Source organism: Onychomys torridus, chromosome 20, assembly GCF_903995425.1.
Source record: "Onychomys torridus chromosome 20, mOncTor1.1, whole genome shotgun sequence".
Lineage (NCBI taxonomy): Eukaryota > Metazoa > Chordata > Mammalia > Rodentia > Cricetidae > Onychomys > Onychomys torridus.
In genome coordinates this window covers 19,225,996-19,367,597 of record NC_050462.1, presented here as the reverse complement: position 1 = coordinate 19,367,597, position 141,602 = coordinate 19,225,996, and the positions used below count along the sequence as shown (strand labels likewise).

The 141,602-nt window shown below is 44.0% G+C and overlaps 2 protein-coding genes and 1 non-coding gene across 5 annotated transcripts; all 3 read right to left on the bottom strand.

Moving 5' to 3' along the window:
* Nucleotides 1–20,963: 20,963 nt before the first annotated feature.
* Poc1b (POC1 centriolar protein B) lies at nucleotides 20,964–129,518 on the bottom strand. Of its 3 annotated transcripts, none has more exons than XM_036169729.1 (12): nucleotides 129,504–129,518; nucleotides 128,461–128,545; nucleotides 106,377–106,548; nucleotides 101,780–101,959; nucleotides 75,766–75,873; nucleotides 75,520–75,635; nucleotides 66,889–67,022; nucleotides 63,933–64,001; nucleotides 62,924–63,076; nucleotides 54,901–54,981; nucleotides 26,079–26,294; nucleotides 20,964–22,390 (listed from the first exon to the last, which is right to left on the bottom strand). In XM_036169729.1, exons 3-12 carry the CDS (start codon nucleotides 106,520–106,522, stop codon nucleotides 22,286–22,288), a joined length of 1,308 nt encoding a protein of 435 aa, XP_036025622.1. In that variant the 5' UTR covers nucleotides 106,523–106,548; nucleotides 128,461–128,545; nucleotides 129,504–129,518; the 3' UTR covers nucleotides 20,964–22,285. The 3 variants fall into 3 exon arrangements, with proteins under 3 accessions (XP_036025622.1, XP_036025620.1, XP_036025621.1); XM_036169727.1 differs by lacking the exon at nucleotides 129,504–129,518 and adding an exon at nucleotides 129,173–129,319; XM_036169728.1 differs by lacking the exon at nucleotides 129,504–129,518 and adding an exon at nucleotides 128,683–129,123.
* Nucleotides 71,535–71,612, bottom strand: Trnaa-agc. The gene has a single exon. It is a non-coding gene; the product is annotated as a tRNA-Ala (tRNA).
* Nucleotides 123,223–128,142, bottom strand: LOC118570956 (polypeptide N-acetylgalactosaminyltransferase 4). The gene has a single exon (XM_036169726.1). The coding sequence runs from the start codon at nucleotides 127,884–127,886 to the stop codon at nucleotides 126,150–126,152; it is 1,737 nt and encodes a 578-aa protein (XP_036025619.1). The 5' UTR covers nucleotides 127,887–128,142; the 3' UTR covers nucleotides 123,223–126,149.
* Nucleotides 129,519–141,602: the final 12,084 nt, after the last annotated feature.

Genomic DNA, 141,602 nt, shown 5'->3' with positions numbered 1-141,602 from the left:
TAATGAAGCTGTTTAACCTATGGCAAGGCAGGATGAGGTTAGGCAGGACAATCAAACTGAGGACTCAGAGGAAGACGTAAGCCAACTGCCCAAGGAACAAGATGACAGAGGACCAGTAAGCCACAGCCACGTGGCAAAAACATAGATTAATACATAGATTAATTTAAATGTAAGTGCTAGTTAGTCGTAAGCCTGAGCCATCGGCCAAGTATTCTGTAATTAATATAAGCTTTTGTGTATATGTTTGGGACCCAGTAGTCAGGACAAAAGGTTCCACCACTGCTTACAAGAGGGCAGGTGGAACTTTTGAAAAGAGACAAGAACTCTGGGATTCGCCAGCCAGACAATGAGGAACAGAGAGGTAGCATGTAGCAAGCTTTCTTTTCAGACGACCTTTGGACTGCCAGCCCACAGCTAATGACCGAGAGACTTAAATTATGAAATCTTGGTCTTAGCTTAGGCTTTTTTCCAAGTAGATCTTATAACTTCGCCCATTTTTGCTTAATCTGCATTCTGCCATGTGGCTTGGTTACCTTGCTCTGAGTCAGCGTGCAAAATCTCCTACCTGGACTCCTCCTTCTACTTTCTCTCTGCGTCTGCCTGGAAGTCCCGCCTAGTCTCTCCTGCTTAGCTATTGGCCATTTAACTCTTTATCAAACCAATCAGAAGGTGCCTTAAGCAGAGACACATCTTTACAGTGTATGCAAATATTCTGAAACAGTAACGAGCCACCTAGCAGAACACAGATCAATGTAAATGGGCTAATTTAAGTTATAAGAGCTAGTTTTGATCCTCAGCTCAAAAAAAAAAAAAAAGTCTCTGTGTCATTATTTGGGAGCTGGCAGTCCAAAGAAAGTCCAACTATACCTGTGGCTCCTTTGGTTTGGAATTTCTGGAGATGCCCAAAGCCTCTCTTGACCCTTTTGAGCTTCCTTAAGACCAAAGCAGCCTAGTAATGCCATGGATTCACCAGCTGCACCATTACCACTAAAACCATGCTGGCAAAAGAATTCTATACTTTATCTATGTGATAGTTTTAAAATACTTTAGCCCAGTGTAGTGGCTTATCTTTGTAATTCCGACACTTTTTGAAGCTGGGGCAGGAGGATTACTTTGAGTTTGAAGCCTGGGCTGAAGAAGGAGACTACCTCAAAACGTTAAAAATAGCTCTCTCTCACAACCTTGATAAGGTATTTTTCCTACATTAACAGTATCTAGTAGACTTTTTTTTTTTTTTTTTGCCAGACAGAGCTGAGGACCGAACCCAGGGCCTTGTGCTTGCCAGGCAAGTGCTCTACCACTGAGCTAAGTCCCCAACCCCTCTAGTAGACTTTTGATAAATAGAAATGAAAATATATCGGTATTATTGAAGGGAGCATGTGGTGGTATTGTGTTCCCCAAAATATTGTGCACCCTAATAAACTTATCTGGGGTCAGAGACAATAGCCATAATATTAAACATAGAGGTTAGGCAGTGGTAGCACATGCCTTTAATGCTAGCATTCCAGAGGCAGAAATCTGTCTGTTCAAGGATACAGTCAGGCATGGTGAATCACGCCTTTAATCCCAAGGAGGGATGGCAGAAGCAGAAAGATATATAAGGCGTGAAGACGAGAAACTAGAAGCTTTTGGCTAGTTAAACTTTTAAGCTTTGAGCAGCACAGTTCAGCTGAGACCCATTTGTAAGAGGACTCAGAAGCTTCCAGTCTGAGGAAACAGCTAAGGAACTGGCGAGGTGAGGAAGCTGTGGCTTGTTCTGCTTCTCTGATCTTCCAGCATTCACCCCAATAACTGACCTCAGGTTTGATTTTATTAATTAGACCTTTTAAGATTCCTGCTACAGGAGCAGGCAAAAGCACCTTGGCCTGAATACTGCCATTTTGACTTCAGATGCCATTTTACCCATAGGGTGAAATAAGGTTCAGGTTCCCAAGCCCTAGGGGAGCTGAGAACTTTCCAACGGCTGACCAACCTCTCTCTCTAGACCATAGAAATAGTCATTGTGCATCTTTAGTTCTTTAGAAACATCATGGCTGGTCCTAACCACAGAAGAAAGAAATGAATCTAGGGGTTGGGGATTTAGCTCAGTGGTAGAGTGCTTGCCTAGCAAGCACAAGGCCCTGGGTTCGGTCCTCAGCTCTGGGAAAAAAAAAAAAAGAAAGAAAGAAATGAATCTAATTGGTTGGAGTGAAAGGCTTGCATTGTATGTTGGTTGACAACCATGGAACATTCAAGGAAGCCCCTAATCTCTAAATTCTGACTGGTAAAAATTGTAACTGTAACTTGGGAACAAATGTTTGTGATTTTTGTGTTTATAAAACCTGCTTCTGTCCCTGCTCAGGGCTGTCAGGAGAAAGGAGGTTCCCGAGTCCTTGTCCTGCAGCCCTGATAAAACAGCGACCTGCTTATGTGGTGAATTATTAAAATCTTTGAAACCCACAACTGTTGTCTCTCTCCTTCCTTGTGGCACATAACAAGCTAGGTGTGACATTATAAAGAACTCTTAAAAATCATCCCTAGATTTACAGAAATAATTTATATCATCAGTACTATTAATTTTCTGTCTTTACTACTAAATTATGAGTTGGAATAGGTAAAGCGTTGTGTGTGTATAAAATGTTAATGGTTTGTGCATTCAGGAGAGGAGGCTGAAGGGTGTGGTGGTGTAGCCTTTAATAGCAGCATTCTGGAGTCAGAGGCAGGTGGATCTCTGTGAGTTCCAGGCCAGCCTTGTCTACACAGAGAGATCCTGTCTCAAAAAACAAACAAAACAAAACAAAAGAAGGAGACTGAAAGGCTAGCTCAGCCTTCTAGCTTACTTCCTTCTTATTTTTATCATTTTTAGAAAGACAATGAAGTATTCCATATCCATGTCTTATGTTTTAGTATTAAGTATAATTATCAATTCAAGGGGTAGTTAATTAACATATAAGGTGACCAAATAAAAATCAACTTTTACATTCAATTATTTAGCATATGGAATGTACTTACAGTAACCAATGCCTGAAGATATTAGCAAAGAGAATGTTAGTGGTGCTTTGGCAGAGGTGAGGCAGGACCCGGTTCCTCCTTTCATGGGCAACGTTATGAACTGGCTGAGCTGGACATGCCATGCCCACTCAGGTCTGGTAGCTCTTAAGCCTAGGTCCCTGGACTCTATGGAGCTTTCTTTTTGTAGATCCAACTCAGATATTGCCTATAAAGCCTATAAATCCTCTGGTGAATGTGTGAAGATGTCTGAATCTCACCTGGCTTTTACTGGAAGGTATGGAAAGGTATGACTAGTGGCCAGAATCAAGTGTCTGCAGTCACAAGTGCCTGGGCCTGGCTCTTGCTGACATGTGGTCCCGGGTTTGTTTCTTTCTCTGAGGCTTAACTTGGATTGTGATATGCAATGATTTTGAATCAAATCATACCTATTGGAATTTACTGGAAAGAACATCATAATTTTCTATTGGCCAGTCATGCTACGTAAAAACGATGTGGTGGACATTATGTCCATAGTGTATGAAGTAGATGTAAACCCGGGGTGGTAGTACATGCTTATAATCCCAGCACATGGGAGGCAAAGGTAGAAGATTAGGAGTTACAAAGAAAATCTCAAGCCTGCCTTGGTTATGGGAGACCCTGCTTTAATAGAAAAGTAAACAAGCAGGGCGGTGGTGGCACACGCCTTAATCCCAGCACTTGGGAGGCAGAGGCAGGCAAATCTCTTAAGTCTGAAGCCAGCCTGGTTCCAGGACAGCCAGGGCTACCCAGAAAAACCCTGTCTCAGAGAAACAACAACAAACCATAAAAAAATAAAATGATTCTCCAAACAAATAAATGATAAATAAGCAAAATGGATATTATAAAATCACAAAGGATTTTGCTTTTTTCTAAGATTTATTTATTATGTACACAGTGTTCTGCCTGCGTGTATGCCTGCAGCCCAGAAGAGGGCACCAGATCTCATTACAGATGGTTATGAGCCACCATGTGGGTGCCGGGAATTGAACTCAGGACCTCTGGAAGAGCAGCCGGTGCTCTTAACCTCTGAGCCATCTCTCCAGCCCCAAGAAATGTGCTTTTATTGACCTATCATTCATAACAAATTTAAAATGTGTGTTACCTCTGACATGACTTTCGACAGCCCTCAACTATCTCTTCCATTTATTTATTTATTTATTTATTTATTTATTTATTTATTTATTTATTTATGGTTTTTTGAGACAGGGTTTCTCCGTGTAGCTTTGTGCCTTTCCTGGAATTCACTTGGTAGCCCAGGCTGGCCTTGAACTCACAGAGATCCGCCTGGTTCTGCCATCCGAGTGCTGGGATTAAAGGCGTGTGCCACCACTGCCCGGCTATCTCTCTTTTAAATGAATTGGTTCCCTAGGCCCAACTCTATGGCTCTGGCGCAGCCTCTTCCAGGGGGTCTCAGGGTTCTGCAGGCGGCCATGGCTCTGTTTCCAGCGTGTACCACTTTCTTGGAAAGAGCTTCCCCGGAATTGAGTTCCAGCCCCACATTCGTATCTCTCTGATCCCCTCTCATCTACTGTTAACATTTGGATTACCCTGGACACATTTGGAAGTTAACACTCATGTCGGGTTAGGGTTGGGTCTAGCTGCAATAAGCAGGGTGGATCAATGGATACGTGAACAGGCCGTAGAAATATGACCCAGAGTAAACTCCTGGTTTGCTATTACACAATTGCATTGTATAATTGGTTTAACAGCAAACTTGGTACTTCCTGAATGTGCCAGTCACAATACACCCTTTTCTATTAGGAGAGAAAAAAAAATTGTGTTTTTCTTCTTACACCTAATCAAGGAAGTTATTAAGCTGAGGAAATATGGCCACTTCAGTACAGGACTTTCTTGGGGTGTATTATTTTTCTTGTTCCTGGACAGGGCTGGAGCAAGGACAACTATTATATCTGAAGTTGTGACATTTAACCTCCACTCCACTGTGTTAAGCATATCTGCTTGGTTTTCATTTGAGAGCAAAGTGAACACTACCAATGCAGGGACAAAGTGACCTTGCATGTTCCCTGATACGGCACTCCGAAGAAACGTGACACGCATGACTTTTGCTACCTATCAATCCAAGGGACACATCTCACAAACCTGAATTCTACAAAATAATGGCTCAAATCTTGGAAAGGACTGAGGTCATGAAAATAAGCGATTGCAGAATCACTGCAGATTGGAGCCGTCTCAAGCAAATCTAACTCACACGGTATCAGACTGCATCAGACCAGTAGGTGAATGTGAATGAAATGGGTGGGTGACATTAGATGACAGTACCGTACAAGTACCAACTTCCTGCTTTCATTGACTCGCTTTGGACCTCTCACTCACTCTGTACGCGAGGATAACCTTGAACACTCCCCGCCTCCGACTCCCGATTGCTGGGATTATAGGTGTGTGTCACCACACCTGGTTTACACGCCGCTGACCCTCGACCAGCTGAGCCACATCCAGCCCTCACTTCTTGCCTTCACAACTGAACTGTGGCTATGTAGATGTCCTTATTAGAACTTCACGCTGAACATGACAGTGGCCAGATGCACTGCCTCTAATTTTCAGCTGTCTCAGGAAGATGATTGACAGGTCTTCAAAGGTGATCAAAGTTGACAAAACTTTAGAAGGGGGAAGAGTGTGGGTAAAAGGTATAGAGCAATCCTTTGCAGTATTTTTTCGTGTTTTCTGTAAGTTGGGAGTTTAAAAATAAAGGAAGTAGAACTCGTAAGAGAATTTTTTGTTGTTTTGATTTTTTTTTTTTTTTTTTTTTGAGACATGGTTTCTCTCTGTAGCCCTGAATGTCCTGAAATTCTTTGTAGCCCAGGCTGGCCTTGAACTCAGAGATCTACCTGCCTCTGCCTCCTGAGTGCTGGGATCAAAGGCATGATCAAATGGCTTACTCAGTGCATCTTAAACACAATTAGGTGACTTAATCGTTGCTGTTAAATATCTATCTCCACAGAGACAGACACGCTCAAAAGTGTAGCTGAGTAGATTAAATGATAATGTCTGAATCTCAGGCATGTGCTTGTATCATAGCCATCTGCAGATCTCACTGAGCAGGATGATGGCTCTGGAGGAACTATGGTGTGTGCTGGCATGGGAGGCCACCCTCCACGCCTGTCTTCACGGTTCAGAGCTCAGGAGTGGATCTGGAAAGAAGGAAATTCTACCGCTTCTTCATTTTTCTTTTTACGCTAAGGTATAAAGTTCGATGTCAACCCAATGTGGTATCCCAAACTCTGGTCCTCAAAATACTGATATATTTCATGAGAACAGAAACAGAGAAACTCCGTGGGCCCTAGGTTAAAGAGGTCTATATAATGCTTCACATAGGGCTCCTGGAGGGGAATGTATAGTTCACATGTGTTTATAAATGACTTTAAATGGCCAATTTTGGGGTCAGCAAGATGTCTCGGAGGGTAAGAGATGTGTACCTTAAGAAGTGACCTTGGGCCCGGCAATGGTGGCACATGCCTTTAATGCCAGCACTCGGTAGGCATAGCCTGGGCTACCAAGTGAGTTCCAGGAAAGGCGCAAAGCTACACAGAGAAACCCTATTTCGAACTCCTCCCCCCCAAAAAAGAAGCTTTTTTTCTGGTCCTCAGAACCCACATAGTGGGGAAACAGTATTGACTCTTGCTAGTGATCCTGGGACCTGAACATATGTGTGGAGCCCCATGGGCACACTTTCTCTGTGGAGGATAACTTCCCTCCTGAGATAATAGGCCCCAACTGACTGCAAAATCCTCCTTCACAGCCAGGACTACAATCCATCTGTAAGACACTTGGAATATCCCAGGGATGACCACCTGAGAGTGGGAAGTTAGATTGTCCTGCCTGCTTGGACTCATCTGGACTCATCCCAGTGACCTCCAGGGTACCACCCATATGTACTTACTTTTCAATGAGGCAAGCAGGTGGGATGGTCATTAGAATAGCCTCAGAATCCGGAAGTGGAGTGAGCGGAGCTCTGTATTGGTTTTTGTTTATTTATTTATTTTTTTAAATCTCTGGTGACCCGGTCTGGGGCAAGGTGTAGAACACCTCCCAAGAAGTGTTCTGGGATGGAGGATGGAGAACAGGAGCAGGTGCTCAGGCGGGGCAACAGGAAGAGGTCAAGGAGACAAGCACATAGGGGATGTGGCTCAGTGATAGAGCAATTATACAGCATGTGGGAGTCCCCTGATTCCCCTCCAGCACCACACACAGGGAAGACACAAAAGAGACAAAGCTCTAACATCAAGGACTGAACAGGCTTCCCCTTGCCCTCCGTCCCTTTTTACTTACTCAATACTTTCACACACTTGGATTTTCCTCTTTCTCTAGCCCCACCCAGGTTTCCCGTAAGCCCTGGCTTTGGCGTACACTGGTTAATGTTGACCTACATTCAGGACACTTCTGAATGGAACAAAGTTTGCTCACAGTTCCCTCCCTGGAGCTTGAATTCCAAAGGTTATTTTCTTTTAAGCCTTAATCTTAACCTTTTGCCTCATAATTTTGAAGGAAAATCCTTCTCAGGACAGGTCCCCACAAAGTGCTAAGACCGGAACAATGCATCATTATGACATTGCCATCCATTTCCAAGTGCCACTGGCCAACGTCCACATTTGTAACTTTGCATGGGTCAGCCAGGCTGTGATTCCATTGGAGCTTTGGGGTTGTCTCAGTCAAACAGTAAGCAGAAATTAATTCAAGCCAAATGTTCTCTCTTTCCCTGTGAAACAGCCAATGTTAATATCACAAGTATAGTGCTTTCATAAGATTAGACGGCCTTGAACTCCGGCCATTTCTCATTCATGGCCAAAGTAGAGGAGAGGTCCGAGAGCTCAGCGTCTCAGGAAATCCCAGGCTTGGGAATAGTTGTCTAATTGTATGTTAAACCCTCTACCACCTCTCCCGCTGTGTGTGTGTGTGTGTGTGTGTGTGTGTGTGTGTGTGTGTGTGTACATGCTCAAGTGTGCTGGAGCCTCAGGAGGCCACAAGTTAACTCATTTCAGATATCATTCCTAAGGAGCCATCTAACCATGTACCTTGTTTGTGGACATAGGGTCAATCACCGGCCTGCAGATTATCCAGCAGGCTAGCCTGGTTGGCCAGCAGACATCTGGAAACCTCTGTCTCTACCTCCCTTCTCACTGCTGCAAATATGGGAGCTTGCCACCACATCCAGTTGTTTTTGTTTGTTTTGTTTTTTTAAATATGGATTCTGGAGTTTGAACTCGGGTCCTCAGATTTATACAGCAAGCATGCTACTGAGTGAGCCATCTCCTCTCCCCTTACACACAACTTTTAAACGTAAGATTATCAACATCCAAATCTGAAACATTACTGGTAACTGGTACTCTTACCAACCTACACGTGAACTAGATTTGAAACTTTTGAGGTCAACTCTGCGTACCAGAGGTCCCTTAAAGCTCATCTCTGGCCAAAGTTTCTCAAAGGTTTTCAGACCCAGTTACCTGAATAGTTGATGACTAGCAACAATTCTGAGTCTCCACACTTGATCTTGGTTTTGGGTTCAGGTAGCTCAGCCTGGACCATAATGCATTACTTTTAGAACTGGTTTCCACCACTTTCCTAGGCTGACATAATTGAGCTCTTGCCAATAAGCCAAACACATCCTTAATCCTTCAGTCACTAGAGTCTAATGGTTGCCCTAGTTACCCTGTTCTTCAGCTCTGCATCATATGGCCCAGCTTTGAGATGGCACCTGGCGTCTTCACCCCTTCCACCGGCTAGTCTCCCCCAGTGCACATTTCTAAATTTCTGTCTTATCTCTGTAGTGTCCCCAATGAAGCTCAAAGGGCCACCTGAACTGAGTGCCACGGTCTTCCAGCAGCGCTCGCCTAAAATTGAACACACGCATCCCCTTTCCGTCTCGTGACTCATCAGAATAAAGACTGCATTGGAAACCAGGGACTGTTCGGACCAACCTTGTGAAAACAAGGTGGATGATTATCAGCACGTTCATAAGGGGATGTGATGTGATATTTGATTGGTTTTCTCACTAGCCTTGGCCATTGGAGCAGATAATCAAAAGTCTAGTTCTCAATTCAAGTTACTGAGGGAGTCCTGGGAAAAGTAAAAGGTAACGTTTGAATTTATTGCCAGAAAAAAAAATGAAAATGTTTGAAATATATATAGATATATAAATTGAATATATATATATATATATATATATATATAGATATATAAATTGAATATATATATATATTCAATACACACACACACACACACACACACACACACACACACACAGCCACAAATTGAAAACCTCACAGGGCTTAATCCATTGGGATAATGTTTAAAGTAATGAAAGGCAGGGTTTTGTCAGTCCAAAATCTATAATTCTCTAGAACTTTGCTTAGCATGATACAACTATGTTTAAAGCTGAGGACCTTTAAAATGTTGAACCACTAGGATAAGCCCTCTTATGCCTCATTAGCCAGCACAAGGGCACATGGGCAATTTGAGCCTCAGGGAAGGCAGGGAGGTGAGTCTGGGGCAAATGGCAGTAGATTGCCATGACTGGGCGAAGTAATGGTTCCACTGTGTTCAGAATTTTTCACCGACACAGTTTTATTATTAGAATGAATAAAAGATGGGGGGAGGGGCGGCAGTGGTGGCACGCACCTTTAACCCCAACGCTCTGGAGGCAGAGGCAGGCAGATCTCTGGGTTCAAAGCCAGTCTGAGCTACAGAGCGAGTTCCAGGACAGCCAGGGCAATACAGAGAAACCCTGTCTGGAAAAACAAAACAAAATAAAACTTTTTTTGGAGAGAAGGGACAGGATCTAGCCAGTCTTCTACTTCAGCCTCCTGCATGCACCACCATATCAGCTTAACATGAAATGATTAAGTTTAGGAAAAACTACAAGAAAAACTTCCTACCTCATTGGTTCCCCAAGACGCTTCTCAATACGTCATTTTAACTTTTCTAATCACACTGTATGTAAGAGGTGGCTTTCTTTTTTTTCTGTTTAACATGTGATTACTTAAGACTCACTGATTTTTGAAATCTGTTTAGTGTTTTGAAAAGTTAAATATAAACTACAGATGGCAGCAGAGAACAGTGGACAGAGCCAGGGAGTAAATAGTGGTTTGAGAATGGGAGACTGTGCTTTTGGCTTGGGTACTGGTACTTATCCATCACGAATTTCCATCTTAAAACAAAGAGGTAGCCGGGCGGTGGTGGCGCACGCCTGTAATTCCAGCACTTGGAAGGCAGAGGCAGGCGGATGTCTGTAAGTTCGAGGCCAGCCTGGGCTACCAAGTGAGTTCCGGGAAAGGTGCAAAGCTATACAGAGAAACCCTGTCTGGAAAACAAACAAACAAAAAACTAAAGAGGCAAGCCTCACTGATTCTTCATTCTCAAGTCTGGGAGACGGCAAAATGAGCCTCAGAGCACACAAGTCACATTGTCCGGATTCAGACCAGAACTGCAGGCGTGGTCACCAAGACAGGGTGAGTTGGAAGTCACTGTGACACTGACTACCTAATATTAACAATGCTTTGTGCAAAATGGGACGCACAGCACCAAGCCTCTCAATTCTCAACAGAAGCCATGGGTTTAGCGTTCAATCTAAAAAAAAAAAAATTTTTTTTTTTGAAGTATTAGCATCAAAGTTAGAAAAAACAAAACAAGACAAAAATGCACTACTGGGGGCCAATTCAAATGTGTTCACTGTTAAGTTTCAAACCAGGGATGAGGTGCCTATTAACATATCAAAGTGGACCTGGCTGCCAGGTCCTTCCTGAGTTCCAACCTGTTACAGGGTATGGATTCAACATACCCCACCCTCTGCCCTGAACTCTGCAACCCCAGGGCTGGCCTGCCCTTCCCCCAGAGGCTCTTTCCTGTGTAATGCAGACATTCTGGTTACCCGCCTCCTCTCCACCTCTTGTACCTTTGGTCTCCTGGCTACTACACCTGGTTCCCCCCACCCCCCTCAGCCCCCATGACTCAGCTCAGCCTGATCATGCCCACTCTAGACTCTCCCAGATGTTTCTGCCTGTGACTACGCTCTTCCTTTTATCTACAAGAAACTTTCTCCTCCACTGTACTAAGTAAATAGTCATGTCATGTCCTTTCCTTCCTTCCTACCTACCTACCACCTTCCATCTATCTATCTATCTATCTATCTATCTATCATTTTTCATTATCTTCTGAGTTTGTAAGTGTGGCCAAGGGCTAGGTTGGTCAAGCTTGGTTAGGGACACAGGGAAGGGGCATTAAGATGGTCGCTTGTGAGACTCCTTGCTATATTAACTGCTGCACTATCACCACGGGAAGATGCCTAATGCTTCTGTTAATGGTCAATACCTATAGTTCAGGGGTTTCACATGTGTAGTTGACTATAACAGAGTGACTCCTCCCCTGGCAGGGTCCACAGGGCCCTTTGGGGGTGAGCTGAGCTTTGACAATGCTCCGAAAAGTGGCCGGCGCCAGAAACAACAGTCGGGCCCTCCTCTGCTCCTTGCCAATGTATTTACCTTGCTCACATCTGGATCCACATCAAATCCGGTGTCTTTTTGCCTTAATCACCGCTTAAGCTGAAAATGAAAACCATGAAAGTCTCAGGCAGGTGCCGCCTTGTCCGAGAACGCCACCTGGAGCGGCTGAAACTGTCTTCATCCCCCACCCCCCCCCCCCATTCACACCGAAAACAAGACTCTGCCGACTCTCGGCTCAATGAAAGCGGTGAAGAGAGGGGATTTAATGACTTTGAACTTTCCGCGTGATTTCTGCCTTTGACATAGTCGTTATTAGAGAGTTCCAAAGAAGCAAAGCCCCCCGAAACACTCCGTTTCTAAAGGATTCATCTCAGAGACCTTGATATTCAATCCAGGTGTAGGAATGAACAGTAGAGCCCTCCGGCTCTATCCCGGGGCTTGGAAAAGCTTCAGTGAAATTCTGTAGCAAAGGCCCGGGCACTTCCCCGACTTTCTCTTTGTTCAGCTCACTTTTTATCTCTGAAAAGCAAAGGGATTTCCTCCAGGGATTAAGTAGAGGAAACAACCTGAGGTAGGGTAGTGTTTCATTAGAACTAATGCAGGCAAAAGTATCCTGAAGCCATGTCAGCAAAAAAGTCCTTCCCCCCAACTCTGGACTGCTCCCCAAAATACAGCATCTGGCGGCACAAACATGCTCTGCTGAGGTCTCTCTGGGGGCCCCAGCGGGACCACCCTGGGCAAAAGAATGAAGCAGAAGAGTATCTTACCAGAAAACACGACTTTTCCTTTGTATTCCACCCTCCACCCCCCAAAAAACTTTATTTTATGGACACTAAATTATTTTTGAAATAATTTCAAAAGCAGTAGATGACTCTTGGTATGTTTTGCTTTAAAGTAACGAGATCTGCAGGCGTGGTCACCAAGACAGGGCGAGTTGGAAGTCACTGCCTGTGACACTGACTACCTAATATTAACAATGCTCTGTGCAAAATGGGACGCATAGCACCAAGCCTCTCAATTCTCAACAGAAGCCATGGATTTAGCGTTCCCCCGCCCACCGCCTGGCTCTGTACTTTCCTCCCTCCATTCCTCCATCCAGGTTCCTGGGGAATTTTCAGTGACAGCTCATAGATGGAAGCCAGGAAGGTGAAAGTGGGAGGCAGTTTGCAGAGGCTTCAGGCTCCTCAAGCTGCCAGAGTGCTGCTCTTCAGATCTGCTCCGCTTAGGTTTTAGTGAAAGCCTCAAGTCTGCAGGGGGATTGAGTGGAACAATAAAGGTAAGAGTTTGGGTCACAGAGGGCTGAGGGTTTAGCTAGGTGGTAGAATGCTCGCCTAGCAAGCACGAAGCCCTGGGTTCAGTCCTTGATTCCAAGGGAGGCCTTGCGTGTGTGTGTGTGTGTGTGTGTGTGTGTGTGTGTGTGTGTGTGTGTGTGTGTGTGTGTGATGAAAGGCACACACTAAGCCACCGTGCAAAGCCACTAACAGTTCCTGAAACAGTGACATAAAGTACATTTTTGGTGGCCCGTTTCTCACATTTTACAGTCCAATCTGTCACCATGCACTTGAACATCTGCAATGATAACCGTAATGGCAGGCCTCCAGGTAACCACATTGTAAATTCCTCCCGAATGAAGTGAGACAGGTGTTTTCTAGGTTGATCGATGATTACTGCTGAACTTTGCAAAAAGTCAATTATTCTGCTTTTCTTCAGCACTCGTGGGCTCCTTCCTCACTTATGGCTACACCACCTTTTAAAGAGGTGTTTGGTTCCGATCTTGGTTGCTTTGGTGACAGACATCCCATCTAATTTGACTCATAACATCCCTATTTTCATTTACTCTTTAGTACATTTGGGGGCTTAAATAGGATTTACTACAACTTACATTTCCTTTTCACACTTCCTGTATTGTTAAATATTTTGCTTTTAAAACTTGATTATTTACTCTTAGAGTATATGACACATAGAACGTTGACTAAAACTTTATATCATGTGGTTCAGAACACAAGTGGCTAATTTTTGTTTTCTTAGGTAAAAAAGGCAAATTGCAGCCGGGAAGGTGGTGGCACATGCCTATAATCCTAAGCACTCGGGAGGCAGAGCCAGGCGGATCTCTGAGAGTTCAAGGCCAGCCTGGGCTACCAAGTGAGTTCCAGGAAAGGCGCAAAGCTACACAGAGAAACCCTGTCTCAAAAAACAAAACAAAACAAATAAAAAAGGCAAATTACTTTACACAGAAATGGCTTTGTATAATTTCATATTATGTATATCAACTAAACTCTACTTTTAAAGATATTGGTAGTCCTAATGATGCTATGAATTATATTTCTATTTTTGATTCATGTACTTTGAAGTTTAAAGTTTTTTTCAATGTTTATCTTATTGCCTGGTTACAGAATGCATTTAATTTTGTAAAAAAAAAAAAAAAAAAAAAAATCTCAAATCAACTACACAGCCTTAGTTGTCCTCTAGCTCGGGGATTCTACCTCTAGCTTGTTTTTGCCTTTTGAGTGCTGGGATTAAAGGCATGGGCTACCACACAAACTTTTTAAAACAGGAACATGTTTGACATTTGACCCCAAGAAAAATACAAATGATCCACCTTTATACTATAAAGTCATATGCACACACACCACCCCCCTTCCCCTCATTCCTGAGTCCACCTCTGCCTCTTGGCCAGCCATTGACCTATTTTCCTAGTAAGCCTGGGCTGCAACTGTTCACCTGGCTGAGTCATAGTTGGAGGACAACCCGGCAATCACGCTGTGTTCCTAGAGTTCAACGTCCAGTGTCTGTTTCATAAACCTGTTGGTGTGTGAAGTTTTATTTTGTTTAGACTTGCTAACATCGTAGAAAGCCATTTGGGAAAAAAAAAAAAAAACCCAGAACATGAGCTGGTGGTATAACTGTCACTTTAAAATATCCGGTAGATTCATCTCATTTATGTTTTATTATTAAATTGGTTCGTGGGTTAATTAGGACTATTTGTTCAAAACCTCCAAATGCATGAATCATCTTTTCCTTTAGATACTTCTATCTAGAGACTGATAGATGGTTTATCTTCCAGTCCCCTTGCATGTGTGAAATTCCTCCCACCCAGGGCAGAAATGTGAGGTATCTGGGCTGCCTTCTCTTCACAGAAAAAGCAAGGAGCAAATACTATTTGTTTTGCAAATAGCCAAAGGGCCGGGAAGAAGAGTTCCAGGCAAACCTACTTCTCACTGACACTTACTTGATTCACTTTCCAGCTCCCTCCTCCACTTCCGGGACTCGCCAGGCTTTTAGTTTGGATAATCACAGCATTAGTATTCCCAGGCTGAATTCCTCTGGAGTTATTCAATGGCCTGCATTTGGCCAGCACCCTAAGGTTCTTTTTGTATGAAATGCTAATTTCTTTTATGTATGTATTCTTCTTGTTGAATTTTAAAAACGAAACATTAATATAGTATTAAATTTCACACTTTCACCCCCCTTAATATGAGTCTGTGTCCCTTCCAACGACAATGGAAATCATATTACTTGTAAAAGGAGCCCAGTGACATGATGGGTAAATAGCAATAATAGCTAACAGTTATTAAACACTCCCTCTGTGATAGCTACTGTGCAGATCTCCCTCACAAACAATGCATGTGATTATTTTCACCTTTCAGAAGTAGAGAAACTAAGCTTTGTGGCTATTTCCCTGCAGGCCACACTAGCAGAGAATGACCCAGGTGACTCTGGAGCTATGGAACAAACAGCAGGGTAAGATAATGCCCACTTATTCTCAAGTACATATGCATTAGAAAAAAAATCTTTTTTATGTGCATTGGTGTTTTGCCTGCACGAGGGTGTCAGGTCCCCGAGAACTGGAGTTACAGACAGCTGTGAGCTGCCGTGTGGGTGCTGGGAATTGAACCCAGGCCCTCTGTAAGAGCAGCTAGTGTTCTTAACCACTGAGCCATTTCTCCAGGCCCCCATTTAAAAATTGTGAACAGAGGCTGTTCCAGTTCACTCACTCTCCTTTTAACTGCTTTTGGCTCTCAGAGGAGACCAGCGTTTTGAAAAGACCTGAAGTGAGGACACTCCTTTATTCGGTGACTCTTTGTGGAGCCCCTCCTAGGAACCAAGTGGCAAAGTTAAAGTCTGTCTTTGGAGGAAGTTGAATCAGAGTGGAGAATGCAGAGCCATTAGCCACACTGCAGCCTATGTCAGAGGGCAGATGTAACATGAATTGCTAAAGGGTTTTATTGATAAAAACAAACAAACAAACAAACAAACAAACAAAACAACCCAGGGGGCTGGAGAGATGGCTCTGTGGTTAAGAGCACTGTCTGCTCTTCCAGAGGACCCAGGTTCAATTCCCAGCACCCACATGGCAGCTCAAAACTGTCTGTAACTCCAGTTCCAGGGGATCCGACACCCTCACACAGACATACATGCAGGCAAAACATCAATGCACATAAAATAAAAAAAAACAAAAAACAAAAACCGGAGCCAGTTATTGGGGTTAAAAACTGAGAGATCAGGGAAGCAGAAAGAAGCCAGCCACGTTCTTACCACTAGAAATCCTCAGCCAAAGAGAGACCTACTTCCTTTATACCCACACCTATAAGCCTTTCTGTGTCTGCCATCTCACTTCCTCTCTATACCCAGCTACATCACTTCCTGTCTGTCTGTCCAGACCTCCATTCCAGACCTCCGTGGATAGTGCTGGGATTGAAGGCATGTGCCAACATACCTGGCTCTGTTCCCAATGTGGCCTTGCACTCACAGAGATCCATATGGATCTCTGCCTCCCGAATGCTAGGATTAAAGGTGTGGGCTACCATTGCCTGACTTCTGTGTTTAAATAAGTGGCTGGCTTTTCCTTCTGATCTTCAGATAAGCTTTACTGGGGTGTACAAATAAAATATCACCACAGGCAGACATGTAGAGAATTCCAAGAGAAAAGGAATCCTGGGAAATAGAGGCCACTTAAAGGTTTTTGTGTGTACACAGGTGCCTGGAGAGGCTGTCCAATTTTCTGGAACTAGAGTTACAGGAAGTTGAGAGCTACATGACATGGGTGCTGGGAACCAAACTCAGGTCCTGTGGTGACATTTTGTTTATGCTCTAGCAAATGAAGCTTGCCTAAAGATCAGAGGGCAAAGCTAGCCACTAGTCAGCCATAGAGGCCAGGCCATGGTGGCACACACCTTTAATCGCAACACTTGGGATCTCAAGCTTTTAATCCCAGTACTGGGGAGTCACACCCCTTTAATCCCAGCAGTAGGGAGTTTAAGACAGGAAGTGACAGGTCTGGATGGAGAAAGGACTATAAGGCGGGAGGAGACAGGAGCTCAGTCCTTTTGACTGAGGAGGTGAGACTTGGCAGTGGCTTGTTCCTTTGTCTCTGATCTTTCATCTTTTACCGTGACATCTGGTTCCAGGTTATTATTAAGACCAATTAGGGTTCGCGCAACCAGATCCTGTGGCGAGCAGGAAGTGCTTAACTGCAAAGCCATCTTCTAACTCCCCTGTGGGCTGGTTTTGTTTTTTGTTTTTGTTTTTAAATGTGAGCACGGCTTTCCAGACAAAGAAGAGTTAGGTGGGTGACAGCAGGCTCAGCCTAAGTCGGGGTGAGGACAAGTAGTAAATAAGTCCGGCAAGACTAAGGACAAGATGCAGGACATGGATCAAGAGGTGGAGGATGTGGAGGAAGAGGCAAATCGTGATTGCAGAATGATAAGGGTGGGTACCGGTGGTGACTGCCTTGGAATACTGGGCAAAAAAATTGCAGTGTGTGTGTGTGTGTGTGTGTGTGTGTGTGTGTGTGTGTGTGTAGACAACAGGAAGTGGAGATGTCTATCCCATTAGAGGAATCTCTTCTCCCAGCACAAAAATCACATTTTACCAGGAATTGTGTTTCATAGATCACACCAAGTTTACTAACCCAACTCCTTAATCTTTTCTTGTTTGGCTCTGTGTTTTGAGATAGCACGTCCCTATGAAGTCCAGGGTGGTCTTGTTGTGTCCAGGTCACAAGACCCCCAAGCAAGACCATCACAGAGCCAATATCCGATGCAAAACACAACGGGGTTTGTTGATAACAAGCTCAGGCTTGGTCCAAGCCCAACATCCGACACAGCGGGTGGAGGAGAACAGCACTCACTTGAAGGGGTTTATATAGGAAAGGTTTACATGCAGCTTGGGATTGGATGAGGGGGCTAGGGTGGGGCAGTTCTTTGAAGTTACTGGCTGAACTATAAGCATGAGGTTACTGATGCCTAACAGGATTCAGGGTATCTACAGAGACATAAATTTTTACTCCCTATGTCCTGCTTTTGTTGAACCGAGGATATATGCATTCAGATTTATTGTTCCAGTCTTACTCTCCTCTGAGGTCAACTTCTGGTCAGTTGAACCCATTCCTCCCCATATCTTGTTTTGCCAAGTCCAGGATACATAGATTTATTGTCCCAGCCTTATAAGTTCAACTTCTGGTCACTTCTAAAACTGCTGGTCAGCAAACACCTTTGGAGGACGAGAGGGGAAAGCGTCTCTCGAGATGGCTACTGATTTTTCCCTTTTAGTCTCAAAAGTGCAACTTTCCTGTCTCTGCCTTCTGGGTGCTGGGATTGCTGGCATGCATTATCTAAACAATTTCCTCTGTACAGTTTGAGAAAAGAACAGACTGGATTTCAAAATTAATATTGGACATTTAGAAATGTGATGCAGGGCTGGGTTGGGGATTTAGCTCAGTGGTAGAGCGCTTGCCTTGCGCTTGCCCTGGGTTCGATCCTCAGCTAAAAAAAAAAAAAAAAAAAAAGAAATGTGATGCAAACTAATCTTTGGCATGCTTAAAATAACTGAGAGGCCACTGGGCTACACTGCTTCAGTCTAACGGCTTCTGTAAACTCAGAGCACAGTCGTACTCAGTCCAGAGGTTTAGCCAATCAAACCACCTTTAGCAGCAATAGTACCTTGCAAATGTTTTCCCTTGTGCTGTGTGGTGAAACTCAAGGGTATTATCGTTCGCTTAGCCCTGATTCTTGAGCTACTATTTACCCAAACAATTAATAGCAGGGCACGGGAGTATGGAGAGTATGTGTGATATATACTGGAGATGTGAAGGCAGGAGAAGGAGGACTTCAAAGCTAGCCTGGGCTACATGAGACCCCTGTCACAAAACCTTTTTGTGGAGACAGGATCTCAATTATGGAGCCCTGGCTGGCCTGGAACTTGCTACATAGACCAAGCTTGACTCAAACTCAGATACCTATCTACCTGCCTCTGCCTCCCAAGGACTGAGATTACATGCACGAACCACCATGCCCAACAAGACACCTCTTGATAGGCATCACCAGATGTCACCCCCAATCTCTGCATCCCTAGGAGTTCCTGGCCTACTTGTCACCATCTCAATAATTTCCTTCTTTTGCTCAGATCCAGCACTTGGAGTCATCCTTGCTCCTCTGTGTCACACACACACTGTTAATGTCTTCAGCAAGTCTCTTTACTCCATCTCCTGGAGAGCCAAGCTGCTGCCATCTCTTGTCAAGGTCACTTGTCTCCTTCCTCATCCTTGCTCAGGTAGCTGGAGTGGTTCTTAAGAAGCCTGGGTCGCTGGGCGGTGGTGGCTCACGATTTTAATCTCAGCACTCGGAGACAGACGTAGGCGGATTTCTGTGAGTTCGAGGCCAGCCTGGTCTACAGAGTGAGTTCTAGGACAGCCAGGACTCTGTTACACAGAGAAACCCTGTCTTGAGAGACCAAAAAAAAAAGGGGGGGGGGGGTAGGGAGCGTCAACAAAGGTGTGTGTCTTATCCTAGCATGGTGGCCCAGACCTGATAGCTGAGAGTTCACCAGGCTGAGGCAGGAGCCTGCCAGCTAGGCTACTGAGGCTGTCTAAAAAGCAATTGCAACAGAGCATGGTCCCATCTCACCAACAGTAAAGGCCCAAATCTTAACTGCACGTTATCTGCCCAACCCCAACCCTATTATTTCCTTCCTCTGGGTCATCTTCTTTAACTCCCCTCTGGCTGCAGGGCCTCCTTGCCTCCCTTAACTGGAACTGTCTGCCTTGAGGGAGTTCTCCAAACATTCAGCTCTGTTCACTGGCGGGACTCCCACCCTGAAATAGGAGCCTGCCTGTGCTTCCCATCCCCCACACAGGGCTTCCTCCAGGAGACTTAGAGTCATCTGACCCACCTATCTGTGCTGCATACTTGTCTTCCGGGCAGGAATTCTGCCTGCCATTCCGGACAGAACTCTGGAGCTGAGAACAATGCCCAGATTGTAGTGAGCCTGCACATGGCTGGCATTTTGTGAAGTAGGAAAACCCGCTTCCTGTTCTGAAATGCAATGGCTCCTGAGCAGAAGGCCTGAGCAGCCCATTGTAAGAATCTCAATTTTAAGTGACTATGTGAGAGACCTGATTCCTTGGGATATCTGGGATCGAGGAAAAAATACCAAAGGAACCAACTTGTCACATTGTTTGAGACCAAGGCTTTCTCCTTTAAAAACAAAAACCTGTTCAACCAAATGCATGTTAGAGCTCTAAGTGGAGCAAGGGAAGGATGCTGGTGCTGATGAGGGCCAAGGAGATTCCTCCAGAGCTAGAAGAAGGGGTGGGGAATCATAGAATAACACTCTGAAATGGTTTCAGGGTTTTGTTTTGTTTGTTTGTTTTTTCAAGACAGGGTTTCTCTGTGTAGCTTTGAAGCCTGTCCTGGAACTCACTCTGTAGCTCAAACTCACAGAGAGATCCACCTGCCTCTGCCTCCCGAGTGCTGGGATTAAAGGTGTGCACCACCGCTGCTCGGCCTTATCATTACCTTTTATCAGGGTTCTGTGATGATGAGCAAAATACGTGGCCACCTCAGGTGGTCAGAAGCAGCTGAAGCTGGATCGGTGATCCCTAAAGGGGCCCACAGACCACAGACACCCAAATCACCTTATGCTTGTTACAGACACAGGGCACAGGGACCCCGCTGAAGCTGGAGAGTCAGGAGATGGAGAGGTAAGGCTGGGGAAGCTGGGAGCTCTCCAGGATTGCTACACACACTGCAGTGTAGATAAGTGCACTAATAAATAGCATTGCTAGGTGGGGTTTCTTTTTGGTTTTTCGAGACAGGGTTTCTCTGTGTAGCTTTGTGCCTTTCCCAGAACTCACTTGGTAGCCCAGGCTGGCCTCAGACTCACAGAGATCCACCTGCCTCTGCCTTCCGGGATTAAAGGCGTGAGCTACCACCACTCAGCGGTGTTGTGTTTTGTTTTGTTTTTTGGCATGTGTTTGTTTGCTTGTTTTGGTTTGGTTTTTTGAGACAAGGTTTCTCTGTATAGTTTTGGAGCCTGTCCTGGGACTTGCTCTGAAGACCAGGCTGGCCTCGAACTCAGAGATCTGCCTGCCTCTGCCTCCCTAGTGCTGGGATTAAAGGCGTGCGCAGCTGCCGCTGCCTGGCTACATTGCTAGGTGTCAAACATCAAAAAAAATATATATTATTTTTTAAAAATGTCTTTATTATTTGAAGCATAAAAAAAAGAGTAAACAAAAGTTGGTATTACATTTCATTTTTGATGTAGTCTTCTCAATAAAGGTATAAAAATACAGGGCCACTTAGTTTTGTGAGCTTGTAAAAATGTCTAGACAATCACACTTACAGGACAGAAAAGGCATTTACAACATACAGTGAGAGAGAAGATAAAGCCAGTTCATAGGTACACAAGGGAAACTACCTGGAGAAAGAGTTCTCCATTCCCACACTGCTAGGGCTTCGTTTTTCTCTCCACAGATTGCATCTGCCCACCCCCCCACACAGATGTGTCTGGCCTTTGTTCTCCGTGCCCAAAGCTAGCTGCCTTGAATTTGCCTCTTTTTCTACTCTGATTGCCTATTTGTTTAAAGAGAAAGACATATTCTTAACTTGTAACCAAGATCTTTTAGAATGCCTGACTCGTTTTCATTTCAAATCACAATTCATTAAAAAAAAAAATCAAATAAAAGATGCAATTTCTTTCTAGATAAAAATATACTTATTCAGCCACGAGCGTCACCCTAAGCAATAACAGACGTGATTCATGTGTCTCTACTTGAGTATGTATTGTTCATCATTTTGCCTTCTTAGCACACTGAAATCACACAAACATAATCTCTGTGAACTTGGATCACGAAGTTCGGGATGACCCAGACCACTCAGCGTGTCCACCTGTAATTCATGCCTCCCATGGTTCTCACTCCCAGCAAACAAGGAAAACTCCTGCTCTGCACCGCTGCTAATCAAAATAAGCTCATTCTGGCTGTGGAAACTCTCTGGGAGCATCTTTTCAAGGCATTAAATAAGAGTGTAGTTTTTCTGACCTGAAAGAAATATGAGCCAGCTCAAGAACGTATTTTCTACATTTCAGATGCTATTCAAACGAGAGTGAATTATTTCACACCAAGGGTGTGTTCACCTAAGAAATACATTAATTATCTTCAGGTAATTAATTGCCTGAACATGGTCAATCGAAATAATTTAACAATGAAATCTAGAGGCCTGGTTACGTTCCTGGTGGGGATTTGCACTTGAAATAAAAGCTGACATTTCAAATAATATGGGGGTGTGGGTGGGGGGAGTGGGGTGATTTAAATGCTTATAATTTTATTACTGCAATTATAACTGGGAGGAGCTTAAATTGATCCTTGACAGTGATTTACATGTTTAAGTTGGTTCTGAAAAATGGCTTCAGCCTTCTGTTCTGTCGCTCACCCTCGGAAGAAGCTGCGCTAATCAGTGCAATGGTGGGGGGGGACCGCCTTTGCTACCTGCCTGAGCATGTGAACGCGTCATCATTTATTGGCCTGTGCGCACACACTTTCTTGGTCAACTTCTCTGTTGGATGACACTGAAAAGCTTTTGCTGATTCTCAAGGCAGCCTTTCAGCTTATCTTCTGTCAAAGTCAGTCGCTGCTCCAGAATTGAAACAGTCTGCAAAAAAATGAAAGAAAGAAGAAAGGAAGAAAGAAGAAAGGAAGGAAGAAGAGCCATGAAAGCCTCAGTGTTGGTGTCCTCATGCTTAGAGGGACAGTGTAGATCCAAGGCAGATCATTTAGGACTTGAATATCAATTACCTGCCCCCAAATTGGCTAAAAAAAGGGGCTCCCAACCTATTGTGCTGTTGAGCCCACCTGCAGAGTGAAGCATTATCAAGTATTGAAGATGTTGAAAGACCTGCCCCCAACCCAAACAAAACCCCAAACAAAACGACCTTTGCATATGAAGAACAGGGGATGGAAGATCTGGCCTTCCAGGATGAGGTCACCCATAGCTTTCTAAACAATGCAGGTGAAGTTACAGACTCCGGGCTCAGGTGTGACTGCCCTGTCACCCACCACTGGCCCCTCTGTCACGGTCCATCCTGTAGGGAACCATCCCACAGCGCTGCAGACAGATGGGAGTGAGACGGCTATAAAAACCGCCATGATGGTCAGCGGTTCCTCATCCAGGTAAGGAGATGGGCATCTTGGTGGGAGGACCCAAGTGTCTAAGCCTTGCTGCTGCTGGGCACAAAGGACTTGGTGGAGTCTGGCTCTCTAAGTTCTTCAGCATAATTACATGTTCTCATAATAATACAGTCATAGGGAGATGTTAAATGTGGGAAAAATAATTGTGATATCGTCTAGTCTTTTCTTAAACAAACAAACAAACAAACAAAAACCAAAAATCCCTTTCTATTATAAACTAAAATACAGACCAGGAAGGCACACAAAACTTATGTGTTGTCTAGTAAGTTCCCATAAGAGACCAGCTGTCACTTTCAGCCACTATCTACAACTCTCCAAGTGGCGTTCACAATTTCATCCTTACCTTTCCATCCTTTATTTATGCTGACCTTTTTTTTTTTTTTAAAGACTTATTTATTTATCATGTATACAGTGTACTGCCTGCATGTTTGCCTGCAGGCTAGGAGAGGGCGCCAGATCTCATTACAGATGGTTGGGAGCCACCATGTGGTTGCTGGGAATTGAACTCAGAACCTTTGGAAGAGCAGTCAGTGCTCTTAACCGCTGAGCCATCTCTCCAGCCCTATGCTGACCTTTATAATTACTTTTGTACATTTCCTTATGGTTTTAATTCCCAAAAGTGAACTCCCAGGAACCACGACTTCACATTCCCATTTTCAAGTCTTGGCGTGTTCCTTTTAACCTGCAAGTTCACACCTCCGCCTTTCTCTGGACAGTTAACCATTAGCAGGCTCAGGCCATTTGTCTGTGACATTTATAATAATCTGTACTTTGGGACTACACAGTAGGATCCAGTTCAGTCTACCAGCTTCCTCTGCAGATCCTAGGAAGTGGAAGCAGGGTCCTAAACCTTAGCCTGACCAGAGCTCGGTCATCTATCTTCTCATGAGAGGGCACATTGGTAATGCTGGTGTTTTTCCTTCAGTGATGGTTCAGTGACTAGTCACCGGGGAAATGGAAATAACTTATCATTAACCTTTTTTTCTTAACTGGTACACTTTATAAATAAGAGTTCCTAGAAGGAGGGAGGGAGATGGAGGGGAGGGAGTATGCAAGTGTTCCCTCATGGACTGACTACTTAGTTATCCAGTAATAGAGTTCATACAGGGAAGGCAAACAAGATAAACGGCAAGACAGGGAAGAGATTGCTCATCTTTCTCTGAAGGTAACAACAATCACTTCAAAGCTTTTGCTTTCATATTCCATAGAACAGTTGATTGATAAATAAAAATAATCATTATGTTGCATTTTCTTAAATGTCTATTATATACATACATAATACACACATACACACATAATTAGTTACACATGTTGAAGTTGTGTGTATTATCAGCATCTTTAATAGTAATTCCTTTATCTCTTTATCTGCTTCTGAGTCTGATTGATCTTGCTTCTCGCCCCTCCCCGCCCCGCTTTCTGTAACAGTTCTAAATCCTGCATCTTAGGTGACGGCTCAGAACACGTTTACTTTGCTTGCAACTTGCCCAGACTCCTCTGCAAGCCTGCTCCGCCTGCCTTCAGCTCTTTAATGTATGCAGGAAATGAGCCCTTTAAAGTCAGCAAAAACACAACCCTCCTCCTGCAATGCAGTAGGACCTAAGTGATCCATTATCCGGGAATCCGGTAAAAAGGAGAAAGGAGCCCAGGGCGATGAGGGGGAGGGGAGGAAGGGACTCATCTGGAGAGTCCTAAGGAGGACCCCCACTGACTGACGGGTGACAGGGAAGAAAGTCCTGTCCACTGAAATTGAAGGTCAACACAAGGAAGGTCACCTGTAGCACAGAATTTCAAGGTGAAAACGGGTGAGTTGAATGCGATTTTTAGTGAACAGATGTGACAGATGTGCCGCTTAACTTCAAAGGCCCGGAGATGGGATGTGCGGGACAAAGGAAGTCCTTAATTACTGTTCCTAAGCACTGGGAGAGCCACGGGTCTTCTTCAGTGCCTGATGTTTTCACCTGAGACAGACAGGGGAAAAGGCCCCTTGCGGAAGTGAGACCCGGACATTGCATGATTCTAGCAGCCCAGTGGTAGAGGCACAGCCAGAGTGGAGAACTGAGGGGATTTCTATGCAGGGGGTGTTGGGAATTAAAACATTTGCTCTGAGCTCGGTGGTGGTGGTGGCGCATGCCTTTAATCCCAGCACTCGGGAGGCAGAGGCAGGTGGATCTCTGTGAGTTCGAGGCCAGCCTGGTCTACAGAGTGAGTTCCAGGAAAGGCGCAAAGCTACACAGAGAAACCCTGTCCTGAAAAACAAAACAAAACAAAACAAAACAAAAAAAATCATTCTGGGCAAGAAACTGACATTGCTCTATCTCATACATTTACCCCTTGCTCTGTATAAGCTGAGGTAATGTGTGACTGGCCAATAGTGTACACAGCAAAGATGAAATGCACACAATGAGGAGGACAACAGACGTCGTCTCCCAAGGACAAAATCAACAGATGCGGAGAGAAACTATGGATGCTTCTTCTTCAACACAAGACTTCCCTCCTATTAGGTCTGGAAGAGTTTTAGAACAGGATTTAAAGTCCATCATACTTCTCCTTTGCTGTGGTAAACGGCCTTAAGACACTGGCTAAGATTCTAAGATGGGAAGACAAGCCATCTCCTCAGGAAGAAGCTCTGGAGAGAGATATTCCACACTTGGCAGGCAGAGGATTTTCAGTGAAAATTTTTTCAGTAATATTTTGTACTTCAAAGGAGTGTTTACTTACAACAAATTTTTCTTATGCTATTAAATATTTCTTTAGAAGTGACTAATATAAATCTACTACATCATACATTCAAAGGATAGAACATGGCTGCTTAAAAACAAATTGCACTTAGAACACAGAGTACCACTGCCATTTGCACAACTGATACAGGATGCCAGAGAGCACAGGGTGCTGTGTACACACACACACACACACACACACACACACACACACACACACACACACAAGAGGGGAGAGAGAGGGAGAGGCAGAGAGAGAGCCATAGCTCTTCTGAGATACTCCGAACAAATTTGCTCAGAATAGCTTAGCCCTAATTGTCTTGCTAATCACTATTTGTCTTGCTAGTAAAAACTCCCTCTGCTCCATTAGCCTCACATCCTGCTATACGGAGGCCTGCTCTCAATACCTCACCCTGAGGCAGAAGGTCAACCCACCTGTGTTAAAACGTTGAGCTGTTCCATGATATGCTCCAGAGCATCAGTCACAGCGAGCGGCACACTTCTTTGGCTTTCCGAGGGGAGGTCACTTAAATCTTCTGTTTTCTTTTTCACAGTTGTTGATGAGCATTCCGGTATTAAGGAAGGGTTCAAGAAATACCCACAAATGTCTCCACCCTTCTCTGGTACAGCTCGGCCAGTGGAATCTGTTGTCTTTAATGCCATGGAAAAGACAGGAACAATTAGAGTTTCCAAATTTAATACACACACACACACACACACACACACACTCAAATATATATATATATATCTAACAGTTCCAGATTACACTGAATCATTCATCATCTTCTTTATATAACAAAATTCATACGTTACAATTACAATGAAGAAACAAAGTTAATAGCAAGTAGAGAAAATTTACTGTACTTCTTCATCTTCTGTCAAATACTTCCTATATGCCCATTGCTGAATGAACTTTAGTTTTCAATGAAAAACAAAATGCGTCCACTAAGGTGACTCTTAGTGCCCCCAAAGGAAAATAAGGAGTTCTGGCGAAGATGTAGAAAATTTAAGTCACCATGAAATGCCGAAGCTGCTGTGGGAAGTCTGGAAAATCCTCAAAAAGTTAATCATCGAATTGCCAATGTTGTCCAGCTGCCCCACTCCTTAGCGCGCATCCAGAGGAACTGGAGCAGATGCAAAAGAGTACTGACCACCAATATCCACCGTGGCCTTCCTCACAAGAGTTTAAAAGGAACCTGACCCACCAGCAGAAAAGTGTGCAGACAGAATGTGGTATAAACCTCTAGTGAAATTGTATTTCTTTGGGTTGGAGCTCCACCTCAGCCCCTGGCACCCTGGCACCCCTATACCCAAAGAGTCTAGAAGGTTCTGGTGGAAGATCCACCTCAACTCCCCTTCTCCATCTCTTTCCCCAAACCTGCCCCTTCAAAGCCTGCCAAACACAGCTCGTCCCCCAGAGATGCTCAAGACCGCTCCCACAGGGTATATAAGCTGCATCCCAGAAAACAGACACGTGGTTTTCCCATCTCTAGTCCCTGTCTCCTCTCTGGGGGTCTGGGGAATCACCTAGGAACACTTTACCCATTAAACCTGGGCTTTTTCTAATTCGGTCTGATTTGGATTGCTGCGTCGGCAGAGAGGCCTATCAGGGTGCAAAAAACCTTCCAGTATTCAGCTACAAAATGGAATTCCAATAATACTATCATGGGAAAAACCTGGAAATATTATACTGACTGAAGAAACTAGACATGCAGTGGCCCACGTACATGTAGGATTTCAAATAGGTAGAGTCAGGGGTGAAAGTCACTAGTGTCTGGGAGGAAGGGTGATGATATTTATTCCTCAATGGGTAAAAAAGTTTCTATTTGGAATGCCGAAAAGTTGTGAAATAAACAGTTGCAACAGCATGCTGTGAGTTTTGTGAATAAATCTCCTGCTAGTAAATTGTATACTTAAAAATGATTAAAAAGGTAACTTCTTTGTTTCATATATTTCACTACAGTAAAAAATCCAATTAAATAGAAGCAAACTGCTAGAATATAAATTTAAGAAAATAATTCTGGGGCTGGAGTGATGGTTCAGTGGTTAAGAGCACCAGGTTCAATTCCCAGCACCCACATGGCAGCTCACAACTGTCTGTAACTCTAAGATCTGACACCCTCACATAGACATACATGCATACACCAATGCACATAAAATAAAGATATAAATTGTTTTTTTAAAAAAGAAAATAATTCCATTTAGAATAGCATCAAAAATTAAAATATTTAAGAGTAAATTTAACAAACTAAGTGTCAGACTTGTATTCTGGGAACTATAAACCACCACTAAATGAAATTAAAACTCCAACCAAATGGAAAGATACTTCATCTGGGCGGTGGTGGCCCATGCCTTTAATCCCAGCACTCAGGAGGCAGAGCCAGGCGGATCTCTGTGAGTTCGAGGCCAGCCTGGGCTACAGATCGAGATCCAGGACAGGCACCAAAACTACACAGAGAAACTCTGTCTCCAAAAACAAACAAAACAAAGAGAGAGAGAGACAGACAGACAGACAGACTGACTGACTTCATATGCTATGCTCATGGATCTGAAAATGCACATTGTTAAGATGGCAACATTCGACAGGTGTGGTGGCAAATGTCTGTAATCCCAGCACCTGGATGGCTGAGGCAGGAGGATCCTGAGTTCCACTCCACTGGACTATCTATCTACTGAGACTCTTGTAAAAAAGGTGGCAGTACCCCCAACACTGATGAAGGTACTCAGCAATCCTCATCAAACTTCCAGCCGCTTTCTTTTACATAAAAATTTTACCTTAAAATTCACACAGAAGTGCAAAGGACCCACACAGCTAAAATAACGTGAATAAAAAACTAGACAACATACTCCAAACTACGAAAGTTACCAGCAAAGTACAGTGCCTAATACAGTGTGGAACTCAGGAGGTAGCTCAATGGTTAGGTCCATGACTGGTATGCATCTGGCCCTATGTTTGATCCCTAGTACCTTCAAAAGCCTTACAGATCAACACTACAGATTTGACAGGTCAGAAATAAGCCCATATGTCAACATAGGGCCAACTTATTTCAGATAACTGCCAAGAAAATTTATTTTGGAAAACATAATCTTTTTAACAAAAGATGCTGGGAAAATTAGATACACTTAAAAGAATAAATTTGTACTGTGGCTTCATGCCATATATAACATCAACTCAACAAAGGATAGAGACTTCAATAGAAGAGCTAAAACTATAAAAGTTTTAGAAGGAAGGGTTGGGGATTTAGCTCAGTGGTAGAGTGCTTGCCTAGCAAGCACAAGGCCCTGGGTTTGGTCCTCAGCTCTGGCAAAAAAAAAAAAAGTTTTAGAAGGAAATAGGACTAAAATTTTCTTGATCTGGACCCAGGAGTGTCCAACCTGTTCCACTGCTATATGACAATTGTATTTGGTCACATTCATGGCTATCCTGGGATGGATATGGTGTGGGTTAAGTATTCCTGAACCAGACAGAATTTCCTTATGTACAACACCAAAATCAAGATGACAAATAGATACTTTGGACTTTATCATTTATATGATTAAGATACCATCAAAACAGCAAAAACAAATGTAAGAAAGTATCTTTGGAGCAAATACTTGATAAACAATGACTTGTACATAAGCACAAAGACTTGCAATTCAAGGATTAAAGACATATAACCGAATTAAAAATGGACAAAGGTTTGAACAGCACTCATATAATGATACAAAACAGCCAATAAGCTCGCAAGCATATGCTGAACATCATCAACAATACCAAACTACAAGGACATCTGTTTCACATACACCAGGATGGCTGAAATAAGTAACTGGCAGTACCAAGTGTTAGGGGGCAATGCTGAGAACCTGCAGCCTCAGACACTGTTGGTAGGACTGTGGAATGTAGACACTGAGAAACAGTAAACTGAATCACAGAGTTACCATATGACTTAGCAATTCCATTCTTAGACATGAACCCAAGACAGTGAAAACATATCCGTACACGCTTGTGTGAAAATGTTCAAGGCAGCACTGGTCATAACGTCCAAGAAATTAGGAACAATCCAAATGTCCAATGCTGTGACAATAAAGAAACAATACAGCATATCTTTACTATGATTATTTGTTCATAAAGATGGGCTGCTGATTAATTTCATAACTCAGATGAACCTTCTAAGCACTGAGTTACATTAAAGAAACTGGACACCAAAGGCTAGCTATTATATAATGCTTTTTATATAAAACAGTCAAGCTGGGCGGTGGTGGTGCACTCCTTTAATCCCAGCACTCGGGAGCAGAGGCAGGCGGATCTCTGTGAGTTCAAGGCCAGCCTGGTCTACAGAGCGAGACCCAGGAAAGGTGCAAAGCTACACAGAGAAACCCTGTCTGGAAAAACAAAACAAAACCGACCAAACAAAAATTAGTCATAGTAGAGGCTTAAGAGCTGGCTCAGCAGCAGTTAAGAGCATCGACTGCTCGAGAACCCAGAGTACCATCATTCCTAGCACCCACATGGTGGCTCACAACCATGTAACTCCTGTCCCCATGGAAACCACATGCATGTGGTGTACTGTCTTACAAAATGCCCACAGACATCAAAGTAAATAATAAAAAATGAGTCATAGTAGCACCACTTTGTGAATTTATTAAATACCAGTGAAGTGCACACGTCAAAAGAGTCAATTTTATAGTGTATAAATTCCCTCATTCAAGTTATTATGAAAATAGAACTCAAATAAAATACAGCCTCGGAGCTGTGTTTCTCCCCCCACTCTTAAATTCCTGGTTATTGCTAGGGGCCAGGGATTCTTCGTAGAGGTTTCTCTAGGTATTTCTTTGTTTTTCTTTCTGAGGCAGGGTTTCTCTGTGGCTTTGCGCCTTTCCTGGAACTCACAGAGATCCGCTTGCCTCTGCCTCCCGAGTGCTGGGATTAAAGGCGTGGGCCACCGCCTGGCTTCTCCAGGTATTTCTGAAGACAAGGCGATGTGTGGAGCTAGCTGCAAGCTTTCCACAGATTTACTCTCTCAATGACCCCACAGGCAGACTCTTCTGGCCTCCATGGCCTCCTCTGGTGTCCTAGCAAGGCTGAGTCCTTTTTGACCTCCAAAGTGTACTCTCGGGTTTCAAAAAGAGGAAATAGACACTGAGCAGCTAAACAGCCTCCCAAGGACTACACGTAGGAAAGAACCAAGGTTAAGTCTAGGCTGAAGCTCTCCACATGCAGAAGTTTGGGACAAGGCCCTGCTTTCCATGATACCCTCTACCATTCTGTAGGAAAGTGAAACTTTCAAATTTTCCTCTCATATCAACACTACAATTCGCTGTTTGTCAAAATTAATGAAAATAAACCAAAAACCCACTATGATTATCAGTTAAGGTGAGGCCGAGGGCTCTGTGTACACTAAGGTCCCAACTTGATTACTACCGCAGTTCAATCAATGAACTTGGGCTATACTATCAGGCTGGCTGTTAAGAGGAAAACAGAGGGGTAAATGACTTAGGGACATAGCAAGTCAAAGCAATAAAGGAACTCCAATAGAGTCTTAATAGTAATTTTCTTGTTTGGAGAAAGAAAACAAACAGATTACCATCACAGAACATATGGGCATGATAAGAAAAGCAAGTATACAGGCCGGAAGAAAAACAAAAAACAAAAAAACAACCAATTCCACACCAAACATCTTTTTCATCAAAGGAACTAGAACCTACATATTAGCTGATTAGTTCCTATCAACCAATCTGCCTTTGCTTCCTGTCTGATGAGGAGAAAAATGAGATGTACACATCATAAATTAATGTTATTATAAAATTGAAAAGAAACCATGTTTAGGATGCTGTGCTGACAAGACTTCACCACCTGAGACTCCAGTACCTTTTTTTTTTTCTTTTCTTCCAGAGCTGAGGATCGAACCCAGGGCCTTGTGCTTGCTTAGGCAAGCACTCTACCACTGAGCTAAATCCTCAACCCCCAGTACCTTCTTTTCCCGAATGTTACTGTGAGTGTTTGGTGTGAATGCTTACAGGGCTCTCTACATCCTACCAAGCATCTCCAGTTACTTGCTCTCCAGGACTCTGCTGTGCTGGGAGCAATCCTGATATGGCTGGAGCTATGTGAGCTGAAAACATAGGAGGCAGGGGACCTTAGGACTGAAAAAAGACTGGGAAGTTCACGAGGAAGATGGCACACCGCATCGCCTCTACGCATACCCTCAACAGTGGGGACCAGGGATGCATTTGTTGACCCAGCAAACAAGACCTTCCTGCAGTGCGCATCCCGGGCTGCAGCAGGAGCATGTCATACATGGTACTTCCTTGATGATGTCTACAGTTGGACTACTTTACCTAAGAAGACACCAGAGAAGCCTCCATTCTAAGCTCTCCATCCCTGTTCCTTGATGATGTCTACAGTTGGACCACTTTACCTAAGAAGACACCAGAGCAGCCTAGACCAGGCCCAGAGCAAACCGGAGGAGCTCAGAGATTCCTGCCTGGGGGTGAAAAGGTCCCATTTTCACTCAACAAAAGCTAGAGTAAAAGAACAAAGCTGCTTGATGGAAACAACTCTGAAAGTCACAGTCTACAGACAAGTGTCCAGCCAATTCTCTAAATGTTATGGTTCACTTTTACGGATAAGGTATTATCATTCACATTAGAGGATAAACATTTTTTTATTTCATTTTTAAACATTTTATTTATGTGTATGTGTGGTTACTTGTATGGATTTATGTGTGCTATGTGTGTGCAAGCCTACGGAGGCCAGAAGAAGACTTCAGATCCCTCAGAACTGGAATAACAGATGGTTGTGGATCTAGGTCCTCTGCATTAGCAGTAAGCATTCCTAACTGCTGAGCCATCTCTCCAGCCCAAATATATATATACATTTTAATTGTCCTGGAGTGGGCATCAGGAGTCTTCCTCATCAGTCTTTACCTTACACTCTGAGGTGGTGATTCTCATCTGAACCCAGAGTTGGCTGTTAGAGCAGTTCTGATTAGCCAGCTTGTTCTGGGATCACCTGTCTCTGTGTTCTAAGTGCTGGAATTACAGAGGTGGGCCATCACACCCACCTGGCATTCACGTGGGTTCTGGGGATCCAAACTCTGGTCTTCTTGATTACACAGCCTTGGCTGGGGCCACCTGTCCTGCCTTGATGGGAGCTGGGAAGGGTATACCAATCCATTAAACAGGCAAGGGAGGCATCAGCAGACTTCCTCTGGGGCTTTGAGGAAGTAACATTAAGTGAGACCAGCCAGGCAGCTATCCAGTCAAGCAAATTTAGACACTTTGGGGTTGGAAGAGGAGGCAGGGGGACAACGAACCACTGGGTAAGCACACAGAGGGACCAAGGAGCAAGAGCATGGATGTAAAGGGACCAAGCAATCTAAGCCGCCCAAAGGCAGAGACACCGGACCTAGGGCACCAGTAATGAAAAGGCAGGAAGATCTGTTTTCTAATGCCCCACCCTGACTTGGAAACCTATGCCACAGCAGACAACCTTTAATGAGTGATTTAAACACTGACTACAACATCTGGGGGTTGGGAGAGAGGCAGTGAGTGAAGCAGAATCGGTGTTCTCTCTTCTGAACTAACACTGGACTCTAAGGGCTGCAGATGGATGCTTTCTCAATATTCCACGCAAACTCGACACCAATAAAGCTTCTGCCAGTTCAACAGGGGAAATAGATGACTGCTACTTTTTGTTATTGTTAAACTTCAGCCAGGCGGTGATGGCTCCGCCTTTAATCCCAGCACTCAGGAGGCAGAGCCAGGCGGATCTCTGTGAGTTTGAGGCCAGCCTGGTCTACAAAGCGAGATCCAGGACAGGCACCAAAACTACACAGAGAAACCCTGTCCCGAAAAAGCAAAACAAACCAAACAAACAAACAAACTTCAAAGGGCACTCAGAGTAAGAAAGTCACACTTAATCTCTCTTTTACATAGAATTTCACAAGAATCATTCATATACATATAGTATGCTAATGTGTAGGACAAAAATCTGTAGTTATCTTTCACTGTGTATATATCCACAGTGGTAGATATCTTTTCTTGCCTATATATACATAATACACACACACACACACACACACACACACACACACACACACACAGTGGTGGATATCTTTTCTTGCCTATATATACATAATACACACACACACACACACACACACACACACACACACACACACACACACACTCACACAGTGGTGGAGTGCTTCCTTGCCTAGAATGGCTCAAGTTTAGGTTTGTTTGATCCCTGCCACTGCAAAAAAAAAAAAAAAAAAAAATCAGATAAAAAAAGCAATGCTTGCTCTTCTTCCAGAAGATCTGAGTTCAGGTCCCACCACCCAAGTCGAGGCTCAAAACCACCTGTAACTCCAGCTCCAGGGGACATGATGTCCTCTCTTGTCATTTGCTGGCACCTGCACACACATTTACATACTTAGTTATTTTTACAAAGATAGTTTATCTTAAACTAAGTTATATACTAGAAAAGGAATGTTGGTGGAGCAGGGATGGGGCGGGGCTTGGAGAGCCACAGCGGGCTCAATTTCACTCTTACCACGTCTCGGAAAAACTCATCTGTTCACCCTTGAGAATTTAAGCGGACAGCAATCCAGTGAAACGGGGTCAAGAGAACGAGCTGTGTCGCACTGAAGCACGAACTTCCCTCTAGGCAACGCAGCTCCTTGCTGTTTTGTAAAAGGTAACAACAGCTGATTTCCAAGTCCCAACAATGCTTTTAAAACCGGATGAAACTCACACGCACTAACAAACAACACTCAGCAAACCACGTGTCCCTTCTCTGCTCTGTATCCTTCTCCCCTGAATGACTACATCTTCCTGTCTACCCATCTAACGCAGCCCCTTTGCTTTCGTCATTCCTATTAGAACTTCCCATGTCATCCTATAATATAGGGATTTCTATTACTTTTGGTACTTTCTATCAGTTAGCGTTGTTAGACTGTCCACAGGGATGAATACAACTCTATCAGCATCTGTCTTACTTTACATTTTTATTGCTGTGACAAAATGACCAAGGCAACTTACAGAAGGAAGGTTTCTTTGGGGCTTACAGTTCCAGAGGGCCAAGGATTCATCGCCATCACGGCAGGCAGCTGAGAACTCACATCCAAATCTACAAATGGGATCCACAGGCAAAAGACAGAGGGCACACTGCGAGTGGGATGAATCTTTGGAAATCTCAAAGCCTGTCCCCACTGACACACCTCCTCCAACAAAGCCACACCTCCTGGTTCTTCCCAAACAGTTCTACCAACTGAGGACCAAGTTTTAAACACATGAGCCTATGGGGGCCATTCCCATTCATAATACCACAGTATTTCAAGGACTAAGGGCAGCCCATAGTGTTTCCCTTCTAATAATTGTTAACCAACAACAAATGCTAGGGTGGGTGTTCTTATCAATGTCTCCTGTAGGGAGATGGGATAGATGTCTCTAGAGTGGAAAAGGTGTCAGTCTTAGCAAATGCTGTTCAATCGGTCCTCAGCTCTGGAAAAAAAAAAATTCTGCCTAATATGGGCAGGAAACCAAGTCATGGCTTTTATATCACTGTATATTTCTTGGTTACTGGTAAGTTGAGCATATTTAATGCATACGTCAGTAAATTCTATAAATGTGCTAATTTAATCTTTTGCCAAGTTTCAAAATATATTTTTGTCTTTTGAAATGAAAATACAATTACATCGTTTCTCCTATTCTGTTTCTGTTTCTTTCCTCTAACTTTCCCCATGTACATGCCTTCCCCTTGCCATAAATTCATACCTGTGTCTTTAATTGTTGTTTTATACACACACACACACACACACACACACACACACACACACACACACACACCCCTAGATCTATAAATACAACTTGCTCAGCCTCTGTAAAGTTACTTGTATGTATATGATCTCAAGGCTGACCACTTGGTGCTGGGACAGCCAACGGGAGCGGCGGGGTGGGGGTGGGGGTGTGTCCCCCCAGAGCAGACCATTTCCTTAGTTACTCAGTTACCCATTAGATTTCCCCCTTCCATGGTAACACGTCTAGTGGTGTCATCCTTGTGCAGGTCATGTTGAGGCAGCCACGTTGGGGAGGCTCCATTGGTGTAACTTCTCTATCATTTTTAGAAGGGGAAATCTCACAGCTAATTTCCTGTTCCCCTGGCTCTTACACTCTTTCTGCCCCCTCTTCTGCTATGAGCCCTCAGCCTTAAGGCAGGAGTTGTGGTGTAGATTTATTATTCTCTGCATTTTGATTGGCTGTGGTTTTCTATAATGGTCTCTGTCTGTTGCAAAGAGACATTTCATTGCCAAGTCTTTAATTGGTTTATTTCTATCTTTTCCATTGTGGGTAAGAGCTCTCTGTACTGATTGATCTTCTGTTCTTTATATGTATGATGCACTTATTATATTTGTTTTCATTTTTCTCTTATGAGTGCTTGTTTCTGGGGTGTTTATCTGTTTGTTTTTTGAGTTAAGATTTTTTTCCTAAGGAACTAACTTGCTTCAAATTCATGATCCTGCTATAATGATTGCCATGAGCCTATGTTATGATTCCAGGCCTGGTACCAAGTTTTTGTTTTTAATGTGGTCAAATTTATCAACATTTCCTTTATTATTTGTCCATTTTTTCTTAAAAAAAAAATCCTTGCTACTTAGAATGTATAAACCTATTTTTCTGATTTCTTTTAGAGTGTTTAAGCCAGTTTGCTTTTCATATTCAAGTCTTTAACCTATCTGGTCCTGGTATTGTTTGTGGTTAAAATGGGTGGCATGGGGGTGGTGGTAGTGGTGCATGACTTTAATCTCAGCACTCAAGAGGCAGAGGCAGGAGAATCTCTGTAAATTCGAGGCGAGCTGGGCTACAGAGTGAGTTCCAGGAAAGGCTCCAAAGCTGCACAGAGAAACCCTGTCTCAACCCCCCCCCCCCCAAAAAAAAAAAGCCAGAGCATATTTTTATTTTGACCTTACAGGCTGCCAGGACTCATCCATCTTCCTAGAAGTGTGACGCCCACTCTGTCATGTGGCTGCTGTCCACACTGGATGCGCATGCTCTGGCCATTTCTCTTCTTCTTCTGCACTTTCACCACACTTACAGCCTACCAAGCCTTTCAAATGTAGCCTGACAGTTTGGGCTCTTTAGTTTTGCATATCCACATTAAAATTCACTTTTGAAGTTTCTTCAAAAATGTTACTGGTCTGATTATTAGAATTGCTTCATATTTACAAATTTACAAATCAGAGAGAATTGACAGTTACATTGCCCTGAACTTCCCTATCTATAAAAATTATCCTTAAAACATAATATAAAATTTCATTTTATCCTGTTGTGGTATTATCTTTTTTACACTGTAAAGATGTGTCTTTGCTAAGACTCCTTTGGATTGGTTTAATAAAGAGCTAAATGGCCAATCGCTAGGCAGGAAGAGGTTAGGTGGGACTTACAGAGAGGAAGAGGAGATGAATTTATGTGACAGAGATACCAGAGGACACAGAGAGGAAACAGGAGGTGCAAGATGGAAGAGAGGTTAAAAGTCAATGGCAAAACATTGATTAATATAAATGGGGAAAAACCCGTCTGCAGGTAGCCATCCTCGCAGCCTCTGGATCACTTTGATGAGTTCTGCATGTCACCATCCATTCTGTATCTTGTTAGTATACTACAGAAGCTACAGAAGACCAGCAAACCAAGAGCTCAAAGCATGCTTTAAAAAAGAGAGGGAGAGAGGGAGAGAGAGAGAGAGAAAGAGAGAGAACCCTCATCTTACAAATTGTAAAGTTTACTTAAAATGAGTTTTTGAAAAAATATTTTCCAGGCTTGCTTGTTCTCTGAGAAAAGTAATATTACTCCTTGGTTATTCCTACAAGACAATATTTGCTGTTTGAGAAAACTTCCGGTACCAAAGGTAGCAGAAATGGTAGTATGTTGTAATGTCCAATGCACTGGTCCAATGTATGTTAAGTCATGAGGTAATTCTTAAAAGCCACATAAAGCAATTAAACCATGCTTTGCTCACTTGAATAAAACACCGTCATTACTGTACCTGTGTAAATGTTATGAAGGGGCGATTTTTGTTGTTGTTTTGTTTTTGTTTTTGTTTTTCCAAGGCAGGGTTTCTCTGAAGCTTTGGTGCCTTTCCTGGATCTTGCTCTGTAGACCAGGTTGGCCTCGAACTCACAGAGATCTGCCTGTCTCTGCTTCCCAAGTGCTAGGATTAAAGGCGTGCGCCACCACCGCCCGGCCAGAGGCGATTTTTTAAAAGCCATTTAACAAAGCCACATTCAAAACCTGGCATGCTGCGCAGCTCATCATTTATAAGATGAACATTTTATTTATTGTTCTATCCACCATCAGGCACAATGTGAACATACTAGTCAGCACACTACCTTGATGACTGTGACAGTCACATATATTCAGAGTGTGGTCCTGAGACCTGCCCTTTGGTCTGTTTATTGTTATTAGGTCACCTGAGAGTGAAAACATTCTATGTGGCCTCAGTATACATAGTGCACATTATAGCTTCCAACTTAATTTGCATTTATAAAACAACCAAGTTTTTACTACCCACTTTCCGAAACAGATATACTCCGCCTGTATTCCATCACTATGGTAATTCAGTTTTTCTTAAGACAATTAGTTTTTATTTGCATGTGTGCTAATTGTGATATCACCTAATTGTGTGTGACATCATATAATGTGGTTATATATACAGAAAATATATTATATATTAAAATATTTTAATTTAAATATATGTTACATATATTTTAATATATATTAAAATCAAAGACTTGATTTTAATTCTTTATATTCTGTGTATCTCAGAATGTCCTAGGACAAATCACTTGGCCTCCTTAAGTCTCTGTGTTCTCATAACTGAAATGGAAATGATAACATTGGAATAAATTATATGGCTGTTGTAAGAATTTAGGTTTATTCTGTGGTTTGTATTAAATTACCTATTATCAGTAACATCTGTTGTAGAATATTCCTTTTTTAAAAAATTTATTTATTTATCATGTATATAGTAGTGTTCTGCCGGCATTCCAGAAGAGGGTGCCAGATCTCATTACAGATGGTTGTGAGCCACCATGTGGTTGCTGGGAATTGAACTCAGGAGCCCTTGAAGAGCAGTCAGTGCTCTTAACCTCTGAGCCATCTCTCCACCACGTAGACTATTCCTTTACACTGGGTGAATATATGTCACTGTGACTGGCTTAATAAAGAGGTTGATTGGCCAATGGCTGGACAGGTAGAGGTTCGGCAGGACTGGCAGACAAAAAGAGAGGCAAAGAGGAGGAAGGGTCTTGAGAGTCTTGAGATGCAGAGGAAGCCGGAGATGAACTTGTGCTGAAAAAGGTACAGAGCCACATGACAGAGTGTAGATAAGAAATATGGGCTAATTTAAGTTATACGAGCTAGTTAGTGGCAAACCGAACTATCGGCTGAGCAGTCATAATTAACAATAGGTCTCTGTGTGGTTATTTGGGATCCGGCTGGCGGGACAGAAAGTCCACCTACAATTGTCATTTTCTAGGGTTCATTCCTGTGCACCCCCACCCACTCACCTCACATCCCTCCACATCATTATTCTCTTTAACTACTCACAGCAATCCAGGCATCCTGCATGAGTATTAGCCTTCCTTTGTACAAGTATTTCCACTGCTTGGTATATCATAGGTGTTCAACAATTGAGCTGGTTCTTCCCACACCTCCCTCAATTCACTCTGCATCTGACTTCATTACCTCAAACGGTTACTAGGACTCTCGGCTGAGTTGGACTGAGATGCCTTCTCTGGGTTTTCAAACGTGTTGACAACATTCTTTTGGAATGTTCTTACCTGCTAGGTTGCCACGATACCAATTCCCAGTTTCCATGTTTCCCTCTGGCCTTTTCTTGCCTCCCTGGCAGGTTGACCCATGTTCATCAAGTTATTTTATTAAAATGTCTCAAGGCCCGCTATATATTTAAAGTCTTAAAGTACTGCACATATTTAACATAGTACTGCACACATTTTAGTTAACACAGTACTGCATACATTTTAGTTAACACAGTACTGCATACATTTTAGTTAACACAGTACTGCATACATTTTAGTTAACACAGCACTGCACACATTTTAGTTAACACAGCACCTGCACAGTGTGGCATTGTCACACTTGCATACAACATATCAGATCAGGGTAGCTGTATCTGTCACCTTGGGCATACATCATTTGTGTTATTAACCTCTTTTTTACTCTGTTCTCAGGGAATCTTCTCTAAGCATGATGTTTCATTACCCCACACATGCAGAATACTTTCCACAATCTTAATTCTATACTACCCTTCCCTTTAAATTGCATGTATGTGTATAATCTTGTATACTTGCCATGTATTACAACTACTGAATGATTCAGACACATCAAACTTCAGGTGTCCAAATGAAAACTTGGAAAATCCCTTGCGTCCACGATAAATCAGTTTATCATTTTACAAACTGGGATTCCAGAAATGACCCTTGACAACTGCTCTCCTTTCTTCCAAGCCATTCCACACCTTATCAACTGTATCACGTACCTCTCAAATGAAATTCACTCTCAAAATCGCCATTACAATGAGTTATTCCAGTTATCTTCCGGTTTTGCCTGGATTACTGACTCACGCTCCTAACTGGCTTTAATGGAACCCCCTTCAGCCACCAGGAAGATTACTGCCTTGTTGTAAAGGACAAGATGCATGTTTGGTCCCCACGGTCCTCTACAGACTGGGTTCATAATAACACAGTAACCTGCCCAATCTCTGGGCTCCAGTCTGTTTTGGTTCTTAGATGGCACCAGGCAAGACGGTCTCTGCATTAGCTCCTGGTTTCCAGCTCTCACTTCCTTCAGCTCCCACTGAAGCTTCAGCCAGCATTTCTCAAACTCTAATCTGCACAAGTCTTGGGGTGGGGGTGGGGCTCCCATTAAAAGGTGGGATCTGATTTGGTTAGATCTGGGTGAGACCTGAGACGGCCACCATCCCACATTACGCTCAGGTCAACTATCCAGTGGTCAGTATGGAGGAACACAGCTTGAGCTCTCAGCCTCAGTGTCTCCCAGGAGGGCTGTCTCTGATCTCACCTCACAAACACTAATGGCTCAGCGAGCTCCAGACTCACCTTCCTGCTGGCTCATGAAACATTCCATGGTAGCTTTTGCTCACCACTGTAACCCAGTCTCCCCACCCCCACTGACCTAGTGTCTGGCTCAGTTGTTTCTTGTGAGATGAATACCATCTACTGAATCAGTCCCTGACTTAGGCTGAGTCACCTTCCTTCATGATGCTGACCCCATGGTTCACTGCCTTAAAGTTAACAACCACAGAAATCCAGCTCATCTTTAGTTAACACTTAAGGTATTGTCTGATTCTGCTGAAATTCACTCATGTGGGGTTTACAGAGCAATGGCCAATGATTTGCTTTTTTCGTTTGTTTTTTTGTTTTTCAAGACAGGGTTTCTCTGTGTAGCTTTAGAGCCTTTCCTAGAACTCACAAAGATTTGCCTGGCTCTGCCTCCCGGGTGTTGGGATTAAAGGCATGTGCCACCACCGCCCGGCGATTTGCTATGTATTGACATTTGATTTGCTATATATTGACTTCTTTACTCTCACAGGCCAGTTGGCACTAGTACAGTCTACCAGTACTCCAGATTCTACTGCACCAGGCACAGGAGAAGCAGAAAAACAAGCAAACAAAAAACAAACAAAACAACAACAACAAAAAGCAAATGCCAGTCACTATTGTCAGATCCACATCGACACCTTAGTGGGAAGGATGCCACAGAGGAGGGCAGAGGCAGGAGGAAGAGATACCTTACTTTTTGTCATTTAAAAAAAAAAAAAAAGCAAAAACCAAAAACGATTGCTTAAGCCAGGTGTGGTGGTGCATGCATTTAATCCCAGCACTTAAAAGGCAGACACAGGTGGTTCTCCATGAGTTCAAGGCCAGCCTGTTTTACCACAGCAAGGTGCAGGCAGCCAAATCTACACAATGAGACGCTGCCTCAAACAACAACAACAATCAACAAACAAACATACATACACATTAAAAAAACTAATTTAAATAAAAATCATTGCTTAAATTCTCACAAAAGTCACTTTTCCTTATATTTAGAAAAAGGGCTAAAATGCAGTAGAAAAATTATATGTTAAGAGCTAAGTAGAAAGACTGGAGCTTTTGCATAAAATAAGTTGCAGTGGGGGATATAATACAAGAGCTTAACTGTACAGAACACACAACAGGAAGAAGAAATATCACTGTTGCCAAGAGAACTGCCTGCAAAGACGTGCTAAAGCGAAGGCTAAAAATAAACAAGCAGATTCACAAACATGTGCACAGTGCGGATGTAAAACCCAGAACTGCCATTGCCTTTGACTAATAAATGAGTAAAACTAATCGTCACATTTAATATCAGAAAGGAACACCTCTTGACACTTAGCTACATCAATGCATTATCTGAGGAAACGCTATTGGTCTCTGGATCCGAAGTTTTAAACACGTTGTCGTGGGTTGTGGCTTACTTTGAAATAAAACTAAAACCAAAACAACTCCTTACAATCTAACAATTTGGTAAACTTGTTGACATGTTCAGTTAAAAATACATTTGGACAGGGACTGGCTGTTCTTCTAGAAGACCCAGATTCAGTTCCCAGGACTCACACGGTGGTTCATAACCATCCATAACTCTAGTTCCAGTGGCAGCCATTTACGTTAAAAAAAACCTTAAAAAATTTTTAGACAAAAACCTTGCATGTTTGAACTTTATTTATTTTATTTTATTTTATTTTATTTTTTAAATCCTGGCGTGATCACACACCTGAAGGCCTGGGAATTGAACCCAGGTCTCTGGAACATCAGTCAGTGCTCTTAACCACTGAGCCATCTCTCTTCCTTCTGATTTTTTTTTTTGAGACTGTAGCCTCGGCTGTCCTGGAGCTTACTCTGTAGACCATGCTGGCCTCAAACGCATAGACTGCCTCTGCTGGGATTAAGGGTATGCGTCACCACTGCCCAGCAAATTTATGTAATTTAACTGTGTATCGGGGAGATCGTTTGTCTCTGGATGAGGGTGGGGGATGCTCCTGCCACATTAAGTGCCCACAGTGTAAGACACAACACCAGATGTAAATGATTACTAGAAAAGTAAAGAACAAAATAAAATTAAAAACACTGTTAACAGGGACCAGCAAGATGGTTCAGTAAAGGGACTTGCTGCCAAGCCTGAAGGGCTGAGTTTGAGTCCCAGATCCAGAAGGTGGGGAACAGAAACAACAGACTCCTACAAATTGTTCTCTGGCCTCCATGCATGGGCACTATGGTTTGTGTTCACTCCAACACACACGCACACACACACGTAAAAATTAACACAGAATTAATATCAGTATGCTATGAACTGTACAAACACACAGAGTTTTTTTTTTCTGAAAGCACAAATCTGGAAGACTATATTTTTCAGACTATTTCTTCTCCAGCTGATATTCCAAAGCAAACAACTGTCTTTGTTTTATCTTAATGATGAAGTCACAGTTTTGCTAAAATAAGGAGTTATTTTAATTATGTATGACCTCAAAATTTTATAAATTATCCCCCAATGCATATTTCCAAATTTAGAGTATCATTTAGTCAACATTAGCAAATGCCTGATGTTAGATGACGTTTACTAAGCAGAGTTACTAAGCCGGCCTTTTCTTACTATACCACAGAGAAGAAGCACACACTTGAACAACGAGAGGCAGGGCACTAAAACTAGCATTCTAAGTGGCAAGGTAGGTGGCTGAGGTCTTAACCGTGTAGGGAGGATGGGGCAGAGTTAGGACTCAGTCCAGCCCAGGCCTTGCTTGCCTTCTACATCTCCTAGCTGTGGGACACTGGGCAAACTGCTTAGCCTCTTTAAGACTGATTTGTGCAACGAGAAATCTATCTGGATGCTTAGGGAAGGAGGTAAAATGCTAAACAGTTCGTGAAAAATGGTGGCTATTTTCATGGGGACCACAGGAATGTGCTGAGAATACTTCTGAATCTGACGCAGTAAAGCTATTAAATACTTGTCTGTAATATTACATTCCCAGGTGAGTGACATAAGATATTAAAGTTGGCAATTATTCTCAAATTATTTTAGAAGCCAAATGCGAAGCCAAGTAGGAGCTCTACTGGAGTGTTTTCTGGGAATGGGCAGACTAATCCTTAAGTTTATATAGGTGAGAGGGGTGAAGGGTATTTTAAAGCTGTAACAATTAAGGCGTTGGAGATGATCAAACAGGAAATTAAGACAAAACAGAAGGGTATTAAGGAAAAAATATGGTCAGTGAATGTAATTCAAATAAGCAAAGAAACAATGTGGACTGTGACCTGTTTTCAATTATCAACCGCATCTGATAACAAAATTACTATATTTAAAAATTAAAAATATATTGCTAAAAATAAAACTTTAGGGGTTGGGGATTTAGCTCAGTGGTAGAGCGCTTGCCTAGCAAGCGCAAGGGCCGGGGTTCGATCCTCAGCTCAAAAAATAAACAAATAAATAAAAATAAAAATAAAACAAAACTTTAAAAAGAATAGCTAGAGATATATTTTGGAGTTTGAGAGGGATTTTGTGGAGAATTGAAACAAATCCTCACGATAAAACAATCATTTCTCAAATGTCAGTACAGCTATCACAAGTCAAGACAAGAGTGATAAATGAGGAAAGCGTGCTTGGAGCTTCCAGCAAAAGGTCAATCTTTTGAGGTAAAATGACTTAACCATCAATTTTTAAGTGAACCAAGCAATAGAAAAATGAGGAAAATCTATAAAAAGGCAGGCTGAGAGGCATAGATGAACAGCAAGGGAAAGCCACAGAAATCTCTACAAATGAAATTAACTTGGTAATACTTCCTGTTTACCATAATCATCAGAAATAAACAAAGGCTACAGAGATGGCTCAGCAGGCAAAGGCTCTTGCCACCAGCCTGACAACCTGAGTTTATGTGAGCCCCAGAAGGCGTGGGGTGGGGAAAAAGAACACTTCCACGCTTATCCTTTGACTCTGTGTACACACAAGCATGTTCTGCCCTCCCATAAACACAAGGGAGTTCGCTGGGAGACGGTGTCTCCTAGGAATGTCAGAAGCTACACCCATAAACGTCTCACTGCTCAAATGACCTAGAGAAGACAATACCAATGGATACCACGTCAAAGTGGACAGGGGAAAGTTCCCAAGGCCTCAACCCCACACAAAGAACTCCTGGCAACTGAGGAATGCTGGGGATGGGAGAGGTGGTCTTCTGTAGGGAAGAGTACACCAATTGGGTGTCCAGCACCAAAAGTTCGGCCCTGGAAACATGCATACAAGTAACATTAGATAGCCTGAGCAGGTAACACTTAGGAATATATATGTACACACATATTTACATGTGATAATAATTAGTAAAAGAAGATGGGTATGTGGTAGGGCTTGGAGGGAGGATGTGGGTTCTGGGAATGATTTGAAGTTTTCTTTTAACTGCTGAGCCATCTCTCCAGTTTCCAGAAAATTCTATACAGTACTACTGAGAGGAAATACTTGTAGACATATTTTAGAGTGAACTTAATGCTCTGAAGCTCTTTTTCAGAGTTCCTATCCTCTGGTTCAACAGATCCTCATATAATATAGTGTATTTCTTGGTACCATATCCATCGTTGGAACTGTTCTGTGAGGCAGACTGGCACTTCTGCAAACCAGAGCATTCTGGACAGCAGATTCCCTTAGGCTTTGCAAATGGAAACCAAGAGATTGAGACCCCGGGTCTGTGAAGTAGAGCTTTGCTCTTCCCTTCCTGCCGCTCCTGTCCACCTCTTCCTAGCCCCAGTTCTTAATGATCTTGAATAACTCAGTACCAGTTGTTCTGTCCCCTAGCTCCCGAGCCTGGAGGACAAGGCCTCTTCTTCAAGCTTCTGGATTCTAATAACCTCGAAGACTCTAAGTCAATGGGTGAACAATATCTATATCTTGCAAGGTACAGCATCTATCTGTTGTGTGAGGGTACACATGTGCCTTCTCACTTTTCAACTATCATTTGTTTGTTTGTTTATCTATTTTAAAATTTTATTTATTTATTATGTATACAGCATGTGTGACTGCAGGTCATAAGAGGGCACCAGATCTTATTACAGATGGTTGTAAGCCACCATGTGGTTGCTGGGAATTGAACTCAGGACCTCTGGAAGAGCAGTCAGTGCTCTTAACCTCTGAGCCATCTCTCCAGCCCCCATTTGTTGGTTTTTAATCATTTGTTCTTCATAGAATACAAAAGCTGCTGTTGGTAGAAGCACATGCCTGCCACACAGTGATAAAAGCACACATTCTAAACCCAAGGAGAGGTAAAAATCCAGCTTCATTATTTGATGAGCAGATGGACTTGGGCAAATTCCATGGATGAGGTTAGAACATGATTTATAGAAGGCACGGGGAAGGAATTTTGTTGAATGGATAAACACACTCTCTTCCCTGTTACAACATAAAAATCACATTTCTTTTTCTACAAACTGTTTTCATATGATGTCTAGAGGATTTTCACTTGTGACACAGAAAAATATAATTTTTGTTCCTTAAGCTTTATTCTGAAACTGTTTCAAATTAGAGACCTGTTGCTATAAAGATATAACAGATCAGCACAACGATTAATAATAACAATGTAGATTCTCTCATTTTGTTACAACTGTCGTCTAGCTATGTATCTGCACTGGTGACTTTTTCCTGCAAATCTCCTGACAAGTTGGTGGCATTGTGACCCTTGACCTGTGTTATGTCAATGCATGTTTTGAAGAAAAGACCATTCCGTAACACAACCATGGTACTATTATGAAAACCAGTAAACTTAACGCTGGTGTTCTCACCTAAAATTTAGTCTACATTGAATTTTTGTCAATTTCCACCCCTTGGTCCTCAAGTAAGACAGGCCACTGTCAGCCAGATGCTGGAGCAGAGTTCAGTAGATAGATTATTTTTTCTCCCCCAACCAGGATCAAATAGAGAATCCCATTATATTGCATTTAGTTGTAGACACAGAACTGCCACATAATATTCCACCTGCTAACATACAATCCTTCTATCTAACGAGTATCTTTTAAAGGACGTCTGATTTATATTCTTTTCTTGCTGCTGTTGTTATAAACAATGATGGGGCAAGAATTCCTTTACAAGATCTTTGTATTTATATCTTATCCATTCTTTAGAGTGACTTACTATGTATCATATAGGGTCTAGCTGAACAGCATAAGTTGAGACAATTATTTTAACAGCAAAACAAAACAAAACAACAACAACAACAAAAAACCCAAAACCCACAAGGAACTCCTTACAGAAGTTGTGTAAAGACTAGAGAGATCTGGGAGGTAAGACGGGATGGTAAATATACTATCAATGACCTTTTCAAGGCTGAGGAACAAAGAGCCTGGATTGTCCCATCCTAGACACTCAGAGGGCCCTTGTGCACTGATACACTTTGTTCCTAAGGAGGGAGGAGGGACGTTCATTAAAGAGACATTTTGGAGAGGAGAGGAAATGCCTGACATTCCTTTTCCATCTCCTCTACAACTTAAAACAAACAGTAAAGAATTGTGCCACTATAAACACAGAAACCCATGAAAAATTTGCAGTGATTTGGAAAAAAACAAATAAAAATATGTTTGACAGTGCCTGTAAAACTGGAGTCTCATCATTATCTCAAGTGAAGAAAAACAAAATACTGTAGAGTTAGGAAAAATGAAACCAAATGACTCTGAAATATGTTAAATGTAAAAGTCTAAACAAGTCGGCGTGAAGTTTAAGCAACGGGACTGGCTGGTTGATTCAGCAATATGGTTTGTTATGTGTGCCGGAGGATGCAGGATTACATTCCAGGTGTGATGATATCTTCTACGATTTCTAACTGTCTCAAGAGGAGAAGGGGACTGGCAAGAGACAGCACCAAGGGAGGACAGCCAAGCTGGTGAGGTTGTGAATCTCCTGGAAGTCCCCACGATTTCAGAGCCCGTAACTTCCACAAGGCATCAGGGACTGACTGAACAATGTGTTCTTCAGCACTCATTATTCCACCACACGACTCGGTGGCGAGGAAGGGTCAGGGCTGACATTTCACTATCTAAGCAGCGCCCAGTAGTAACTCAAACCCCGATGGGCACGAGGCAGAGAAGGGCTGAAGGTAAGGTCACTTTATTCCACAGCCCCACAGATGGCCTCGCATTCCTCCGGGTGGGCAGGAAGTTTTCCAAGCTGACAGCCAGGAGCAAGGCATTTTCAGAACACTGCCCCAAGTGATTAACTTCCTGTGTGAAAGCTCACTGCTGCTCTTGCATTCCTCAGGGTGCACACACGGCCTGTCATCTCAGAGGATGTTGCTCTTCCCCAGGAAGAGGAAGGAACCAGTTGGCTGGATGTGGGGGCTGAGGGCTGCTGGCATTTTCTGCATGCCTTTGCCTCAGCTGTGGGAACTGGGGATGCATCTTGGATTCCCAGGCAGAGGGGAGCCTGGGGTGTCACTGGGGGCCAGTCCTGGTGCAGAAACACAGTACCTCAGGAAGTCAGGGGCAGAAATGAGAGCTGTAACTTCAACACCTCCAGTCCCAGAAACATGCTCAGTTTCTCAAGGGATCTACAATGATTGTTCACCATGTTAGGCGGCCAATGGCACATTATAAAGAATCCTTCTGTACGGTTGCCTGTTTTAAAGAACACACTTAACATAGAAAAGGAAACCTCTTCTGTCATCAGGAGTAAAGAAACAGAACAATGTCTAACCATGGCAGTTTATATAAATTTGATTTGTACACATTTTTTTGGTAAATTCATTACGTTTTCTTTCTCTATGACTCTGAAACATAAAGAAGTCAACTCAAGCCCGGGTGGTGGTGGCGCACGCCTTTAATCCCAGCACTCGGGAGGCAGAGGCAGGTGGATCTCTGTGAGTTCGAGGCCAGCCTGGTCTATAGAGCAAGATCTAGGACAGGCACCAAAAGTACACAGAGAAACCCTGTCTCAAATAACAAACAAACAAACAAACAAACAAACAAAAAAGAAGCTCAAGTCAGCAATTTTTCTGGAGGTGGGGGAGGTCATACCTGTATAATATAACCTGGACTTACTGTCACACTTTTTACTGAAGAGAGATTAATGTAGATGGGAAAGGACAACCTCGGCCTACACCATTTCCTTCACAGGGAGATGAATAGAAGACTAAGGTATTGAGATCTCTGTTCAGAAAACAAGATGCCGTGTTCCTTCGACACACCAACATTTCTGTCGTTGGTGCTTTAAGATCAATCTCTCAGTCTTCCCAGGGAAAGGCCTGTTTTGCCTTTAAAACCTCAGTGGTTTCCATGACATGCGGCTGTGAGGGCTTTAAGAGCAAGGGTCTAACTGATCTGGAAAGTTTCCCCATCTCCGCTTCTTCCATTTTAAAGATTGCACCTGAGAAACTGAAGACGCATTTTGACTTCTGACAGGAGACTTGAGAAGATGCATTTTTTCCTCATTTACTTTTGTTAAGTACGCACTTTGTTTCTTCAGCGCCTTTGACAATTTAATTATTTCACAGATTTCAGTTTTCTAAAGAGGACTAATTTTAAGACATTTCTTAGATCTTTAAAAAATTATTCTTTTATTCCTACCGAGCACCCTAGAATCTAACATTCAACATCATTGTGTAACTTAATGCATTTACTATTGGATGAAATAAAGACAAAGAGCCTTTAATTAAAGAAAGTAACATTGAGGGGTGTTAAGTGTCCAGCCTGGGTCCCACAGTCACCTGAGCACTTCCTTCCAAACCCTCAGTGCGAGAGCGGGACACAGACACTAGAGCCACTGAGACATTGCTTTGAAACACACAACCCCGCCTGCTTACTATGAGCCACTAGCATATCTGGTCTTAGAAACCATATTTACTACACTTATAAATCAACTGCAGCCTTATAAAAACTACCTGACCTACTCCAAATTGAGGAGCTGCTTGTGGGTAAACTCAAGAACGTTAACACTGGGAGAGGAGAGGAGGCAGGAGGCCAGAACATCATGAGTTACAGGGGCACCCGCATTTTTTTAAAGATTAATTTGTTTGTTTTTATCTGTGCGGATGTTTAGTCTGCATGTATGTCTGTAAGGAAGACAGTGTTGGATGCCCTGGAACTGGAGTTATAGACGGTTGTTAGCTGCCATGTGGGTGCTAGGACTTGAACCTGGGTACTCTGGAAAAGCCAGTGCTCTTTACCACTGGGCCATCTCTCCAGCCTGCACGTGCATTTTCAGCTGTCAAAGATATACATTTTAGTTTAGAGACATTTAAATTTGCAGACACTGTGTTCTTTCAAATAAGTCCTCCCAAATCTTTGCTTACATAAGCAGTTAGAAACTGAAATAACTCTGAACTAGTTACACAATGTTGTCTGGTAACCAGGATGTACTGTTGCCACAACACCCATGGAAATATTCTGTCTGCAAGTCTACTCTCCCTGTGTCCACATGTGTGTCAATATAACATTGTTTGGTAGATAGTATGTACCATAGGGTCCATGAAAGTGGGCAACCTTTCTCTTTCCTCTAATAGGCTGAGGTCAAAACCTTGGCAAAAGAGAAGCCAATGCACTTTGCTGAGAAATGTGACTCTAAATGACATGCAGCAGTGACTTCCCAAAGTCACAGAGACAGCAGAGAATCTCCTTTCCCCGATTCTATGGCCCAAGACAAGAAAACCACAATTATTTTTCTCTTCATGGCTCTTTGTCAAGATGAGGCTGAGTCAGAAGATATTCCCAGCTGCCCCGAGACTATTCAGTGCTACACCTCACTGTCCCCTAGGAGAGGAGATAGGGAATCCCACAGCCGACATTCAATCTGTCAGGAAATCCTCTTGGCTCAACCTTCAAAATGTCTTCAGAGCCCTGCCGTCCATCACCACCTCCCCGGAGCCTGTCTGTGTCAAGACACCACTGCCAGAGGTGACTTCCTTACTTTTCTAGTTACTGCCCAGTTCCCACTGCCCCTGCAGGACTTCCTTTCCCAGATGGCACCTGCCATGGGACAGCTCGCTGGCGCTCGCTCCCTCCCTCTCTCTCTCTCTCTCTCTCTCTCTCTCTCTCTCTCTCTCCAGGGTTTCTCTGTGTAACAGTCCTGGCTGTCCTGGACCTCAGTCTGTAGACCAGGCTGGCCTCGAACTCACAGAGATCCGCCTGTCTCTGCCTCCTAAGAGCTGGAACTAAAGGTGTGCTCCACCACACCCAGCATGGCAGGTGTCTTGACCACACTCCTGCGACCTTTTGCTACTGTCCAAAGCCTTCTGTGTTTTTCTTCACTTTTGTGTTTTTTTTTTTTTTAATCCACTATTCTAAAAACTTTATGTGTTTAATCTGAGACTTGCCTGTTTCCCTGATTAGGATGTAAAATGGAGCTTTTCTGGACAGGTTTTAATTGACTGTTTTCTTCTCATTTCTTTAAAACCAAGAATGGGGAGCAATACAGAATAATAGCTCCTTGATAAATATTTACTGAGGGACATGGGTGTATATGAGTGGGCATCCTTCCAGGATTCGGTCCCATCTGCCATCTGTTGGATAAGGCAATGCAAAGAACCCAGACTAGCCAGGTGTAGAGGGAAAAGGCCGAGCGAGGCAAGGTGGTCACAAGTTTAAGGTCATCCAGAACTACAAAGCCACACCTCAGGAAGGGAGGAAAGGAAGTGTGAGTGTGTGTGTGTGTGTGTGTGTGTGTGTGTGTGTGTGTGTGTGTGTTATGAGTGAAGGAGAAAAAGAGATATCCAGAAGTAGATTACTGTGCATTTTATTATCATGGTGCACATCTTCAAACACTTTAAAGGAATATACTAAACTTTGCTTTGCTTACCTGAAATATTCTAGTTAAAAAAAAAAAAACAATTCCTACCCATCTCTGCTCAGGCTAATGGCTGATTTCTCCTGGAAAAGTCTTCTATTATCGTCTCCAGGCGACTAAGAACCTCTTCTGGAACACCACTCTTACCGACATGTCCTTGACAGTCCCTGTACTTGACATCAAGAACGCTGAAGCTGACATTGGTTCCCTCCACAGTTACCTTGTTCTCATCAGCCGAGAGCGAGTGCTGCTGAGCTACCTCAGGGTAGCACCTTGCAAATGCTTCTCTGGGAAGCCTGTCTTTATTATAAATAACTAATGTGACCTGCAATGCTCTCCCCAACTCTAAAGAAAGGCATACACGCCGGGCGGCGGTGGCGCACGCCTTTAATCCCAGCACTCGGGAGGCAGAGCCAGGCAGATCTCTGTGAGTTCATTGCCAGCCTGGTCTACAGAGTGAGTTCCAGGACAGGCTCCAAAGCGACACAGAGAAACCCTGTACGCATTACATTTACGCACACATCATGGCCGGGATAAAGGTAAAGATATTTCTCAGCTCTTTGAGGAGAAGCCTGTGTTTGGATCCTTGTTCTTCAGAAGAACAACTGTAAGAGTGCTAACTGCATTTTGTTCATCTACCTGTAGGACAAGCAATGAAGCTAATACATTAAAACTTCAGACTGTAATTTACCTGAGCCCCGAGGAACCACACATCTAGCCTGCCCTCTACCCAGGATTACTGGCTCTCACCACCATGCCCAGCTGATGCAAGGGTTTGGGAATACAGACCTCCTGCATACATGGCCTGCACTATACAGACAGTACCATCTCTTTAGTCCCAACAAACACCTTCAATTTTATTTCTATTTAAAGAGAGTGGTGAAGAGGATCTGGGACACCCTGTGTAGCCACATCATAGGTGGCTAATGCTAAATGCCTAAGGACAATCTTTTTTTTTTTTTTCAAGACAGGGTTTCTCTGTGTAGTTTTGGTGCCTGTCTGAAACTTGATCTTTACACCAGGCTAGCCTTGAACTCAGAGATCCACCTGCCTCTGCCTCCAGAGTGCCTCACCACCATCCAGCTTTTTTTTTTTTTTTTCCTTAATACAGTCTTGTCCCAGGTTAGGGATGGAATCAGGAGTTCAAACACACTAGTCAAACCTCAACTACTGAGCCATATCCCAGCCACCCCTAATTTAAAGTTTGATGTCAGAATCTTGGTCTAGGTTTATGAAAATACTAAGATTCAAACCAGAATCCTGAAGAAAAGATTCTTTAAAAAGCCAAAAAACTATATAATAAGACACTTGATCTAATCAAAATAAAGATTAAGGCATTCGAGAAGATCAACATTTTAAAACCATGCCTATATGACATCCAGGACCAATCTTTCGCAGAGAAGCATTTTTTTTTTTTTTTTTTTTTTTGGTACAATCAAGCTTTTGAGATCTCTCAGCTTATTTTGACCCCCCCAAATATTTTATCAAAATTTCTGCCAGGCCTTAGAGATAGAAGTACAAACCACAAAGACATCGAATGCCTTAATTTCTTCTCTATGGAGGATAGCTGAGTCTCATGTTAGTGTGCCTTCCGTGTGCCAGTTCCTACCGATACATCTCCAGTCCTTGTCTTCTGGCATAGAGTCTCACTATATAACTCACGGTGGCCTGAAACTCAAAACCCTCCTGCCTCTGGCTCCCAAATTCTAAGATTAGAGACAAGTGCCATAGGGTCTGGCATCAGGACTTTCAAAAATCAGTTCTCTAACATCGGGCAGTGGTGGCGCACGCCTGTAATCCCAGCACTCAGGAGGCAGAGGCAGGTGGATCTCTGAGTTCGAGGCCAGCCTGGTCTACAGAGCTAGTCCAGGATAGGCTCCAAAGCTACAGAGAAACCCTGTCTCGAAGGAAAAAAAAAATCAGTTCTCTGAAATGTTTCTTGTAAAGTGAAGTCACTGATGTTAGACTGACTTCATTTTTTTTTTTAAAAAAAGGCAGTTTCACATAATCCAGGCTAATGTTCCCTTCTTGTGGATAATGTAGTAGTCAATCTTACTTGTGTTTTATAATAACTGTCAACCTCGTCATGTCTGTTATCCAGAGCTCCTTTTCAAAGTCTCATAGATGCCTTGTAAACTAGTTGCCTCTGGTACCTCCCGGGTTACCTCCAAGGGACAGACACCCTTTGCCCGAGCTGGTAACAGGCCCATCCTTCACAGCAAACTCTTGAGACTGTTGAGAGATCACAAGCCAGGAGTCTTTGCAAAGGTTAAAGGTTACTGGCAGGAAGCCTGTGTCTCAATAAAGAGAACAAAAATTTCTAACGATCTGAGAGAGTTTCTAGGTCAGGAACGCTAAATTTTAGTCTGCTGGACATGTCAAGGAGGGAGCCCATGCCTAACCTGTCTACAAGACAAAACACTCAACTCACTGGAATCTATGGTCAATGGCATATGCTGTGACAGATTCATTGAAGATTTACTTACTATAGGGAGAGTATAGTGCAAATTTCAGGTAGCTAGTTAGTGCTTAACTTGACAAGCCATTCATTCATGCAGACCAGCTTCACCAGTTGATTCCGGCTTTCCCTCTGGCAAGGAGCTCCTCCTGGTTGCCACCATGTGGTGCTTGTCACCACAATGTCCCATGGAAAGAATGTCCTCTGCTGAGCATTAATGCTGAGAGGACTTCAGAACTGGAGCACTTCCTGGTACCGGCAGAACTCCGCGGCAGTCGATACTATTCTGGGCATCTACTCCTATGTCCGGCTGTGTTTCTTTAAAATTTCACCTGCCATATGGAACTAAAAGGACAGCTTGGCAGTAGTGCTGTCCACGACACCACTGCGCTCACTTCCTGTTCTCATAGCAAGGCGCGTGCCCTGGGCTGGGGGACCCGTGATTTGTGTACCAGGACGAGCAGATTCAGAAGGTAAAAGGCTCAGGCTCTGATTCCCCCCGCCCCCAGGATGCAGAATATCAGATAATTTTTATAAACAAAATTGCAAGGACTGGGGAGACCGTCTTTCTGGATAATCCATCAAGAGTAACAGGAACAAAGGGAAGGAACTGACGTCCTTAGAGCTTCCAGAGGCAAATCTAGAAGGCAAGCAACTCCGAAAGACGACAAAGCAGGCAGTCTGCGCCCTGACAACCCTGTAATATCCCAGGGGCAGGAGCGGGGAGCGGGAGGGTGAGTTAGACCCAGTTTAGGGGCTTCAAAGGAAAGGCTGTTCAGAAACTTACTGTTACTGCTCCCTCTGGTGGCTGTTTAGAAACTTAAAAATGACTGGTGCCACGCCTTGCTAGGCTGAAATGCTCCGTTACTCAGCCCGCGCTGTATCCCCGCCTCACGCACTTTTTAAGGAAAGAGGCTGAGATAAATAATTGAGCGCTGCTTAAGTTAAAACAGAACTTACTGTGGTAGAATCAAAGGAAAGGACGTCCACAACAGGGGGAGAACAGCTCTGCAGATCCATCACCTCGAGTTTCGGATTAATCTGTGCGTGTTCACAAAATAAGTTAATGTAACATCTATCGTAAGAAACCAAACACTATTGTTAAAAAAAAAATCCAACTAGCATTCTTAATATAGTCTAGAAATAAAGCATGTATTCACTGACAAGCACACAAATATTGGCAAAATATGAATTCACTAAATCTACTAGTGAACATGATATTGACTATGTTGAACATAAGCCAGAAATAGTTATTTTTACATTATAAAAGCAATGTTATTTACTTACATAGGAATATTAGAGTAGGAAGACCCACCTCAAGAGATGCAGAAAAAAATCCTAGCCAGTACATTAAAATGAGAAAAAGAAATAAAACGTTAAGATGTAAGAATCAGAGGAAGGAATAAACTTTCATTCAAAAACGGGCGATTACCTCTAGAGAAATAATCAGAATCTGCTGCTGAGGCCTCAGCCCCACTAAGAGACCTGAGGGCCTGCTAGCCCCAACCAACACACAAACCAAATGGATTTCAACACGAAGTTGAAATATGGACACATCAAATACTATAGAACTGAAGAGAATTCCTGGGGAATTCACAGGAAAGCCTAACACTTCTGTTGACATGAAGAAGTCTCAAACAGAAAGTGTACCGTACAGTTTAGAAGCAAGGTGCATTATGGGAGATAAACATAGTGAGACACAATGGCTACCTTCGTTAACGGACAAGGGGACTGAGAGGTCTAAAGACCGACTAGGTACATGGATCCCTGCTAGGAAGGGTAGGCAGGGGTTAAGTAGAACCCAAATGTGATGTTCGAACAGTCTAACTAGTCTGAATAAACAAGTAAGATCTTCATTATAGCCAGAGGCAGAGAAGGGCATCTGAAAAGCTGCAAAAGCAAACTGTAAGGAGAAACATGTCTGTGATCACACCTGATGTGGAGATCAGAATGAATATAAAGTCTATGGGAAAAAATCTCCAGGAGTGAAAACCTGAGGGCTAATGAGCATCTGAAGAGGGGCTGAGCAGCATTATTCCTGAGAACTAGACGGCTTGGTATGTCAGCCCGGACCGTGGACTACGCTGACCGTGAACTACATACCCTGTGGGAATGCCTGTAACTCAGTCACCACAGCACACACAGCGGTGAAATAGGAGCAGAGCACATACAAACTGTCAGTTCATGTTACATACACATCTCCAGGCTTTTATAGGAAATAAAAAGACAAGTTACGGAAAATATACTCAATTCAATCCAATTTATCCAAAAGTTCCTGGATTTCAAAGCGAAACAATATTTAACTATAGATTTGAAAATATGCATGTATTAAAATTACAGAGAAAAGGGGATGATTTTCTGGACTGATGACTACCTCTGAGGGGAGTTGTTTCTAAATTCGAAGGCCCCCAAATGTACCAAATAAAATTCAGTCACCTCAATACAAAGACGTGAAGCAAGGACTTTATAGCAAACAATGGTACCAGCACTTCGTGCACTTAGGGGCCAGAAAAAAAATGCTAGCCGATTGTTCAGCGACAGAGGACACTTATGAAGGAGATACAGCTCAGCACTTCTCCACACAAAAATAAAAACAAACCCAGCTTTAGAAAACAAATCAGAGAGGCACGGTGAGATAAAGAGTCTCCCGGTACAGTGGCAGAGGGTGGGCATGGTACAAATGAGCCAAAGCACAGGGGCAGGAAAAAGACAGAGACTGAAGGTCGACAGACGTCAAATTACAAAGAGTGAAGAAATCAACAAAAACCATGAGGCTGGGGTCTAAAGTGCTTTCGAGAGACCCATCTGGGAGAGACATCAGACATGACCCTAACTGTAGGCTGAGCCCCTGGCAAGAAGAGCAGAATTCATTTTAAAATACTCAGGCTTGGTGGGCACAGCTGTAGTTATAATCATTACATTTTGTTTCTCCATGCGTGTGCACGCACGCATGCACACCTACACATGTGAGTGCACCTTGGTACATGGGTAAGAGGCTTAAGGAGAACTTGTGAGATTGGTTCTTCGCTTCTACCATGTGGATCCCAGAGACTGGACTCGGGGTTGTCTGGCTGGGCTGCAAGTTTTTACCTGCTGAGCCAGCTTGCTGGCCTGGTTTTGTTCTGGGGACTGATCTCTCCACGGCTATGCACCACAAGCTGGTCTCAAACTCCAGTGTCTCCCAAGCGTTGTTATATGTGCCTATCCTCAGTCCTCTAGCTGTAGTTTTAGGAAAGTTAAATACATCTTATAACTATCCAGCCCCGTGTTAGAGCGGAGGGGTGCCGGGCGGTGGTGGCACACACCTGTAATCCCAGCACTCGGGAGGCAGAGCCAGGCGGATCTCTGTGAGTTCGAGGCCAGCCTGGGCTACAGAGCGAGTTCCAGGAAAGGCACAAAGCTATACAGAGAAACCTTGTCTAGAAAAAAAAATAGAGCGTTGGGGCACAAGGAAGACACAGGACGGCAGGGAGATATCTCGGTCACCCAGCAGCTCTTCTTCCTTCCAGCTGTTGACAGCAGAAAACAAACAGCAGTCCACCCATCTCTGGGAAGACACCTGGCTGACTTTATGCTCATTAATCTTAGGCGAACCTGCCAGAGACATTTTACTCTTTTCTCTACTGCCACCTAGTGTCCGCAGAGAAACGGTCAACATTCGTTCCCTCCTCTGAAATAGAAAATGCTCAGAAAGCTAAGTTACAAGGAGAGAGGAGGCATCTCCTGTAAGAAACAAAACAAATCCCTTTGACTTTCTGTCAGTTTGGAATGTATGAAACTACAAGTGTTTTACTACATGGTAGCCAAAAACCGCTGCCTTGAAATGGGTGGGATTGAGAGGCTGGGTTCTCATCGGCTCAACAGCGGGGTACAACTGAGATTTATGAATGAGGGGAAGGTTGTGTAGGACCTTAAGGTCCCTCCACACCCTGCTCTGAGGGTCTACACGGAGGAGTCTAAGAACATCAGCACCTGTAATGCAGTCTGTAAAGTTTCCCTAGACTAGACGTTCCTGATGGGCGAGGAAGGGGTCCTAAAGCGAGGACCCCCAGCAGCGTCGGCTGACAGGGCCAGATTTTAACTTTTATTAAACTGAAGTACTGCAACAGATGGGTAAAGATGCCCAATGAGCCACAGTGCCAGGGCTGCAACTCCAGCATGATCGGCTACTACTCCCTCCAATTCTCATGTGGATAAATATGTTACTGACGGTCAGTATTTGTATTTGAAGTAATATGGAATAATTTATGTAAAGACATGGGAAAGTATTGCATAGGCATTAGGTATTCTTATTACTATTATTATCATGTAAGTGCTGCAGGATATTTACTGAGGTCAAAACAGCATGAGCATGCTTTACACATTGATTACAACAAAATTTTCAACAATGAATCATGGTCAGGTCATCAAAAAATATCTAGTTAAATAAAAGGATGTGTCCTGTCCTGCTAAGTAACATGTTGAGTTCCATATGCAATTTATAGATAGTGGTGACATTCAAGTGGCCACTTTGAAATTGAAAGCAATCAAGATAATTATTAATAATTTTGACTTAAATACTGTACCTTCTAACATTCTGCCAAGTCTAGAATAACTATCTGAGCCCCTGGTTTCACATGGATCTATCCCTTCAAATGCTTTCTGGTCTTTCCATTAAATATGCAGAAGAGACAAGATTACAAAGGACAGTGTTATGCAAATGTGATGCAAATCATGAGCACCCTTTGAAAGCAAAGTTGTTTTGTTTTTTTTCCTGGAGCGGTACAATGCAGTTCTCTCTTGTGGCAGCTGGTGAGGATGAACTATGGTGCTTTCCCAGCATCATGGAAAGGCACTGTTCTGGGCTTCATTTTAATTAGGATGGACTGCTTCTGCACCACGTCTGTCAGTGGACTACAGGAGGGGCGTCCACACCGCAAGGTTTCTACCAGCCACGCCTTCTTCCTCTGGTGTATTGTCAGCGAGGTTTGGCTGTCACCCCTTTATTCGTGTAAGGATTAGTAATTTCCACACCCGAGACTCTGCATGGTTCCCTACCTTCATACAAATAGGGCGGTTAAAGCTGGCAAGCTAAGGCTGGGCGGAGGTGGCGCATGCCTTTAATGCCAGCACTCAGGAGGCAGTTTGAGGCCAGCCTGGGCTACAGAGTGAGTTCCAGGAAGGGCTCCAAATCTAAACAGAGAAACCCTGTCTCAAAAAAAAAAAAAAAAAAAAGAAACAAAAAAAGCTGGCAAGCTCAGCAAAGGCCAAACAACTTCACGTAGAAGGTTAAGAAAACATAATAAAAATATAAATCATAGGGCGCTGATACTGCTCCAAACTCAAAAATTAAACAATCTTGGCTACTACAAGAAGAGAAATTACTTCAATACTTTTTGTTAAAATTTTTTTATTTTCTTTAAATTCTGAACACTCAGAATGTTTTCAGTTTTAAAGTATTTCTGAAGTAATGTAAATGCACCTCCCTAAAACTTTGAAAGAAATTTTAACCCACAGAATTAAGTATTTTAAAACATAATTTGTCATGAGCATAGTAATTTTCTCTGATCTACACTACATCTATATGAAGTTTTAGTTTTAAATTAAACAGTATTTTTCTTTCTGTGAAGGATCTATATTCATTAATTTGAAGACTTTCTGATAACTGGGCATGGTGGCGCACCCCTTTAATCCCAGCACTCGGGAGGCAGAGGTGGGCGGATCTCTGTGAGTTTGAGGCTAGCCTGGGCTACAAAGGGAATTCCAGGATGGCCATGGCTATCAGTTCCACTGAGAAACCCTGTCTTGAAAAACCAAAAACCAAAAATCAAAACATACAAAAATCTCAAAACCTTGATACCCAGGGTTGTTTTTTTTTTTTTTTTTTTTTTTTTTTTTTTTTTTGTTTTGTTTTGTTTTTAACACTGAAAATATGCTTGCTACAAAAAGCACTGTATTTTGCTTTATTGTGAGCTCATTTTAAAAACGAGATGACTGGCTGTGTCTTTGCAGGATCCTTTTACTTCTGTAGCACAGTACTGGAAAGCGTTCTACAAAAGTCAGTCAAACTAGACAGTGAACTCAAACAGCTGATACCTAGAGGTGATTTAAACCGGGTACCTGAGGCCAACTTCCTCGGGGCCACACAAAATGTTCAGGCATATCCTCTGCATTCTATGCTGTGCCACTGGCCTCTAGTTCCGTAATGAAAAGGCAGCTTTTAATAGAAATGTGAGTGCCCGTGTGAAAAGTAGTCGAGAGTGTCTTTGTGCAGTCTGGGTCATCCTGACCGGATTACACAAAGGAGCCTGGGTGGCTTCAGGGCTCTCGGCTGAAGAGTCAGAACAAGCTACTCAGTCACCCTGTTGACATTTTAAAGTCTAGCTCTGTTAAATGGACCCAAGCTGACAGTAAACCAGAGTAAATGGTTTGTTTTTTTGTCTGGGCCTGGAGAGCATGATGCCAGGGAACTATCACTCAGCTGTAGCTCTACCACGCATGTCACCTGGGTGAGTGCCATGTAAATGACATGGTAAAACAAGAAATGGACACTCAAGGAAAATGTATATATCTCCACATTTATTCTGTGTTCTATGTGATCACAGAAGGCCAACTGGACAACTGAAGAAAAAGATAAAAGATTACATTCTTTGGCTGGAGAGATGGCTCAGTGGTTAGGAGCACTGGCTGCTCTTCCGGAGGACCTGGGTTCGATTCCCAGCACCCACAGCAGCTCTCAACCATCTATAACTTACGATCTAGGCGATCTGACACCCTCTTCTGGCTTCTAAGGGCACTGCATGCACATGGTGCACACATACATGCAGGCAGAACACTTATACACATGAAATAAGAATAAATAATTCTTTTTAAAAATTATATTCTTTTGTTCAAAGAATAAAAGGAAAAATGAGGGCTAGGAATGTAGCTTGGTGGTGGATCACTTGTAGCATATAAGAGGCCTTGACGTGGATCCCCAACATCAAACACACACAGACACAAACACACACAAGTGCATGCACGCACGCACACATGCATAATGATGACAAAATATGAAAATGTAACGAATCAGTGATTAATACTCAGAATATTATTCAAAAGGATACAAATTACAGAAAAGAATTGAAAAATCAACACTGCCAATAAGAAACAACAGGGGGCTGGAGAGATGGCTCAACAGTTAAGAGCATTGGCTGTTCTTCCAGAGGTCATGAGTTCAATTCTCAGCAACCACATGGTGGCTCACAAGCATCTGTAATGAGATCTGGCGCCCTCTTCTGGCCTGTAGGCATACTTACAGACAGAACACTGTATACATAATAAATAAATAAATCTTAAAAAAAAAAAAAAGAAAAAGAAAAGAAACAACAGTGAAATCCCCAAATTTGGCTGGATTAGACAAAATTTAAGAAGGAACCTCCTGGGTGTGTTGGTGAACACGTGGAAGTCCCAGCACTTGGGGATAAGGAGTTCCGAGTCAGTGTGAGCGAGCATTGAGACCCCTATTTCAAAACAAGCAAAGAGAGCGAGAACACGCAGAGCATGAGGCGTGGATGCTTCAAGTGAGAGGAGTAAAAGGCCTGGCAAAGACCACGAGTGGTGAAACCAGCCCTCAGAATGCCTGAGGTGGGCACGGAGGAGGTGGCTGGGGAGTGACTTGGGGGCTACTGCCTTCAGATAAAGTCTCCATGCTCAGCAGCCCGGGATCAGCGCTTGGGAAACAGTGGCAGACAGATTAGGAGTTCAAAGTCATCCTCCACTACAAAAAGGTCAAGGCCAGTCTAAGCTACAGGAGACCTCATCTCAAAAACAGAAACAACAAGAAAATATAAGAAAGCCAAATAGCTACTCTAAAATCAAAGCTCTGTAACAACATAAAACCAAACTCAAATGAGCAGGGAAATCATGATTTCTGATATCTGCTCTTGGAACAGAAATGGACTTGAAAGAACTGTAAAAGATGAACTAAGAAGCCTAACATGAGCTGAGGATTCAGCCAAAATGGATTTTTCTTTGACGGGGGGAAAAAACTTACATTGATGGGCTTCAAATAAGAGACTACGTCAACAAACGCCTTCCATTCAACAAATGATAAGACTGGAATAGTGGCTCATGCCTGTAATCCTGGTACTTGGGAAACGGAGACAGGGGGATTATTGTTGCCTTCAAGACCAGTATGGTATTTAAAGCAAGAATCCAACAAACCACTCCTGGAAAGGTAAACTATTACAAAAATGAATTCATTTAGGAAGCATGGTTGTGCGTGTTAAATAAAGTCAGAGAACAACTTGTGCTAGTCAGCTCTCTCTTTCCACCATGTGGGGTCTGGGGATTGAACTTAGATCATGTCAGGCTTAGTGTGGCAAGTGCCTTTCCCCACTGAGCCATCTTGCAGGCCTGTAAAGGTAAGCATACATTCACACACACACACACACACACACACACACACACACACACACACACACACACACACAGTGTGTGTGTGTGTGTACAAGCAAGCAGCAAAATGGTCTTAATCATTAATGTGGCCTCAATTATTCTATTTAACGCTAAATATTTTCTTGAAATGTTTATAGGTAGATTTGTTAGTTTGTTTGGCTATAAAAGGCTTCTGGAAACCTGTTTCATTAGTTGGTATAAAAACACTTGCCTTTCAGTCTTCTTACGATGTTTCTCAAACCACCTCTTTCCCCAAGTGACTGGTTAGGAAGCAAGTTCAGACTCTGCAGCCTTAGACTTGATTCCTCATTTCTATTACCGCCAACACAATGTTCAGCTTTATTTCTGAGCTGTCAAGAAGCAAATCTGAGAGCTATTTGTACTATCCACACTACTGGACACCTATGGTTTTATTTTAGTAGTAAAAACAACAGACTTTCTCAAAGCTCTGTTGTTTGGGCGCAGGACCAGGTTTTATATAAATCAGTATAATTTTAAGCACCAGATTCAATAACAGCCTTACGATGGTCATAAAACGTAGGACAAATGCGGACAGCATACTCACCTCAACAGTCTCCTTTTTCTCTCCATGGGGATGTGGTGATCGCGGGTAGATGTCGAGAAGGTGTGGTGAGGAATCAAAATGCAGCCTTTTGAGGTTCCTTTTAGTAGGATCTTTACAGCGCAGCTGATTAAAGTTAGCCCTCCACAGCAAGACCTACAGAGAGTCAAAGGGGTCAGTAGTTATTGGCCAGCATCTGATTTTAAAAAGCCAAACATCAAAAACTGTCCCGAGCAGTCAGAACATCTGTGTAGAGACAAACATGTCCATTGCTGTCCTTCAATATTTTAGGCATGGCAGGGAGGAGATGTAGCTTCTGAATTGCCTTCATGCCCAACTTAAAACATCTACTCTGAGCTGGGTGTGCAGGACACGTGCTTGAGAGGCAGAGCTGGGAGGAACATCGTAGGTTTGAAGCCAGCCTGGCCTCGCTAGTGAGTTCCAGGCCAGTGATACACGGTGAGACAGACCCTGTCTCAAAAATACCCCCCAGACCCAAACCCAAACTACACCAAACCAAACCAAATTTTTACTTCGGTGGTATTTTATAAACTTAAAACACTTCTCTCTGCCCCTCACCAAAAGACCCACACCATGCTTTTGACTTGATCATTCATTTTAGTCAATAACCTGGCTATGAATGATTTTTAGTCATCTCATGTAAATGTAAATTTGCCTCATCGATGATTTTGATTCATAAGCCTCAGGCAGCTCAACACTTGAAGAAATAAGAAGTACAGATAAAACCTTAGGCAATAATTGGGGTAAAGGGGCACTGAAACTGGGCATTCAGTGTCAATGAAATGTATTGTGAAGTTTAAAATAGAACAAGAGAAAACACCCGCGGAATTCTTAAAACTATTCAACTGGAACTATTTCTGCTATGTGACAGCAAACAGGACACTCACATACAAATCTACTGGTAATCATCTCAACATACACAGGCTAGCTAGTGATGAGGGTCCTAAAGATGTCAATCAGGTCCTTGGATCCAAATCAAGGGTGTACAGACCTGCGCATCCGCTCCTCCTGACGTGAACAGCTCTCCATCCTTTGAGAAAGTAACAGTGAAGACAGGACCCTGAGAGACAAAGGGAAGTCAAGAGAAGAGTGTTGAGAGCTCCTTCCTCGAGGCCAACAGGACTGAGTGCCACTTCTGCGTTCTAACCTGTCACCCAGTGGCTAGTGTCCAATGGACGCATCCAGGAGCTAACAATGAATGGTGGCCAAGCATGGCAGAGCACAGGCGAGAATAAGCAAAAGAAGGAACGGCCGTTTTCGCCTTTAAAGAAAGTTTGCACATGTATAGGCTGGTAAGAATTTCCGTCAGACCTTTTCTAGCTTTCTGGCTTGTATTTAACCAATTACTAATAAAAACTAAACAATCAATGTGCAGCTATGGCATGGGGGGAGCAGAAATACAGGTCACTTCCTGACCATATCAGGCTCCACTGGGCGTTCTCTTGTGAAGCAGGCTACAGGGAGCCACTAAAAGTTGAAGAACGGGACGCTGGAGGGAGTAGGAAAAGTCAGCAGTACAGGCAGTGAGCAGCTGAGAACAGCTGGAGGTCAGTGGGAAGTTATCATCTCCTGAGAGATAATGAGCGCTTAAATTCAACAATGCATGTGAAGTTGGACATCTTCACTTTGCATGAGATCAAGATGCATAACCTTTCAGTCCATCAAGATTGGAGGAATTATTCCTCATCTTGAAATGTTAACGTCTGTTTATTTATTTTTTCTTTTTGCACTGAATGGGAAATGCCCTCACAGGTTTCTACACTTGAACATCTAACTCCCAGCTGGAAATGCTGTCTGGGAAGGTGTGGAGTCTTCAGGAGGTGAAAGCGCATCACTACATGGGGGTGTGCCTCACAGTTTTTTTTTTTTTGTTGTTGTTGTTGTTGTTTGTTTCGTTTTGTTTTTCAAGACAGGTTTTCTCTGTGTAGCTTTGCGCCTTTCCTGGAACTTACTCTGTAGCCCAGGCTGGCCTCGAACTCAGAGATCTGCCTGGCTCTGCCTCCCGAGTACTGGATTAAAGGTGTGCACCATCACCTGGCCCCTCAGTTTTATAGCCTGGTCCCACTTCATGTTCTCTGTCTCTGCTTCCACACTAGCAGTGCAATGTGACAGACTGACCTCAGGTCACCACCGCTGTAGACCACCCCTCCTGAAACTGTAAACGGAGTACTTTTTCCCTTCAGCTGTTTGCCAGGGCTTCTTATCCCAACAACAGGAAAGTAACCAGGACGCCCTGTTACAGACTTAGGCTGTAGCTCATACACACCTTTACTTCTGGATGGAAATGTTATCTGTGTGCAGCATTTTTCTCCTAAATGCTGTTCTATTGTTTTCCTAATTACGTATCACTTTACAGATGTGTCAACCCTTAGCCATTGTTATTGATTGTATTTATTTTCCCTAAATGCATGTGTGGTGATATTTGGTTTATAGTCTAACAAAATTTGCCTGAAGATCAGGGGACAGAGCCAGCCACTAAATTAAACATAGAGGCCAGGCAGTTGTGGCACACACCTTTAATCCTAATCTCTGGGAGGCAGAGATCCATGTGGATCTCTGTGAGTTCAAAGCCACGCTGGACTACATGAGATTAATCCAGCCTAAAAGAGAAACTGAGCCAGGCAGTGGTGGCACACACCTTTAATCCCAGTATTGGAAATCATACGTCTTTAATCCAGCCAGCACTAGGAAGGTTGAGACAGGAAGTAATATGGCTGGGCACAGAAAAGAATATAAGATGGGAGGAGACAGGAGTTTGGCGCTTTTTTGGCTGAGGACTCAGAAGCATTCAGTCTGAGGATTTGGTAGAAGAAAGAACCCTAGTGGCTGGCTGCTCTGCTTCTCTGATCTTTCAATGTTTACCCTGATATCTGCCTCCAGGTTTTTCTTAATAAGATCAATTACGATGTGTACAACACACACGTGTCTGCATGAGACTGGGCTGGTTCTCTTTGCCCTAACTCTGCTGTAGAAAACATGAGCAGAGGAGGAAGTCGGGCAGGACGGATGGGGCAGAAAGAACCTTTCTCTTTCTAGACCACAAAGCCATTCTATTTTGAGCTATGAACAGCTTATATTCACCTAAAAGAAAACACCCTGTGCATAAGGCAGAAAACAATTTATTCTAAAAAGTTTACAGTTTGAATATTTACCCATAAGAGAATAGTTTACAGACTTAAAAACATCAGTGTTTTCCTAAACCATCTGAGAAATAAGACAAAAGAATAAGGAGTTCCAGAGCCAATACAAAGTTCTCTCCAGTGAGTTTGTTAAAAGGAGAATACTGCTTGTCTGGGAGGCAAGTGGGCGTTCTAGAAACAATATCCGGAAGGAGCCACGTGTGATGGCCCAGTGACAGGCCACACTGGGTGAGGACAATTCTTTGCATTTATTATCAGAGGAAAACAGTAAAAGCGCCCCCCCCCCCCCAAGGGCCGGGGAGCAAGTGTTAGTCTCCGACTGCTGAATTTCCCTACACTCACCAATCGGATTAGGGAAGGAGAGATGGGAAGAGGAGCGAGAGGCGGGGTGTCAGAGGCAGTGAGCCAGCATCCGTGTGACAGAAACGGTATAGCCTGTGCTACGCACGGACAGAACAGTAGGACGGCTAACATCACTGTTTTTGAAGAGTTGCTTCTAGAGATTAAAAATGTAAAAGTGTGCTGGGTGGTGGCGCATGCCTTTAATCTCAGCACTCGAGTGGCAGGGGCAGGTGGATCTCTGTGAATTCAAGCCTAGCCTGGTCTACAGAGAGAATTCCAGGAAAGCCAGGGCTATATAGAGAAACCTTGTCTCAAACAAACAAACAAACAAAACCCCTAAAACTTAAAAGTAAAAAATCAGATTCTAGGAGTAGCAGCAAATGTACATTACTACTAAAAAAAATAATAAAGGCATATAATAAATGGGACCAAACTTTAAAGAGCATCTTATTACAAAACAGATACCGTATGTCCTTGAAGTGTGTATATGAGTCTTCCCTCTAGGAGATCCAGAATCTTAAGTGTTCCATCAGAAGAGGCAGTGACCAGGCTGTTACCCAAAGGATGGAATGATAGACAGTTCACACCGCAGCTGTGAACTAATTTACAGGGGGAAAAAAAAACACAAAAAATTCAGGAAACAATGGCTTCTTTCTGATATCTTTAATATCATAACTGTAATTTGATATAACTGGCCTTCCTTATGACCCTGTTAATTGCTGTCAGAGAGGGATTCTTAAGTTTGAAGCATTTCCTTTGCTCTGTATCAGTATTGCTGTGAAGACAAGATGAGCCGAGGCAGCACCTCTGTCACAGCAAAGCCAGAGCTCAAGTGTTCTGACATCACAAGGCATGAAGCTTCCAGTGAGGGACAGAATCAGGTCGGAAATGAGAGTGTGTCACAAAGAGAATATTGTTGGGCACAGCTATAAAGTCTTTGGCTATATTACCAAAATAATTAATAGCTGATCATTATCAGTTCGTATAAGCTCTGTTATTCAGCCTCACACTAAATCTAAAGAGCAACTCGGTACTTGGGATGACAGACAGAGTGGTGAGTGTGGAGGCGTATGTGAAGGAGAATTCACTTCCGGACACCATCCTTCCAATAGGAGGCAGTACAATACAATGATCCAAAAAGTATGGTTTCTATACCCAGTGTCCCATAGTCTTAAGTTCACTTCCATCAGTTTTCTTATCCTTGAAACAAAAAGAAGTACTGATGCCTATTAGGAACTGTGTAAGCACTGACATGTTTATCTGCTACGTAGAAATCTTGGAGTAAGTGGTAGAGATTATCTCCGTGCACAACAATGTAGTTTTAATATATAGCTAATATAAACCTAGAAAACCATTTCTTCCTCTTTCAGCTTTAGTATACCCTCCAAGTTAGTTATTCCCATTCACTTGGGATTACATCAGCTACTGATTCTCCCACTGAGCAGGCAACCAGAGCTTGAAAATGACCATAGTAACTTTGTTTTTACAGTTCCCACATCAGTTTTAAAGTCCCGTTAAAGAGATGGATCGGGTGGGGGCATGACAGCAGACCTCTTTATCTATTCCTCTTCCCAATGTGGCCACACTGACTACATCTCACTGAGCTTCTCAGCATTCTTCCTCTCTTTAACTGGCATGCTGGGGATGTGTGCGTTTTTAGGAGTTGCCAGGGCCAACACTTCTGCCCTAGAATCTCTGGGTACAACTTTGTCAAGCTGAATCAGGTCAGTCAAGGCTGGATGGAGGGGAGAGACTGGTGGTCCCCACAGCGGCTGAATCACTTTTATTCCGGGAACTTTTCTGATCTCTCCACTTTGGCTGAGTTCAGCTGCTTTCTGCTCAGATTTAGTGGTTGGCCTCTTCAGGCCCTTGAGCTCTCCCAATAGGAGCACCTGAGTCCCGCCCTTTCTTTCCCCGGTCAGTTCGGAAGCTCTTTGGAGCTGTCTGGGTTCCTTCTGAACTAGTCTGAACCAATTTCTGTGGTCCCTTCTCTTCAGAGTCACTATGGAGTCTTTAAACCTTTTGGGGATTTTCCAATATGATAGGGATGGCCGAGTTCCGTAATTCTGTTTTGGTAACTAGCAGATAGTGAATATAAGATATATCAAGACATAGCCGGGCGGTGGTGGTGCACACCTTTAATCCCAGCACTCGGGAGGCAGAGGCAGGTGGATCTCTGTGAGTTCGAGGCCAGCCTGGGCTACCAAGTGAGTTCCAGGAAAAAGGCGCAAAGCTACAGAGAGAAACCCGGTCTCGAACGGCCCCTCCCCCCCAAAAAAAAGATATACCAAGACATAGCAGTGTTTGGGATATCTTAGTGTAGTTTGTATCACCATGGAATATGAAGTGTGTGCTATCTTGGAACCCTTAGGGAGTAGTCTCCCTTGTCCTTTGTAGCTTTGGGTGGCTTATCTAAGACTGCACTATGAATTACATAAACTGTTTCTGCATGCCATATTATTTTCACGCTGTTAGAGTCTATGATGGCTGGCTTAATGGAGACTGGAAACTAGTTGGCTAGAGCAACAGTCCAGTTAGAAACGGATTGAGTAGAAGAGGCAAATGCTCCCTCTGGCCTGCTCTGGGGGACTAGAGTCTTGAGGTGTCAGGCCACGTGCTGCGCTGAGGTCTCATAGGGAGCCACAAAGTGCATTCTTGGCTTAGAAGGACCCCAACCGATCAACCAAGAGGTGCCCACACTGAACTCCTTGGTGTTGGGGCTTCCTGGGACATGTCCAGGGTGATGCTCTAAGAAGGAGTCACTATTAAACATTACATCTTAGGGCCGGAGAGATGACTCAGTGGTTACGAGCACTGGCTGTTCTTCCAGAGGTCCTGAGTTCAATTCCCAGCAACCACATGGCGGCTCACAGCCATCTATAATGAGATCTGGCGCCCTCTTCAGGCCTGCACGCATACATGCAGGTAGAACACTATAAACATAATAAATAAAATTTAAAACAAAAAACCAAAACATTACATCTTACTGGCGCAACACTTATTTTGTATCTGTATTTGCTCTGGTTTCCAAGATGAGCCTCTAGTCAAAAACTAAGAAAACAGGGACAAAAAAAAAAAAAAAAAAGCCACACACACACAAACTGCCATTCTTGGCAGGTCTACTTGGAAATGTGTAGAAATGAGTGTTTTGTGGTGGTTTTTAGACTACATATTGTTGCTGGTCTGTCTGCCGCCTTACCCACCCACCTCCATTTCTCTACTTTGCTGCCGCCATTTTGTTTTGTTATTTTGAAAGGGGAAGGAAAAAAAATAGCTTTTCAAAATCTTTTTTAGCAAGGCCTGACACGCAAGCATTTAAGAATTCAATGTAGATGGTGGAATTGAAGGGAGAGGGGGAAAGGTCACTTTAAAACCAAGCTGTTGATGCCTGCTTAGATAAGGCTTGAAGGTCACATTTTTCATTTAGTTTTGTAAGCAGGGAATCTTAATTTGCTTTATTCTCTCATAAACCCAATTTGAATCCATCTCTCATTTGTAGTATATTTCAACTATTAACAACTGTGTTTTTATACAATGCCAGTTATAGAGAAATAATCCCAGCACTGTGGAGGCAGAGCCAGGCGGATCTCTGTGAGTTCGAGGCCAGCCTGGGCTACAGAGCAAGGTCCAGGACAGGCACCAAAACAACACAGAGAAACCTTGTCTCAAAAAAGCCAAAGGGGTTTTCTTCTGGAAACTTTGCTTCTTTGCTGAAAGATTATTTAGAGTTAAATTTGTAATTAATACATGGAACTTTATATCTAGGAAATATACAAGAATTTAAGCCATATAGATGAAAAACCTATGAAAAGGCATAAGGTATTTTATTTTATCAAGAAATAATTTCTGGACTGGAGATGTAGTAGAACTACAAGGCCCTCAGTTTAATTCTGTGTCCTAGAAAAAAAATCAACTGCCTATGAACACTTGCAAGTAAAGATGAATGGAATAATGGGTAAACTGTGACTCAATGGGCCACAGTACAGCTTCCACGACAAGATTCTTCTCTATTTATTTTTTGTGGGTTTTTTTTTAAAGATTTATTTTTCATTTATGTACACAGAAGAGGGCACCAGATCTCATTACAGATGGTTGTGAGCCACCACGTGGTTGCTGGGAATTGAACTCAGGACCTCTGGAAGAGCAGCCAGTGCTCTTAACCTCTAAGCCATCTCTCCAGCCCCTTTTTTGTTTGTTTGTTAGTTTCTGCTTTGTTTTGTTTGGCTTTTGGTTTATCTTTTAAATTTGGTTTGGATTTGGGGGAAGAAAGTTGCAAAGGGTGGATGTGAGGGGACAAGGTAGGATCAGAATGCATGATGTGAAACCCACAAAGAATCAATAAAAGTTTATAAAAAAGAAAAAACAAACAAAAAGTAAAAACAATTGCCTAACTTCAAAAAGCTTTTGGAAAAGGTGTTTCAAAATACAAATTTGTCTAGAGGATTTTCTAAGGCCAAAAGTTAATGCACTCTTGTAAGACTTGAACCTAATTCTTTATATCTACGGCAGTAAGAATTAAAAAGCTATTGTTCCGCTCTCAGTGACCCTTATAAAGAAGAGTCAGCATTAAGGACAAAGGTGCCTCTCTGAGCTTCAAAGTGACCACTTTAGAAAGAACTAATATTTAAAAGAAATTCTATTACATTTACTACCATATATGTCTATGTCTGGAAATAAGAGTGTATGTCAGAATTTCATCTACATAGTATGTGAAAACTGCAGACTTAAAAAGCATGCTAGTACATTCTAAATGACCAATAAGTGTTCCTTTAAGTAATAATCTGTTTGGCTTGGGTGGGTAAGCATTTTGATTTTTGACTATAAGATGAACATGTACATCAGAAGATAAGTCTATCTATATCACTAGCACTGCGCCCTAAATTTGTAAGCAATCTACAATTTTACTTTTTGCCTATAGATCTATTATCTTACCAAGTCAGGAATTCCAAATTTTTGCTTCAGAAGTAGGAGATAAACTTATATTGATGAAATGTGTAGCTCATGCTAGTGGTTATGAGCTCCTTGGTAGGTTGAATGTATTTCCTACATTCCTGAATGTTCCTACAGTGGATAAGCTTTCTAGAATGAAAATCTTTTTTTTTTTTTTTTTTTGTATGTGGAGCTGAGGATTGAACCCAGGGCCTTGTGCTTGCTAGGCAAACGCTCTACCACTGAGCTAAATCCCCAACCCCTAGAATGGAAATCTTAAGAGAACACTTTAGTAAGTTGCCATGGTCCGAACTAGAAGTGTGTGTATGTGTGTGTTGTCTGGGTGAGTGGGCCAGGCTAGAGATGTTGATGTCAGATGGCCAGTCTTCCTTTATTTCCACATCGTTTTTTGAAAGACAGTGTTCCTCTGAAACTGTGGCTCATCATTTTGGCTAGACAGGATGGTCAGCGAGACTCTGGGATTCCCATCTCCGCCCACACAGAACTGGAGTTATGGATGTGTTGCTGCACTGGGCTTTTGTGAGACCTGGGGATCTTAACTCAGGTCTTCAATGCTTGCACAGCAAACACCTTACCCACTATGCCATCTCCCTTACCCCGTCTAGAATTGTTAGTGGTACTCATCCTTTCTCAGGCTTGTATTCACGAGTTCCCACTTGTATCTTGACTATCATTACTTTAAAAAAAAAAAAAAAAGATTTATTTATTTACTATGTATATAATGTTCTGCCTGCATGTATGCCTGCAGGCCAGAAGAGGGCACCAGATCTCATTACAGATGGTTGTGAGCCACCATGTGGTTGCTGGGAATTGAACTCAGGACCTCTGGAAGGGCAGTCAGTGCTCTTAACCTCTGAGTCATCTCTCCAGCCCTTGACTATCATTTCTAAGCAGAGTTAACTAGAATGCCTCCTATTATAGCCTCCAAGCGTGCTTCCCTAGTCTTTAAAAGCATGGACAATGGGGACCTAAGGGGGACTGCTGTGGAACAATCTTTGTACACTGTCAATACCTATTACTCCCATTGGTAACTAAAGAGCTGACTGGCCTAAAGCTGGACAGGAAGAGACTGGGCAGGAAAGCCAGACTAAGAGGATGCTGAGAAGGACAGAGTCTTTGGGAGATGCCACAAGATGCAGAGCGAGAAAGATGAGAAGTATGTACGTGAGGTAAACAAGCCTTGGGGCAGCACACAGATGGATAGAAATGGGTTAATTTAAGTTATCAGAGCTAGCTAAAAATAAGCCTGAGCTACTTGCTGAGCATTTATAATTAACATTAAGTCTCTTGTGGTTATTTGGGAGCCACTGCTGGGACACAGAAAAACTCTACATATGGGGGACATCTCCAAACAAATCCATCTACTTTATTTAGAAAACCTTCGCCTTAGAAGACAAAATGACTCCTACGTATATATTTTTCAGGGCCATCCGGTATCAGATAATCAATTGGTGTGCTCCTCCCTGGGGAAGACTATTTCTTTACATTCCTTAGTTGCCTGAAGTTCCTTGTCTAGGTTGGAGGCCTCTTAGCTTTCTGTCTTTCCATCTCAGCATGTCTACTGGGGTCATCCTTGTTCAGTTCATGTTTAGGCTGCCATATTGGTGAGGCTTCATGGGTGCAGCTTCTCACATGTTTAGGAGACACAATCTCACGGCAAACTCCCTGATCCTCCAGCTCTTACAACAATCTTTCTGCTCCCTCTTCTGCAACGATCCCCAAGCCTTAGGAGGAGGAGTTGTGTTATATGCATGTGAGTAACATTACACAGACTGAGCAGGTTGCGTTTATGATTTTAGGAAAACACACACACACACACACACACACTGCAACAACAATTATAGAAAAAGAGGCAACAATTTGAAAGAAAGTGGGGGAGGGTGGAGATTTCATGTAAGTTTGGGTTTGGTGGCAGGAAAGAGAAGGGGGGAATAATATAATCTTATTATAATCTCAAAAATAAAAGACAAAATTAAACAGAACTTATTTATAAGAACTTATTTATTATAGCCTGTTACTGATAAATTATACCATTCTTTCAGTGGACACAAATTTAAAGGTATTTCTGAGAAGAGAATTAGAACAACTTGATGGTCATAATGCTGTCAATCGTTAATATTGAATGTAATGAAATTATGAAGGCCATTTTGTCAAAATTTCAACTTCCTTTTTTATAAAAAAATTTACTTTAAAGTTTTATGTGTAAAATGTTATGCTTGCATGTATGTAAGTGTACTGTGTGTGTGTCTGGTGCCCACAGAGGCCAGAAGAGGATACCAGATCCCCTGCAACTGGAGTTTTGGACAGTTGTGAGCTGCCATGCAGGTGTTGGGAACTGAACCCAGGTCTTCTACAAGATTAGCAAGTGCTCTTAACCACTGACTGCAGTCTCAATTTTTCAACTTTCTGCAGAATTCTAAATATGAATGTTCTAAGACTTTTGGTTCCCATAGTTTTGATCCTTGTCCAAAGCACTTAGAATCAAACTCAGGAAAAATGACCCTAATACGTATTTATTTTTCAATCCCATATGTCCTTAAATATTTGCTCTTGTTGGTAGTGATTTCTATTCTCCTTATAAAGTTTTTTCTGTTGTCTGCTAATATACTGTATAAATACATCTTCTAACAAAATGACCTAAGGATTATCAAGATGCCAGGTTATCACCCATAGAACAGATAGAATTATTAATTTAATTAAGTTGGAATTTATTCCAACTTAAGGGCCGTCTATGCTTCTTATTTACTTGAATTTGGTTCCAAAGGGGAAGGACGGCATTTAGAGAGTCTTCTTGACACTGGCTCCTTGTCATAGTTCATCTTCCCCCCCTACCTGACACAGGACCAGATCAGATCAATGGGGACAGCTCTCTCTCATCCCAGTGACTAAGGACAGTAACAACCATCACTAGAGGATGAATCAGCCATGCCTTCAGAGAAAACTGCTCATAGATAATGGGGGATGTCTTCAGAGTCAAAATAAAGTCATGCTAGCCCTGGTGGTACATACCTACAGTCCCATCACTTAGGAGGGTCATGACTGGGGCCAGCCTAGTCTGTATAGGAAGACCCTCTCTCAAAGTGAACAACTAAAACTGTTAGCTATGTGAGCCCTTCCAAATGCAACTGCAGCCAAGGGATAATAGAGAAACGGTTCTTCAGTATGGTTGCCTGACACCTTCTTCCTCCAGAGTCCATTCTTAGTAGTCCATGCTCAGAGCAATTAGCCGGGAAGATGACTCCCTATAGATTTTACTTCATTGGATTTCTTTTCCCTTTGGCTTTGGATTCTAGCATCCTACTTTATATTGGGATTCCCCCTTTTAGACGTAAACATCTGGCTCATTTCACACGGATGCCCAGTCATTACCGCCTGTTCTCTTCTCAAGCACTCATTTATTATTGAGCAATACTGAAACACAGGGGAAAATGGAAATGGGCGCTGAGAAGGTGCTTTTGCTATAAAATGTCAGCTCTTTATTTGGACCACAAGCAACTGAAATCCTCGGATCTTTGCCCTTATTTTGTGTCTGTCTGTCTCCTTAGCTGTGGCTAAAAATACACACATAAACACATACATGTCCTAAACCTGTAGTCACCTTGGAACCCTGGGGAAAAACAACAAAAACAAAACAAAAAAAACCTCTCAGAACAGACCAATCTCCCAGACGAGGATAATTATCCACGAAAGCGAGCCTCACCATGGGGTCAGAAACAAAATGAGTATAGGAAGCCGATTCATCCCCTCAGCAGAGGAATTAAAGGGACTTTCTCTGCCTCCTTTACAGACGTAGACAAGGAAGCCCTGGCCAGGACTGCTTCAATACACAGACCTCCTTTGCATCCTGCCTCAGTTCTTCCTAAGCTCCCCAAGACTGACTTGCGGATCAACGGGCCCTTTATCTGTTTCACTCCCCAACATGGCCACACTGACTACATTTTCTGTCTCTGCTTTTCATGAAACCTTTATAGACATCTTTTGTGCGTTCCTTTCTCCTCTGGTTTCTTCTGTTGGTGGGAGTCAACTGCTCTGTTCTCTAGCCAGCGAAGACCAGCCTCTGACCCCGGGAAGAGATCTAAACCCAGGCACAGGGCTTTCCCAGCCATTTGACAGTGAACCTTCTCTCTGGTTGGGGGGAACTGTTACCTTGATAATGCTGCAGTAATTTATTCACTCTGATATCCCAGATTTTCACAGTGTGATCAGAGCCAGCTGAGGCTATGCATGTACCATTAGGGTTAAAGTCCACAAAATTTGCAAATCTAGGAAGAAAGAATATGAGGACTTGACACTTCAGTTTCTTCACCTTCATTTTAAAGTCTGAGTTTCAGCTTATAATACACGATCTCCTTAGCAAGCAGATCCAAATGAATGTTCGGAGAATGGACTTACCCTACGGAATCCGAGAAGTTATTCACACACTGCTTACTTGAAGTGTCCCAAATTTTAATAGTTTTATCCTCACTACACGACACGATTAATCTTCCATCGGGTGAGAATCTGGAAAGCAGAGGGTTTTACACGTGAGCAATTCTGGCTAATTACCACCACACATCTCCATACCACACACAAGTCAGGCTAGACAGACAGACAGCAGAGGCCACCGTCACCACACTACGCTGACTACACAGCAAAGTTACACTTTGCAACTGATATCTTTGCAACAACATAGCACCATGACAAACATTGAAGACCCTTGAAATACCAAACATGTCACAGAGATGAACCATGTTCCTTTTTTCTGTTTCTGTTTCCAGTAAATAATTAATTCAGTTTTGTGGCTCTCCTGGAGGTTAGTGATTCAACTCTGCACTCCTTTCAAGCCAAATACGTTGTGTTTTTAAAAGCCCTTTATTTCCTGTTTGTTTTTAGTTTTCAATTTTTTATTCTCTACCATTATCTCTGTGATTCAAGAGATTTTTTTCTACTCATCCCACCAAGCTGGTAGTGAAGCTTTTGTTGGCTGTTGGGTTGAGAATCAAAGTAAAATGACATCAACCTAATTCCTAAGGCCAATGGCTTCCTGACAAGTCACTCAGAGAGCAGCTCTGTCCTGCTCCAGCTTACACCCGAGTGCCAGAGGAAGAGAGAGAGAGAGAGAGAGAGAGAGAGAGAGAGAGAGAGAGAGAGAGAGAGAGAGAGAGATCCTGTAACAATTGCCTTTTAAAGTCAGAACGATTGGAAACCAAACAAAAATGAGGAGAAGTTTAGATAGGTAACTACAAGCAGCTTCTTGACTAGCCATATTTCAGCAGCTGCAAAACTCAGAAAGGACAAAAGTAGCTCACAGACCAGTGATTATGAGCGTATTTATGTGCAGTTTAACTCCAGCCCAAACTCCAGATTTCTGTTGAATTTTCAGTTTAGGTGTGGAATATAATTAAAGGTTTTATGTTGTTTTCTCTGCATTCCTAACACTCTCTCTCTTACACATATATAAAATTTATGTGTAATTTATTTTTATTTCATGTTCATTGGTGTTTTGACCACATGTAAGTCTGTGTGAGGATTTCAGAAGTGCTGGATGGAATTCCAGACAGGTTTGAACTGCCTTGTGGGTGCTGGGAATTGAACACGGGCACTCTGGAAGAGGAGCCAGTGCTCTTAACCACTGAGCCATCTCTCCAGCCCCCTAACTACTTCTTTTTTTTTTGAGACAGGGTTTCTCTGTGTAGTTTTGCGCCTTTCCTGGAACTTGCTCTGTAGACAAGGCTGGCCTTGAACTCACAAAGATCCGCCTGGCTTTGCCTCCCAAGTGCTGGGATTAAAGGCGTGCACCACCACCGCCCGGCTGCTATCATATTTCTTAATCAGCCTTCTTTTAGAAAACTTACTGAATGTGAAAATCATAAGAAAAGAGATGAAGTTATTCCAGACATTTTGAGGAAGTAATGCTAAAAGATTTAATCAACTGGAATGACGAAACACAAATCCTATTACTATTATTACTGTTGCCGTTGTTATTGTTTTCATTGTGCTGGACATCAAAATCTGAGCCTTGTGTATGGTAAGCAGGCAGTCTTCCACTGGGCTATATCTTGACGGCATTACTGATTAGACCATCACCACACTATCTTATCCATATTTATTGAGCATATATATATATATATATATATATATATATATATATATATATATATATATATATATATCATAGAATGGTTTTCAACACTTCACCTACAGAAACAAATTTCAAAACAATCCTACAAAATAGGTACTCCTGCTTGTCTCCCTGTGCAGATGGGTAAACGGACACAGAAAGGAGTGTAGTGGTTTGAATGAGAATTTCCATCTTTCCATTTGTTTTTTCGTTTTTCAAGACAGGGTTTCTCTGTGTAGCTTTGCGCCTTTCCTGGCTCTGTAGCCCAGGCTGGCCTCAAACTCACAGAGATCCGCCTGGCTCTGCCTCCCGAGTGCTGGGATTAAAGGCGTGCGCCACCGCCTCCCAGCTGGTCACAGTGTTTTATCCCAGCAACAGAAAAGTAATAGAGAACTTGGTTCCAGGAGTCGGGTGTCCTTGTCCACAACTTGACCATATTGTCTTCTGGAGGAATACTAGAAGATGCTGGAACTTCGGACTAGAGATGTGTTTGAATTGGCAAGCAGAGCCTAATGGGCCATCCTAGTAGGGGCTTTGAAGACAGTAGTACCTATGCCAGTGCAGAGTGTGGGGCCCAGCTCAAGAGGTTTCAGAGAGGAACAACGTGCACAACGGGCCCAGAGACTGTTCCTGCAATATTTTGTCAGAGAATGTGGCTTCTTCCTGCTGTTGTTCTAAGGATTTGTCTGAGGCTATATTAGAAAGTAATGGGCTTCTTTCTTTGGTGGAAGTAACATAACATTGCTAACTGTGGCATGGCATGTTAATGACTGTTATGCAGGTCTACAATGAAAAATAGCAAGTGGGGAAGAAAGAAATACCAAATGTAAGATGTAAAGAGAAAAAGAGCACCAGAAAACTAATGCTGGAGTTGAGGCTTTATCTGAAAGAGATAAGGAATAAAGGGAAGGCTGACCTCAGGGCAAGGCCCCACCCAGTAGTTCCTCACTACACTTCCATTTCTCCTTTTAGGAATGGCAATATATATTCCATGCCAGCATTTGACAATCAAGAAATTACACTTTGCATTATGATATGGCCCCAAGCCTACAGGTGCCAGGGAGTAGAATGTGGTGGCTGGAATGGGAATTTCCCTGTGGGCTCATGTATTTGAATGGGTCCCTAGTTGGTAGTGCTGACTGGGGGACGTTTAGGAGCTGGGGCCTTGTTGGAGGCAAGCTTTCAGAGTTTCAAGGCTTGTGCCGTTCCCGGTTGGCTCCCTCTACTTTGTGATGTGAGCTCTCGGCTTGCCGCTCCAGATACCTTGCTGTCTCTGCTTCAACAGACTCAGATGTTCTGCATCTGGAAGCCCAGGAGTTGCCTTGGTCTGTTTTCTCACAGCAACAGAAGAATAACTAGTACAGTTGTAAGGAAGGGGTCCAGATGTGAGTCAGGCTGTTGGTTTCTCTGCGTGTAACTCTCTGACAAAAGGGATAATGGCAGAAGCACGGAAAGTTTTAGATAGCTGCTATGTAGTCCCTATCATGTGTGTGTGTGTGTGTGTGTGTATGCGTGCGTGCATGAGTGTATGTGTGTGTGCATGTGTGTATGCATGTGTGTATGTGTGCATGTGTGTGCATGTACATGTATGTGTGTGTGTATATGTGTGTGTGCATGTGTGCGTGCACGTGTGTGCGTGTGTGTGCATGTGTGTGTGTGTGCGTGCGCGCATGTGCATATGTGTGCATGTGTGTATGTGTGCGTGTGCGTGTGTGTTAGTATTACAGAGAGAGAAATAGGAGAGAGAAACGGGAGGAGAGACAGAGAGAACTAGAGAGAGATAGAGTGAGAGAATGAGGGGGAGAGAACGCATGTACATATGCACTATAGGTTTACTTCAGAAAGGTCTCCTACTAGGATGGGGCTCCCTGACTAGGTAGGCTAGCTGCTAAGGAGCTCCAGGGATGTCCAGGGATGGGGTTACAAATGCGCATGCGGCTTTTGCTCTGGTGCTGGGGATCAAATTCAGGCCCTGATGCTCGTACATCAAGCATTCCCCACAGTGGGCAACTTTCCCAGCCCCTCCTGGAAGTTTTCAAATGGAGGGACAACAAGAGACCGTGCTCCTGGGACACAGATAAGCCTTCTCTAAATATCTATGGGGGGTGGGTAGGGGAAGAAGTGGAGGGGAGGGAATTCGGTTTAGACTTGATCAAAACACGTCATATGCACACAGGAAATCTCAAACAATAAAAACGAGCAAGAGAGAAAGTACACACGCTGCTATCGGTTGCTACCAGCAATTAAGTAAAACGAGCATGGTCTCTCTCCTTGTGATGGTTCCTGAGGAGGGCAGAAACTCATGGAGCCACTCAAAGATTGACAGAGTACCCGCCAGCTCCCAGCACAGGGCCGCCCTGGACAGGAGGAATGTAGTTAGAAGTGAGGTAAGATTTCTCTCTCAGTCTGGCGGCGGTGGTGGCGCACGCCTTTAATCCCAGCACTGGGGAGGCAGAGGCAGGCGGATCTCTGTGAGTTCGAGGCCAGCCTGGGCTACAGAGTGAAATCCAGGACAGGTACCAAAACTACACAGAGAAACCCTGTCTCGACACAAAAACAAAACAAAACAAAACTACCTCCACTCAAAAAAAGATTTCTCTCTCACAGCGTTTTCACAAATGACATAATTAGAGATGTTGGTATTGGGGTGTTTTTTAACAAAACAAACAACAACAACAAAAACCTGTCCTCCAGAATCTCCAGGGAAGACACAGGTGTAAGGACTATGTCCTTAATTATGTCATCAGCCTGTCATGGTGTCCCAGCCTAAAAAGCAGGCGGGCCCTCTGTGCATCCCTTTTCTTTTTCCGCTCTCTTCCCTCCGTGCACGTTCTCTCTGTTTCTCTGCTCTCTCTGCTCTCTCTCTCTCTTTCTCTCTCCCTCTCTCCCTCTCCCCCTCTCTCCTCTCTCCCTCTCTCTCCCAATAAAGCTCTAAAAGGTAACTATGGTGCACTGACTCTTCCATCCAGCACTCTCCTCTGCTGGCATACCTGCCGCGGGTGGTGGCCAGTCACAAGTGCTGCCGCTTAACCAACATTTGGTGCCGTGACGCGGATAGACGACCAAGGACCTGCTGCCGCGTGCCCTCCCCCCCTCCAGCGAGACTGCGACGGTCCCTCACCTCCGCTGGACCCCTATACAGCTACCCTGCTGCCACCATGATTCTTCACCACAGTGAGTACCGTTCTGCGGCTGTAGACTGAGCTATATTCTTTGCGACGGAGGTTGTCCTCAGGCTGTGCTGGCAACAGCAGGCGCGTTTTCGCTCCTGACGAGGAGATAAATGCTATCTAGGGTCCACCGTGGACCAACTGCAGCATAGCTGCGGCCCTCATGATCCTTGTATGAAGAGGATCTGTGACTTGAGCTGATTCTTAGATCTCTCTCCACTCTCAGGACGCCCAAGATTGGAGTCTGATCCCAGTTTTTTATTTTAATTTTTTATTTTTCTCTAGGCTACAGCCATGAGACAAAGGGGCAGATACATTTACCACCTACATTGGTGGATAGGGGTGGGCAGTGGCAAACCTGGCCACATAACAGGGTAAACCTGGCCACATAACAGCGTAAACATGGCCACATAACAGAGTCTTGGGAACTTCTGCCAGCGAATGGGCAAATAAGAGTTACTTTATCTCCAAACTTTCTGCTAAAGCTCTAAACCCTTCTCCCTCCCCACTTCTGCGTCTGCCATGTGCAACCTTTTCTGTCTGACTTCCAAGCCGGCAGCGGGCGGGCTCAAATGGGCGGGCTTGGGCGGCTTCTACTGACTCTAGCCCTAACTCACCTTAACTCCACCCACTCATTCTCAAACTGCCTTGAGAAGCACAGATAGGTCTGAAAGTGGCTGAGATCCATACAAATAAGTCTACAGTAGTCAGGATGGCTCCTAAGCCAAAAATCAGCTTATAGCCTCAGACAAGTCTTCCAAGAGGATTGGTTTATAGTTTGCCTACTGGCAGATCTTCCAAAAGCTGTCCTTAAGCCATCAATCATCAGAAAGAAAAAAAAATTCAGGACACGGAGTAAAATCCATCTCTTGTTCCCCACACCCTCCTGACTAAAACTTAAGCATCTGGAGAGCAAGGCTCCTGACCCCATGGGCAAAAGAGTCATCTGTGGAATTTAAGGTGTACCAGGGAAGAAATAAAAGCATGAAAACAAAATTGCCAAGTGCTGGTACTCACTGACTCCCAAAAGCTGTTGGGTCCCTGTTTTAAGTGAGAAAAAGGCCATGGGCTAGTGAATGCCCTGCCAGGCCATCAAGAGCCTTGTTAAAAGTGCCGCCTAAAAAGACAACCAGTCAGCTGACTGCTCCCAGGTGCCAAGACGCATGGGTACACCAAGCTAAGACCTCCAGCAGACCTAGGCTCGGCTACAGACATGGCAGGGAACCCAAAATGCAGCAGGGAAGTGATCTTTTTCTTTCCTTCTGGACACCAGATCCACTGACTCAGTCCTGGGAGTTTTGGGATGTCACTTCTCCTTTCTGTTGTCAGGTACAGAGGACAGCCTTACTTCTTTACCTCACCAGATTTAATTGCACTTTCAGAGTTACTTAAAAAAAAAAGATTTCCAACTAAGATAAGAGCTCATTGTCTCACTTCAAAGTTATTGCCTGTGTTTCTCATGTGCATATAGAGAGGGCCCTGATCTTTGCTTTGTCCCTAATTCCCCCACTCCAAAAAATAAATTCTCATGTACCATAATCTTTTCTCTTTCCAGTTCCCTAACTCACTGTTCAGCTAATGGTACAGAACCACCACAGAACTAGAGTTCAGAGATCATCAAGTAAGAAACTGTAATAGCGAAAAGGTTTACATCCCCAGACCCAAAAGTGTCTGGGCACTACAAAAAAGACTTTAATGTAAACATCTATTACTGTGAGATGCTTTAAAATAATCTGTCTCTGATAAAGCTTAACATGTTTCAAAATGCATCTGGACAGTCTGGATCTACCAACATAAACTAATAATGATTCTTTTCTCTCTAAGCTTTTTTCTGTGTCACCGGAATCTTGTCAAACAGAAAGTTCCCAGCCACAGCCAAGAGGGATATAGTCTCCTGAGCAAACAGATGACAGACAGCATCCCACAATGCCTGTCTACCTAGGAAGACTCCCCTTCTCCATTCCCCCAAGAGCCAACTGACATCCAAAAATCAGCTGGAAGCAGTTTTTGAGAGGAACAACGCCCCTATTCCCATGTACCTGCTTTTTTTAAATAATAAGTGAAAGTCTGGGATGTCCTTAATTACGTCATCAGCCTGCGACAGTGTCCCAGCCTAAAAAGCGGGCGGGCCCTCTGTGCATCCCTTTTCTCTTTCTGCTCCCTTCCCTCCGTGCAGTCCGGTCTCTCTATTTCTCTGGTCCTTTCTCCCCCCCCCCCCCCCCCCCTTCTCTCTCAATAAAGCTCTAGAAAGGTAACCATGGCTTGTGATTCTTCCGCCAACCAGCACTCTCCTCCTGATTGAACCAACAACAGGGGTCAAAGAAATGTATCTGTAAGAAAAAAGCAGGTTCTCTTCAGTATGGAAAACTCACCCTCAGCAGGAGATTCAAGGGCTGGGAGTAACTTCCCAGGACTAAACAACGTATGAAGGGACTGTGCACCCAGCTCAGCGGAAAAGGGCAGGAGGAGGCTGGAAGTGGGGTGGGGCGGGCAGTGCGAAGCCTAAAGGTCAGGCCTTTCCCTCCCGTCACTTTAATTCCTGCGTGTGCCTCTCTAAGAGGTCCCAAGTGGGCGTGTTGTTTCCTTCCTCCTCCTCTTCCTCTTCTCTTTGATTTTTAAATTGGAGACATCACAAATAAGTTAACATCCAAGACAGGGTTCTATTCATCCTGCCTTTCATGAGGAAAAGTTAGACTTTAATTGTCAACTAGCAGGACTGTTAGTTTTTAAAATGTTAGAAGGACCTAAAGTTTATACTGACAATGAATAGATCCACTCAAGCACCTTTTAAGACTCCAGGAATTAGTCAGTGGTGACTAATGGGTTCTCTGAAGAGCACTTGACAAGTCCACCCCAAATTACTGTGAATCCCTTAATGATCATTGGCACACCAAAAGAATGAAGACATTTTCAAACTTTTTTTTTTTCAAGAAAAACTGGTTTCCAGGTCTTTAAGAGTAGCCCAAATTAAACAGCAGGAACTCTTTAACTTGGAAACTATACAACGTCGTCATGTGTCCACACTCACACTTGAGGAACTGTTCCCTCTGGATTCTTTTCTTTCCTTATTTACGTGGGGATGGAGAATCAGTGCTAGGCAGGTGCTTGATCACCTAGCTACAGCCACAGCCCTCCTTTGACAGTTTCTGATTATTCAATGTATTTTCGATAAAGACACATTCTCAGCATTTAGAGCTGTAAGATCAAACAGTGTGGGTGTATTGGGTTTTGTTTGGTAAGCACTATGCCCTTAGCAGGAGGAGGGAGGAGGAGGAGGAAGCTACTCAAAGTAATGAAATGTCCAGTACAGGCCTGGTTCCAGGGACATTCTGCTCTCCCTCCCTCCCCTGGCCACGTAACCCTGTAAAATTCACTACCACACGGATGTGGTTTTCTCTTGGTGTAGTGAGAGTCTAGGCCACAGTTAGATTTCAAACTCTCATACATGCATTGCAAACTAGCCGTCTCAGACTTTTCTCTGGTCGGATCTGCTTCCATCCTGAGGGTGAAGGTCAAGGCAATGAAGAAAACATTTATGTCTCTTCCAACGGTAAGGAGAGAAGCCATGTTGACTACATTAGTAGAATTCATTCCTGCAGCTATCGAGAAACGAAAGTCAAGTGGAAACCGTAAAAGGAGAGAGAGTGTGGCACCGAACAGTCATTATTCTTTAGGTCACTTACCACTTACACGCCTGATTTCTCTCTTGGGATCTTTACTAATAAATACAGCTGCCTTCAGGGCATCCCCTCTAGAGCACCCTGAGGCTGCCTCCGACACTGAACTCTGTCTGTGTGCATCATTTCCTCCCCTCGTGACCTGTCTTCTTCTCAGGAAATAGTTTCTCCATCAGCGCACTCATGGCTGATTTCTAGTTCTCTTCCACGGCTTCAGCTTTCCCTCCACCACCGTGGTCTCCTCCACCTGCAACTGGCACGCTGCTCACTCGTAGTCCACAGCAGCAGAAGTGAACTCGAAATCTTTTTTTTTTTTTTTTTTTTTTGGAGCTGAGGATTGAACCCAGGGCCTTGCGCTTGCTAGGCAAGCACTCTACCACTGTGCTAAATTGCCAACCCTGTGAACTCGAAATCTTAAATCAAATGCTGTGTGGCTTTACACCGGCTATGGACAAAGGTCTGAGTCCAGCCTTCCGACGGGACGCCCTCCAGGACCAGCCTACCTCCTCATCTGCATCCTGGGCTTTCCTTGGCACTGGAGACATCTCCTCTCAGGGCCTTGCTCTTCCTCACAAGCTGCCGTGATGCTACTCCTAACTTTTAGCTCAGTGAAAACAGCAAACGGCCAGGCTGTGGCGGCGCACGCCTTTAATCCCAGCACTCGGGAGGCAGAGCCAGGCGGATCTCCGGGAGTTCGAGGCCAGCCTGGTCTACAGAATGAGATCCGGGATAGGCACCAAAACTACACCAAGAAATCCTGTCTCAAAAAAACAAAAAACAAAAAAACAAGACAAACAAACAAACAAAGAAAACAGCAGATGGAGCCAGGGGACTACGGAGGTGGTCTTCAGACCCCCACTCTCCCTCTGCTCCTCATCTAATGCCCCAGTTTCATCCCCAGAAATGGAGCAGAACACTTGCTGTGCCTCCCCCTCCTCTCTGCCTCCATCTCCAGCAGATTACTCAGATCTCGTACAGCTCCCTTGCCATGCCCTCTCCAGCTCTGCAGGCACTCCATGAGAATCCTCGGGACAGCTGGCCACCATCCCAACCAGAAGAGCAGGCAGGCCAACAAAGCAGGTAGACAAGCTTCAGATCTCCACTCTCCTTCCTCTCCTCCAGACCCAATCTGCAGCAGACTACCGGCTGTGGCCTCACCTCCCTCTCTACCCCCATTCCCAGGGGACTAAGCAGATCCTGGTGGCACCCCCTGCTTCTCTCCCTCCAGTGGAACTCTCCCAGACCCTCCCTTCTAGCCCATCTCCATCCCTAAGTGTCAGCTCCCACCACCAGGAAATACATTCTACTCAGCACCACCAATGACCACACCTGGCAGGATCTCAGAAGCATTCCACAGTCACCACCCTCGCCTAAGAACCAGAAAGAACAACAGAAACCAAGGAACTGAACATGCACCCAATACAGGGAAGACCAGATACCAGCACCTAGAATTACAACCATCACAAACCCAGACACCTAGAAACCAATGTAAAAACACAACCAGTAACAGCCAGGGAAATGTCTCCACTAACCCCAGCAACTCTACTTCTAAAAAATGCAATATAATTGAGGAATAAAAGAAGACCTAAAAGTGGTTGGGGACTTAGCTCAGCCATAGAGCACTTGCCTAGCAAGCACAAGGCCCTGGGTTCGGTCCTCAGCCCTGAAAAAAAACCTAAAAATAGCCGTTTGAATATGTTAGAGGTCATGAACGAGAAATTAATAAATTAAAGAATTCCATAAGAATGCAAACAAAGAGTTAAATAAAAACAATTCAAGACTTTCAAGTGGAAATAGAATCACTAAAGAAAACTCAAACTGAGGGAAAACTAGAAATGAGAAATTTAGAAACTTGAACAGGAAGCTCAGACAAGCCTCACTAACAAAATACCCAGGAAATCTGGGATACTATGAAAGAACCAAATCTACAAATAATAGGAATAAAGGAAGGAGAAGAAATCCAGGTCAAAGGCCCAGAAAATATTTTCAACAAAATCATAGAAGAAAATTTCCCTAGAGAAGAAGATGCCTATCAAGGTAAAAGAAGCATACAGAATACCAAATAGGCTGGACCAGAAAAATGAAGTCCCCTCAGCACATAATAACAAAACGCTAAATATGTAGAAAAAAAGGAAGAATATTAAAAGCTGCAAGGGAAAAAGACCAACTTACATTTAAAGGCAGACCTATCAGAACAACACCCGACTTTCCATGGAGATTCTAAAATCAGAAGGGCCTGGACAGATGATGCTCTACAAAATCTAAGAGATCACAGATGCCGACTCAGACCACTAGTCCTAGCAAACTTGTACAGACACTATGGAAACCAGTGTGGTGGTTCCTCAGAAAGAGGGGAGTCCATCGACCTCAAGATTCAGCTGTACCACTCTTGGGCATATACCTAAAGGACACTCCATCTACTACAGAGACACTTGCTCCACCATGTTCATAACTGTCAGAAATAAGAAACAACCTGGATGTCCATCAATGGCTGAATGGATAGAGAAGATGTGGGACATTTACACAATGGAATATTATTCAGCTGTTAAAAAATAAATAAAATCATGAAATCTGTAGCTAAACAGATGGCACTGGAAACACGAGGTAACTAAAGTCCAAAAAGACCAATAAGGCATGCACTTGCTTATATGTGGATGTTAAGTCGTTGATAAGCAAGATACAAGCTGTCTAACCACAGAGGTTAGGTAGAGAGTAAGGGACTAAGGCGGAGGGCTGGATCTCCCTAGGAAGAGGAAATCGAATAGAGTTATGGATGAACAAGGCAGGGTAGGATTGCAATGGGAGGATCAAACAGAGAGAGGAGGAAGGGAAGGGAGGAAATTCAGGGAGGGACAGCTAAAGCTAAGGGCCAGCTGGGGGTCATACGGAAACTTCCTACAGTAGAAGCTTCCGATAATATACATATATGAAGTCAGTCTAAATGAAATCACCAAATAATGGAGGAGACAGACCCACACTGGTTATCTCTTGTCATCAAATAAAGCTTCCAGTACTGGGAATGGGTTACATCTAATTGAGTTCTTGGCCAAATGGTGTTGCAGAATATTTGCTTAACTATGCCAAGATGTGTTGCATTTATTTAACTATGTAAAGATGTGTTGCATTTGTTTATGTTGTGAAGTATTTGCTTAACTATGCAAAGATGTGTTGCTGTTCTACCTTGCCTGCCTAAGGCACCTGATTGGTCTAATAAAAAGCTGAATGGCCAATAGTGAGGGAGGAGGTATAGATGGGACTTCCTGGCAAGGAGAGTAAGCAGGAGGAGGAATTTAAGCTGGGGTTGGGGCAGAAAAAGAGACGCCAGGGAAACACCAGGAGCCAGCCAGACACAGAGGAAGCAGGAAAGTAGGACATACAGAATGAAAGAAACGTAAAAAGCCAAAGCAAAACGTAGATGAAGAGAAACAGGTTAAATTAAGTTAAAAGAGCTAAAGGGGGACAAGCCTAAGCTACGGCTGAGCATTCATAACTAATAATAAGTCTCACTGTCTCTATTTAGGAGCTGGTTGGTGGCCCAAGGCAAGTTCGAAGTACTAAATGATACCCATCAGAAGCCACAAACATGCTAGGCTATTGCCAAGACTATTGTTGGCTCTCCACAAACTGACAGCAAGGCCCCATTGCTGAAGACAACACCCACACAACTCAACACCTAGAGCCCCCCCCTATGGACTAGTATTCATGACACTGTTAGGTACTCTGCATGCTACCATAGGAGAAAGGTAAACACCAACCCAGCTATAAACCCTTCAGTCTACAAGAGTGACCTGTCTGCAAAGTATGCTAGTGCATTAGTGGCACAAAGCTTGTGGGAATGACCAAAAAATATTCAATTTGAGTTAATGCCCACACCATAAGATGGAACCCATAATGTTGCTTGGGTGGCCAAGAACCTGATAGGCCTGAGCCCTAGGGGAAAGCCAAATACTGCTGCTCTGCTAAAGGAACACAGCAATAGATTAACTCCTAAGGACATTCTATTATGTTCATGGATCTGTGCCTTGTTCAGCCATTACCAGAGAAATGTCAGCCTGTAGCAGAGGGCAACAAAAACAGAGACCCACAGCCATACAATAAGCAGAGAGTGAGAGACTGTGGAACACTCAGCCCTGAAAGGGATGTCCTCATCAATAGTCCCCCCAGCCCAGGGTGCAGAGCACTCCGAGGAAAAGGAGCTAGAGAGAGCTAAGAACTAGAGGGTCTGGAGGATGCCAGGAATCAAGGCCTTTTGGACATACGGCTAGCAAACATATGAACTTGAACTCACAGAGACTGAGGCAACATGCACAGGGCCTGTAAGGGTCCGCATCAGATGGGGTCCTGGAGCTGAAAGGAGAAGTGGACATACACCCCAAGCCCTAACCCAGAAGCTATTTCCAACTGATAGCACTTGCACCGGAGAACTTAGTTTGCTTCAATGGAGTCTCACTGGGGAAACAAAGCACCCTTACCGGGAAACTGCATGGCCAGCGGTAGGTGGTCAACACCAAAGTGAACTCAATGGTACTGTTAGAAAGCCTTCACTCACAATGTTAAGTCAGACTGCTCTTTTTCTTTTTCTCCCCTTCCCCCGCCTTCACAGACCCTTTGCATACTTATTATGGCTTCCAGTTTTGTTTCTTTTTTTTCTTTTCTTTTTAAATTTGGGGATTCCTGAGTGTGTCTCTGCCTCTATATGCATTTTCTTTGGCTCATTTTCTTGTTTGGTTGTTTTGCCGTATTCCAATTTATATTTTATTTATTTTATTATAATTCCTCAGATGCCGGTTTGGGTGTTTTCTAACAGAGACAGACAGGGTGTGGATCTGGATGGGAAGGGCGTGGGAGGAACTGGGAGGAGTAGAGAGAGGGGAACCATCATCAGCATGTATCGTATGAAGAAAAAAATCTATTAAAAGAACAAAAGACATGCAAAGATGGACCTATATATCTGTCATATATATATACTTACTTGCTACCTTCTCAACACACCCCAGACTGTTTAATTTCCCAGGACATAATCTTATAATTTTTTTTTCTTTGAGCTGAGGATGGAACCCAGGGCCTTGCGCTTGCTAGGCAAGTGCTCCAGGACATAATCTTACAATGGCACATATTCACAATTACACTATCCCCCCTCCCCCAGTGAGAGTTTTATGTTTGCTTTCAGGACATAATATAAGGGAGAAATCTACCCACTCATTCTTCTAACCCCACACAGTGCTTCACTGTGTACTCCCCAGGAAGCACCTAGGAAAACAAAAGAGAAAGAATTGAGACAGATTCAATATTGCGCACATGTTTAAAATATTTTCAATTCACTGCACAAAAATGTTACGTGTACTCAATGCTATGCAACTGTACACATGAAAAACAGTGGAGATGATACATTTTATAAAGATGGTTGGACTCAATGATATTTCAGACTAAAGACTGGAGAAGCAGTATGTGGTTGGTAAAATTTCCCACCTCATCCCAGGCTTGTGGCACAAGATACAATCCATGCTGGCGCTGGGCAGAGCCAGGATCAGCTCCACTCAGCCAGGTGACTACTAGAGGAAACAAGTGACCTGCCCCTGGGGCCGGGCCAAGACCCAAGATCCGGATGTGCTGGCTCTCTTGGTTTCTGGTGATTCTGGATGCTGGATGGTAGACCGAGCAGAGTTCTCCAGAGAACAATGCTGAACTGCACTTCACCTCTCCTAGATCCTGTAACTAATCCCTTTACTGGCTGTAAGTTAACCCAAAATAAACCTCCTTTTTAACTACATGGAGTTGCCTTAATAAATCCCCCAATATCAGAGTTTGCTCAGTGCCTAAGCATTGAAGACTGCTTATCCCAGCACCCCTGTTAAAAAAGCCCGGTGTGGTGGCACATGCCTATAATCCTGGAGATGGAGAAGCAGAGACAGAAAGTCCCAAGAGCTCACTGGCCATCTCGTCTTGCTGACTCAGAGAGTTCCAGGCTCAGTGAGAGACGCTGTCTCAGGAAGACAGCTGATATCAACCTCAGGCACACACAGGCACAAAGGCACATGGACACAGGGACACATACACAGGCACACAAGAACACATATCTGCACACAGGTGTTATGGAATAATCTTTTTGTGCACTATGAAGATTTGTCACTCTGACTGATTTAATAAAAAGCTGAACAGCCAATAAATAGGCAGGATTTTGGGGACAGAGAGGATGCTGGGAAGAAGAAGGTGGAGTTGGCGGCCAGTAGCGGAGGAAGCAGGAAAGACACAAATGGGCGGTAACAGAGTGAAGGTAATAAAGCCATAAGGCAGAAAGTAAATTAACAGAAATGGGTTAATTTAAGTTGTAAGAGCTACTTAGAAACAAGCGTAAGCTATAGGCTGAGCTTCCATAATTAATAAGTCTCATGTGGTGATTTGGGAGCTGATAGGTGGGGCAGAAAAAAATCTGACCACACACAGGAACACATATACATGTACACACCATACTCACAGACACATACTTTTTTTTTTTTTAATGTAACCCATGAGCTCAAAAGAGTACTCAGAATAGCAAGAATAATTAAAGATTAAAGGCAGATTCTTTCACTGTTAACACTAATGCTGGAAAAGCAGTAGTATTGTAAAACTTCTCTCTCTTAAAGTTAACCTCTACTTAAAAAAAAAAAATCAACTGTGAATAGCATAAGGAATTCTAGGTTATTTTGCAATATGTATCAGGTAAGAAAATATTCCCTTTCAAGAGTTAGTATTTCTTACCTATGTTTCAAATTGTGTCTTCATTAATATTTTAAATTAAGAAACATAAACAACCACGACTCTATGTGATAGCATAATCCATAAGATGAAACTTTAAGCTATCTTAAAAAAAAAAAAAACAAAAAGATTTATTTATTTATTGTGTATACAGTGTCCTGTCTGCACATATGCCTGCAGGCCATAAGAGGGCGCCAGATCTCATTATGGATGGTTGTGAGCCACCATGTGGTTGCTGGGAATTGAACTCAGGACCTCTGGAAACAGCCAGTGCTCTTAACCACTGAGCCATCTCCTCTTTAACCACATCCCCTTTAAGCTATCTTTGAGAGTATAAAAAAAATAAAAACATACAATGAAGAAAAATTTCACCAAGATATTGTACAAATGTTGGAATTAGCGGACAAGGTCTGTAAAACAATTATTACAGATATTTTTTTTCGAAGTCAGGGTTTCACTCAGCTGGCTTTTTCCTTTCCTCCTTTTACTCACCCCTTTCCCTTTTTTATTCAGCTCAAGACCGCAGACCATAGGATGACACCACAGTCGGGATGGATCTTCTCTCTTAACTAGTTCTCTCTGCAAAGCCCTCAGGTACATACGTACTCCAAGGTGCGGCGTGTCATAAACGGCCTAGACATTTGTTATAAAGTCCACCCAAGCTGACAACTAAAATCAGCAGTCACCACCCACTCCCAAGAACGGGAACACACTCATTGCTTGTCTTAGACAGGAGAAGTCCAGGTTCTGCAGATATTGGCTTTCAGGACCTCTTCCAGAGGCCGCCTCAAGGTTTGCAAGTGTTAGTCCCGGAACAAAAAGTTACATCATTGTCTTTCCTGGTTGCACCAGGACTGAGACATGTTACCAGCATCTCAGCGGCTTCAGCCTTCAGACAATTGGTTGTGGGGCGTCTTGGCTGCTACAATCACATAAGCCACCTTCCTAGTAGATAGCCTTTCATGTATCAGTACATAGTCCATTGTTTTGTTTATCTAGAGAACCCTACTATAAAGACCATAGCAACTGACGCTTCATAAACTGTGATTATATATCTCTGCAAAAACATCCTTTATAAACATGAAACAAAAAGCTAGGGGAGTTATGACCAGGAAAATGGCAACATAGGACGTGATGACATTTTTTTCAAGCTTGAGAAATGACAGCGAGTGGAAACCTGGACCTGCATAAATGAGTAAATTATGCTGGAACTGGAAAACATGGACACACAATGTAAAAGCAACTTTTCTTATTTTGTTTCAGATAAAACTGGTGGCTTAATCTGGGCTTTTCTCATGTGTATTTGTAAGTAAAACGGACAAGAAGTGGGTAATAGGGGTATACTTCTGTTAGTTTTGACATTTTGTCTGAAACGTTATAGACTGTGTTAAGGATGCATAATCAACTTCTAGGTGTTACCAATGAGCAGAAAAATGACAAGGAGTGAACTGGAAAAGTCAGTAAAGGAGGAAAAACATGGGACCAATGTGCAACTGAAAAGCGAGCAGGAAGTAAGTGGGTAACAACGCAGCCAGACATTGGGTGAGTCACAAGACCACCCACACCGGCAAACCTGGACTGTGAACTGCAGCTAAAGATAGGGATTCCAGTAGGCTGAGGCAGGATGAGCACACACGTAAGGCCAGTCTAGCTAGATAGTGAGAGCCTGCCTCAAAACCAAATAAAATAGAACAGACAAACAGAAACAACGTAAAAAATTACAGGTATAACTACTGCGAAATAAAATTACCTCTGATAGTCAAATATATAAAGTACATTAAATAGATGGTACTCAACTACCTTAATTCTTCCACATTATTGTATTTATGTAAATTATACATAAATATGCATAATGACTTTTGAGCCTCACATAAAAGTGACCCCAATACAGTCCCAGAAGGAAGAAATGGAACACAAGGGCAACTGATGGTTGATTTTTATTGATACCCCACTATATGAGGAAAGCACCTCAACTGTACTCATTTTATGGGACAGTGACTGAGGCCCAGAAAGGTGAAGCTATGTGCCCAGGATCGCATGCTTACTAGTGAGCCCATTCCTGAAACTTCTCTGTGTTGTTTCTCTGCTCCCTCCAGCCACTGAGGGCGGAATTCTACTTCAACAGACAGAAGGTGCCCAGCAAGAGGCAAAGAGCCACAGCAGCCAGCATGTCTGTGTCCTGGCTACAGGGCTACCCGAACAGTAGAACTGATGGTGCTGTGCCCTTGGCATAGATGGGTATGAGACTCACTGTCAGAACGAGAAAACTACTCCTGGAGGTCCCAGTGAACCCTCTTGCTTTAGCCTGGGTTTTACAAGCATCCTGCTGTACAGTATTTGGACTTTGTTGTCCAAGTTAAGAAGGCCCTCACTGAGGCACGAGAGGTCTAGGCCCTCTGGCAGCTGGTGGTGTCATCATACATCGGAATGCTGGCTTCTGTTCCAGACTCTGCTAACTGTTTAAGCATGACTCGGTTCCCAATGAGCTCTCACCCCTTGGCCGAAACCGAAAAGAGAACTTTAAACCCCTGCAGACCTTCTCAGTCCCGCTTCAGGACAACCTCTCAAAGAAGACGTACTGAGCAGTCTGCAACTGAGTGGCCACCTAGATATTCCTCTTACTGTTTTTGTCCTAACTGCAGAAGATGAGCCAAGACTAAAATACAGATATGAAGAGAATCTCTAGGAGTGCTGGAGAGCACATACTCGGGAAGGTGCCAAGAAGTGAAATGCATTAACTGTCACCAAAGTATTTATCAAGGAATGCTCCTCGGGGTGGGGAGGGCTCTGCAATCTGATGAGTCACTCTAATAGCAGAGAAGCAAGCGATCTTGAAACAGTCCCCCAGAACCACAGGTCCCAGCAAGACAAAGGTATTCTGAATTCTGTGAGCGAACACCCTGTCAGTCTGAACAAGACTCAATCCAAAGGTACAAGGAACAGGCAGGGCTGCGTAAATGCATGATTAGCATGCATATATAATATTCCTGAGTTTGCATTGAAGGCTCACAAAAATGACTCAGCCCCAGAGAAAGCCCTGGATACTCCATCAAAGTTATCTGATCCATCCCATCCCGTCTCTGGGTGATTATTCGGAGCTCTCCTTAGCCCCTAGAGACGGAGATTCTCATAATGCAGGGGACTGCCTCAAATGTCCACTTTCCAGGTACCTGCATCACTAGCTCCCTCTGCTCTGTCGGGTCTTAGCTCCAACGCCACACTAGTAAATGTGACCTCTCCAACCTGTGTGTGTATGAATATTAATATAGTTGTTGTCTGTCTTGTCTCCCCTTGGCAGAAGGGGCTCTACCAGCACGGGGGGGTGTGGGGGGGTACTTCCTGTTTCTGTTTCTCTCATACCCACAGAATTCAGAGCAGGGCCTGGGGAGAGAGCCGAGCACAAGGGAATCCAATTCAAAGTCTACCTGGGAAGGATCCCATACTAACAGACCTCCTAGACATGCACAGGTTCCGGCCGGGACAGTGAGGACCCCTGTTGGAGGAAGTGATGCAGAGCGGGGTCCCAGGGTAAAGCTGCCAGCCTTGCCTGAAAAGCAGCCGAAGTAGAAACTCGGGACACACCGCTGTGCTCTGGAGGGGCCGCACACAGCCACGGGAAGGCAAATGAATGGTGAAAGGGACAAAGAGGGACAGGTTGTCACAGAAGGAAAAGCACCCGAGCCTCAGAGGTCCAAGCTGGGAAACAGCATGGTCAAATCTGCAGTATCCAGTTATCCAGAAAGCAGTAACAGGTGTAGAAGTGTGTGTGTGTGTGTGTGTGTGTGTGTGTGTGTGTGTGTGTGTGTGTCAAGGAGACCTTTTACAAGATGACCTTATGTTGTGAATATGTGGTGCTACCATTGGTTAATAAAGACGAGGCACTGAGCACTCCCCGGGGGCTGGGGGAGGGGAGATGATGTAATGGAATACAGATAACACCATGAAGCCACGTGGCAGAACATAGATTAATAGAAATGGGTTGAGTGTTAAGTTGTAAGAGCTAGTTAATGATAAGCCTGAGCCACAGGCCAAATAGTTCATAATATAAACCTCCGTGTGTTTACTTGCGACCCAGAGGCTGCCGGACACAGGAGAGCTTCTGCCTACACTTAAAAGCCCGGTGTGGTGGCACACCTTTAATCCCAGCACTGGGACGGCAGAGGCAGCCTGGGCTACTGAGTGAGTTCCAGAACAGTCAAGGCTACACAGAGAAACCCTGTCTCAAAAAAAAAGAAAAAAAAAAATGACCTTGAAAGTTTCCACATGGGCCAATGATACTCAACTAAGGCAGCTGGATTGGGTACGGAGGCCGAACAGGTACTCTGACGAGAAACTGGTTCTGTTTCTGTGTTGTCTTGTACAGAAAAGCATCTCAGCTGCACAAGAGCAAAAGCAAAGGGAGACTCTCTTCACCCTTTTTCTCCTTCTCACCCTCACTTGCAGGGATGGCTGGATGCAGAAAGCCGGGCACACGATTAGAGAACATGTCACCTTTCTGCACCTCACGGTCTGCTCTCCCCCGAATCAGCATTATTTTTAAATCAGTTCTTTGTCCACGGCATCTGTTAGGATTCTGCCACCACTCCAGATGCAAGGCCACACATGTGCAGTTCAGCAGCTAAGCGAGGGGTCTTGCATCTCATATCATCAGTGCACGCTGGTGATTATGTGTGTGCGGCATGGTCACACAATCAGCGTATGTGTGGCATAGCTCCTTAAGCCCACTTGAGCATGTTCATGGGAACCCTTTAAGAAGCCGGACACAGACTCCTCCTTTTCTTCTCTATTCTTTCCTGCTCGATCTCTCTTTCCTCCCTCCACCTCTCTCTCCTCTCTCTCTCTCTCTCTCTCTGTCTGCACATGCTTCTTCTCCAGGCCTAGTTCTTTTGTCCCACCCCACCCCCCAATAAAGCTCTGATACTGGGTTTTGCCATGGCTCGGGCCTCATGACCTTTCCACATGGTAACCAGCACCGCTTATCGTTTTTTAAAACAACAGTATCTCTCAGCACCTAGAGACCTCAACCGAAAAAGGCGGAGGACAGGCCATTGCAGCAGGACAGGAGATGCTGTGTCCTCACAGCACACGGAGAGATGAGGGAGGTTCAGCACTGAAGCCTGGCCTTCCACCACGGCCCTCTTCCCACTGAGAAGGGGGACAGCATTTTCACAGGCCTCTGCTGAGCCTTTCCATAACTGACAGTGCCCGGCTGGAGAAAGCCGGTCCAATGGCAATGCTCAATCCCAAACGCCATGAACGTCTATTTCTCATTCTTACAAGAGTCTATAAAGAAGTGGCCTTGGTGTGGCAGAGAACAGGGCAACAGTGTGGTACAGGTAGGCATATAAATTTGAACATCTTGTCCCATCACACTACCGCTGTTCTAACCACATCCGGTAATAATGCTCCCGCGGGTACACTAGGTCCCTCAGGCCAGGGTGCTTTTCTCCTGGTTTCCTCTGCCCTCTTCCTCTTCCCTTCCCTCAACTCTGGACCCAGACTGTCTCCCTTGACTTTCTCTTGACTTTTCATCACATAAACCTAGTTCAATACCTCAGTCACACACTCCCTCATTCTTGCATTTATCATTTTCCTTTAAGTCATAACATTTCATAATAACTCAGTTTCTTGAATTCAAAGGTATTTTTGAAGATTTTTTTTTTGTCTTATATTGCTTTGTTTGGATGTTTTTTAAACCTTACTGGTCTTTTGCTTGTATATTTGGTTCTGGTTTTGTGTTTTGATAGGTTTGGGGTATGTTTCTCATGCTTTTTCTTTATTTTGTTTTATTCCCTTTTTTTGTTTTTGTTTTGTTTTGTTTTCAGTTTTTTGAGACAGGGTTTCTCTGTGTAGTCCTGGCTGTCCTAGAACTCTCTCTGTAGACCAGGCTGGCTTCCAACTCACAGAGAGCCACTTGCCTCTATTTCCCAAGTGCTGGGATTAAAGTGGCGTGGGCCACCACACTTGGCTTGTATTGTTTTATTCTTGTTTGTTCATTGTACTTACCTCTTGGTTTTCGTAAGGAAGAGAAAGAAGGCTCGGAATTGGCTGGGTGGGGAGGGAGAATCTGGGAGGAGATGAGGGAGGGGAAACCGTGATAAGATACTGTAACAAAGAGCACCCTCAAGGCAGCTCATGTCACTCCCGTTCCAGGGGATCCAAGGCCCTCTTCAGCTTCCACAGGCACCGCCTATAAGTGATGCACTTACACACGCGTAAACAAAACACTCACAGACATAAAATAAAAAATAACTTTTGTTGGGCACTGGTGACTCAAGCATTTAATCTCAGCACTTGGAAGGGGAGGTGGAGGTAGGCAAATCTCTGTAAGTTCAAGGCCAGTCTGGTCTACGGTGAGGTCCAGACCAGCCAGGGCTACACAGTAAAACCCTATCTTGAAAATCCAAAAACCAAACTATATGTATATATGTATATATGTATATGTATGTATGTATATATGTATATATTTTATGTACATTTTAATTTTGTACCTTTTATTAAATATAGACTCTTTTCTCATACAATATAATCTGAATCCATTCCCCCTCCCTCTACTCCTTCAGTTCCTTCCCACCTCCTCCAAACATGACAAAATAAAATATAATAAGATAAAAACCATCATATCAAGTTGGACAAGCCAAGCCAACAGAAAACTAAGAGAGCCCAAGAGGAGACACAAGAGTCAGAGACCCACTTTTTCATGCACTAATTGCATAAAAATACTAAACTGAAAGCTATGGTGTCTGTGCAGAGGGCCTGGTGCAGCCCTGGGTAGGACCTGTGAACACTGCTTCAGTCTGTAAGCTCATAGGAGCTCTGCTCAGCTGTTTTAGAGGGCCTTGTTCTCCTGGTGTCCTCTATCCCCCTGGCCTCCCCTACTCCTTTTGCCTCCTCTTCTGTGGGGTTCCCTGAGCTATGAGGGGAGGGGTTTGCATGTCACACACATCGCTTTACATGGAAATCAATTAGCACCTTGTTGGGTGATGGTGAGGATGAAGGCTTAGGTGGTGACTCCTGTGTAGGCAGCACTATTCCAAATGCTACCCACATATTTACGTACTGAAATATCCTAACCCCCTCTTACCACCATCCCTGTGGGGTATCTTTCTGGATGCTATAAACATACGTTGCTCTGACTGGTTGATAAATAAAATGCTGATTGGCCAGTAGCCAGACAGGAAGTATAGGCAGGGCAAGCCGATGAGAAGGAGGCTGGGAAGAGGAAGGGCTGAGTCAGGAGTCGCCAGCCAGGCACGGTGGAAGCAAGATGACAAGGCAGAACTGAGAAAAGGTACCAAGCCACGTGGCTAAACATAAATAAGAATTATGGGTTAATTTAAGTGTAAGAGCTAATCAGTAGTAAGCCTGAGCTAATGGCCAAGCAGTTATAACTAATATAAGCTTCTGTGTGCTTACTTGAGGAATGTGAGTGGGAGAGATGTGTCCTGACCGCCCACAGGCCGGGACACAGGGAAACTTCCAGCTACACATTACAAGTAAGAAAACAGAGAGAGTGAGAAGTAAAGCAACTCCCCCAAAGACCACACGATTGAAGAATGGCAGGTGTGGGATTTCAACCCGTGTAATGTTTGGGTCCAGACTGCATGTTCTTAACTATACATGTGTGTAGAGAAAAACGACACTGAAATGCCTGCGTACAAGAAGTAACCAAGCTCTGTGGAAGAAAACACGATTCACTAAAAGTGTGACTTCATCTCTGTCTATTCCTGCTAGGCTCGTTACCATAGATCATAATCAGCACCTCCTGAGTAATAGCACCCATGGAGCCCATAGCAACCATGACGAGTGTGAGCTGTTAGGTCAGAGCTGTCTAGACTCAAACTCCTACTCCACTCTGACCTGCCTGGGACCACAGGGGCCACGGTTTGCCAGTGAACATACCTATGCCACATCCTTTCTGTGTCATGGCTCCTCTGTCCCCGTGCTAGAATATGGGGTACAGGTGTTAAGTCTACTCCTGGCCAAAGCAGCCATTTCTACTTGACTTGGCCAGAGGGAACCACCATTTCTCACCAGTAGGTGAGGGATGGGTATAGGACTACTCGGGCCTGAGTCACTTCTAGCCTTTTTCTAAGAGAAACAGGGAGGGAAGAGGCTTTTCCTGGGCTCCCTCAAAGCTGTGAGGGTTTAAGCTTGGAGTCCTAGTACCAGTGTGTTTGAAAAAACAAAGCAAGCATGCAGAGGCCCAGAATCATTCCTGGTTCTGGTTGTGCCTATGTGGTTGTGTAAGGTTATTAAACACACCAGGCAGCCTGATGTACCTGTCATTAGGCAACATTTCATCCTTTTGGGATCTTTGATGGAGTTATAGACTAAATAATAGTTTTCCTTAGTTATGATAGAAAGCAAATTAAGTATAAAACTTGAGACTCGGGCTGGAGAGATGGCTCAGAGGTTAAGAGCACCGACTGCTCTTCCAGAGGTCCTGAGTTCAATTCCCAGCAACACATGGTGGCTCACAACCACCTGTAATGAGATCTGGCGCCCTCTTCTGGCCTGCAGGGACACATGCAGGCAGTATTCATAATAAATAAATAAATCTTTAAAACTTGAGAGTCAACAAGATAAAATAAGTAATAGAGTATTTTCTCTAATTTTGCCAAATACAAATAGACTGGATATTCTAACTATAATTCTTACTTAACAACTGTTTTTGTTGTATATAATTTTACTATGTTAAAGTTAAAACCTTCCTTTTTTATTAGACAAAAAAAATTATTAGGGAAATGCTGTGGAATAATCCTTCTATACACTGTGTGAATATATGTTGCTATGATTGGTTAATAAAGAAGCTGACTGGCCAATAGCTGAACAGGATAAAGTCAGTTGGGAAAGCCAAACAGAATGCTGGGAAGAAGGGTGGAGTCAGGAGACACCAGCCAGCAGCGGAAGAAGCAGGAAGTGTAGAAAATGAGGTAACAAGCCATGAGCCACATGGTAAAGCATAGATAAGAACCTATGGGTTAATTTAAATGTAAGGGTTAGGTAGTAGGGCTTGGGTATTTAGCTCAGTGGTAGAGCACTTGCCTAGCAAGCGCAAGGCCCAGGGTTCGATCCTCAGCTCCCCCCCCCCCAAAAAAAAGGTAGTAACAAGTCTGAGCTATTGACCGAGCATTTATAATTTATATTAAGTCTCTGGATCAGTTATTTGGATGGGACAGAAAAAGTCTGCCTACATATATGCCTTTCCTCACCAACCATCACACTTTCCCTACCTGTGGCTCTCTCTTACCGTAGATCTGAGTAAGAGCAGGGAGCAGTGGCCATCACACCCTGAATGCTATACTGTCTTGACATTTCTCTCACAAACAAATTAGCCTATTACTTTTGAGTTCAGTTTCATTCAAGTTCTCAGGACACAGGCAGAATGCTGCCAGATTTGTCTGTAATTCAAATGGTCTGTAGCACTGTTCTCAATAGATACCTGTTCCGCCTCTGAACCCCTCACATTCATCCTGGTCTCTCCCACAAGAAGGGCCCATTAAGACCTGTTTATAGGGCTGTTCTAGTCCAAAGTTTCAAACTCTTCCACATTCCAGCACAAATCAGTTACAAAGGCTTAAGAACCATGTGGTCACAATGATCACAGCAACCACCCACTTCTGGCTACAGTTTCTATGTTGCTTTTCTTCACTACTTTGACAAGCAAGTTCGGGAAGGGAGGGTTTCCTTAGGCTCACAGTTAAAGGACACAGTCCATCAGGGCAAGGAGGCCACAATGTAGGAGCAGGAAACAGTGGGTCACACAGCATATTTAAGAAGCTGAGAGATATGAAAGCTGGAACTCAGGTAGCATCCCCCCTTTTTATCAAGTGCCCACAGAATGGTGATGCCTATGGTTAGAGCAAGTTTTCTCACCTCATTAAACACAATCTAGAAACACTTCCATAGTGATTCCCAGGGAAATGCTTTCATAGCGATTCCCAGAGGTCTGTCTCTTAGGTGATTCTAGACCTGGCGAGCTGATAATGGTTATCCTCACACAGCACACGGCTACCCCAGTACTAAGTGAGCTGCAGGAAGGGGCATGCTCTACTGTGCTCCACACAGCACACGGCTACCCCAGTACTAAGTGAGCTGCAGGAAGGGGCATGTTCTACTGGTGTTTTCTCTCTGCCTTCTCCTACTTCTACTATCTGCTCCTTGATTTTCTCAAACAACCACAGGCTCTCACCTCCTCTGACAGATCTCAAGCCAAGCTCTTTCTTCCTTTTCCTCCCTTAGGTCTCTACTTAAAGACAGACTTCTCAGTAAGGCAGCCCCTGAACACCATTCATAACTGCACATACTGCATAGACTTACTGTCATATATGTGTGTGTGTGTGTGTGTATAAAATGTACATGTCTATCTAATCTATCTATCTATCTATCTGTAATGTCTGTCTGTCTGTGTATGTATGTATGTATGTATATATGTATGTATGTATGTATCTATCTATCTATCTATGTATGTATATATGTATGTATCTATTTATCTATCTATCTAAATATTTTTAAATTGCCTGATTCTAGAGTGTAAGCTCCATGGAAACAAGGGATTTTTGACTGCTTTGTTAATAAGTGACCCCAGCACACAGCAGTCATAGAATGAATATCTGAGTGAATGACTGAATGTGACCCCAGTCCCTTTCCTGGAGGCTGGGGGATCAAACACCGTCTGAATCAGGAACAGTCCTGTTGGAAGAAGCGTTTGCACTTACTTGGCACACCGTACCCAGTGCGTGTGTCGGTATAGAGAGTAGAGGAAGCGCTGGCGGTACATGTTCCATATTTTAATAGATTTGTCTTCAGAAGCTGTAACCAGAAGCTGGCCATCGGCCGAAAAGTCCACACTTCGAACTGGAGCTGTGTGCGCTTTAAATTCAGAGGACTTCCCTGTCCTGTAAACAAAGTTCCATAGCGACAAATTACTTAATTTTACTATCTACCCATTACACAGAGCTGGAAACTGACGAGTAGCTCAGTGCTCTCGAAACCGTACAGAAGTGTGTGCAGGCCATGTGGTGCGTCCTTCACTGGTCCTGTTGTGCACTGGCAGGACTCATGGAAGCCACAGCTCACACTTGACAGGAAGGAGGCTACTTATCCCCGCCCCTGGAACGCACTGCTGCTTCTGTCTTAACGGGAAGCTGGGGCTACTGTCTGAACCAGTCTCTGCACTGCATTTTCTGTTACTGTCGAAACAGCCATCTCTAGTTTAAAGGAGTTTCAGCCTTGAAGAGCTAAGGTTGACTAAGGCTGATAGCCCCCAGGCAAAGTTTTGAACCCATGCCACATGGAGTTCTGTGAGCTGGTAGTCTGGCCCGGGAGAGGATGGTATCTTCTGTGCTACACGTCTCTTTCCCCTACTCCCTGGGTCTAGACCAACAAGGATCAACTACCAAGGCTCCAGTGTGTATCAACTGCCTTGCTGACCTCATGGCCTCCATCTTATACTCATTAACAACCAAAGTGCTTTGAAATCTCACATACACATCTTTTCTTAACTGGGGAAGGGACGAACGATAATAGAGCAATGGAGAATACAATGTGAGGTGTTAGAGGTGAGGAAAATCTTTTAAAAACAGATGAGGACGGGTAACTCTCTGGAGAAGCCCTCACCCACCTGAGTGTGCACTATCCTTTTCCCAAGTAGCTCTCCTATGAACACGTGCTAAGTTAAAAATCTCTAAAAACTCAGTTCCTCTTCATTTAAAAGAAGAAGAAGAAGAATCAGCAGGTCAAGTGGTGCCGAGTGCCAAGGTGAATGCTGGGAAATTCTGTGCCAGTGTTAAGCTCACAAGGCACGGTCACTTTGCACTCTAACCAAGACTTGGTCATTTTTTGCTCTTAGAAAATCATTTCCTATAGTAGAAATGGCCACAATGCTTGAAGAAGATAATGCACCAGAATTCAGCCAGGGACAACTGTCTTAGATTCTCAAATCTTAGATGCTCACGTGACTGTAACTCCCATGGGATTGGAGCAACAGCAGCGTGTCTCTATGATGGAAGAGCAGAGAAGGCACAAGCAACTTCTCCTCCACTCATTACACCCATAATCCTGCGGCTACCACTTCCTACATGTCCTCTGAATAGCCTCTTCTTCCTACTCCAGCGCTGCTTGCCTGCAGGAACTTAAATCCCTAGTACCCTTCACCTAGATTAGTGCAAAAGCCTCTTAGTAGTCTCCCTGCTCTAATCCTTTATCCCACCCCACCCCCATTCTACCTCCCAGCCCCGCCACCTACACACTGTGCTTATCACTTGTTGAAAAGGTAATGGCAAGCACATAAATCCCAGTGTAAACATATTCCTGGCTCTCGCAACATAAAATACAACGCCCTAAGCTCACTAGCAGGATATCCTGCCACTGGGCTGAACTTTGTACCCGGAGCGGTCAGGGTGCTTCAAACACACCTGTGCCTCTGCATTTGTGATCTTAGGAAGACCGCTGCCCATCTGCAGACCCCTGACCCAACCACACTGCCCCATCTGCTACAAGGATTTGAATTACTGCAGTGTTCCTGACTTTTAAGAACTAAATTCGTTTCTCGCCTACTAACCCGTGAGTGTTCTGAGGATAGGACTGACCTTATTCATCCCTGTAAGACCATCAGTTGACATATGTCAGGTACACAGAAAGAGTTCAGTAACTCCCTACTGAATTTCACTGGGAAGAATCAATACTTTAAAGCTGGATTTAGTCTGGCTTGCCCAGCCAGTGGCCCATGGGGGCAAATGTGACTTTATTATTAATTTCTATTACCAGGCATAGAATAATACATATGTAATAATTGATATTAGTAGTAAACATCCAGGAGACAGTTCACAAAGACTACTTCAGTCTTGTGAAAAGAAATCAGGAGACAAGAAAGGAAAGACTTGGGATCTCCAGGGACCAGGAAGCCACAGTCAGTCAGTCAATATCATTAAATAGTCCCTGAACTTCAGCCTGCACCCCACCCAGCAGTCTGTGCTACTATGCGAGTATATTTCTGGGTCTCCTCTGAGCTGGGCTGGCCTGCCCTGGGCCCCGTGCACAGGAAGCTCAGCAGACGGCAGGGCAGCAGAGTTCATGTGCTGTTTGCTGGGCTGTGACCTCCCTGCCCTCTTCTTTCGAATCTGGTCTGATTTTGTGACTTACTCTGTCCAGCACGTAAGACACTGTGCAGGTGAGGGCCTGGTCCTTCAGATTGTAAAAGCTTTTGATTTACAATCCTGGAGCTCAGCTGTCACTCTGTGGGAAAGCCTAGGCTATTCTGCTAGATGAGCAGGCTCACCAAGGCCCCAGACTTGTTACTGAGGCACATGCCTTCAGCTCAGCCACCAGCTCGTGAGGCTGTGTGGTAACCTCAGTCAACACCAAACTGGGAGAAAAACATCCCAGCCACCCACAACATGAAGGGAAGAGGTAGTTTTGGAATTAAGCTACTCAGTATGGGGGGTTCTAAGCAGTGATGAGTAACTTGAGTTAAGCTACTCAGTATAGGGGATTTTAAGCAGTGATGAATAACTAATCACTGACATATAAATTCCCCATTGCCCTGGCCCCACTGCGGCAGGATTCAGAAAGAGAAACCAGCACACAGAAATACAATCACCATGCAGATTTCTACACCAAGCTAATGGGTCAGTGAGATTTTAGTACACCCACCCCGAATGCTTTGTTTCTCAAGTCAGTGACAGAAAATGGGCTGCAACCCCTAACAATGGATGAGTGAGTCCTAAATTTCCAAAGCTTTTAAAGGGCACGCTTCCTCCTGAACCCCAAACTCACCACTTTCACCTCCGAGTTTCCCTACAGTCTATGTACATCTTCTTTTTCTTTCTTCTTTCTTTTTTTTCTTTCTTTCTTTCTTTCTTTCTTTCTTTCTTTCTTTCTTTCTTTCTCTCTCTCTCTCTCTCTCTCTCTCTCTCTCTCTTTCTTTCCTTCTTTCTTTTTTTTGAGCTGAGGATCGAACCCAGGGCCTTGCGCTTGCTAGGCAAGCGCTCTACCACTGAGCTAAATCCCCAACCCCCACACACCTTTTCATGTCAATTCTCTGAGGGCTTTTATTTTTGTCAGCATAGTATTCAGATTTTTCAGAATAGAATTCCCCTGGGGTGGTGGCAGAATATAGTACCTAGTGGCAGGTGATTGATCACTCCTGAGCTTTCTTCCTCTAAGTGCCTGAGCCCATTTAGTTACAGATTGGAAATCAGGTCCTTCCCCCATAGAGTCAAGGGAAATGCTGACCGTCCATCCTCTGCTACACACAGAGGGAAATGACAGCACACACATGAGCCACTCCAAAAGTACTCTAGGAAGAGGAGGGAAGATACAAGATACAAGGAAGGCTGGCTGCTGGCGGTGGTGGCGCATGCCTTTAATCCCAGCACTCGGGAGGCAGAGCCAGGCGGATCTCTGTGAGTTCGAGGCCAGCCTGGTCTGCAGAGTGAGATCCAGGACAGGCACAAAGCTACACAGAGAAACCCTGTCTGGAAAAACAAAACAAAACAAAACAAAACAAAAAAAGGAAGGCTGGCTGCTGGTGGGTATGGTGGGGAAATTGTGCTAATTCTTTTTTATGGGTGTTTGAAATTTTATATACTGAAAATTTAAAAATTAAAAAAATTATCCTAGCTCTAAAGTTTTTTACAATACACAGGGTGTCAGCTTATGTCTCAACAGTGCCTCACAGAAGATCTGTAATCAGAGAATGTGACTTCAGCAAATGCAATGATATATACATTGGCTTTTCAAGACAGGGTTTCCCTGTGTAGCCCTGGCTATCCTGGTACTCGCTCTGTAGACCAGGCTGGCCTCAAATTCAGAGATCCACCTGCCTCTGCCACCTGAGTGCTGGGATTAAAGGCATGTGCCACCACTGCCAGGCAATGATTTACATTTTGTCAGAAAGTTTTTAAACAAGAAAATTCTAAAATTTATGATAACAATTAAAGGAGAGTCTAAGCACAGGGGTGCTGACAGGGTTGCGAGGGCCCCTAAAAGCTCACGAATGGGCACAAAGAGACTAATAAATTGAACTTCTGATATATGCCACTGTGTTTCTTTCAGATTTACAGAGATTGCAAGCCATCTCCCCAAAATTTAGACATATTATATGGATCTCCAGGTTAGGAATGGATTTTCAAAAGGAGGACCTATTTTTGAGTTGAATGAAATAGCTCGTTTAAAACCAGGGCAGTATTTCCGTGACCCCAATGAGCCCAGGCCATAAATGAGTTGAGGCGTCCCCAGGAAGCACATTAGGAGCAGCCAGGCCTCAGGAGCCGCCTCACAGCCCCAATGGAAAGCTTTGTTTGTTCCTCTTACCTATCAGGAACCCAGAGTCTAACAGTTCTGTCTCGTGAAGCCGACGCCAGTAAGTTTCCCTGTGGAGAAAACTGCACGCTGGTCACGACGTCCTTGTGGCCGACGTATCTGAAAGCTCTAGTGTGTGGCTTCAAACTCCATAGCATGAGAAAGGTGTCCCAAGAAGCAGTGGCTGTCAAGAACGGGAAGAACAAACAGGCCAGGGGTCAGACAGGGTCACATGCGTGCACCATCAATAACAACAGTCTGTGAGTAACACAGCAGTTAGAGGCAGTAGGGCTGAGCTGGCACTGGCAAAAGTATTTTATTATGTAAAACTATTCTTATTTTATTATGAATGTTCAGACTTGGTAGTGTACCGCTCCCCAGCAGGGGGACGAGGCCCACGATTCAAGGAGAACGCAGGAAGTTACTCACTACAAAAAGGAAGCAGACTGTAGAAGAGGACATTAGGCTGAGTCATTCCGTCCGCCTGGGTGACTGGAAGTTACTTAACCTCAGTGTTGGGGTAATCAGTCTCGTCAGAGCGACAGGCGAGAGCTACTTTCAAAAGCTAGGTGTCAGTGAGTTGACACAGGGGTCGCAACAGCATAAATGGCACCAATACACTCTTTGCCTGATCCTATCTGTTAATATCGTCTGTCTGTCCTTGGTACTTTGCTTCGTACACGAACACGTGTGTATGCAGAAACACTTTCCTGGACCATGCGAAATGCACTGTATAAATCACATCATCTTTACTGCTAAACATTTCCATGTGCTTTCCCTAGGAATGTGGTTATTCTCTCACATACCCACAGTGCAGGTAAGCTTGAGAAATTAATCACCCACCCACCCAAGGTATTCTAACTTCATCGACTCATCCAGAAATGCTTTTAAAGCTGGGTGAGATGATCTTGAAAATCTGTTTCTGCTCTGTAAGTTTATGACATGTCATGATTAATAAAAAGAACTGCGTGTCAGACATTAGCTTAAGAATCTTTAAGAAAAGGAAAAATGAATGTGATCAACGGTGGAAATCAATTCCTTGACAACGAATGAACTAGTAACCCTTAGGAAAGGTGGATTTAACTCATGTCCACAGAACACGTTCTGTTATACACACATCCCAGAAGAGCCCCAACGACAGGAATCAGGTCACTGGGAATCACTATGTCTCTAGAAAATGCTAAGGGAAAAGAGCAACTCTGTAAACCAGAAGTGCAGTGAGTATCACTGACAGGCAGAAACGGGGCCCTGGCCTTACAAAACTATGGCAGTCTCTACTAAGTTCTCTAGCTTATGTACAAGCTCCACGTTTATAGGCCGGTGAGTTTCTAGGTTCAATGTCTTTCCTTTGAAAAAAAAGAAAAAGGAGAAGAGGAAGAGTGTGAAAAGCTGATGCTCTGCTATAGTTCATCCAAACTCTAAACCATCTGTGTATTGGGGTCTGCTTACTGGGGATCAGTGTTGACAAACAGGGAAGACAACTAGTTACACATGCACTATACTTAGGATCCTATTTTTGTTCTGTGTCTTATGCTACAAATACGATGTACAACAGCAAGAAAGACATAACCCGTTCCCTCTCAGAAAGGTCACATGAGTAGTGAGACATCGTTAGCACCATCACACATGTAGGGAGCTTCTTAACATGCCATTTAGTCATGCTAGACACCGTGATGAGGGGGTCTGTTGTTCTGGGGAAGGTGGATGAAATCATCTCACTGAGACGGCAGGAAGAGCACTCTGAGTAGAAGGAACGCCACTTCATCTTAACCAAAAGGCCTAGGAGCAACTTTATTACCCAGACTGGCCTCAAACACGCAATCTTCCCGCCTCAGCTTCCAAAGGATTAGGAATACATACAGGCATGCTCCAGCAGAAGGAAACCCATGTGCAAAGCCCGAGACTGGACTAGGAAGAGAGCACAGGCAAGAAGGTAAGTGGCATCCCAGGGTGCAGACTCAAGTCAAGGAGGCCTGGGAGAGGCAGAGTTTACTCCAAGTGCAGTAGGAAGTCACTGGGCTTTGAAGACGGTCACTGCCACTGGAGAAGAGAATTTTTTTTTTTTTTTTCCAAATGAGTAAATTCTGTATGTGCTACGGATTGAAATGTCATTAAACGTTAAGCTTTTAGAGCATATAGAATAGCTTTATGACCTTGAGGTAAGCCAAGTCAGCTTAAACAAGACACATAAACTGCTAATCATAAAGAAAGAATAACATTTGGAGTTACAGGAAAATGAGAACGTTTTCCTTCCTTGAAAAAAATCACTGTGAGCAGAGTGTGGCAGCACACGCCTTTAACCCCAGTGCTTGGAGGAAGAAGCAAGCAGGTCTCTGTGAGTTTGAGGCCAGTCTGGCCTACAAAGTGAGTTTCAGGCCAGCCAGGGCTGTATAATGAGACCTGTGTCTCAAAAAACAACAACAAAAAACAAACAAACAAAAAACACAAAGAAAGACAAATAAATTAATAAGGACCCCACTTTGCTGAGCATGGTGGAACACGTCTACAATTCCTGAGCTCAGGAGATAGTAGCAGAAAGAGTATGTCTGAGTTAGAGGCCAGCCTGGACTTCAGTAAATTCCAGGCCAGACTGAGCTACATGGGAATATCTTATCTCAGTGTGCATGCGCATGCACGCATACATACATACACATATACATACACACATACACACACACACACACACACACACACACACACACACTGCTAACCAATGCTAACCAAGTGAAAAACTACACTGGGAGAAGATTGTATGTATGCATGTATGAATGAATACTCCAATAGTTAACAAAGTGTGCTTAGAATCTGCAAGAATCATATAAATAAGAAAATAGGCAAAGGTTAAACAGATGTCTCTTTTATAAACCACAGCCAGTAAATAAGAAAAAGTACTCAAATCTGTTAGTCATCTGGAAACCACAGTGTCACCACACCCTCCTCCAAATGTTTACAATGAAAGAGACAGAATCTGGGGAGGTGGGGGGCATGGACTGACCAGAACTCTTCCATCATGCTGGGTGGTATCATCACTTTGGAAAGTGTCTGACTGTATCTATCTGAAGTGAAACACACACTTAATCATTTGAGTCAGCAGCTACACTCCAACCTATATAACCAAACTCATGGACATTTCACAGAAGGCATGTCAGCATTTGTAGCAGTACTGTTCAAAGTACCGTACACTACTGGAGTGGGGGGGGGGTTTGTCTGTGCCAGGCCCTGAAGTACTGCCCCTAGTGAGGCAGCAGGTAGCTGCTAGATATCGGCCCCTTGGGCGTGGCCCAGAAGGGGACCCTTAAGACCTGGGATGCACATACATGCCCTCCTCTCTCCTCGATACCTCGTGGTCTTGAATGCTGGTGCTGTGGATCAAGGCAGAGCTCTCTTGAGAACCGTGTTGGACCATGCCCCACCCCTCCAGGATTCTGCAACCAACTCCTTTATTCTTATTGTGAGTTAAACCCCAAATAAATTCCTTTGACCATCAAATAGACTCCGTGGAATTATCCTACCATCCCACGCCCAACATGGGGCACGAACCCATGACCCTGACATTAAGAGTCTCATGCTCTACTGACTGAGCTAGCCATGTTGTAGTCCTCCTGTATGATTGTGAACTTATGAAAACATTATACAGAGGACAGGGAGCTTTTAAAAGAGAACACGGCAAAATCTGCTTAAATAAGACAGAATTACCATCATAAAGAGAATGACTTGAATGATACTGTAAGGAACTTCAGCCAGGCCCATGTGGTTGAGGCTTGGTCACCCCTTCGTGGTATTAGTAAGGAGGTGGTGGATTTTAAGAGGTGGGACCTAGTGGGAAGAATGAGGTTATGGGGAAAGACCTTAAAAGGGTATTAGGACACCAGGCCTTTCTGTCTGGTCCCATATTGAGAGCAGGTGGTAGCAAAAGTCCATGAGAATATACAGCAGTGACAACTAGTGTTCAGAAGATCAACCTATCAGAACTAAGGGTTCTGTTAGAGGAAACCATCACGCAAAGCGTTATGGAATTACTGCCTTTTGAATGAACTGTCTCTTGTTGTAAACTTCTTGTGTAGTAACAGCTATGATTCTCCCCATTTACCATGCATCTGTATGTTATGTGTACATGTAATCTCATGAGTGCATCTTAATCTTGGGCACAACTTTCCCTATACATTTTGGTTAATTGGACAACTGTCCCCAGCTGTGTTTATCTTCATTAACATATACCTGGCCAGGGCCATTCTCCAGACAAAAATATTTCAGCAAAGATACCTTTTTCCAAGGACAAAACTGCACATAGATAAACATTAGCTTATCTCACTCACAGATAGAGAAAAGAACCACTAACAATTAAATCCTCAACCCCTTACCTTCACCCCGGGTTATTTACACAAGACCCTAATTTATGAGATTTACTGCTTACATTCCTGGGATGAGGTTTTAGCCATTTGCTAGATACTGAGTTAAAGCAGTTACTTCCCACTGACTGAAGGAGATTGCCTCCAGGCCAGGCAGGGGATAGGTGCCAAGCTTCTTTCTTGTGCAAATTAAGTTTTTATTTCTCCTCAGCCAGGTGCTCTTCCTAGATTTTCTCCTCAGCAATTCCTCTGAGTGAAAGTGCTTTTACAAACCAAATACCACACGCTCTGACATAGGTTGCTTAGCCACCTATCATATGTCCCCCTCCCTATCAGAAAGCAGCTGCAGCCAGGACGAGCGGGAAAAGCGGCGCCAAAGACAGTTCACTTTCTTGTGACTTACTGACCCCTAACATTTTACCTAGCCATTCCTAGATTATAGTTTGAGCACACAAATTCCCTAATTGATCTTAGCTTTAGTTGACCCTACCGGAGAACTCCCCTCTAGTCACTCCCCTTTGGGTTGTAATTGGAAGCTGACAATTAATTGCTTTAGGTGTGGGTCCTTATCACCTCTCTCTGCGACCCTGGAAACTTCAAGCCTCACATTGCTTTACCAAAGAATATATATATACACTCACTGGTTCTCTGAGAGCACTGGGAGAAGAGGATTGATGGAGAAGAACGAAGATGAGGACGGAGATGGAAAGAACTGGGTAGGATCATGGGAGAACAGCAGAAGAGACCGAGAGCAGGAGGGATCCGAGAGGAGGAGGGACCGGGAGCAGGGGGGATCCGAGAGGAGCTAAGTAAGAGAGCAGAAAGGAAACTGTAGATAGAATCGCCATGGAAGAATAAAGTGTATGGACTAAAGAACTCACTGTGCTTAGATTCACTGAATATCCCTCAGATTAGAACCCGCAGCTGGTTGGTAGACTCGTCCTCGGATCCTGGGAGCAAACAATACAGGCTGGACCTAATATTGTTTGCGTTAGTCCCAGTCACCAAGGGGGGAGCAGCTTCCTCTATCATGTGCTTCTGCGGTGACAACTTCCTTACCATAGGCCCAAAGTGACAGAAGTAACTTGGCTGCCAACTGAAACCTCCAACTAGAAGCCTTGCATTGCTAATCTTAAGTATTTGTCCTACTAACTAAGGGCTTACTGGTGGTGGCGCATCTGGCTCTGGGGTTGATTTAACAAGCCTATCACACGGAAACACAGAGAGGAAGCATAAGAAATGAACTCCAGCATTACAATAATGCATTTGGGAGGGGACGGTGATCTTACTAGGTCTGAGGCTGTGGGAATGGAGGGGTAGATTTGATGAGGAGAAGCAGAAGGGTCGTGACTGCCAGGCACCCAGGAAAATCCGAAGGTCATTTAATGAGATGAGAAAGACCAGAAAGAAGGAACTCTAGATCAGAGGTTCTCAACCTTGATGCTGCTGCGACCCTTTAACACAGTTCCTCATGTTGTCGGAACCCTAACCATAAACTTAAACTAACTTTCATTGCTTCTTCATAATTGTAACTTTGCTACCGTTTTAAATCATAAGGTAAACATTTTTGGACGTAGAGGATTGCCAAAAGGGTCTCGACCCACAGGTTGAGAACTACTGGTCTAGAGGCAGGATGTGGTGGTATTGTGTTCCCCAAAATATTGTGTGTTTCCCGAAATAAACTTATCTGGCTGGGGTCAGAGAACAGAACGGCCACAATATTAAACATGAGGATAGGCAGTGGTAGCACACGCCTTTAATCCTAGCATTTCAGAAACAGAAATACCTCTAGATCTCTGAGTTCAAGGCCACATTAGAAACAGCCAGGCTTGGTGACACACGCCTTTAATCCCAGAAATCCAACCTTTAATCCCAGGGAGTGATGGCAGAAAGTAGAAAGATACATAAGACATAAAGACCAGAAACTAGCAGCATTTGGCTGGTTTAGCATTTGGCTGGTTAAGCTTTGAGGCTTTGGAGCAGCAGTTCTGCTGAGACCCACCTGAATGAGGACTCAGAAGCTTGCAGTCTGAGGCAACAGGATCAGCTGAGGAACTGGCGAGGTGAGGAAACTGTGGCTTGTTCTGCTTCTCTGATCTTCCAGCATTCACCCCAATACCTGGCCTCAGGTTTGATCTTATTAATAAGACCTTTTAAGATTCATGCTACAGGGGTTGGAGATTTAGCTCAGTGGTAGAGCGCTTGCCTAGCAAGCGTAAGGCCCTGGGTTCGATCCTCAGCTCCCCACCCCCCCAAAAAAAAGATTCATGCTACAGCAGGATAAGGTGAAAATCAAGAGTTTGTTCAGAGATGCTAATGAGACACAAGTGTGGACATCAGGTAGGGAGTATATGCCTGCCTGGAGCCCACAGAGATGTTTCACTTCAGTATGATGGCTAAAAGACTAAGCTGTGGAATCAGAATTAAGTGAGGTCTACAATTATATATAACACATCAGAAATAGAGATGCTCCAGTTACAGGTGTAGCTTGGTATACTCTATGTTTTCTCTTACATTTCAGGAAAACAAAACAGAAAAACTACTAATGTATTAGTTTTATTATTTTTAAATGGGGCTGGAGAAGATGCTTCAGCCAACAAGAGCACTGGCTGCTCTTCCAGAGGACCTGGGTTCAATTCCCAGCACCCACAGGGCAGCTCACAGCTGTCTGTAAATTCCAGCTTCAGAGAATCTGATGCTCTAACACACTGCACATAAAATAAAAGTAAATAATAAACCATAAAAAAGACAAGCAAGCAAACAGGGTATGGTGGCGCACGCCTTTTCTCCCAGCCCCTGGGAGGCAGAGGTAGGCAGATCTCTGTGAGTTCGAGGCTAGCCTGCTCTACATAACAAGTTCCAGATCAGTCAGGGCTGTTACACAGAGAAATCTTGTCTTGAAGAAACAAAAAGAACAGCAACAACAAAGTGAAAATATTCATACTAATATGTAAACCAGCATTGGATCTGTCACCCACATTCCCTTCTTTGTCTTTTCTTTTCTTTCTTCTTTCTTTCTTCCTTCCTTCCTTCCTTCCTTCTTTCTTTTCTTTTCTTTTCTTTTCTTTTCTTCTTCTTCTTCTTCTTCTTCTTCTTCTTCTTCTTCTTCTTCTTCTTCTTCTCTCTCTCTCTCTCTCTCTCTCTCTCTCTCTCTCCCTCCCTCCCTCCCTCCCTCCCTCCCTCTTTCTTTTTAGGCAGGGTCTCAGGTAGTAGCCCAAACTGGACACAAACTTGCCATGAGCCAGTGATGGCCTTGAGTTCCAGATCCTCCTGCATCCCTGCTGTTCTAAAGTATGGAGAGTACGGATGTGTGGATGTAGAATTTGCTTTCACACATTTCTATGGAACTACACCCTATGTAAACATTACCACATCACTTAAAATGTCCACGCTTACAGTCGTGGTCAGTCTACTGTTCTATTTTAAGATGAAATCCCAAAGGGAGGATGTTAAGAAAAATGTTAGCTAGTAAATATACCGATGAGCATTAGATGTATGAGTATATATTATATGTGTTATACATGTTCACATAGCTATAAAATACATGATCAAAATGGCAACCCACTGTCTGAGGACATCCTTGTTAGGCCATAGAAGAACAAAGTCTGTTGTCCTGGTTCAGTTTCTCTGTTGCTGCGATCTAAAACACTAGCCAAAACCAGCTTAAGGGAGGAAGGGGTTATCTCCTCTCACAACTCCAAGGTCCCAGCCCATCACTGAGGGAAGTCAGGAGGAGCTCAAGCAGGACCCTGGAGGCCAAAGCAGAAGCAAAGACTGTGGAGGACCGCTGCTTACTGGCTGCTCAGCCTGGTTTCTTACTGTGCCCAGGACCGGCACTGACTGCTCACCCTGCATATCAATCAACAATCATCAAGGAAACGCCCCACAGAGATGCCAGCTTGATGGAGGCAATTCTTCAACTGAGGTTCTCTCCTGCCAGGCGACTCAAGTTGGAGCACAGTTGACAAAAATGAGCACACTCTGCTGTCCCCCTGCTCTGCTCCGTCCCTGGAGGTGAGCTCACAGAACACTAACTTCAAGTGCTTTTCTTCACGCTGACTGGAGGGTCAGCACACCCTTTTGGTGTCTGTCACCTTAAGGAATAGTGACATTCTGTAGACAACCTATGGTCTCTTCACCACTGATGTGACAAAAACTCGCCTATGGTTACTTACAGGTTCATCTGTCGGAGAACAGTTTTCTAGAGCTAGGTGTGGGGGAGGTGTGGTGGCGTGCATCTTTAAGTACACGGGGGCTGAGGCAGGGGGTCATGAATTCAAGGGCAGCCAGAACTACATCATGAGATCCTGTCTCAGAGAGCCAAAACGGAAACAAAACAAGATACTATTTCCTAAAACAGTTTTTTAAAACATTATCCCATGTCTCCTTTCAGTGGGTAAAATCAGTACCTGTTCCAGAACTCAAATACTAGGGTACCTAACGGACTTCCTTCTACTCCCTGGCCACAGGGTCCTTTTCCTGCCGCATGACCACTGGGAGTCCTACGTGATCACAGCCATTGGTGTGTGCACTCCACGCATTCAGTACATGAGGGGACAGCAGGCATTTCCCCCTCTGCACCTATCTCTCCCTTCCCCTTCTACTCAGTGCACGCTGGAGCTTGTGTTTTGTTAACACACGCAATTCTTACCCTGTGTTCCTTTTCTCTGGTCTTGGCACACTTTAATTCATCATTCCAAGCCTATAGAAAAATTACAAGACAGTATGACAACCCCCCCCCCCCTATATCTTCTTCCTACTGGAGATTTTTTTTTTTTTATCATATCTACATGTAGTCTGCTGACCCTGTAATTTTTTTCTCTATATAGAAATACCTTTAAATAAGCATTTTTTCCTTAATCATTTGTAATGAAGCTAGAACTTAAAAGTCACTTTACTTAACATGAATCTTAAAAGTGGCGCACGCCTTTAATCCCAGCACTCGGGAGGCAGAGCCAGGTGGATCTCTGTGAGTTCGAGGCCAGCCTGGTCTACAGAGCAAGATCCAGGAAAGGTGCAAAGCTACACAGAAAAACCCCCCCCCCCAAAAAAAAAAAAAAAAGGTCTTATTGATAAAAAACCTGGAGCCAGATACTGGGGTAAAAGCTGAAAGATCAGAGAAACAGAACAAGCCACAGCCAACCTCACTTTACCAACTCCTCATCCTCCAGTGTGAGACTTCCTGTTTACTCACACCTTACATACCTTTCTGTGTCCTGCCGTCTTCCTTCCTTCCTAGTGCTGGGATCAAAGGCGTGTGCTACCACACCTGACTCTGTTCCCAGTGTGGCCTTGAACTCACAAAGATCCAGACGAGTCATAGGATTAAAGGTGTGTGCCACCACTGTCTGGCCTCTATGTCTAATCTAGTGGCTGGCTCTGTCCTCTGATGCCCAGATCAATTTATTAGGGTATACAATATATTGGGGTACACAATATATCATCACCACAACATACTACTAAGTGCTTTGGCCCTACGGAAACTCATGTTGCAGTTTGGTCCCAAGGTGACAGAGCTCACAGGTGGCGGGGCTGTGAGAAGGAGTCCTGTGGGTCCCGCTCTCCGAATGGAGTAACCTGCTCTGTCCATGTGTTTCTTGGCCTTCAACCAAAGCCTTAGGGCCAAACCCCATAGACAGACACGCTTCTGAGGTGGTCCTGAAAAACGTCTCAAGAACCCAGCCTCCCCAGTCCATCTGTGGAACAGCTTGGCCATGGGACATACTGGTTCTGTTCTACTTCTCTGCTATCCTCTAGGGAGAGAGTGTGGCTAGGAAGAAGGCAAGACGTAGGGTTGGTTCACTGTGTGTGCTGCTCATCCTACATAAGGCCAGGGTTTGCACTCTGGCTCAGTGCCTGGAAAAGGTACATTGCGTATTAAATCTTGTTTTATGGTTATTTTCAGATTCCAATGACTGTTATAACTGAAGGGAAAAATCTATATACCATCCTATTGTGTAAGCTATCTTTCAAATTATTTAATGAAACTATTTAGGTTGGTTGGAATCTTGTTGCTTTTTTATATGATGCTGCTATGTAAATGGCATGATTAGCATATAAACATATCATTCTGCTAAGTGTGTAGAACAATTACTGCTGGGTCTAAGTCAGAGGACAAACACTAGAATCTGCTAAAAAGGTCCACATCTATATTTATCTTTAAAAACATTTGTGTGTCGCTGGGCAGCAGTGGCGCACGCCTTTAATCCCAGCACTTGGGAGGCAGAGCCAGGTGGATCTCTGTGAGTTTGAGGCCAGCCTGGTCTACAGAGTGAGTTCCAGAACAGGCACCAAAACTACACAGAGAAACCCTGTCTCAGAAAAAAAACAAGAACAAAAACAAAAACAAAAATAACAACAATATGTGTGTGTGTGTGTGTGTGTGTGTGTGTGTGTGTGTGTATGACGTATATGCGTGGACATGTGTCACAGTGCAAGTGTGGAGGTCAGAGAACAGTGTTGTGGAGTCAGTTAGCTCCTTCTACCTGAGTGAGACTTGGGTTGCCAAGCTTACAGGAGAAGACCTTTGCTTGCCAAGTTGTCTCGCCAGCCCCACGTCTGTTTTTAGACATTTGAATTGCATGTTCTCTCAGGTCTTTTCATCGTATGTCAAGAGGAGCCCAGGAACTCAAATCACCTTCCTATCTGAAGCCTTGACTTTTGCAGTTACTGGAGAGGTCCTATGCTCTGTGCTCCTGTCTACTACCAGTTTGCAGGTCCACACTCTGTACCGGCTCCTACATTTCCAGTGTCACCGGGGCCTTTGGACCACAAAAGAAAGCAATGGACTGCCTTCCTTAGGGAAGAATAAACAAGGAAATCTAGAGAGATTAGTGCTAAGGCATTCTCTAGCAATCATTAAAAAAAAAAAAAAAAAGATGTAATCCTTAAGTATACACATTTATAAACCCAAATGGAAGAGGGTTGCACAATAAAGTCACAGTATTCTAACTGGAACTACAAAATGTAAACAGCTTAATAGTCTCAGAATCTGTTTTTACTATCCAAGCACTGAACCACAGTTTAGTTAAGTGATTGATGGCCCTAAGTTTAAATTTTCTCTGCCCTGGATGAGGAAAAAAAAAAAAAAAAATCTTGTGTCTAAAAGAGCCGTGGGTGCTTTAAAAAATAAAGTTCCACTAAAGATAACCTGGGTGCCTTCAAAATAAGCTTCCACTAAAGATAATGTGGGGGGAGGGGGCAAGCATGGGAGAAAGGGGGTATGAATGTATGTGTTCCACCACGCTCCATGCTTGCCTCCCTCCAGGTATGACCGGAAGTTACGCCTTAAATCTCTAAGTTCATCAGTTATAGTTCATAGTGCTTTGCATATCCCTTAGCTAAAAGCCCAGTACTAAGCCTGATCTTCTTCCCAGATGTGCTGGGTGGGCCTGAGAAGCATGGACACATGATCTCCCTTAGAGGCAGGCAGAAACTTCCTCAACGCTTCAATCTTGATCTGACTGCTGGGGGACACCATATCCTCTGAAATCTTTTAACGTCACTGTCCTTTGTCTTTCACAGTTCACCCTCTTCGGGTCCTGGCATAAGCAGTTTATTTGGGAGTGCTGCCTCGGTCTGGTGAGCTGGCATGGCTGGAAAAGTGTGCTTACCTTGCAAACAGGAGAGCCTACGTTCAACCCCCAGAAGCCATATAAAAAAGCAGGCTTATATAATGACATATGCCTGTAATCCCTGGGCTGGGGACGGTTATTAGCCAGCCAGGCAAACCAATAAGGCAGCCAAGCAAATCAATAAACTTCGGGTTCAGTGAAAGAGCCTGTGTCAAAAGAATAAAGGTGGAAAAAGACTGAGAAAAGATGCCTGACATCAACCTCTGGTCCCCCACAAACATACGCGCACACACCTACACACAACGGGACTAGGAAGTACATACACTACACACATACACAATGCACACCACACAGACAAAACCGAACAAGGGCCAAGTGGCAGCGGAGGAATGATACCTGAGGCTGGCCTCTGCTGTGCATATGCCTGCTCCCTCCCACCGAATAGTATCTGACCTACACAACAGGTGAGGTGGAGTGTGTGTGTGTGGGCGCTGTGCTGGTGTTAAAACAGGGCAGATCTCTAAGCGAGGCAGCCAAGTGGAGAATCGAGCAAAGAAATCACGTGCACATAGGCAAAATGTAATTAAATTTTTTTCCCTTTTATTGAAAATAGAATCTTGGCTGGGTACACCTTCAATTCCAGCACTCGGTAGGCAGAGGCAGGTGGATCTCTGTGAGTTCGAGGCTAGCCTGATCTACAAAGCGCATTCCAGGATAGCTAGGACTGTTACACAGAGAAACCTTGCCTCAAGAAAAAAGAAAGGAAGGAAGGAAGGAAGGAAGGAAGGAAGGAAGGAAGGAAGGAAGGAAGGAAAATAGAATCTTGGCTGGGTACACATTTAATTCCAGCACTTGGCAGGCAGAGGCAGGCAGATCTCTGTCGAGGCCAGCCTGGGCTACAGAGAAGAGCTCCAGGACAGCCAGGGCTACAAAGAGGCACCCCGACTGAAAAATCCAAAATAAATAAATAAATGAAGAAAATATTCTTTTCTCATACGACATATCCTATTACTTCCCCCTCTTGCTATTCCCTCCAGTTCTTCTTCCCCCTCTCAGCACCCTCTGGATCCAATCCTTTAAGTACATTTTAAAAATCACTGCCAGCGTGTTGAGGGGGTGGCTAACTAACAACTGCCTGCCGCTTGCTGGGCAGTGAAGGCGTGTGTGAAATGGGTGGTCTCGGGTTTATAGTGTGGGAGTGGGTCTAGGAATTGCCACTGGCTCAAATACTATCTCAGACATTCCAGACGGACTGGATTTTTGCCTGGAGTGTGTAAAGGGATGGATGTGGGAATGGTGTGTTGTAGGCTGCACAGTGGGATGCGTTTGTGAGGGGCCTCGGTGAAGAACATGGGCAGGCAGAGGAGTCTCGAGCTGAAGCTACCGAGTGCTGTGGATATCGCTCTGTGTAAATAAAGTTCTGATTGGCCAGTGGCCAGGCAGGAAGTATAGGCGGGACAAGAGAAAAGAGAATTCTGGGAACAGGAAGGCAGAGAGGAGACACCGCCAGCCACCGCCATGAAAAGCAACATGTAGACACTGGTAAGCCACACGCCATGTGGCAAAGTATAGACCAACAGAAATGGGTTAATTTAAGATAGAAAACGGCCATACAGTTTGTAAGCAATATAAGTTTCTGTGTGCTTTCTTGGTTGGGTCTGAGCGACTGTGGGACTGGCGGGTAAGAGAGATTTGTCCTGACTGGGCCAGGCAGGAAAACTCTAACTACAACTGAGAAAGCCACAGGACGGAAAAACCTCACGGTAGGTTTAGAACGTGGATTTAGGAGGCAGATGATCAGGGTCTGCTTCTGACCACAAATGGAGCTGCTGGAGAGGCGTGGAGACAGTCTGGAAAGGCCCCCTTTCTCACTCTCTGTCACCACCTGTTCGCCCCGCTGACTCCTCCCTCAGCATTTTATTCCACCACAGAGCTGGCCTTCTGTTATCCTATACAATGGCACTCGTCCAGCCTTTCCGATCCTCAGCCTATCTCTTCGGATCTAAAGCTCAGAGCTAGGATGGGCTCAGGCACAGGCCATTTGCTCATTCTTCTTCGGCCTCTTCCCCGTGACCAGATCCCTTCCCGTGACCTTAAATGTCCTGTATCTCTTACCCTCCCTAACGTCTCCTAGCAAACCCTCACCCTGGCTTGAGGATCGCCGCCCTCACACGCACCAACGCTTTTCTGATGGAACTTCTGTAACAGCTCTTGGGGGATTCTTTACTAATCTGTTTTGTTTCGGTTCCACACAGTAGCCACGATGATAAGGTCAAAGCATAAATCAGATCCTAAACCCCTAGACTGGGTCCCTGAATACGCTTCTGTTTCCTGTGGCTGCTGTAACACATCACTGTCAACTTAGAAAGTTAAAACAACACAGGTTTATTGTCACAGGTCTGGAGGCCAGAGGTCAAGGTGCTGCCAGAAAAACAGTCCCTCCAGAGGCCCTGGGAGGTCCATTCCCTTTCCCTGGGTGCCCGTCCTCACTGCCGTCTGCCATCTGGCCTCTGGCTTCCTATGGCTGCCCCTTTATCTGTTTTCTACTGGTTTGTTTGGTTTGAGGGACTGGGTCACTCTCTGTAGCCCAGGCTAATCTAATACTCACAGTAATCCTGCCTCAGCTTTGCTAATGCTCGGGCTTCCTGGCCTGCTGACTGCTCTGTGTTTTCCATTTGTGCCTGCCTCCCTCTGTATCCCAGGCCAGCCTCACTCACACAGTAGGTCCCTTCCTCTGCCTTCCCAGGGCTTCAGGACAGGCATGGGCTACGGTGTGTTTTTTCTTCAAAGGGCGTTTGTCACAGAATTTACCACTCGGATGATCTCACCGCAAGATCATTCATAAATTATGATCATAAAAATCTTTTTGCCCAAATAAAGACACATCATAGGTTCCAGGGACTGAAAACAGGCAAATCTCCTGTAGGCCCACCAGCCGCCATCTGCCTGGCTATACAGTCCAAGACCCATCTAAGCTCTGGCTGCCCATCCTCAGGCTCACCTCTCCCTGTCTCCCTGAGTCCCAGACTCTACCCTTCCGGCACTTTCCTGCTTCTCTAAGACAAGGTCATTCCCACCCTTGGCCTTTTCCTACACGCTCCTTCTCTGCTGTCTACCTAGCTGACAGGGCTTCAGTTAAATATTCTGTGCACAATTATTCCTTTACCCCTCACTCCATTTTGACTGTCACCCCCAAACACGCGGTTGCTTTTCCCCAGCTCTGACTGTTCCCTTGTTCTATCCAGCGGAGTGAGTTAGTTACACAGGATCTGTGGGTTTCCTCGTGCCTATTTGTCTTGCCCACTGGACTATGAACCTTTATATCATTTTAGGAAACGCGTCAGCTTTGTTCCCGTGCATGTATATTAGAGCGCAGGATAGCATGAACTAAAGGAGTACTGAGTCAACACTCCCTCCCTTCCCCCTTTTGAACGGGCTGGAGAACTGCAAACAAAGGGCTTAGAATTCGGAGCAGACAGCACAGAACACCTCTCACCCACTGAAGACTTACAGTGTGCCCTGCCTAGCCCGGGCAAGCCATAAAACTGAGCAAACAGAAAAAAGCATATCTGATGATTACTAGCAAATTATAATGGCCATCCATTTGGCCACGGGCACAGCTGGATGAGGAAGGTATTCATTCCCCATTTTGTACTCGCCACCTCCTAGCCACGAGATGGCCTACAGTTTCTCAGAATTGCTAGGAGAAACTGATAAAGCCTAACTTTCACCTTCGACCTAATACTGAGCTGGAGGATTAACGTATGTACTACCAAAAATCTCTTCCTTGGGATGCCTGGAGTTTTCCAGCCTCTCTTCTTCTCCACAAGTAATTTTTCAATTGAAATATAATTCGCATACCACAATCCCCACCCTTTGCTACAGGATTCAGTGTTTCTCACCAAGTGGAATTACTGTCACTCATTCCAGAATATTCTCATCACATTACTCTTCCCTCCAAGAACAACCATTCTCTACTCCTCCCTCTCCAGAGCCCTGGTAACCACAAATATACAACACATAGTTTGTCCAGTTGTTTTTACATTCATAAAACTGAAACACAGAGACATGACATGATTTACAAAGAGTTGCTTAGGGAGCAAGCAGTAGCATTTATAGGAACTTTTTTTTATGTAAAAGCAAAACGAGCCACGGGTGGGGTGGGGGAGTGGCAGTGGGGTGGCGTATGTACGCCTTTAATCCCAGCCCTCAGAGAAGTCGGAGGCAGGTGTCTCTATGAGTTCGAGGCCAGCCTGGTCTATACAGTGAGTGCCAAGACAGCCAGGACTGTTACAGGGAAACCCTGTCTTGAAAAACAAAAAAACAAAACAAAGAAAAAATGCTTGCTGTATCCCTTAAATGTGGCCAATACCTCTGATAAGAGCAGGGTACTCAGAATAAACACTTTCAGGGCAACACAGCTCACCAGAAAGAGGCAAGGCAGGAGGATCAGAAGTTTAAGGTTATCCTTGGCTACACAGCAAGTCTGAGGAGAGTCTGGGATTCCTGGAACCCTGTCTCAAAAGGAAAAAAAAATTACTCATGCTTCTGGTGGAAAGGAACAGCACTTATGGACATGGAAGAGTGTGAGGCTGCAGTTTAGGAGACAAGCGTTTTCTTTTCAGCTCAAGATTTTCAAAGGAGGAAACCGCTTGTGTCCTTGTACAGTAGACAGGCTGGGTCCCAGGGAACCTTATCTTTTCCAGTTTGTTCTTATGCAGTTAATGCACAATAGTGCTGACACCACTTCTGAATCCTTTCTGGTTAACACATCTTACATAGTCAAGCAGGAAACCTGACTTTCTAAATACCCTATCTGAACTTTCAAGTAAGGAAAGTAATTCTATGGACTAAAATCATCGGAATCCATTTGCAAAAATAATTACGCATACATTTTATTGCATGTCTTAATCATCATTACAAATACCACCAAAAAAAAAAAGAAAAGAGTCACTGCTCAAAAGACATAAATCTATCTGAACCTCAGCTTTGTGCTCACTGGAAAATATTATTAAAGTAGTAATTCAAAAAGACAAGTCAAATCTAAATTTTACTCATTAAAACCAAGTCACTGAAACAACTAAGAGTATAAAACTTAAACAACTTTTGCCTAGAATATTTTCGTCTGCTAACATCAACGTACACACAAGAGCCTCTTGGCTGAGTCAACACGCTTTCCCTTACAAACAAGGTATTTAAAGTTACAGAAAGCCTTCTAATGACCATATTATTTTTTAATAAGAAAACAACCACTAAGCTGCTTAAGTAGATAATCTATTCACAGGACTGGCCAGTAGATGACAAAATGGAAACTCCTTGTGTATCAAATACTTTCATAACATTTAATTTAAGCATGTAAATTCGCTTAAAAGATCAACCCCCAACTATCTACAGCAAAATAGAGAACTTGGGCAGGTAACAATAAATTGGAAATAAGAAGTGAAAGAATATTTTGCATGTTTCATTATGGTGTGCTTTTGTAATGAAATTGGAACACGCCCACATATAAAAACATAACCCTAGTTTCCTTTGTTATGAATTATGGATATAAATAAGCCACCAGCCTAAAAAGTCATAACTACCAATACAGAGAAAAAAGTAAACACACAGAATTAAACACTCTAGTCTTGAAGGCTTTTCCCTTTTTGATAGGGGTATCAAGGTACTAAATAAAAGTAATTTCAATAGTCACTTCCAGATTAAATCCATTTTCATTCTCTCATATGATAGAAGGCTAACAAGAACAAAAAGAAAAATTCTGCATAAAAGCGAAAAAAAAATTGTTCTCAAGAGGACATGGGCAAGGCAAGAGTGCATTTAGGCGAACTTCCTTCTGAATGGATACTTTTATATATTTTCCTTTAATAAAACCCAGGGTCAAGCACTGCTCACAGAATCTAGACAAATCTTCGACAGACTTTGAGGTTGCCGGATAACTTATGGAAAGCAGTACCAGATTTTCATTCTAAGAGTCAACGAGAGCGAAACAGTCACAGGTACACACAAGCTTTAATGTTTTGAAATGGTCACCTTAAAAAAGTTACTTTCAATCCAGGGTTTACAAAGTTTCCTCTCTCCATCCAAGCTGTCAAAGTGAACAGTGAAAACCATTTTCTTGTGAATTCCTGAGGACTGGTTCTCTATGGAGCAATACATTTTTCATACCACAGTCAAGGAGCTGAGACTCACTCCCAAATTTACCCTGTGATTTCTGGGTAAAACTTTAGTAGGGAACCAGTAAATGTCTTAAAACGTATTTACTTCTGAAATAATTTAGTTTGGGAAATAGTTATACTCTTCGTCAAAGAGTTACTTTGAAAGTTTAAAACTTTTAAAAGACACAATCAACTGTCAAAATAAAATGACTATACAACTGACTATAATAACATCCATGGAGAAACACACCACCTCAGGTGGGCTCAGCTCATGGAAGTTTCAAACTGGCTTCTCCATCTTCAACACTGAACATTGCTCAGCTGCTCAGCACTACCTATGTTCAAAGTAAGGACACAAAAGTGTTCCTAGAAGTCACAATGGGTGAGTTGGGGACAGGAGGATGTACAACTGATCTTTCAGATTGAGAGGGATCCTCAAGAACCAATCCAGCTAGTCACGAGGAAACTGAGGCCCAAGCAAGATAACGGACTCAACCGAGGTCATCCTTCCACTGAGCCATTAGTTCACCATTAGTGAGAGCTGCCAGGCTGCCAGGTGTTGGCAATGGGCTTGAAGGCAGCAATCAACAACTGCCAGGACAGTCTTTTCCCCCCGCTTAGCAATCTTAAGCTACATCATCCAAATTTCCAGGTGGGCAAGAACTCATGGGGAGTTGAACACTAATTACAGAGCTGGGTCCACTTTCAGTTTCACACATTTCAGTAAACACATAGGGGTTAGCTTCAGAGGTCTCAATGGTGTTAACTCAAAATGATTAGGCATTAACAAAGGGAGGCCCAGTATTCTGAGTCCCGTCCCAGTACATTCAAAACTTAAGGAAGTGCGGTCAGAAAATGCCCTATACTCACAAACAAGTTCCCCAAGAGGACAGCTTACAGAGTCAGAGTGATGTGAGGTATCGATATCTATATAGGTCAGTTCAGTCCAATAGCTCACGTGTGCAAAGAACGGACTATCAATGTCTCACCATTTCATTTCGGCCTGAGTCAAGGTTTCTGAGCAGACTTGCATTCCAAACTTGCATGCAGACTAACACCCTCTGCCAATGAAACATATATTGACACCAGGCCTTTTCCTCAAGATCAAATTCACCCAACTTCTACTTGATCATAGACAAATTAGTTTTTAAAAACCTCAAATTTAATGTGCTGCCTCAAAGAAATTCAAATCCTACAAAGTCAAAATAGTAATAGCTCTAGCTACACATTCACAAGTTTTGATTAAAAAAAAAAGGACATGCAGTGAATTTACCAATCAGCATGATCATACCCCATTTTGCTTGGACTTTTACATTCTTTAATATTAAGTCTTGAACTTAAGTGTGTATGTCATGGTGCTATGGATCAGACACAGGGTCTTGCCTATGCTGCTGAGCTACACCCACAGCCCACACTTAAGGGTTTTGTGCATCTTAATTCACAGCAGCTTCTTTAAAGAGAAGTAGGGGACCACATGGACAAAGCTTTTAAATAAAACAACCCACGAAGAAAGAAGGCACTTTGAGATATGGAGCAGCGTTGCCCTGTGCTCCCGCTTCAGAGTGATATCCCCAGATGAACCGTGGCTTTCCAGTGTTCTCTCGGCCAGCTGCTGGGTGACTTCTGGGAAAAACACAATCATCACTGGGCACTTGGACTTTCCAGAAGCTACTGTCAGCTCCCCAAAAGAGATGCTGTCCTGCTTATCTATCTCTCAAAACTCCAGAGCTGATTTTTATCAAGGGCATCACATGTTTTCATCTGTACACTAGGTCGGCCTTCAGCCGTCCGGAAAGCACTAAGACACAGTCCTGTGTGAGGGTGAAAAATAGTTCCGTCTTCCTTAAAATGCCAGATGATGTTTACTGGAGTCGGGAGACCATCTTTGGGACAGTTCTGCATCCCTACATGATTCTTTTGTTCAGGGACCTCTGCACATAATTCGGTCACAGAATTAAATCTGATTTCTTTGTTGGAAGTGTACTCAAAGAATTGATTGCCTCCTTGACCGTGGCAGCCAAACAAGGAAAGGTTAGCGCCTGTGGGGTTGTTGTCAGGCGCATTATAATCTAAGCACTCCGAAGAGATGCCCATACTGCGAATAGCTCCGTGCCAGCCAGGTCTATCCTCAGGGACGTGTAAGTTAGAAAACACGTTTTTCAAATACCAGTCGAAGCTCTTGCATTTCAGCCGCTCCCTCAGTAACTTTCTTTCAGAAATATCACCGTAGGCCTCTTTCCGAGCTGGAGGGTTCCGGTTATAGAAGTGTTCTTTGTATTCATCCATCCAGACTTCGGCTGCCCTGGCAGTATTCTGTAGGAAATTGGGGCGCGCATATGGCGCCCGCTTGGGGAACACATGGCCCACGTGAGAACATGGGTGGATCTCCAGTTTGCCACCACACTGCCAAACCCTGAAAGACAGCTCAAGGTTTTCGCCTCCCCATACTTCCATCCCAGTGTCATACGTTCCCAGGTACTGAAAATACTTCTTGCTGACAGCAAACAGTCCCCCTGCCATGGTGGGTGAGCGGATGGGGTCAATTCTTGATGTCCGCCTATCCCTTTCATGTTTGGGGACAGAATGCCACTGGAATGTTAAACGCCAGTCAAACCCACCAATCATGGGCTCCCCAGTCTGCATGTAGAATTCGAAAGTATTCCAATCGATTGTATCAATAACAGGGCATACAATTGCCGTTTCATCTGTACTAATCCTTTCTAAAAGGGGTTCCAACCAACCAGTGTTACACTCACAGTGGCAGTCCAGGAACGTGAGGACATCCCCGGTGGCGAAAGTGGCCCCAATGAGGCGGGCTCGGACCAACCCCTCTCTCTTATTGGTTCTAATCAAGCGAACTCTCTCGAGATTGCTGATGTACGTTTCAAGCTGTCCCTTCAAATAAACTCTGTCACTCAAGTCATCGACCAAGATGATCTCCTTCAAAAGCACCGCGGGAGAAGTTTCTAAAACACTGTGAATGGTTCGAAGCAGAGTGGACCAGGCTTCATTATAGAAGGCGATGATAACGGAGGTGGTGGGAAGCGACCTGTAGTGGAACTTCTTGGCTTTACACTCAGGCATTCTTTTATCCTCTATGTGGCGGTGCAGGGAGATCTTGTCACTGACGTAAATATTGATGGCATATCTCTCCACGAGTTCTTCTTGCTGCTTCAGCTCACCCTCGTTGAGCTGGAGTTTGCTTGCTCTCCCCCATTCCCCAAGAGCATGGGAATCTGCAGGGGGCTTTAGATAAAGAGGCTGAGACAAATCCTCCTCCCTCGTCCCAAGGTCTGAGAGCCGCCTTGGACCCAGCTCCCTGGCCTGGCCGGCTCCTGGGGAGGCATACAAAGTGGAGACTGAGAGCTCCACCAGGATGTAAGCCAGTGTTAAAAGCGCCAGCAGCAGGCAGCTCTTGCCTGCCCAGGTCCACCTCACGGCCATCCGGATCGCGGCGGGTCGTGCGTAGACACGGCCAGCCAGCCAGCACGCGGGGGAAGTGCGGCGGAGCCTGCAGCTGGAGTTCCCGGCTCAGGTAGGGGCGAACTTCCCACCAGGTCCCTCCTTTCATGTAGGCGCTCGGCTCCTTCCCGGACACCGGAGTTTCCCCAGGGATCACTGGAGACCCCCTCGCTCCTCGGCCTCCGGTGCAGCTCAACTGCTCGGTCCCCACTTCCTCCTGCTCGCCTCAGAACTTTTCACAAACTCTCCGGCCAATACTCCACCCTCCCCGGGGCCCGATCACAAACCCCTCCCCTTCCCACTCACTCCTCCTGGTGGTTAGTTCACGAAAGTTGTCTGTCAGGCCCAGACCGGCGACGTCGGTACTGAGCAGAGAGGGACCTAGAGTGGCCCGGTGTGCCCCATCGCGCCTGGCTCCCTCGGACAGGGACGAAGGAGAAGGGAAGAAAGGTTTTTCAACCAAGTGAGCTTTGGTTAGCGTCACACAAAAAGAAAAGAACTAAACGAGACAAAAAACCAGAACAACAACAACAACAAAGAAAAAAAAAAAACTTACCAAGTTGTTTGCAGTTGGGGCTGAAGCTCACGGAGGTGATCGCAGCTTTGTGACCTTTAAAATAACGTTCCAGAACCGGGTCCTCCTAGGATGGAAAGTTGTCAAGTCTGAAAGCAGGTGCAGAATTCGGAACTCTCGGGAATCAGAGGTCAACGTTGCTGGTCACCGCCCCCCCCCCCCCCCCGCCCCAGCCCTCTCGTCCCGGAGACCGAAGAGAAAGACCTCCGGCTGGCTCATCGGTGGGCAGCGAGGGTGGCGAGGGCATCACCTCCGGGGGGACAGGCTCAGGAACTGCCCCTGTCATCCCCTTCCAACCGGAGGAGCCCCCCCGCCTCCGCCACGCCACGCCCTAGCCCCAGGCTCGCAGCCTGGGGAGCCGCCCCGGCCCGCCCACCGCGCCGGGGAGCCGCCGGTGCACGCCGCGGGCACCCGCGCCCTTTAAACCTCCCAGGTGATTCTGACGCAGGCGTGGCGCGGAAGCCGGCCGGGGAGGCGCGGGGGAGCGTCCGAGAGCCGGGATCCCCGGGATCCCCGGGATCCCCGGAGCAGAGCTCACCACCCCGCCTGCGCACGGCGCTCCCGCTGCCAGGCAAAGGCGCCCAGCGAACGTTCGTTCGGCCGAGCTCCCGGGCCGGGGCTGCCCACACCCGTTGTGGTCCCCTACCTAGCCCCGCCGCCGTGAGATCGGCTCGGACAGCGGCGGGGACCTTACCGGGGCGGAGGCCATGCGGGGAGCGGGCAGCTCCGGGGGCCGGCAGGAGCCAGGGAGGGGCGGGGACGAGGGGGGACCGTACGGCGCCCGGAACCGTCAGCCCCGAGCGCCGGCGCCTCCCGGTCACTACAACAACGGCGGGCCAATCAAAGCCCGCGCTCCAGGCATGGCCAGACGAGCCCCGAGACGCCGCCCGCCCGCCCGCGTTTGCAGATGGCTGATGGCCCGGCGGGAGCGCGCCGCGGGGCTCCGGCGCCCGCACACAGCCAAGCCCGAGTGCATCCGAGGTAGCGGACCCCCGGGGGTTGCTGCCGGGAAGCGGGGAGTAAACCTGGGGAGAAATGGGATCCAGCGGGGGCGGGCGAGGCGGAGGTGAGCCTGTGATCGATGCGATCAGAGCTCTATTACACCTTAAAGAGACCGGGCCCCAAAGCGCGCCAGCTGATCCCGTGACACCAGAGAGGGAACTTTGATGTTCAGGCAGGCTAGTTTACATGCAACCGTGAATTCAGAGGAGCTTAAGTTCCTGGCGGAAGACTTGGGTTTTTTTAGTGACAGTTTTTGCTGGTGGTGTAGATACAAATGCTGGCAGCACATGATGGATGAACATTGTATTTAAATGTTCACCCCGTTATTTGCTGTATGTTCTGTTCTCATCTGAATATTTGCATATGCTTTGTGAAACTCAGACATATGTGAGGTAAAGCTACAAAATGTTGTCAATGGCACTTTATAAAAGAGAGGCCACATCTAGATGGTTCTTCAAAGCCCTTGCCACCAACCGATAACAAACCCTGCCCTGAAGCATAAAGGACTCATCTGAAAATTATATATGAAACAAAAATATTGGTGAAATTATTAAGGCCACTCCACGTAGTTAAAAGGGAGGTTTATTTTGTGGGGTAACTTACAAATGAAGGGATAGGTTGCAGGGTCTGGGAAAGGTATGGCGCCTTCCCGTGGTGTTCTCTGGAGAACTCAGCTCAGTCTACCTCCAGCGTCCAGGGTCCTGGAACGAAGAGAACCCTCTCCTCTGGATCCTGGGTCTTCAGCTTCCTCCCTCAGCCCGCCTTGTGGGCGTGACCATTACCGAAGCCTCAATGGGGGTTGGAACTTCCAGGCCAAGGCTGGGATGGCTACCTACTACACAAAAATTCTTGGCAACAAAATGTCATGATAACTGGTAAGAAACATGTTCCATGTAAATGAAAGATGCCTTAATTACAGGTTCTCCAACAGGCTGTATTGTGATTACATTTAGTCTTAACCACTATGTAGCAATTAAGTAGGTTCAGAATGACTGGAATACAATATTAGTTTGACATGCTGGTGGGTGGTTGTTAAATGTCCTTTTTATGTTTGACCCCAAGGGCTAAAAAAAAAAAAAAAAAAAATGGGTGGGGGGACGCCAATATTTTCCCTGCCCTCAAGAACTTGCCATTCTTGGGTTGGGCTGTAGCTCAATTGGAGAGTGCTTGCCTAGCATGAACTAATCTCTTGTGTCTCTTGCATCTACCCACAGCACCACACCAACCCAACCAGGCATTGGTGAGTTAGAGGCAGGAAGATCAGAAGTCCAGGGTCATCCTTGGCTACATTGTGAGTTTTGTGCCAACCTGGGACACATTGACTCTATTAACCAATACTAAAAGCAAACAACAAGGAGGCCTCAGTACTCTAACTCCAGGAGTCTCATATTTTAGTGTATTAATGCTGGTTGGGGTGAGGAGATCTGTTGCCAGAGATACTGATCCAACGTTTATGGGGCAGGACCTAGATCCCTACCTATATAACAAACTCCTTGGGTGATTGCTATGGGCGTCTTGACTGTGTACGCGACAAATGTTGCTCTAATAGAGGAAATGATGTGTTTGGAGTTTCACTGTGATGGAAAGCAGTGGTGCAGTTCATCTGGCTGACAGGCAGAAGAACGTGGATTTGATCCTCAACACTTAAACACACAGAATCAGCCCCTACCCTACCCCATGTGTGCAACAGAGGAGGAGGGAGGGAGAGAGGAGAGAGGGGAGAGGGAGAGGGAGAGAGAGAGAGAGAGAGAGAGAGAGAGAGAGAGAGAGAGAGAAGAATTGTATGAGAACTGGTACTGGCAACCTGTTACTTTGCCATTCTATGGTTCACCTTTTTAAAATGTTTAATGTTGGATGCTGATGAAAATGTAAAAGTGGTGCATAGCATTGTGAAAAATAGTCTGGCAATTACTCAGAAATTAAACAAACAATTTACTTATGATCCAGCAAAGCATGGACCAAACATCTATATTCACCAGCATTAATAGCAGAATTATACAAAGTAGCCTCAAACTAGAAACAACTAAGTATCCAACAGATTAATAGGTAAATATTTATACATAAAAGGAATATTATTTGGCCATAAAAACAAATGAAATTTGATACATGCTTCTAAATGCAAGCAAGTGAATAAGCCAGACATAAATAAAATCATGTTGTGTGATTAAATTTGATTAGATAGCAGAATAAGTAGATGCTTATTTCTGGTATATTTGATCATAGTGAAATAATGTCAGAAATGGGAGAAATTAAGGCTTCAGGAACTCGCATAGCTATGTCAAATTTGGGGCACATCAGATTAAAAGGAAGAAGATTGGAGAGATTAACTCAAAAGAAAAGAGAATACAAGTATAAAATTTGTTCTGATTGTCTGAGTACTGTTTTTGAAATCTTCAGTTTATCCCAAATGAATGTTTTTTTAAAAGATAATCAAGAAAGCCAGGAGGCAAAGCAAGTTCTGTGGTAGGTATTCCACAGATACTTGTTGAATTCCCTTATTATCAGTCATCTATTGCCATAATAGACAACTATAACTGTCAGAGGCAGACAAAAGTGGACTGTTTTTTAGTTCATTAAAAGACAAGACATGCTCTAAATAGATAAAAGAGAAAAGCCCTAGGGTATAGCCTGTTTCAGTTACTTTACTAAATGTTCATGCTGTCAAATTGCCTTCTAAGCATTTATGTTTATACCAATAAGCCTGGGCTACTCTCAACATTGGTTAGATGCTGTGGAATAATCCTCTTGTACACTGCGAGGATTTGTCACTTGAATTGTTTTAATAAAACGGAAAACGCCGATTGGCTAGTAGCCAGGCAGGCAGTATAGGTGGGGCAACCAAACTAAGGATGATGGGAAGGAGAAGGGTGAAGTCAGGAGTCACCAGCCAGGTGCACAGGGAGCAGGAGATGAATGTGTCATGCTAATAAAAGTACCGTCATATGGCAAAGCATAAATAGAAATATGGGTTAACTTAAAATGTAAGAGCTAGTTAGTAATAAGCCTGAGCTATTGGCCAAGTATTTGTAACTAATATAAGCTTCTGGGTCGGTTATTTTGGACCGGGAGGTCAGGATAGGAAACGACCATTTACAGTTAGAGAAGATGCTTTTTGCAGTTGACAGTAGTTAACACAGAGACCCATAACTGGTCAAAGTGATGAGAATAAGTGTCTATGAGTGCTTATTCCTAAACAGGACCCCATCCCAATCCCAAGCATTCAGGAACATTGCAAAAGAGGAGCCAGAGGCTAAGGAGGAGGAGTACTTTGACATGCAGTCTTCTGGCCATGACAAGGCTATTGAACATGCATAGCAGCTGCGGTTACCTTTGCAGAATCAAGCTGGTCTGAATTCTAGCGTAGATGTGGGTGGTGCTCTGTAGACCCCACCCCCAAACTGAGGAGCTATAGGCAATTGGTAGATAAAAGGGAAGATCATTCTTCTTTGAGAGTGTGGCCACTAGTTAGATTCCCATCTTCCAGTCGATGGTCCCACACCCATGCACATATGGGCAGCTCCCGCTGGACTTGGTGGATTATTAATAAAGATGTAAAGTTGGGAGAAGGACCTATTGGGAGGGATGTAGGGGAAAAATGGGAGGTAGGTATGTTCTATTGTATACATGTATGATTTTCCTACATGGTAAAAATGTAATAAGAATATTATTGTCTCACTGGGCGGTGGTGACATATGCCTTTAATCCCAGCACTTGGGAGACAGAGCCAGGTGGATCTCTGTGAGTTTGATGCCAGCCAGGTCTACAGAGTAAGATCTAGGACAGGCACCAAAACTACAGAGAAAAACCCTGTCTTGGAAAAAAAAAATTATTGTTTCATCACCCAAAGTTGACCTTAAAACCTTTGCCATATTACCAGGAACAAAACAACACAAGATTGTCACATCCTATGATGTGCTCCCTACAGCTAGATGCCCTTCTAAGTACCTGCCCACATCTTGACATTTAACCACCATCATAATCACGTTAGAGAGTCTTATATTTCCATTTGAAGTACAAAGACATTGTTTCTAGCCCAAGGCACACTGCTCAGAAATGGGAGAGCTAGAAATTTTTAGGCATTCAGCCATCCAAACTGCGAAGTCCTGATGCCTCTCGTATGACTGCAAATTTTTGTTTTTATTTTTGTTTTGAGCCGAGGTCTCACTGTATAGCCTACATTGGCCTCAAACTCAAGATTCTCCCGATTCTGTCTCCTGAATGCTGGGTTATCGGATATATGCCATTATGCTTAGCCTCACAGTTGTATGCATATTGTAAATATACAAAACGTTGTGTCCTATGAGGCCAGCATGGTGGCTCAGAGTGTAAAGGCGCTTGCTGACAAGCGTGGCACTCTGAGTGGAAGGAAAGACATAGCCTCTGATGGTTGTCCTCTGGCCACCACAGGAACTTTCACGGCAGGTGCATTCCCCGCTCCTGTCAGTTTTTAAAAATTGTGTACTAGCCATGGTTTTTATAAGTTGGGCTAAGATTGAAAAAGCAAACTCTCGCTTACATTCATCCAACAGCCCTCATCTATTGCTCTAAGCCGCCCCTCCTGCAGCCCTTCCCCTGTTTGGATTTTCCTCTCCCAACTCTCTCTGCCAGCAGCAAAAGCTCATTGGTAGACACTGGGAAAGACAGCCGAGGCCGTGAAGTGTCTTCTGCTCGCAAACCTGTAGGAGTTTGTCTGTGACCCACTTGCCACAGTGATTATTTTGCACTTCACAAAATGTCAAATATAGCATCGGCATGGAAGTAGCCACAGGCAGGGTGGATCAATATTTATAAGCCTACAAGGCATCATCGGAGACTGCATACTAGGTAGGGCGAAGCAGCCTTCAGTTAGCTCTGATTTCCCAGGCTCCCCTCAGACTAGGTATTAAATGTGTCTGCTTGAGCCCTATAAAGGGTGGTTTTTAGTGCGGATCATTCCTAGGTTAGTGGCGTTCCGCTTTGGAAATTCAGGCACCTAAGTGCCACCTACTGTTCATGTTACTGTAGGGCACTTGCATTAAACAGCAGTTTGTGGGCAGTGAGTGTACTGCCTTCATGATACAAGTGCTCCCAGAGTGTGCGAGACTGTATAGACAGGGAAAACACGAGCTAAATGTGAATCATTAAAGCACTGCACACATCTTGGGAGGCTGTGGATGATCCGTGTCAATCATCATCCAGTCTCCAAATCTTACCGATTATATCCTCCTAGGCATTCCTATCTTCCCATTTTCTGTCCCTCTGGTTCCCGCCACAGAGGTGGTGACATGCTCTGGAATTAGGTTTTCATCCTCTGTTTCCTGGAGTATTTTCGTAACTGTGACGTGCTTTCTGACGTCAAGGCTTTCCCTTTCTGTCTACCGTATTTACTGACAGCAGCTACACCAGTGCTGCTCGCTAAAAGTCGATTCGCAAGCCCCACCCCCCAATGAGAGGTTTTGATGTAGAAAGTCTGGTGTGAATCCCACAACTTTACATGCTGCAAAGCAAGCTTCCTGGGCAACTATAAGTTGCATTGCCATTTGGGAACTCTGTGCATAATGAAATATGGACCTTTAAAAATGCCTCAAACCCAACTCGTTTTTTTCCTGTCTCATCACACATACTCTGGGGCTAGTACGTAACTAGTGCAACCCACTCTATGCCCTCAGACTCCGGAGGTTTTGCCAGGGACTTCCTGAAGCTGAAAATGCCCGTACCGCCACCACTCCCAACTTGCACACAAGGAGACCAACACCAGGACCCAGAAAGATGTGTTTATGTGAAGTGATCTTCTCCCAGCCCATACACCCTACAATGATAACCTTTCCCCCACTTCCTTTGTGTCCCCTTACTGTGTTATGTGCAGTTTCACGCGGCACGGTTTATGCTGTTGCGTTAAATCTGTATCACGTTGTGTGTCTACCAGCCGCCATTGTAGTGGAGGGCCAGTGAGACAGATGCTTTCATGTTGGTATTATTCTACAGCGTCTCAGCCCCTGAAAAACAGTAGAGGCCTTAACATCATTTAAAGAAGTAGGATACGTTACATGAAATGATTAATTGGAAACCAGTCAGTACAAAATTAAATCATGTCGGGTTGGAGAGATTGCTTAGAGGTTAAGAGCATTCACTGGCTGCTCTTCCAGAGGTCCTGAGTTCAATTCTCAGCAACCACATGGTGGCTCACAACCATCAATAATGAGATCTGGTGCCCTCTTCAGGTGTACACGCAGGCAGAACATTGTATCCATAATAAATAAATAAACCTTTAAAAAAAAAATTAAATCATGTCAAGTTATTCACAGTCCCTAGCAATCATTGAAAAGATGCAAGTATCAACCATATTGTTGTGACCATTTTGTAGCTTTACAGCTTCAGCTATGCATAAGACATCCAACTGGTCTTTGGAGCTGTTCTTAGGAAAGATTTTATTGGAGAGGGAGTTTTTCAATAATCATTCTAAAAGTTGTGCTTGACAAGGGTTAGAGCATGGAAACACTGAAGAATGATGGCTGATGAGAAAAGAACTTCATTTAAGGGTGGTGAGATGTTCTGCAATTAGTGATTAATGAATATGCTAAAAATACTTGGGGTTGGGGATTTAGCTCAGTGGTAGAGCGCTTGCCTAGCAAGCACAAGGCCCTGGATTTGATCCTCAGCTCAAAAAATAAAATTCTTAGTGGGTTTTAGAACCTTCTCCCTTCATTTATTTATTTATTGTTTGTTTGTTTGTTTGTTTGTTTGTTTGTGTTTAGACAGGGATTTGTTTTTATAGCCTTGACTGTCCTACTTCATTTAAGGGTGGTGAGATGCTCTGGAATTGGTGACTAATGAATATGCTAAAAATACTTAGTGGGTTTTAGAACCTTCATTTTTTGTTTGTTTGTTTGTTTATTTTTATGCAGGGGTTTGTTTTTGTAGCTTTGACTGTCCTGCAACTCGCTCTGAAGACCAGACTGGCCTCAAACTCAAAGACCTGCCTGCCTCTGCCTCCAGAGTGCTGGGATTAAAGGCATGTGGCACCATGTCCAGATCAGAATCTTCTTAACAATTGGTTGCAATAGATTTTTCAGAGTTCTACCCACAGCTGAAATTTCAGTGGGTCTGGAATAAGGTTCCCAGTGTTTTGTATTTATACCAGTGCAGATCCCCAGATGGAATGCTTATGCTGTAGGTGACTCTTCCTGGGAAAAACCAGTGGGCTAAACAGAAAGTAGGGGTAAGAGAAACAAAATAGAATAGAATTTGCCAGGAGCAGGGGAAGTGGGAAGGACATTGTTTAGTGGGCATGGAGTTTCATTTTGTGGATGTGAAACCATCCTATAGATGGATGGCGAGGCTTGTGCGGTATGACGGTACTGTTACGTCATTGAAATGTAATCACAAATTGGCTTGAAAATGTTGTATGTCTTTTCCTACCACAGAAAAGGAAGGGGGCTGGAGAAATGGCTCAGTGGTTCAAAGCACTGTAGAGGACCTGGGTTCTATTCCCAGCACTCCCATGGTGGTTACAGCCATCTATAACTCCAGTCCCAGGGGACCCAATGCCTTCTTCTGACCCTTGTAGGCACCAGACATACACATGGTACACAGACATACATGCAGACCCAAACACTCCTTCATATAAATAAATAAATCAAAGTTAGTTATAGCAAGGGGGTGCTGGAAGGACAGACGTGATTAAGGTGTTGTTCATGTGATGAACTTCATTACGGCTGAGAAGAAAGGAAAGAGAGATTCTGCCCTGCTGGAAAAGTGTAAAGAAAAGAGGGAATATAATAACAGAGACATATTTGTGCATGTGTGACTAGAAATGAAGCTAGAGGCCTAATACTTGATGTGCTGTCCTTGGTCCTGAACCGGTAACACCTCGCTGCAAATGATTCTCACCTATCCAGATAAATTAGTAATTCCTCCATAAGGCTTATCATTTTAATATCAAACCCCATTACTAAAGATGTTGTAGTTTTTTAATATCTCAGAAACAATAGGGTCACATTTTACTTAACCAGTTTTATCTGTTTTCAGTTTAACATTTTTTATTCATGTATGCAGGTGTGTGTGTGTGTGTGTGTGTCTGTCTGTCTGTCTGTCTGTGTGCAGGTGTGTGAAAGTTAAAACAACTTGTAAGAATTAGTTCTCATGCCAGGCGGTGGTGGCGCACACCTGTAATCCCAGCACTCGGGAGGCAGAGCCAGGCGGATCTTTGTGAGTTCAAGGCCAGCCTGGTCTACAGAGTGAGATCCAAGAAAGGCGCAAAGCTACACAGAAAAACCCTGTCTCAAAAAACCAAAAAAAAGAAAAGAAAGAAAAAGAAAAAGAATTAGTTCTCTCCCTTGTGGATTCCAGGGATCAAACTTTGATTATCAGGCTTGGCAGCAAGTGCCTTAACCCTCTGAGCCATCTTACCGGATCCTCTAAAAATTTGTGGTGTGTGTGTGTGTGTGTGTGTGTGTGTGTGTGTGTGTGTGTGTGTGGCATTTAGCAGTTTCACTAGGTTTCTATTTAAGGAGTTCTCTCCCCTTTCCCACTAGGCAATCACGCTTGCTTGCCTTCCCATCCTAGTTAAGATGAAGCATCGGTATATTGTTGAAGCACCAGTAGGACTTTCCAAATGATGATATAGAAGGTATGGGGGTGAAGGTGGAATGGGGGTGACTGTCAAGTCTGTGCTAAAGAGTCCCTCCTAAGGAGATTGCTTGGAACAACCTATTGGCCTTGGCCTCCTATCCCAGGAGCCTTTGATGCTCTTGTCTCCAGAATCATACACCTTTTCAAAATGTAGTGCCTCCTCATCCTCTCTCATTCTACACTTCTATTTTTATTCAAAAGCTTGTGCCTTCCAGCTTTAGAAAAAAAAAATGGAAATATTGGAGTTTTCACCAAAGAAGATACTTAACAGCTCCCATCTTAACCACTAGGGAGAATAAAAATCACGACAAGATATTGCATCACACCCACGGGGAGTTACAATCACCAAGAGTTGATAACAAGAGCTGCTGGGGATGTAAGAAGGTGGATGAGTTCTGATGAACTGCCTTTCTGGGTGTGAAATGGTACAGTAACTGGACCTAGGAATGAAATGTCTAGGTCCCAGGGAAGTATGTTTAATTTTTTTTTACAACAGTTGCAAATCCTCAGGCTGTCTTCCTTGGTTATTAAAGTGTTCAAACATTTAAATACTATTCATAGCATATAAGTAAGCACTCACACTTCCAGGTTTCTGTTTGTGACAATCAGACACACACGTCCACCTGGAAACAGACACTTGTTCATAGCAACATTGCTCACAATAGTTGGGACAAACCACATGTCTTTGAACTGATCAGTAGTAAACAAAATGAGGTTCATACATTCAGGGAAATACTATCTGGCAATAAAAAGAAATGAAGTACTGGTTAATGCTGCAGTGTGAGGGAAACTTAAGAATATCATGCTAGAAGATGACATTAATGTATGATTTCCCCCATGTGGTGATTTGAAAGAAAATGCCCCCCCCCAAAGGGTCACCAGAAGTGCCACTATTATAAGGTGTGGCCTTGCTGGAGTAGGTGTGGCTTTGTTGGAGGAACTGTGTCACTGGGAGGTGGGCTTTGAGGTCTCAGATGCTTAAGCCAAGCTAGTGGCTCTCAGTCTCTTCCTGCTGCCTGCAGAACCAGATGTAGAGCTCTCACCTCCTCTAGCAGCATGTCTACCTGCATGCCACCATGATGATAATGGACTAAACCTCCAAGCCTCAAATGTTCTCCTTTATGAAAGTTGCCATGGTCATGGTGTCTCTTTGCAGCAATAAAACCTTAACTAAGACAACCCCTATGAAATGTTCAGAATAGGAAGAACTACAAATTGGTAGTTGTCCCAGATGAGGGAAGGAAGGAACAGGGAGATACTTTTGATGGCTATTCTTGGCTGTAGTTAGAGTTTTCTTGCCTGGCCCACAGTCAGGACAAATCTCTCTCACCCGCCAGTACCACAGTCGCTCAGACCCAACCAAGTAAACACACAGAGACTTATATTACTTATAAACTGTATGACCATGGCAGGCTTCTTGTTATCTACTTCTTCTATCTTAAATTAACCCATTTATATTCATCTATACTTTGCCACGTGGCTCGTGGCTTACCATTACCTTACATCTTCCTTGTCATGGCGGCAGCTGGCAGTATCTCTCTCCCAGCCTTTACTTCCCAGAATTCTCCTCTTCCTTGTCCCGCCTACCCTATCCTTTCTGCCTGGCAACTGGCCAATCAGCACTTTATTTTACCCAATCAGAGCAACACATTTGACATACAGAACATTCCACAACACTTGGCTATCAACTTGACTACATCTGGAGTAAAACCCAAAAATGGAGGGCACACTCGAGGGATTTTTGCTTAGTATGAAATGGGAAGATCCACTTTTAATCTGGATTTTTGAATTGGGAAGATCAACTTCTACTCTGGATCTCTGAGATGGGAAGACACACCTTTAATCCAGATCTTTTGAGGTAGGAAGGCATATCTCTAATATGGACCATGCTATCTGCTGGAAGCCTATATAAGGGCATGGAGGAAGGAAGCCTTTGCTCTTTGCCTGCTTTTGCCTCACCAGAAAATCCTTCACTGGCATTAAAGCCTACTTCTTTGAGATCCGGGTGTATCCTGAAGACTAGATGAGACATCCAGCCTTGTGGACTGAACAACTACTGGATTCTCGGACCTTTCATACCTAATCAGCCATTATTGGATTAGCTGACCCACAGCCTGTAACTCATTGTAATAAATCCTCTTTCTCTATATATAGAGAAGATAAATGTTATAAGTTCTGTTACTCTAGAGAACCCTAACTAATACACACTTCAAATGAGAAGGGGGCTTCCTGTTGGGATGCTGGAAATGTTCTGAAACTAATGGAAATGGGTTTGTAGCTTGGCAAATTACTAGAAACTGCTGATTCTAATAATTAAAAAAATAAAATGTGACTTTCTTCAAAATGAGGAAAAATGATTACGTGTTTCTTACCAGAATATATTTTAGGTTCCTGATTAGATTTGGAATGCAGTGACTTGGTTTGCAGCTCACGGTGTGATCAAGGAGTGATCTCTAAGACAGTGGTTGTCAATGTTTGGGTTGAGACCCTTTGGGGAGGGTGTCAAATGACCTTTCTCAGGGGTTGCCTGAGACCATTGGAAAACACAGGCATTTACAATTCATAACAGTAGCAAAATTACAGTTATGCCATAGCAATGAAAATAATTTTATGGTTGGGGGGTCACCAAACATGAGGAACTGTATTAAAGGGTCACAGCACTAAGGACATTGAGAACCGCTGCTCTAAGAGAGAGGGTCTAGGGGTCACAGTGGTGCCGGGTGACCTCAAATAACATTGTGGGACCCTCATCTTTTCCTTGCTATTGGTCTGTTCATAAAGTGAGCAGTTCTCCACCACATGTTCCCCACCATGGTATATTGCCATGTTACAGCCCCAAATCTTAAGAGCCAATTGATCACACACTGGGAATTCCAAAACCATAAGCCAAATAAACTTCTTTTGTGTATAAGTTGATTTTTTTCGTGTATTTGCTATAGAAAGAAAAAGCCAATGGATACGCAGCCAGTGAGCTGTAGGGGAATGCAGCACACCATCCAAAGAATGCGCTGGACTCGCTTGTAGGGCTGTAGTAAGCTCTTTTTCTATCACAGTGGCTGCCATCCCTGACAGAAACCACTTGATGGAGGAAGGTTTGGTTTGGTTCACAGTTTCAGAGAACCTCAGTCCATAGCTCCTTGGACTTAGGCACTTGAACAGGACATCACATTAGCCCAGGGCAGCTGTTTGTATCACCATGGACCGGAAGCAGAGTGAAGCAGGAAGTAACCTTCAAAAGCCCACCCTGCTAGCCTGCTTCCTACAGCTGGATGTCACCTCTTAAAGGTTTTATAGTCGTCCAGAACTGTGCCACCAGCTGGAAGACAAGTGTTCAAAATGAACCTGTAGGGGACATTTTGGATTCAAAATATGGCGAGAACCATCACCAGGGTGTAAACCCACTGTCTTAATCTGCTCTTGGGTCTTGAATGTTCCCACCAAAACTCTCATTAAAATGTCATCCCTATGGTGAAGTCTGATGAAGGTGGAAATGGAACACCACTGTAGGCAGG

Coding starts and splice junctions, on each gene's coding strand:
- LOC118570956 (XM_036169726.1), bottom strand. CDS start 127,886: ATGGCCGTGAGGTGGACCTGGGCAGGCAAGAGCTGCCTGCTGCTGGCG.
- Poc1b (XM_036169727.1), bottom strand. Junction 101,960..106,376: donor AGACTCTGGGTTCCTGATAG/GTAAGAGGAACA, acceptor CTTTGTTTACAG/GACAGGGAAGTCCTCTGAAT. Junction 54,982..62,923: donor AGAAAAAGGAGACTGTTGAG/GTGAGTATGCTG, acceptor GAACACGCACAG/ATTAATCCGAAACTCGAGGT.